Raw genomic sequence first — 140,051 nt, 5'->3', positions numbered from 1 at the left:
TCTTGTCAGAAATGGTGGACGCGTCTAGGGTGCTAGACGCGTAGGCGATTTTCAGTCGAAAACCGTTACAGCGCTCGTGGGCTCAAGATTAATCGTTCGATCAAGAGAGGCGGCACTCGGGAGTCCCCGGAAAGCGCTTCAGAATCTCTGAGAACGAGAAATCGTGGAGAATCTGCTTCAGGCCAAGGATGGCATCCAGAGAAGCAGAGAGAAGTCTCAAGTTCCTTGAGAATGAATGGGATGGCTTTCCCCTCAATGGGAGGGGGTATTTATAGGTGTTTGGGGGCCTTAGAAGGCTTCTTTTTCGTCCATGTGGGACTAGGAACGCATGTGGCATCAAGCGGAGGCGCACGGGGCGCGCGGCGCACAAAGAGCGGCGCACAACGCGCAGCGCGCGGTGCGCGGCGCAGGGGGCGCGGCGCGCGAGTCATTTGGCACGGCGCGCGGGTGCGCGGCGCATGGAGCGCGCGGCGCGGGCGCGTCTTGGCGCGGCGCGCGCCTGCCTGGCGCGGCGCGCGCCTGCCTGGCGCGGCGCGCTGTCTTGACGGCGCGGCGCGCTGCTTGCTGCGCGGCTGGCCGACGCAGCTTGCTGTGCGCGCAGCGAATGGTTCGTCTTGCCGGACTCTTGCGGGCCTTTAGGGGTCTTCGAATACCATTCTTTCCATGCAAAATATGAAGGTTTCTAGTCGACGAGAGTGGCTCGACTCGAGGAACAACTCAAGGCTCGACTCGAGGAACGACTCGAGGCTCGACTCGAGGAGAACGACTCGAGGCTCGACTCGAGGAACAACTCAAGGCTCGACTCGAGGAGCGACCCGAGGCTCGACTCGAGGAGCGACCCGAGGCTCGACTCGAGGAACGACTCGAGGCTCGACTCGAGGAGAACGACTCGAGGCTTGACTCGAGGAACGACTCAAGGCTCGACTCGAGGAACGACTCGAGGCTCGACTCGAGGAGAACGACTCGAGGCTCGACTCGAGGAACGTGAGGATTTGGCACGAGGACTTGTCCGTCGACTCGTGACAGAAGGCTTGCCGCTCTTCAGGACCTCAGGCCTGACCATCGGCCCTTTGAACGGCGTGTCTTCTTGGCGTCTCGGGTTTTCCGAAAACGACCGACAACATACACAATCCTTTCAATTATTATCGTGTAACATGTAAACTATGTTGTAGGTATACCATGCTCGCATGCCATTAGCTGTATTTGGCAAAGGCATGAAGATCCAATGAACTACGTCTCGCATTGGTACAAAAAGGAAACTTACCAGAACACGTACAAACACAAGATAAACCCAATTAATCCGACAGATCAGTGGCCGAAGACTGGATTTACACCTATGGAGATGCCACCAGATAGGGCAAAGCCTGGTAGGCCAAAAAAATTGAGGAGGCTTGAGCACGATGAGGTTATTCCTCGCCAAGGCACACGGATGACAAGGAGATATCTGACCACAACATGTTCCCGATGTGGTAAAGACGGTCATAACACTCGTACGTGTTTCAGACGCGAGCAACAAGAACAGGTAAACATGGTCAAAATTCTGATATACTATATGTAACAATACACATTGACTTATGGAATTATTAACAGCGACAAGCGGGGACTAACTCAACAAGTAATCAAGCACCTCCACCGTCACAACCAACCCAAGCTTCCACTGCAGCAGCACCATCACAACCAACCCGAGCTTCCACAGCAGCAACCCGAGCTTCCACAGCAGCAACTACTGGATTAAGGGTATGTATTTTTGGATTTAATTGTCCATGACCATATTACATTTGACAAACTATTGTTCTTACATTTTCAGAGAAGCCCTCGACTTAGGACTCGCCGCAACACCAACACAGTGCCAATGGAGCGTCGGAGACTTTTTCCATGATATTATAAAACTTTGATATTGTATAGGTTAACTCTATCATTTTGGAAAGCTGTGTAAGCAAACTATATTTTGAGCTTACTCGATAGCTTAAGTTGGAAAGCTGTGTAAGAAAACTATATTTTGAGCTTACTCGATAGCTTAAGTATACTATATTGTTTTGGAAAGCTATGTAAGCAAAAAATGTTTTGAATTATAAAAGTTATATTGTTTAAGTTTGTGATTGTGTTTAAATTCATTCTCAATTTCTTTCACTCAATAATCACTTGTTGTACTATAAGTAATGTCATCAAATACAAGAACACGCCATTTTCATTGTCACAAAATATCATTACAACTTCATTGTCAATTCCACTAGATTTTACTTGATCAAAATCATACATAAAAGAACGACAATCACACAAAGCAGTATCTTTATTTTCAAAGATTCACTAGCTATCAACATCATCATGTTATCGGTAATATCGGTGATCTTCACGTCATTTGCCAAACCTTGTACATGTACATCAATCCCGTCTTGAACTTGCGACGACTGTGACGTAGGGGGGTCCAACCATTCAAAGAAGCCGCAACCTTGGGAGTTTCTATTCTGTTGAATACAAGTAACAATCTCAAATATTGCTTTCGAAATACATTGTACAATCTCAAATATGTAATTTCTTTCGATTCTATGAATATTATAGACAGACGCAGGTACTAAGAAAAAAAATGCAGACATATTGAGAAATTGAATAAATTGCAAACATATTGATACCCGTAGACATTGAGAAATCGAATAAAATGCAGAGTAAATTCTAAGATCACAATCAAAACAGATTTATTGAGCATAAGACGAGAAACAAAATTTGGTTTTGATTTATTTATCGACAAGATAATACACCATGGTCTCAGCGCCAAATAAATGCCATGTTGCATTGTCTAATACATAGAGACGAGAAACTTACCTTGTACAGAGGACATCCGAGAAATCGCCTTGAAGGGTTATGCCCAGTCCGTGATAACCTCTCGACGGCACTCAAACCACACGGACAAGTTGGCCGCGACACCTCCACCTGGTCAGCAATCACGCGGCCTTTCTTGCGAGTTGACGCGCTGCTGTGACTACTCTCCATCGCGACCAGACCTTGGACTCGATTCGTCGCTCACGCCACGCCACAGAGACCTCCAGCTCGAGTCTGAAAATGAAGAATGAAACCCTAGCTGCTTCGATTTGGGGAAGAAGAAATTGATTTGGGGGAGATGGATTCAAGATGTTATAAGGACATTTTGGTAATATCCTGAACATGAGCCTAACACGTGCCACTTTAACTGACGTTTTGGGCTTCAATTAGACGGAAGGCCCACCTATGTTATATCACATAATATTGAGGCCAAAAGTGGTCGTTTTTATATATTAGGCGGTGGATTGTGAGGAACGCCTTACATCAGGGGGCAAAAGTGTCATTAATTCTATATATATATATAAACATAAGAGAAATTGCCCTATTTGTCACTCTTTTGATAACTTTTTCTCACATTCCCCTAAAACCTTAATTTGTCCCAAAATGCCACCATGACAAGAGTAAAAAGTCAAGTTTGCCCTTCACTATCTATTTTCTTTACAAATTGGCATCTATGTTTACTCAGCCTAAATGAAGACTCTGTCAAAACCCATTTCTCCCGTCCATCTCTTTTGTCTGTCGTCCAGATCTTCTCTCTCTCTCCCTCATCTCGTCCAAGCTCTCTCGTCCAGATCTTCTCTCTCTCTCCCTCACTCTCCCGCATCTCGTCCAAGCTGAGAAAACTCGTGAACACAGCTCAAAAAATTCGTCGGAGGAGCTCAATTATTGTCGGAGGAGCATTCCGACCAAAAAAAGAGAAGTTGCAATCCACGAAATAAAACCCTATGTTCGTTTTTTTTTTCATTTTTCGGGTATAAAAAAAGCTTTTCATCTTGAAATAATGAAGTTTTTGTTGTTTAAAAGCATGTGTTTGTTATGGGTATGTTATGTGATTTTTGAAAAGAGAAGTTGCAATCCACGAAATAAAACCCTAGGTTCATTTTTTTTTTCATTTTTCGGGTATAAAAAATTCTTTTCATCTTGAAATAATGAAGTTTTTGTTGTTTAAAAGCATGGGTTTGTTATGGGTATGTTATGTGATTTTTGAAGATGACGTTCATTATTTGTTGACATATATGTCAACAATGTTGACATAAATGCCATTAAGAAACCCTCATGAAATGAGAAAAAAAAATGAATTATTTTCGAGTAGGCAATGAAGAACCCGCTTGAACTGACATGTGATTGTTATGTTAATGCATTGTGATTAATACTTGAATCAGATTTTGTTCCTTTGCTTGCATTACATGATGGTGAGTTTTTGTTCTACATTGCATGTTTTTGTGACTGTGAATCAGAGTGTGGGGTTTTGCTTAATGTTGGTGTGAACTTGTGAGATGGAAAGCCTTTGGAAGTCTTGTTGACATTAGATGTCAATAATGGACGTCAACTGTTGACATCTGATGTCAACAACTAATGAACGTTGTTGACTCTAATATTGTAAAAAATATGCAGAAATGTCAGAAAAACACTCCATTGAATCTTCGGTGACAAGCTATGACGACTTCGAGCCCCGAAAGAGAAAATGTTCTAAAATTGAGGTACATTTTGATGCCAAGCAAAGCTGATTTTTGGTTATTATTTTTTATGATTGTAGACATTCATACATATAATTGTAGACAATTACTAGAATTGTAGTCAATTGATGTTAATAAGGCAAGCGGATCGGAACTCGGTGATGCACAACTCACGGAGTTTCAAATGAGCCAGGCTGAGTACATATGGTACTTGGATACTTTTTGTAGTGAAACTGAATCGGGTCCGATCATGTGTCTCGAAAGTGTTATGAAAGAAATCATCGGAGACAACTGGGAGACTCAGTTGAAGAAAAAAAAGGAGATTTTATGGAAGTCGTGTCCAAGGGGACACGACTGTTTATGCTAAAAACCCAGAGAGAGAAACTTCTCTATTATAGGAGGATGATGATCAACAAGAAATGACTCTGACGATGAATTCCCCACATCATTGGTCTAAACTTCGTAATATTTATATTTTTGTATGGGTTTTTATATGACTTGAATGCTTGAAACTGCTTAATATGTCTATTTACACTATGTTTTATATATGTGTAATGTTGTGAATTGCATGCCTAAGTGAAGAACTAAATTTAAATTCATCCACTAGATGTGAAGTGGTTTTTGCATGTTATCATGGTTTTTGCATGTTCCATCTCGCCGGTAATTTGAAGACTGCTTTTAAGGGGATTTCGAAGGATGTGAAGTGGAAATTTTACGGTGCCGCAAAGGCATACACGATGAGTGAATGGGAAATATAAATACCATAATCATTAAAGTACCATAATTTTTACAAAAAACTAAGATTAAGTTCAAGTTTTACATACCATAATCATTAAAGTACCATAATTTTAACAAAAACTTATATTAAATAAATAAGAGTTTATGAATCAATTTAGCTCATTAAAGCACGTGGTTGTCCGGAAACTTCAATAAATAGTGCATCTTCGAACTCCTCCTCGCCATCATACCTACCAACCCTCATTAGCAAGTGGTTGATAATCTTCGAAGAGCGGTTGATTTTTGGTAGTTGCAGAAACTGGCCAAAGCAGCAGTTGCTAAACAATGACTTCTCTTCTTCGTTCATATCTGCAGCTTCCTCGAATTTCTCGAGGGATCCAAATCTCGACCAACCCTGAAAATAAAGATTAACAGATAAGGAAATGATATGAGAATCAAGAAAAAACAATAAATTGTTGACATCTATGTCAACAATGTTGACATAAGATGTCAACATTGTAGACATATGTGTCTACAATGTAGACATCAGATGTCAACATTGTAGACATATGTGTCTACAATATTGACATCCGATGTCAACATTGTTGACATCTATGTCTACAATGTTGACATCAGACATAGATGTCAACATTGAAGACATATGTGTCTACAATGTTGACATTAGACATATATGTCAACATTGAAGACATCTGATGTCAACATTGTAGACATAGATGTCAACATTGTAGACATAGATGTCAACATTGAAGACATCTGATGTCAACATTGTAGACATCAGATGTCAACAATGTAGACATCAGATGTAAACATTGTAGACATCAGATGTCAACAATGTAGACATCAGATGTCAACAATGTTGACATAGATGTCAACATAGACATCATTGTCCACTGTTGATATAGATTTCAACATTGTTGACATATATGTCTACACTGTTGACATCGATGTCAACATTGTTGATATCTATTCAGAGACAAATACAACAACAATATTCAGAGACAAATACAACAACAATACAGACCGATTCCCATGTTCAGAGACAAATATTCCAACAAGTATTCAGAGACAAAATCACCAACAAATATTCAGAGATGAACTGATTCCCATGTTCAGAGACTAATATTCTGAAAAATCAAGAAAATTTCATCAACAACACTAACCTTTGAAGTTCCCATTCTTGTACGGGGTTTTTTGGGAACCAGTTCTTCCTCTTCCGTGTCGGACGAACTCGCCATGATGTTCTTCCTCTTTGGGGGCTTCGCCGCCGCGATTTTCGTCCGTGGTTTGGGTTTGGGCGAAGTTGTTGTTTTCCGTTTCCGAGTCGGCATTGGACTTGCCGGCTCCTCCGGGACTTTAGTTAAGATTCGAGGACTCCGACGCGGGGGTGTCGGACGCGGGGGTGATGGATTTGAGTCCGCCATTTTTCTTCTCGATGTTAGGGGTTCGGGTGAGAAGTGATGAGTTTGAGTGGGTTGAGAAAAGAGAGTTACTGTAGAGACGAAATGGGTGGGTTTGAGTCGACGGTTTCCCGGAGGTTACATGCAGTTACAGAGAGAGAGAGAGAGAGAGAGAGAGAGAGAAGTTCGACGGTTTTGACGTGAGAGAGAGGGAAAATGAGAAAAGTTTGAGTTTGATATGAGAAATAGGAGAACAATTCGGGGTAAATGAGTTTTGACTGAGTATTAATTGGTCTTCATTTCGGGAGAAAATGGCTGATTAAACATAGATGCCAATTTGTAAAGAAAATAGATAGTGAAGGGCAAACTTGACTTTTTACTCTTGTCATGGTGGCATTTTGGGACAAATTAAGGTTTTAGTGGAATGTGGGAAAAAGTTATCAAAAGAGTGGTAAATAGGGCAATTTTTCTAAACATAAAGCCCAGACTCGAACTTACATACAAAAAATTACAAGACACTTTGACACAAAATGGAACACCTTATTTTTCACTTCTTTATTGCTGACTACATGAACTCAATGCTTAATAAACTTCCATATAACAAGTTTCATTGAAGTTGTACGGACAAGGCACCAAAATAAATTATTGGGAAAATAACACATTTATACCCTGTGTTTTAGTGAAATGTCGAGTTTAACCCTCGGTTTTCAAAAATGTCGAGTTCATACCCTCTGTTTAACTAAAATGACAAAATTATACCCTCTGTTTAACTAAAATGACGAAATTATACCCTGAAATAGACAACAGTGTCACGAATATTATTTTTATTGACTTTTCATTGACGTTGACTATAATATTTATATATAAACACCAATTATCTGTATTCATTCGCGCCATATATGTAATTTATTTAAAAACTAAAAAATAAACAACAGTCTCTTAATCGCGAAAAACACAGAAAGAGGCAAATGGGTAAACATTGATAGTTGATAGTCATCAAAATCGCATATTCGTACAGAGAATCCAGGATTTAGAGTTACAATTCGAACACGGAATGAAGTCATTTCTTAGGAGGTATGAGTTTTATTATTTAATTTCAATTTAAGACTATTTTTATTTCAAAATTGAGAATTTGGAAGTTAGGGTACTGATTTAGATTTGATTCAGTTTTTCTTATATAAGAGTTAATATCAATGAAAGGGAGATTTGTGACGCTGTTATTCATTTCAGGGTATAATTTCGTCATTTTAGTTAAACAGAGGGTATGAACTCGACATTTTTGAAAACCGAGGGTTAAACTCGACATTTCACTAAAACACAGGGTATAAATGTGTTATTTTCCCTAAATTATTCAGTTCTAGATTCTACATCGCAACTGTAGTAATCACCAAATCACGTGTAGAAAATTTACTCGATCTTCGTAAAAAAAATATTTTTTGAAATCTTGAAATAAAAAAAGTATCGAACACACTACAATGAGAGAAAATGAAAGAAGAAGATATGCAAGCAAAGTCGTTCTCTTTTACTTGTTTCAATTCAGTAAATTTGGCAAAGAAGAAACATAACTTTAACATCTAATTAGCATACAATCCATGTCTCCATGCGTATTCATTTCACCAATTTTGTACAGATCTAAATTTTATCGCCACCGCTATTCTCTCACCACTCTCATGAGAATCCCATCGTTATCATCAGGGCCGGCATAAGAGAATCAGAAGCCTAAAGCAAAGATATAAAATAAGGCCTTTTTTAAGTACGCACAATAAATTTTTCATATATTAATCATAATTTACCTTCAAATAATATAAATCTTAAACAAAAATATGTGTTTCAACAAGTGCTTTTTTTAGATGAATCAAGCTTTATTCTTTCTTTTTTTCTTTTTAATTATATCATATCCCAGTTAATAACTTATCATCAACCCTAGAAACTCCTCTCATCAAAACCACTCATCTCCGCCACCACTATCTCCTCTGTCTCCGTCTCAATTTCCAACCAAAACTCAGCCGATTCCGGGTGAGGAGAGCGTGCACGAGGTCAGGGGAGCAAAGTGGATCCTCCTCATGCCAAGTCGCGATGGTGGAGACGAGTTCATCACCACCGAGTCTCGGACGGGGAAAGGTCAGGCGTTGGAGTCTTTGTTGGCGGCGTAGTGGGTTGTGAACAACAAAGGGGAACCTAACTTTTTGTTGGCTGCGTTTCATTCACAGAGTAAGAGTGGGGACTTTACTGGGAAGGAACCATAGTGAGAGAGAGAGAGAGAGAGAAAAAAAAAAGAGGGTAAAATTGTATTTGCATACTAAGTTCACTAATAGAATTAGCCAAATTAACATTTTGGTTGATCATAAGAAATGAGTTTTTAAATGTTAATAGATCCGTCTGTTTCTCCTAAGTTTTTACAAGGCCCATTGTAATTCCTAGTTCATTCTCATATTTAAAAAAAAAATTAAAAAGGCCGACTTTCACACGTATACTGTTGGAATTGATATCTAGGGTTAAGAAAAGATTTAACGCTTCGAGCAAGCGGCAGAATTTAAAAATTTTCTTTAAAACAAGTAAAACGTTTTTACTAACCTAGACAAAGATCAAGTACATATAAATTAAAACTATAAATGAGCATAATATGTTTACTAACCTTTGAGAATCTTGAACGTTGAGAAGCCTTCGGAAGGTTGAAATGTTCGTCTCCCCTCGCAGCACGTCTCTCTTCTTTCCTCGGGAACTCGAGCAACCACGAAAGTTTCTATCACATTAATCACTCGAGAAAGAAAGGAATTAGTGTCTGTGCACTTTTTAAACACGATGACTCAAGAACAAGTCTCAAAGTCGAAGAGCTACAACACTAGGTCAAATGTGGACCTAGGTGCCAAAACAAGAACGAAAGAAAACTAGAGAGAGAAAGAGAGAGGGGCGGCCACCACAATGTCTAGAGAGAGAAGCTCTCAATCTCTAACTTATGTGGGATGAATAAAATGAGAAGAATGAGGGCTCTATTTATAGGAGAGGTTTACCTTCAATAAGGTAGTTTCCTCTTCTATAGAATATCACATATTCATGAGCAAATATTTCCTCTTTCTCTTTCTCATTTGGGCGGTCAAGAGAGCTTCTAGAAGGCTTGGATTTGTTTCATCTTTTGCTTCCCTCTTGCTTGGCCGAATTTCCATTCTCCTCATAGAGGAAATTTTTTTCCTCTTTTTCTTTTGGCAAGTATCTTCATACATTAATGCACAAAATAATCTCTCTTTTTTCTTTGGGTTGAACGGCCAAGACATCTAGAATGGGCTTCTAGATGCTTATTCATTTGTTCATGAGAACATAAGAAAAGGCCCATTAAGAATTTTCAAGTAAAATTCTATGAAATGAAATTAATCCACAAGGCCCAATAAACTTGTTATAGCCGAGTGATAATATGTCATCATATGACAATGTCAAAAAATTTATTGACATTTATTTCATCCTATGTCCGGAAAAGACAAAAATACCATTTTGACAATTTTCGTAAAACTTGTCTCGTTCTTGTTTTGACTTAGCTTCTAGTTTAACTATTCCTACTCGATATGATTTGTGACAGTGACCTCATGGATCCAAATGAACAAAGCTTGAGCTAACATACTTGGACTCAAAAGTTCACAAACCTTATCCAAGCTTAGCTTAATGTCAACTGACTCCACTAAAGAGTTGACACTGAGAATCTCTCGGTTCAAATGAATTTATTTTCTACTCAATAATTTAACTTAATTGTGATGAGTGGATCCACTGCACTGAATATTATCTATGTTTACCCTTCATGAATATCATCAGATAGATGGGATTTACAAAATTACAATTTTATCCTTCTAGCTGTTATTTCCTCAACTCCTTTGTTGCTTGTGAATAAGTTAAAAATAATGTATTGACGAGGAGCTACCAAGTCACATTGATTCATCAAAAAGAGTCATTACTCAATTTGGACACTGGCCAGTTCATTTATTCACATTCCATGGAACAAAGCATGAGGTGATATACATTGCATTTCAGCAATCATGTACATGAATTCCATATCTATGATAACTTCACAAAGTTACTCATGACATCTTCATAACTTAGTACTTCACCAATAGGTCTTGTTAAGAACCACATAGTGAATCCGAACTCTGACTTTCTCAAATGAGAATACGTAAGCTATGAAATGGCATGTCTCATTTCAGGATTGAGGTAAGCATGATGCAATTCATACGTAGTGACCTCGAGACATTAGAGATTAAATAGTTTGTTCTTATCTTGTCTCTAGAAGTGCACTGGTCAATTCAGTACCTTCGGAAGATACCTAGAAGAACTATAGAGTCTCCAACTCTCAATGTCCCATAACCAGACATCATAGATTCTCCTAACAATCGTACTGAGATCAATAGTCCTTTGATCCATAGATTGCGAATATATTGTTTTAAGCAAACCATGAAGAGTTTGTTCATGCAAATCTACATTTGTCTCTTCATATGTTGTTAGGTTGTTTATGGACTAAAGACTAAGGTTTTATCATAAAGCTTCAGACAAGGAAGAATGAATGAACGTTTCAATTTTTATTAATAAATAAGCAATTACAAGCAAGAGTCTTCGTGAGACTTTATTACATCAAATGTACATAAGTAAAGACTACAACTTTTCTTGTGGGCACTATTGACAACATATACACATTACTTCACTATGTTTTTCACAACAAAAAAAAAAAAATATATCTTTCACAGCGACCATATTTTTTTTCTTCTGGAATCATGTTGCTGGAATTGCGATATTTAGGAATTGATTTTTTCGTTTTTATTAGACTGGATTTATATGTTTAATTCATATAAGAATTCTATGTTTAATTCATATAAGAATTCTATTTTCAGAATATTATCTCTAATTTATAATTTTGTTAATTAATTTTTATTTAATTATAGATTAATTTTGATTTAAAATTCTAATATATAAATTTGTAATTTTTTAATTAAAATAATAACATATTGGGTGCGACATGTCGCACCTAATATAATAGCGGGAAGCTTATTTGGTGCGACATGTCGCACCCAATATGAAATCACCTGCCAATTTCAAGAATTTTGGCACCAAAATAGGTGCAAACTTAGGTGTGACATGTCGCACCTAAAAGTGTCGCACCCAATATGGACACTTTTCGGTGCGACATGTTGCACCGAATACCTTCAGCGACGGACTTTTAGGTGTGACATTGTCGCACCTAATAAACTATTAGGTGCGACAATCGTTGCACCAGAGGGCTCTGTCTGTTCTAGTGGGCTACTATAGAAGATTCGTGGAAGGATTCTCTCCATTAGCTACTCTACTCACCGCCCTCACGAAGAAAGATAAGAAGTATGAGTGGACCGAGAACTATGAAGAGAGTTTTCGCGAGTTGAAGAGAAGACTCAACACCGCACCAATCCATATAGTCCCTGAAAGTGGAGAATTTTGTATATCTACTACGATGCATCAAAGACAGGTCTTGGTGCTGTGTTAATGCAAAACAGAAAAGTATTGGCTTATGTGTCACGACAACTAAAAAATCATGAGAGTAATTATCCTACTCATGATTTCGAGTTAGCCGCATTAGTTTTTGCCCTCAAGATTTGGAGACACTAGTTGTATGGTGTTCGGTTTGAGATATTTACCGATCGTAAGAGCTTAAGATATATTTTCACTCAAAAGGAGTTGAACATGAGGCAAAGAAGGTGGCTAGAGTTGGTTAAGGACTATGACTATGGTATCCATTACCACCCCGGGAAGGCAAACGTGGTAGCGAATGCATTAAGTAGGAAGGATGAGGCTAGGTTATCGATGATGCGAACATTATCTCCTCAACTCACTGATGAAATCAATAAGTTGGGAGTTGAAATCGTCACATGAAGATCAGCCAATATGACCACGCAGTCAGATCATCTTGAAAGAATCAAAGAAGCGCAAAAAAGTGATCCTGAGATGTCGAGGCTGAAAGATGATGCACTTGAAGGTCAGGAGTCAAAATTTTCCCTTTCGGAGAATGATATACTCTTTTTCGATGAAATGATTTGTGTGCCCGATGAAGATGAGTTATGAAGGCCGATTCTTACCGAAGCACATGAGACACCATATTAAGTCCACCCAGGTTCCACAAAGATGTATCACGGACTGCGAGAACACTTCTGGTGGAACGGAATGAAGGGCGACGTTGCAAAATTCATCAGTAAATGTCATACCTGGCAAAAAGTGAAATCCAAACATCAACGACCAGCTAGAGAATTACAGACAATCAAAGTTCCTGAATGGAAGTGGGAACAAATCACAATGGATTTTGTTGTTGGGTTACCTAAGACGGTTGAGGGTTATGATGCTATTTGGGTAGTGGTGGACCATTTGACCAAGTCTGCTAGGTTCATCCCGATGAAGGCCAGGCACTCTGTGGAGAAGTTGGCTAAGTTATACATGAATTACGTGATCAGACTGCATGGTGTTCCTTTGTCCATCATCTTAGATTGCGACGGTCGTTTCACTTCTAACTTCTGGAGGTGCGTGCAAAAGTCGATGAGATCGCAACTAAAGTTTAGCACCACTTTTTACCCCCAAATAGATGGTCAATCCGAAAGGACTATTCATACCTTAGAGGATATGCTAAGAGCATGTGTAATGGATTTTGGTAGGAGTTGGAGTAAGAGGCTGTCACTTATTGAATTCTCATATAACAACAGCTACCAAGCCTCAATCGGCGTGGCACTGTATGAAGCTCTCTATGGGAGAAAGTGTCGATCCCCTATTCTTTAGTTTGAAGCTGGAGAAAATAATATCAAGAAGGCAGATTTTATCCAAGACACTACAAAAACTATATAGAAAATTCGTGAGCAAATGAGAAATGCCCAAAGCCGACATAAAAGCTACGTCGTTAAGAGAAGACGGCCATTGGAATTTCAAGTCAGAAATTTGTGTTCTTGAAGGTAGCACCTCTCAAGGGTGTGATGAGATTCGGAAAGAAGGGAAAATTGAGCCCGAAGTACATTGTGTTGGAATAGATCTAGGATTAAGAAAAGTTTAACGCTTCTTCATGTGGCGGAATATAAAATTTTCTTTAAACAAGTAAAAGCAATTTTTACTATCCTAGACAAAGAGCAAGCACATGTTATTTTTAAATGAAAACTATCTAAGAGCAATTACTCGTTTATTAACCTTTACGTAGCTTGATCGTTGAGAAGCTTGTGGAGGTTGAATCGCTCGTCTCCCCACGCAACTCGCCTTTCTTCGTTCTTCGGGAATTTGAGTAACCACGAAAGTTGCTATCACATGAATCACTCGAGAGAATAAGGATTTAGTGTGTGGGCACTTTTACACACGATGACTCAAGAACAAGTCTTAGAGTCGAAGAGCTAAAACAAAACGCTAGGTCAAATGTGGACCTAGGTGCCAAAACAAAAGAACAAGAAGGGTTAGAGAGAGAGAGAGAGAGGCGGCCAAATTCTACAGAGCGAAGCTCTCAATCTCTAAAATTGTGTGTTGTGAATTGTGAATGAGGTGGGGTATTTATAGGAGGAGAATTACCTTCAAAAAGGTAGTTTCCTCTTTTCTATAGAATATCACATATTCATGAGCAAATCTTATTCCCTCTTTTCTACCCTCGTGGACGTCCAACCTTGTCTTCATGACACCTTGGATTTGTTTCCTCATTTGTTTTGCTTCCCTCTTGGCCGTGTCAAACATTTCCTTCTAGAGGAAATTTGTTTCCTCTTTTTCTTTTGGCAAGTATCTTCAAACATTAATGCACAAAATAAAGTCTATTTTCTCTCTTGTTATGGACGAAATAGGCTTCTAGAAGGAGCTTCTAGATGTTTCTTTATTTGTTCATGACAACATAAGAAAAACCCATTAAGAATTTTCAAGTAAAATTTCATGAAATGAAATTAATCATCAAGGCCCAATTACTCTAATATGGCTGTGTGGAATAATCTATTGTCATCATATGACAATGTCAAAAAAACTTATATATTGACATTCATTCCATCCTATGTCCAAAAAGACAAAAGAGTTGACACTGAGAATCTCTCGGTTCAAATGAATTTATTTTCTACTCAATAATTCAAATTAATTGTGATGAGTAGATCCACTGAATATTATCTATGTTTACCCTTCATGAATATCATCAGCTAGATGAGATTTACAAAATTACAATTTTACCCTTCTAGCTGTTATTTCCTCAACTCCTTTGTCGTTTGTGAATAAGTTAGAAACAATGTATTGACGAGGAGCTACCAAGTCACATTGATTCATCCAAAAGAGTCATCACTCAATTTGGACACTGGCCAGTTCATTTATTCACATTCCATGGAATAAAGCATGAGGTGATATACATTGCATTTCAGCAATCTTGTACATGAATTCCATATCTATGAGATCTTCACAAAGTTGTTCATGACATCTCCATAACTTAGTACTTCACCAATAGGTTTTGTCTATATCACATAGTGAATCTAGAATTCTAACTTTCTCAGATGAGAGTACGTAAGCTATGAAATGACATGTCTCATTTTAGGATTGAGGTAAGCATGATGTAATTCATACATAGTGACTCTGAGACAGAAGATGTTAAATGCTTTGTTCTTACATTGTCTCTAGAAGTGCACTTGTCAATTCAATATCTTCAGAAGGTACCTAGGAAGAACTACAGAGTCTCCAACTCTCTATGTCTCATAACCAGACATCGTAGGTTCTCCTAACAATCATACTAAGATCAATAGCCCTTTGATCCTTAGATTGTGAATATAATTTTAAGCAAACCATGAAGAGTCTGTTCATGCAAATCTGTATTTGACTCTTCATTTGTTGTTAGGTTAGTTTGAGGACTAAAGACTAAGTTTTATCGTAAAGCTTCAAGCAAACAAAGAAGAATGAATGAAAGTTTAACTCTTTATTAATTATTCAGCAGTTACAAGCAAGAGTCTTTGTGAGATTTTATTACATCAAATGCATATAAGCAACAACTACTACTCTTCTTATGGGTATCAATGCTAACTGTGTAATTGTTTGCGTACGTTTGGTATCTTTGAGAATATGGGGTGTCTTGTGTTTGAATATGGATACGAGTGGTTTATCTCGAGTTTTCTCGGATCCCATCGAGTAACCGAGTGATCGATGTTGTTATTGAACTCGAGTATGATTTTTGTATTTCGTGTTTGAAACTCCCAGTATGTATATAGACGAGCCGAGACATGGCGGATGAGTATCGACGTGCTCAAGCTCAAGGAAGCCGCTGATAGAAGAAAATGAAGAAATCGACGCTAAACCATCAGTTACATTCGCTCGTCAGCGTCTTGTCCTCTCGAGTTAGGTCATAGACGCAGAGGAGTTCGGATTTTGCAAGTTTAATTACGAATTTATTTTCACTTGGGAATTTAGTTTTAATATAAAGGTTATCTAAAAATCTTGAAGTGTAAGATTTCTAGATTTATTTGTTTAAGGCCTTATCAAAGTGAATGTTTAAAGTTTATGAATCGTTAAGCATCGATTTGAGTTTATTTTTTAGTGAAATGCAGATAATTTGAGTACCGTTTTGGTATGGGTAGAGGGCCTTAGATATCAACTGAATTTCCAAGGATCGAGAAACTAACGAGTTAGATTCTCGAATAAAATCTTAAACTCATTATCTCCGGCAGTGAGCTTAGTCTCTTCGAGTTCTTCTGAGTTGGTGATTAGCATGATTCCGATTAGGAGTCTTAATTCGCTCGTTGTTCTAGAAGATCTATCAAGAATCTTAGGAATCGCGCAAGGTCAAGCGTCGAGATCAGAAGGCTATAAGCGTGGTTTCCGGGTAAGTGCGGAGACCTAAGTCAACTACTTACCAAGGGAATAACCCTGTTTATGTGCATTTTACTTGTTAGTAAACAATAGTATGTGAAAGCCTTAAAATGAATACACTGATAAGATTAAGGCTTCGGCCACTTTTCTAGAAAACGTAGTACTGGTTTTCCCGATATGTTCAAACATAAATTTGTGAGAACCCAACCTTTGTTATGTGATATAGCTATTCCCTTAAGTTCTTTGTTTGACCTGTTAGAACGGGGGAGATAGAGAGCATAGATTGACTTTCGGATTCGAATCGAGGGTAGAAGTACCGAAAGTTATGTCCTGAGTCTTCAACTTAAAACACTAACGAGCATAAAAGGGAAACAATAAATTTTTGAAGGTTTATCCCGAGATGCTCTCCTGTAGTAGTATATGTATATAATTTGTTATAAGACTCTAAGCTTTTATTACAAGCAAAAAAATTTCCTCGGATTTTTGATAAACTACTTTTCTAAATAATCTTCCGCTAAACATTTAATAAACATTGGGTTAATGATTTGTATGATTTGAGTTAATCAGTCGCGGCTCGTGGCGAGCTGTCGCTCGCGGGTCGTGACAATTCCGCAGTGTTCTGGAAGACTTTCCCGAGAACCATGTCTCCAATATCAAATTACAAGGACATAAGCTCTTGTTGTAGTACCTAGCAATGTTTTGCCGGTACTGCGACATTATGATTAAAGCCTACTCTTTCCTTTCTTCGACTAATTTAAGGGAATCAAAGAGTGCTAGGTTGTTGGCATATTCATTTTCGTGGGCATACATAGTCCTGATAGTTTGGACTTCGTGTTCCACGGGTATTACCGATTCGACACCGTATACCAGTGAGAAGGGTGTATCCCCGGTATGACGCCTTGGACTAGAGCGATAGGCCCAGAGTGTTCCTGGGAGTTCGTCAGCCTATCTACCTTTCTTAGCATCGAGTCTCTTCTTCAAAGAGCTTACTATTCCCTTGTTGGCGGCTTCGGCGTGACCATTGTCTTGAAGATATTTTGGAGTTGACACTCTAAGTTCAATTCCTTGGTTGAAGCAGAATTGTCTAAACTTTTTGGATATAAATTGAGGGTTGTTGTTGGCGACAATCTCTTGTGGCGCTCCGTACCAAGATACGATATTTTACCAGACGAAAGCCTGGACATTGGTGTCCTTTATCAGGGGAAAAGCTTCAGCTTCTATCTATTTAGAAAAATAGTCAATCAGTACTAAAAGGAACTTTAGTCCTCCTGGGGCAGTAAGCATTGACCCTACTATGTCCATTGACCATTTCATGAATGGATATGGTGTCGAGATCAAAGATAGTTCTTTGACATGTTGTTTGATGTTAGGGGCGTATTTTTGGCGTCTGTCACAGCGTCGAGAGTGCTTTTCACAATCTTAAACCATTGTGGGCTTTAAATACCACTGTCTCTTAATTTTGATAGCTAAAGCCTTTCCTCCAGCATGGTTTCTGCATTCTCCTTCGTGAACTTTAGAGAGGATGCAGGTTGATTCGTTTTTTGAAACGCAAAGAAGGTAGGGCCGGTGAAACTTCTTTTAAAAAGAACGCCATCGAGTATGCAAAACGTGGCGCAAATTTGTTTTAGTTTGCGTCTATTTCACTGATCGTTAGGGGCGTCTCCGTTGGTGATGTATTTCAAAATCTCATCTCCCAAGTCCCCCACTTCTATTGTCATTATTGAATTAACGTTAATGGAGATAGAAAGTTGTTTAATTGCCTCGACTGGGTTGATCCTAATGAGTCCTAGATCTGACGTTGAAGCTAATGCTACCAGTGCGTAAGTGGATGTATTATCTCCTCTAGGGATCCTTGTGAGTTTGAAGATTTCAAAGTTCTTTTCCAGATCTTGTACTATTTTCACGTAGGCTTCCATGCGTTCATTTCGCGTTTCAAACACTCCGCTAAACTGATTGGCGACGAGCTGTGAGTCACAGTACGCATTTCACTTTCTTGGCTCTGCAGGCTTTAGCTAGTTGCATTCCTATGATAAGGGCTTCATACTCAGCTTCATTGTTTGAGGTAGTGAAGTCAATTCAAAATGATTGCTCGATTATCTCACCATGGGGTGATAACATGTGTATTCCTACTCTGGAACCTTGTTTCGAAGAGGCACCATCCACATTCAATGTCCAAACACCGTCGACGATTTTGGCCTTGGGTTCATCTCTTGGTAATTCTATAAGAAAGTCTGCCAAGACTTGTGACTTGGCACATGTTCTTGCCCAAAATTCAATGTCGTACTCCCTGAGTTCGACTACCCACTTAGTCAATCCTCCGGATTGGTTTAAGCTGTGAAGGAACGCCCTTAGTTGCTGAGTTGCCATTGTGATGATCGTATGTGACTGGAAATATGGTCTCAGTTTCCTAGCGGCACTGACTACGACTAGTGCCAATGTTCTCATGGTTGGGTATCTTGTTTCGGCGTCGACTAGGAATTTTCCGTTAGGAATATTGCCCACTTGAAGATAGTAAACATGAATGATTACTCAATTAGATAAGAATTTTATTTTATTAGCATCATAGGATTAGTGGGTTGAGTTATGAAAACAGAATCAATAACAACAATCTTTCATAGCCTCCGTATTAAACTGAATCACGTGATGGGCACCTGAGTTCGGGCAGTGAGCTAAAACATGATCGATGGCTGATACACGACTGGAAAGCTGTATCTAACGTCATATATGTGGAACATGAGTGAAGGATGATCACTTTGTGGGAGCATTCTGTACTTTTGGTAAGTGTACGATCCGGATAGACTTTGGTTGTAGATGTGACGTTTAAGTACCGTTACGACACACTAACCGGGGTCGCTTATCATGGTTACAGTGAGACTTGATCTAAATCCTGAAGTGGTCATGCACGTCTAGGTCATATCGCCGAGTTTTTTTGACTCATTTCGTTAAAGGCTACTGAGACGATGATTAAACTTATGTATTGGGAATTCGGAATATGATTTGAGAAGAAAGTGATTGATAGATACGGAATACAGCCTTCCTGAAAGAAGGTTAATGTTCGCTCACCAAAGGGTTGATTTCAGAACCGATAGATTGCTAGCACTTTCGAAGTAAGTAACGTTCGGAAGAATCCTTCGCTGAGGAGGCAACAGTGCTTAGGGTATATATGTATCAAGAAAGGGATAACAGAATAATTGAACTTTCTGGATACGGGTTGAACCTGGAGAATCTTGATCACGAACTGACTAGATCAGTGGACACTAATCACGATGAGTAAATAAAATTCTAGTATAAAGGAGAGTTCAGTCTTGGCTTTCATGGTGGAGTATTTGACCAAGATTAGACGAATCGATGAAAAAAGAGAAAATACTTTTTCATCTTTTTTTATCGAATTTGTTAAGCTTCTATTACTAGGTCCATAATCCCCGATTCGGCTTCGATAAAGACGTATAAGAACTATTTGGTAATAATGAACATCATTATTAAAATCTCACAGCTGTAAATTGTTCATCAGCATTCATTAAGAAATTTGTCTATTTTCCGAATTAAATATTTATTGTGGAATTAATTATTTATCGTTGGATCAAGTAAATAATTAATTAAATTTTAAGTTGGGCCTTACGGACACTGTAAAATTCGAAATTCCTAGGCCCAGTACCAGTCTATTATATGTACTAATTACCCAATATTCTCTCTATGCAAGTGCTAGATTTGTGGTAACTAATGAAATAAGATAGATAATAATAATGGTTGAGATATTATCTTTCAATTAAATAAGGAAATAAGATATTGTCATTTATTCTCTCTCATAATTAATTTCCTAATATCTAGGAGAATAATAATGGTAGAGATATTCTCTCCGTTAAATAAGAAAATAAGATATTGTTCTCATTATTCTCAAATATCTAAATTTCTTAAATATATGAGAAAAATAAGGAAATAAATATCATAGATTATGATCCGATGGATTTGGATTTGTAGTCGAGATCCAATGGCTCATGCTTAACTACAAAAAAAGAATAAAGGAGAATAAAATATATGTAGGAGATTCCTAGAATATCTCATTTTCTACCACTATAAATAAGGGTCTAAGAGAAAGCAAAAATAACTTAAGTTGGTAGCTAAAACTTTGACTAGCTCTCTCTATTGGCCGTGTGATTATCTCTCTTCCCCTCCCTTGGAATTACGTGATTCCATTCCCATAAACACGGTACGATCTGAAGTCATAAATCAGAATCGTAGTGAGATTCAGAGTATGGTCCAAAACTTATTCTTGTTCGTCCGGAGATTACGTTTCAGAAGATTAAGGTGTCATGAGGCATAAAGAAAGAAATCCTGAGAGTTTCTGAGACATCCCGAAGGATTGATCATAGAAGACGACGCTAGGAGGCTGAGACGAGATGAGAAGAAGACAAGGAGCTCGAGGAGATCCCGATGATAGAAAGCTTAAGGAGAAACTCGTAAGTTTTCTGTAACTTGTCTCTTTAAATTGGTTGCTTGACATATATGCTCTCATGGTTAAATTAATTAAATAAAACTAGATCTTGTTTTAATAACCATTAATTTGATTAGCTTATGGTAGCATAATTAATTATTTATTCCGCACAGTTATTAATTGTGGGTGCATAATCACCAACAAGTGGTATAAGAGCGATTGTTCGTGTCTAATACCTACCTGTTTTTCACCAACAAGTGGTATTAGAGATAGAAGTTTTGTTTAATTAATCGATTCGTTCTCGTAATTAAAATAAATATGGTTTGAATGCAATATATATGGATATGAGTTTCAGGCAATTCAATATATGATTATGTGAATTGTGATTCGTGGTTTGATCGTAGAATATTTGATTCTTGCTTTTCTAGATTTTATATTAAACCTGAAATTCCTAGGGTATAGGTTTTATGTAATTTATATTATTATTGTTGTAATCCGATGAGCACTACGTTCTTGATCACAACGATCGGCGAGAGACGGACACACAACGAAGGACAATGATGAACCGTAGAGAGCCTCCACGGCTGCACTAAAGAAGCGGTTATAAACGAGTGCATCCGTGGCGGCGGCGGTCCAGTGCTTGTTGTCAATAGTGCCCACAAGAAGAGTAGTAGTCATTACTTATATACATTTGATGTAATAAAGTCTCACAAAGACCCTTGCTTGTAACTGCTGAATAATTAATAAAGAGTTGAAACTTTCATTCATTCTTCCTTGTTTGTTTGTACCTTTATGATAAACCATAGTCTTTGGTCCTTAAACAAACCTAACAACAAATGAAGAGTCAAATACAGATTTGCATGAACAAACTCTTCATGGTTTGGTTAAAACAGCATATTCGCAATCTAAGGATCAAAGGGCTATTGATCTCATATGATTGTTAGGAGAATCTATATGATGTCTGGTTATGAGACATAGAGAGTTGGAGACTCTGTAGTTCTTCCTAGGTACCTTCTGAAGATACTGAATTGACCAGTGCACTTCTAGAGACAATGTAAGAACAAACCATTTAACATCTTCTGTCTCAGAGTCACTATGTATGAATTGCATCATGCGTACCTCAATCCTAAAATGAGGCATGTCATTCCATAGCTTACGTACTCTCATTTGAGAAAGTCAGAGTTCTAGATTCACTATTTGATATAGACAAGACTTATTGGTGAAGTACTAAGTTATGAAGATGTCATGAACAACTTTGTGAAGATCTCATAGATATGGAATTTATGTACAAGATTGTTGAAATGGAATGTATATCACCTCATGCTTTGTTCCTTGGAATGTGAATAAATGAACTGGCCAGTGTCCAAATTGAGTCATGACTCTTTTGGATGAATCAATGTGACTTGTTAGCTCCTCCTCAATACATTGTTTCTAACTTATTCACAAGCGACAAAGCAGTTGAGGAAATAACAACTAATAGGGTAAAATGGTAATTTTATAAATCCCATCTAGTTGATGATATTCATGAAGGGTAAACATGGATAATATTCAATGGATCCACTCATCACAATTAAGTAGAATTCATGAATAGAAAATATATTCATTTGAACTGAGAGATTTCAGTGTCAACTCTTTAGCGGAGTTAGTTGACATTAAGCTAGAACTTGGAAAAGGTTTGTGAACTTTTGAGTCCAAGTATGCTAGCTCAAGCTTTGTTCATTTGGATCCATGAAGTCATTAGAGTAGGATTAGTTAAACAAGAAAGCTAGGTCAAATCAAGTTCAAATGTTGAACTAGACAAGTTTTACGAAAATTGTCTAAAAGGTAATTTTGTCCATTAGGCATAAGATGGTATGAATGTCAATAAATAATTTTTTTTACATTGTCATATGATGACAATGAAATAGTCCACACGGCCACAATAAAGGTATTGGGCCTTGAGGATTGATTTTTCATTTTATGGAATTTTATTTGAAAATTCTACATGAGCTTTTCTTATATTGTCATGAACAAATAAAGAAACATCTAAAAGCATGTTCTAGAAGCCCATATTTCGTGCATACCATCAAGAGAAAGAGGGAATTATTTTGTGCATTGATGTATGAAGATACTTGCCAAAAGGAAAAAGAGGAAACAAATTTGCTTCATGAAGCAACATGTTGGACGGCCAAGCTATGAGGAAAAGAGGAAACTACTTCCAACCTTGGTATTTTGATAGGAATGAGAAATAAAGATTATGCTCATAAATATTTGATATTCAATAGAAAATAGGAAAGTATCTCTTCAAGGCAATCACTCCTGCTATAAATACCATAACTCATTCACAATGTTAAAGACACAAGTTTTTTAGATTGAGAGCTTCTCTCTCTAGACTTGGCCGCCCAACCATCTCTCTCTCTCTCTCTCTTCTTGCTCTTTTATTTTGGCACCTAGGTCCTCATTAGACCTAGTGTTTTGTTTTAGCTTTCTGGCTCCAAGACAAGTTCTTGAGTCATAGTGTTTAAAAAAGCCCACACACTAAATCCTAACCATAGTCGAAAGACTCTAGTGGTAGAAACGTTCGTGGTTACTCACAGGTTCAAGAAGACTCGTGGGAGACAAGCTGAGTGGGGAGACGAGCGATTCAACCTTCCTAAGGCTTCTCAACGCTCAAGCTTCATTCAAGGTTTGTACCGAGTGAAAACTCAAAGTAGTTTTAAAATTTTAAATTATACGCTCATGCACTTTGTCTAGGTAGTAAAAACGTTTTACGAGTTTTTTTTAAAAAAAATTTATTAACTGTCGCTTGCTAGAAGCGATAATCTTTTCTTAAACCCTAAATCTATTCCAACAGTGCTGCCACAAGAATTCCTTGCCATAGGGCAAGTGAAGAGGATTCTTCTGGGCTTTACCCCGGAAACCCTAGCGGGCCCACTTAATAAAAAATAAAATTTTACCAAAAAAAATTTAATTAAGTTTTAAATGTTTTATTTATCAATTGCATGTGTTGGGCCCTAATGATTTTTATTTAAAACATTAGAAAATAAATGATTATGACATCGATTTATTTTCCAATGGGACATATGAATGGGCCCTTACTTAATTAACATATTTTCGATAAAAAATAGAAAAATCAAATAATTTGATATTGATTTATTTTTCTAAGGGACACATGAATGGGCCCAATTGAATCCATTGGCCAATATGATTGGGCTCATCTTGTTTTATTTTATAGAGTCAAATAGGAAACGATCAAACCGAATCAAACCATACTTGCTTGCTCTTGCTTGTTTATTTAATTACTTAGCCATGTTTATTATGCTATAACTTAGAAAGTGTTTCGCGGGTTTAGCTTATCATAGGCTTTCATTCTTTAATGTAAAATTATCTAATTGGATTAGGATAGTTTTAAGTGAATGAGTTGAACGGATCGGAGAGCTTTGTCACCAAGCCGATAAGATGCTAAGCGGGGAGGTTATTAAAAGACTTTGTCTTCCCTCCCTACTGGAAGCTTTTCCATGAATGAATACTATTAGGATAATCAAAGACTAGAATGTCATGAAATTCCTAATAACTAAGCTATATCGAAACTAATGTTTTTAAGGGTAGCTTAGAAACACTCGAGTTTTTAATATGATTTAGTTAGCCCGAGTGCATCACCTAGATTAAAGTTAATGCTAGGAAAATTAAAATACTGAAAGTATATTGAGTCATAGACCTCAAACATTGAAACAACACCGTGAGGATGAAATATCCCATTGTGTTAGCAACTCTTCTTCGTGAATGATATGTCCTACGTTCCGAACGAAATGGCTTTTTTTATTCCAATACCAAGGTTGTGTCTCTGACGATAGGTGGAATGAGTTGATCTCTGCGTGGCCTAGCACTCCGCTAAGGCGTGGGGCTAAGCTTACTTTAACCGAAATGTTAGGTCGACACATGCATGAACCAACCGGTGGTTGCTCATGTGGCCAAAGATTCCTAAAAGCTGGTAGTTAGTGAGCAAAGTTATGAAAGCACATGAACCATGATTGCTCCCTAATCTGAGATGGTTCTCATTTTCACTAGGTGCACTCCGTTATGTCACCATAGTGAGATGGAATGTGGCTATTAGTCGAATTACCATGGAATATAAAAATTGGGTTCTTTTGCTTAGTATTTTATCTTGTGCTTGTTTGCATTATGGTTTTTATTTCCTAAATTATATTGGTAGTTGTTTCTTTTCATATTGCTAATAAATGTGCTATTATGTTTAGTAATCATGTCGAACCCTATTATGGCCTTGTTGTCGAAAGACGTTCTCACTGGTAACAACTTCCCTAACTGGAAGTCGAACCTGAACATTGTGTTGGTGAGTGAAAGCATTCGCTTTATCCTCACTGAAGAGAGACCTCCTTATCCTGGTCATGTTGCCTCCAAGAACTTGAGGGGGGATTATGACAAGTGGACCATGGCCAATAACAAAGCCATGGCCTACATGCTCGCAAGCATAGCTGATGCGTTGCGGACTAAGATGGAAGGAAAAGAGACCGTTGTGGAGATCCTTGACTCACTGCAAGAAATGTTTGGGATGCAGAGCGAGGAAGCCCGCATTGAACTTCTCCGTAAGTGCAATAGCATTAGGATGATTGCGGGAACCCGGCGGGGGGGGGGGGGGGGGGGGGGGGGGGGGAGATCATGTCATGAAGATGACTAACTACTTCGCCAAAGCTGAACTCCATGGAGCACAGATGGATGAGGTTACTCAGGTTGGAATCATCTTGAATTCCCTTTTGAGTGACTTCATACAGTTTACGTCCAACTATATCATGAATAAGTTAACGTATGGACTGTCTCAACTATTGAATGAGCTACAGACTTTCGACTCTATCACTAGATATGGGAAGAACAAAGAGTCGGCTCTCTATGCTAACAAGAGTTCTTTGCCAAACGCCAAGAAGGATTGGACTTCTGGTGCCGAGTCATCTAAGGCACGCCCGAGTACTTCAAAGGGGAAAGGTCCCACTACGAAAGAAAGGAGGAAATTCAAGAGATTTGGAAAAGAAAAATGAAAAGAAGCGCGAAAACGTTGATAAATGCTACCATTGTGACACTTATGGCCATTGGAAGAGGCATTGTCCTTTGTACCCGACTGAGCTTGAGAAAAACAAGAAAAATGCTGGTATGGTACCTTAAAATTCATGATTAAAGATATCCTAAAAATTTTTTTGAGGATAATTATTTATGAGCATACTTCTTTTCTTGTTGCAGAGCATATCTGATGGAGCACGCAAGTGTTGACGAGCTTGCTGAACAATATCGGATTCAAGCCCGAATTGTAGAGAAGCTCATGCTCCAGTTCTAATTTCACGCTAGTTTTATTACTTTCATTTGTTGGATTTATTTTTGAACGTGAGATGTGTCATTTATGATCCGAGGTTCTCTGGATTGTAGCCTTTCATGGCTATTTCAGATATGATGAATCTTTTCTTTCTTTATAGTTTATGAATGCATGGTTGTGTCATTAAATATTTCCCTCTTTATTGAATGCCTTTATTGCCTTTATGATATTTGATTATGTGAATGCTTAAGCCCTTGAGATAGAAGATATAGAATATGAAGGACACGTTTTTTCGTTCATATACTTAATAGATGCACAAGTATATATTTCTAAGTTATCTTCTCTGTTAGAATTTTAATTAGCTTTCATTGCTTTATTAAATTCTTATAATGAATATGTTTAAGAACTATTTAGAGCTATGATTGCATCTAAATAATTGTTACCTTATTTCGACAATGAATTGTGCGAATAAGAGGTGATAAGGAGACACAACGAAATAGTTAGTGTTGATGAATTGAATTAGTTGGAACCTAGCCACTAAAATTCACACTGATTGAGTTGGAGCATCTTTAATTGGAATCTAGCTACTCTAGTTCATTTATTGAGTGAGAGCATCCTTAAATGGAACGTAGCCACTAAATAATCAAAATTATTGAGTGGGAGCATCCTTAATTGGATTCTAATCCCTATTGTTCAATAATAAGTGGGAGCATCTTTTAATGGAATCTAACCACTTGTTGGTCAATAAATAGATTGAGTGAGAGCATCCTTAAATGGAATGTAGCCACTAAATAATCAAAATTATTGAGTGGGAGCATCCTTAATTGGATTCTAGTCACTATTGTTCAATAATCAAGTGGGAGGAGCATATTTTAATGGAATATAGCCAGTTGTTGTTCAATAAATAACATCATCCTTCATAGGATTGAATCCATCATTAATGATGCTATCCTTAAGTGGAACATGTTTGCTATTTTTTGAGTGGAAGGATAATTAATGATTACCTTGCCACATAAATCAATGATTTGAAAGAAAGGATAGTTAAGAACTACCTTGCCATTAAAATTGATAAGCAAGTGAGAGCATCTTTTCAAGGACCATTTTCACTATCATCAACTATATGTTTCGTTAAATGGAAAGACACGATCTTGAAGTATCGCTCAAGATCAAACTTGTTGATACGTTATTTATTGGCTTTATTTTTTAGTGCAAGATGTGTGGAAATATGTCGGTCGTTATGTTTCCTCTTTTGTTATGACATCTTTCCTCCTGTGTGCAGACTCTTTTTCAGGCAAGTTTCCGGTTTTGACAGATTGTCTCGCTGGTGAATTGATTAAGAAATATTGCCTTGCTGCTGTCATTACTTCGAGATATCTTCTCGCTTCTGCCTTCATTTCAAGATATCTCGCTGCTGATGTCTTCATTGCACAATATTCACCTCACTGAAGTCTTTACTTTGTGATATTCTTGAGGCCGGGTAAGGAAACCCGAGATACCTTCCAGGATTGTACAGCTGCTATAAAAGCCATACGCTTCCCCTTAGCAGCCTTGACGCTTTTGATCAAACACTCAGAGCTCTTAGACGTGCAAGACCGGCGGACTGGGAGGCTGTGTGTTTTGGTGATAAGCGGTGTTTTCTCTCAAACACTATTCCACAAAGATTGAGTGTCTGTGAGAGTTGGGTTTTGTGTTCTCGTGATTGAAGGTTCACGTACAGCTGAAGACTAAAGGTCATCCAAGCCAGGAGGTTGCTCGAAGGGTGGAATTGAGACGGAGCTCAAATTCAGGGGGAGTCCCTGACTAGGTGATCACTGGTGGTAATAGTCTCTAGGTTTTATTGATTTTTTTATTGTAATCAGATATAAACCTTGTGTGTACTATTGACTACAAGATAGTGAAAAACCTTTCCACTGGCAGCGTGTCCCCAGATGTAGGTGTGTTTCACCGAACTGGGTAACCATATCGTGTGTACTTTGTTTACTGCATTGTTTTGTTGTTTATCCATAATATGTGCTCAAGCAAGTTGTCGGACACATTGTCAACACATTGTGTGCGACATCTTGTCTGTGTGTCTAATCAGAATTTCAATTGGTATCAGAGCAGGCACCTTGATCTTTTTGGTGGTTTCCTGGATTTTTTTTCTGATTACCTATTATGGATAGTTCCCGAGAGGGAGGTTCTGTCAATCGCCCTCCAGTACTCGACGGAACCAACTATGGTTATTGGAAGGCACGCATGACCGCTTTCATGAAGTCCCTTGATAGCCGAACATGGAAAGCTGTGATACACGGGTGGGAAGCTCCTGTGACTACTGATGACAAAGGAGCCCGTACTGGCACAAAACCCGAAAAAGACTGGACCCCCACTGAAGATGAGGCGGCCCTTGGTAACTCTCGTGCTCTTAATGCTATATTTAACGGAGTCGATAAAGATGTTTTCAGGTTTATAAATACATGCACTAGTGCCAAAGAGGCCTGGGAAATCCTCGCTGTTGCCTATGAGGGAACTACAAAGGTCCATGAGCAGAAGCTTCAATATCTCACAACCAATTTTGAAGCCTTCACGATGCTCGAGGATGAATCAGTTGATGAGTTCAACGTTCGCATCCGTGATCTTGCCAATGAATCATATTCTCTCGGGAAACCAATGACAGATGAAGATCTTGTTCGAAAAACCCTGAGAGCCTTGAGCCCTAGGTTCAAAATGGAAATCACGGCCATTAAGGAAGTTCATGACCTAAAGACGTTAAACTTCGACGAGCTCATGGGATCCCTCATGACTTTTGAGCTCTCCCTTCCTAAGGTGCAAAAGAAACACAGAGGGATGGCCCTCAAAAGCTCTGTTCATGAACAAAAGGAACATGTATACTCAGACTCTGACAATGATATTGACGACACTATAGCTATGCTTGCAAAAAATTATAGCAGGGTCATGAAAAGACTCAACCAGATGAATGGGAAAAATGTCTCGCAAGATGTCAAGGACAATTTCCAACAACGATTCCAGAATAATGCTAATCCTCACAGGAATAGTAAAAGTGGTGAACGATATGGCAAAGGCAAAGGCATTCAGTGCCACGAATGTGAAGGTTTCGGACATATTCAAAAGGAGTGTCCCAACTTCCTCAAGAAACAGAAAAAGGGATACAACGCTACTCTCTCGGATGAAGAAGATGAAGATAGCGACTCGGATCAGATAAGTAACTTTGTAGCCTTTACTGCCTCTGTCCATACTCATGAGTCCACTAATGAATTGTTTGAATGCTCTCAGAAATATGTTCTAGATGAAGAACTATCTGACGATGCTATGAATGAAGCATACAATACCTTGCACACCAAATGGGTTGAGGAATCCCAGATTCTCGACAAACAGAGTGCTCTTATTCTTACTCTGACTGAAGATAAGGCAAGGCTCCTAGAGACGATTGTGGATCTGAAGAAGGAAGTCAGTCGGCTGAATGGGGAACTTGATCAAATGACTAAATCAGTCAGAATGCTGAACTCTGGGACTGACAACCTTGACAAAATCCTCACCATTGGCAAACCTGCGAAGAACATGAAGGGGCTTGGATATACCCATGGAGCTTCATCATCCCAGACTACGTTCGTTCCCCAAAAGCAGACTAGCCAGATGTCGCGAAACATGCCTCAACCATCTGGTAATGACAATTCTCATGGTCTTCCTCGGAATCATCTCTGTGGACCAACCAGGTCTCTAGTCAACAGACCTCGTTGGGTATGCCATTATTGTGGTAGAAAGGACCATATTCGACCTTTTTGCTATCGGTTATATGGGAGAAATATCTGTCAGCAAAAGTCCAGTTACAGGAATGTCCTACCTCGTCAACAACCTTCTACTCGGCTGGAATGGAGAGTGAAAAATACGTCCTATCATGCCAATATTGCTTACACATCTCTGAGTGCGTCCACCGAGAGTGACTGGTATTTCGAAAGTGGTTGCTCTCGTCACATGACAGGTGATCACACCTTCCTGACCAACGTGAAACCTTATTCTAACTGTCATGTTACCTTTGGAGATGGAGTAAAAGCCAAAATTGTTGGTAAAGGTCAGTTAAACTATCCTGGTATGTCTTGCTTGACTGAGGCGTTGTTGGTAGAAGGACTTACTGCTAATCTTATCAGTATTAGTCAGCTTTGTGATCTAAACTTACGTGTCAATTTTACTCGTGATAAGTGTGTGGTGATTAATGAGGAACAGGATGAACTTATGCGAGGAACCAGATCACGTGACAACTGCTACATGTGGTCACCCGTACCAAACAACAATTGCCTCTTGACCAAGGCTGACGAAACCAAGCTGTGGCACCAAAAACTTGGTCACCTTAATCTCAGAAGCATGCAAAAAATTGTTTCAGAGAAGGCCATCGTCGGTGTCCCAAATCTGAAGATCGTTGAAGGAAAAATCTGTGGTGAATGCCAGATTGGGAAACAGGTCAAGAAGTCTCACAAGATGGTGCAACATCTTACCACATCTCGTGTTCTGGAGCTTCTTCACATGGATTTGATGGGACCGATGCAGGTCGAAACTCTCGGAGGGAAGAGATACGTGTTTGTGTGTGTGGATGACTACTCCAGGTATACGTGGGTTGAATTTATTCGTGAGAAATCTGACACTTTTGCTATTTTTGAAGCTCTTTGTAAGAAGGTTCAGAGAGAAAAAGGAGAGATCATCGGCAAAGTGATCATAATTCAGAGTGATCATGGAGGGAATTTGAGAACATGAGCTTTGCTAAGTTTTGTACTGAAGAAGGGATAGCCCATGAATTTTCTGCTCCTATCATACCACAAAAAAATGGAATTGTTGAAAGAAAAAATCGAACCCTCCAAGAAATGGCTAGAGTAATGATGTTGGCTAAAGACATTCCACCACATTTATGGGCTGAAGCTCTTAATACTGCCTGCCATATTCACAATAGAGTTACTATTCGTCCAGGTACTTCCATCACTCATTATGAAATATGGAGGGGGAGAAAGCCTAATGTGAAGTACTTTCATGTCTTTGGTTCTGTTTGTTATATACTTGCTGGCAGAGATCCTCGACGTAAATTTGACCCTAAAAGTGATGAAGCTATATTCCTTGGATATTCTAGAAATAGTCGGGCCTATCGTGTTTTTAACAAACACACTAAGACTATGATGGAATCCATAAATGTGGTGGTAAACGATGATCATGATGTTACTAACAGTACTAATGATGAGGATGAAGTTTTTCCTAGTAACACGGATGTCAGGACAGATGCTGAAAACTCTTTGGACGACATCTCTTCTGGAAACCCAAATGACAGGACTGGTGCTGATGACAAAGTAAGCGACATTATTCCAGATGAAGGATCTCCTCCTGAGACTGAACAACGAATTCCTTCCAGAAGAATCCAGAAAAATCATCCTGCTCATGAGGTGATTGGCGAAATCAGTGAAGGAATAAAGACTCGTCCAAAACCTCCTGTTAACTATCGGGAGACGATTGGTAATCTCTACTTTGTTTCTAAGATTGAACCTAAGAATGTTATTGAGGCTATTGATGATGAATACTGGGTCAATGCTATGCAAGAGGAACTTGTTCAGTTTGAAAGAAATGAAGTCTGGGAGCTAGTTCCTAAACCTGACAATGTGAATGTCATTGGAACTAAGTGGATTTTTAAGAATAAATCTGATGAACATGGTAATATAACTCGGAACAAAGCTAGACTTGTGGCGCAGGGCTATACACAGGTGGAAGGCGTATACTTTGATGAAACCTTTGCCCCTGTTGCGAGACTTGAAGCCATCAGACTCCTGCTTGGGATCTCTTGTCACCTGCAATTCAAGCTCTACCAGATGGATGTTAAGAGTGCTTTTCTCAATGGGTACATGAATGAAGAAGTCTATGTAGCACAACCAAAAGGGTTCATAGATCCCAGATTTCCACAGCATGTCTACAAACTCAGAAAAGCTCTCTACGGCCTTAAGTAGGCTCCCCGAGCATGGTATGAGAGACTGACCCAGTTCCTTGTGCAGAATGGTTATACCCGAGGTAGAGTTGACAAGACATTGTTCGTGAAAAAAGAGAATGGCAATCTCATGATAGCCCAGATCTATGTTGACGATATCGTCTTTGGAGGAATGTCAAACAAGATGGTGGACCTTTTTGTTCGACGAATGCAGTCAGAATTTGAGATGAGTATGGTCGGTGAGCTAAACTACTTTCTGGGCTTTCAGATCAAACAAATGAATGATGGTATCTTTATCTCGCAAAGTAAGTATGCAAAAAACTTGGTGAAGAAGTTTGGCTTGGAAAAATCTTCTCACAAGCGGACCACTGCCGCTACTCACATCAAACTCACTAAGGATGAGCATGGAGATTCTGTTGATCAAAGCCTCTACAGGAGTATTATTGGTAGGGGTGAAACTGGATCGGTTCGGTTCGGTTTTAGACATTTTTAGTATCCGAATCTGAATTTTCGGTTTTTAAAAACTCGGTCTAGTATCCGGTCCAATTTAGTGTAAAACCGAAATTCGGTTATCCGAATATTCGGTTATCTGGTTTCTTAAATCCAGTATCCAGTCCAGTATCAAATTTTTAAAATTTGGTTATCCAATTTGTAAAATTTCAGATCCAGTTTAATATCCAGTTTTATAAAATGGATATCCAGTTTCCAAAATCCAAATCCGGTTTGTAAAAATTCAAAAAACGAGTACAAATTACTTATAAAGCTCCCAAATGACAATACATAATATAAAACTGAGTAAAAAAAGTAAAATTTCAAAAGGACACTCGTCTCCAACTACCTGCACATGTAAATATCATAATATAAAATTAAAATTACAAACCTAATTATCATAATAAACCATACAACAATTGAATTTGTACGTTACCTTTATAGATCACATAATCAAGTTGTAGCAGTAGGAGTTGATATATGAGAAGTTTGTTCTTCTATGACAACTTGACCATCATCTATTAATAATAATGACATAAATTTAAAATAACTTTGTTTTAATGAACAAACAACAAATGAATATGTCAAATAAAATATCAAAATATTAATTATCTTACCCGAAGCAACTTGCTTAGAATCATTTAGTGCTTCCATTTCGTCCATGTATTCTCAAAAATAAAAACGCTAGGTCCCTCTCAAAATTAGGTGAAGTCTTTTTTTTTTTAATATATATTTATTTTTAATTAAAAAAAATCGGTTAAATAACCGATATCTAGATTTTCTCAAAATCAAATCCGATATCCGGTCCAGTTTTGTAAACCGGATCGGTTATCCGAATCCGAATTTTGGTTAGCTGACGTGGCTCCAAATTTCGGTTTCGGTTCGGTTTGGATATCGGTTTTATCCGATTTTCGGTTCGGTTTTATACAGCCTTAATTATTGGCAGTCTTCTTTACCTCACTGCCAGCCGACCAGACATAGCCTACTCCGTAGGTGTGTGTGCGCGATATCAAGCCAATCCCAAAGCTAGTCATCTGGCTCAAGCCAAGCGAATCATAAGGTACATCTCAGGAACTGCCCATTTTGGCCTCTTATATACTTATGATATTTCCTCTACGCTTGTGGGATACTATGATTCTGACTGGGCAGGTAGCGTGGTCGATAGAAAAAGTACCACTGGTGGATGTTTCTACCTTGGAAACAATCTCATCTCGTGGTTCAGCAAGAAGCAGAACTGCATCTCCTTGTTCACTGCTGAGGCTGAATACATCGCTGCAGGGAGCAGTTGTACACAGCTCCTCTGGATGAAACAGATGCTCGCTGAATATGATGTTGGACAAGATGTCATGACATTATTCTGCGACAATATCAGCGCCATCAATATCTCAAAGAATCCAGTTCAACACAGTAAGACCAAGCACATTGAGATCAGACATCACTTCATTCGAGATCTTGTGGAAGATAAAAAGATCAAACTCGAATACATTCACACTGAAAAACAGCTTGCAGATATTTTCACCAAGGCTTTAGATGCTAACCGGTTTGAAAATCTAAGATCCTCCTTAGGATTATGTGTTATTGAACAATAGCAATTACTGTTTATTGGAGGGATTGTTGGTCTTATCATCTGTGCTGATTCCTCTCTAATTCTTGTTCACGTTCCCTTTGTGAAATCTTTGTCATGGCCCATTTATCTGGTTGGCCCATTCGACTATTTTGCCGGGCTAAAGTGCCAATGGTTGTTTCTCTGGGCCTAAGATCGATCAAGGCCCACTTTATGTCACAACGTCGTATCTCTCCGTGCCTTGCTCTCATTCATGCAGACGGTTCCATTCTCGAGAAAGAAAGGGAAGTTACCTTGTGTTCGAATTTTGAAATTTTCTGTTTTTCTTCGTTGTTCTTGAGCTTTGATTCCCTTATTTGCTCGCTTACCCTTTTCGACAGTTAACTGTGTGGCAGTTTTTTAAAAATTCTATTCAAAATGGTTGGCACCAGAAGCGGGATCAGCACAAGCATTCCCTCAGAAAAAGTGAAAGCCATAATGAAAAGGAAAAATGTCGCGACAAGGAAACCTGGCGCTGAAAGCAACATGCACGGTGTTAGGGTACGGGGACTGCGCCCCAGTGAACGCGCCGATGGTCAGGCCGGAGGCGCAATCGCTGGGTCATCAGTTCTCCCTGAGAATCCATCCCTCTCCGCCGTCAGAAGCGCCATGATCAAGAAAGCCGCTCTCTCGATCACCGACATTACAGGAGATGTAAGCTCCAACAGTTCGTCTGATGAAGGAAGAAAAGATGATGATGCTCCAGAAGGAGAAACCCTCACCGGTGGATCTCTCATCGAAAGCCCTCACCAGATTGTTCAAGGTAACCCTGTAGCCTCTGTCACCCCTATTGATATTCCTAGGGATAGGGATTCGCTACCCCATGCTCAAGAGCCTATTCCTGTGGATGCCGTTGGAGGCATGTTGGGTTTGAGTCAAGAGGTCGCGAAAGATGTGCCAACATCTTCTCTAGGGCAAGAAGGAACGACTAATCAAGTCCAGGATGTTGAAAAAGATATTCTTGCTTCTCTGAAAGAGAAGGTTCAGAAAGATGACGACGTGTGTCTAGCCACTCTTCTGTCGGAGAAGAGAAAGAAGAAAAGAAAGGTGGTGGAAGAAAGTGTTGTTGCCACTCACATCCTTGCTAAGAAGAAGATGAAGAAACCGGTGAAGATGGGTTTGAACAAGAAAAAGCTGAAGGGAAAATATGTTGAGGAGCCAATTCCAGATGTTCTAAAGGATATTGAGGAGGAAGAGGAAGATACCCGTCCTGAGTTCGTGTCCCACATCTCCAGGAAGTCTGTTGGAGGTCAAAAGCTTCCCAAGGATGTTCCCGCCGCCCCTCTGGACAATGTCTCCTTTCATGAGGAAGATCGCGTCAGAAAATGGAGGTATGTCTATCACAGATCTATTTTTCCGGAAAAGGAACTGTCTAAGGAAGCCCTGAAGATTGATGTGATCATGGAACTTTTGTACGATGCTCAACTCGGAAAAGCTGTCTCTGGGATCGGGCCTTATTATCCTAAACTGGTAAAAGAGTGCATAGTCAATTTATCCTCTCAAGTTGACCAGCCTCATCACCCTGAGTTCGGGAAAGTCTACGTCCGTGGCCAATGCTTTGATGTCTCCTCCACTGCAATCAACGAGTATCTGGGAAGAGAAAAAATTGTCACTGTCGATCGGCTTCCCTCCTTGGATGTGATTGCCAAAGAGCTCACTAACGATGAGAAGAAGACCTGGCCTTCTAAGGGTTCTCTGCCTTCCTCAGACCTCTCGGCGAAATACTCGGTTCTGTACAGAATTGGTATTACAAATTGTGCCCCTTCCTCTCATGGTTCAAGCATCAAGTCATACCTGGCATGCCTCATTTATCAGATTGGCACCCGGGCGTCTTTCGACTTTGGGGAGTTTGTGTTCAACCACCTGGCCAAGCATGCTAAGTCCTATGCCGTGAAGCTTCCTATTGGCTTCCCCTCTCTCTTGTCAGGTATGCTGGTGGCTCAGAAGAGAGATCTACTAAGGGCTGATGACATTGCAGGTAAACCTCCCAGTGAACTCTCCTTCAGTCCTAAGTTATTTGAAGGGAAACATGCCAGAGATCTTGTTATGCCTTCTGTCGCAACTTCTGTCTCTCTTGGTCGTACCATCAAAGTTGCTCCCCTGTCGAAAAATGCCAAGAGCGTTATTCTCAAAGGCCTGTTGGAAGAAGTTGTTGCTCTCAAGGAAATCATTGACATCTCTACTCGAAGGAAGACCGCTTGTGAGCGACTTATCTCTGTCATGACTCCCTCCTCTACCACTGATGGTGCAACTACCTCTCAGCCGAGTCCTTCTGTTTGTCCTGATGATGAAGATACAGAGGATGATGTCAGTAGCGACTCACAGGGTCCTGAAGGTCATACCAACGATGTTTCTAATCCCTCTAGTTGATGTTTATTTGTTCTGGTTTGTAACATCTAACTTCCTCTTAGACATCTTTCTGTTGGTTTTCTTCGCTACTGTTGCTTGTGTTTCAGACTGAGTGTTCTCTCTGGATGTTTTGTAAGACAAATTTCTCGTACTTTTGCTGGTTAATGATATGTTGTTGTTCTAGTTCTCATTCCTTTACAGGCTGTTGTTCCTCCCTCTGTGTTGGTCTATCCTTGCCTTTGGTATTATTTTGAGGCAATCAGGGGGAGAGGCGTCATAAGGTCATTTATTTTGACTCTCTTCTCTGGTCATGACGCTTGTATGAGAACTGGTCCGGGAAGTGCTTGCCTAAAAAATAGCCAAAGGGGGAGATTGTTGATACGTTATTTATTGGCTTTATTTTTTAGTGCAAGATGTGTGGAAAGATGTCGGTCGTTATGTTTCCTCTTTTGTTATGACATCTTTCCTCATGTGTGCAGACTCTTTTTCAGGCAAGTTTCCGGTTTTGACAGATTGCCTCGCTGGTGAATTGATTAAGAAATATTGTCTTGCTGCTGTCACTACTTCAAGATATCTTCTCGCTTCTGCCTTCATTTCAAGATATCTCGCTGCTACTGTCTTCATTGCACAATATTCGCCTCACTGGAGTCTTTACTTTGTGATATTCACTTGAGACCGGGTAAGGAAACCCGAGATACCTTCCAGGATTGTACAGCTGCTATAAAAGCCATACGCTTCCCCTTAGCAGCCTTGACGCTTTTGATCAAACACTCAGAGCTCTTAGACGTGCAAGATTGGCGGACTGGGAGGCTGTGTGTTTTGGTGATAAGCAGTGTTTTCTCTCAAACACTATTCCACAAAGATTGAGTGTCTGTGAGAGTTGGGTTTTGTGTTCTCGTGATTGAAGGTTCACGTACAGCGGAAGACTAAAGGTCATCCGAGCCAGGAGGTTGCTCGAAGGGTGGAATTGAGACGGAGCTCAAATTCAGGGGGAGTGCCTGACTAGGTGATCACTGGTGGTATTAGTCTCTAGGTTTTATTGATTTGTTGATTGTAATCAGATATAAACCTTGTGTGTACTATTGACTACAAGATAGTGAAAAACTTTCCACTGGCAGCGTGCCCCCAGATGTAGGTGTGTTTCACCGAACTGGGTAACCATATCGTGTGTACTTTGTTTACTGCACTGTTTTGTTGTTTATCCATAATCTGTGCTCAAGCAAGTTGTCGGACACATTGTCAACACATTGTGTACGACATCTTGTCTGTGTGTCTAATCAGAATTTCAAGACTAACTTACCTGAAGTCATAAACCCATGATTGGTAGATCTACATGTTAAACCATATCTTAAAGGAATAGAGAGATCTATAAATAGATTAATGAATGAGTTTGAGATTTATTGAGCTATTTGGTATCTAAGGGATTGAGCCCTAGAGAAGAGACATTGACAACAATGATGCATCTCTTTTTGATACCTCGAACCAATTCATTGGGATCTTCTTAATAGAAGATGAACTGTCATTTATGGATGAAGTTCTGAAAAACATATGACATGGATCATAGTAGCTGAACAATTAAAACCTTTTGAAATATGAAAGGATGATCCAAGTAATGAAACAAACAAACTATGATTATTCATGAATGTTTGTTACAGAATCGATAATATTTCCGAGAAAACCGACAAAGTGTTGAAAACACTAAATTTCTGGAAATAGTGAGACACTTAGTTATTTAAATATAGTAGATCCTCAAAGTCCTATGTATATTGAATATGAACACGACGGACAAGGAGAAACTATAAATAACCAAGTAATAAAAATAGGGCAATAGAGTTCTTATTGAAACACGTTCAATAAATCACACTATGGTTAGTGGTGATGAGATCAATACATGCAAAGGTGCAACTTCTTTTTGGCGCCGAAGGGTTGTACACCAAGAATAGGGAGACTTATCATCTTAAAGATATAAAGTCTGGTGTATAAACTAAAAGATGTGCGAAGTGTTAATATGCTCTAAAGTAAATTAATTTACTACGAACAATTTTACTTGCCCTTAAATGGTAAGTCAAAGATCACTTGCAAAGAAGCAATTACTGGAAGAATGTTAAATGAGAAATCCGTCGATCGACATAACTGATAGAGTATAGATAAAAGTGAGAATCCATATGATGGGAGTCTCAAATCCTGGGTCAAATGTATAATCCGTCTACTAAAGATGGCTAAGAATTAAATGCCTTAAGGAAACTTATCTTCTCTACTCAAAGTGGGAGATTGTTAGGAATATTGCCCACTTGAAGATAATAAACGTGAATGATTACTGAATTGGATAAGAAGTTTATTTTATTAGCATCATATGATTAATGGGTTGAGTTATGAAAACAGAATCAATAAAAACTATCTTTCATAGCTTCTGTGTTAAACTGAATCACGTGCTAGGCACCTGAGTTCGGACGGTGAGCTAAAACATGGTCGATGACTGATACACGACTGGAAAGCTGTATCTAAAGTCATATATGTGGAACACGAGTGAAGCTTGATCACTTTGTCAGAGCATGCTGCACTTTTGATAAGTGTACGACCAAGACATAGTTTGGCTGTAGATGTGTCGTTTAAGTACCGTTACGACACACTAGCTGGGGTCGCTTATGATGGTCACAGTGACTTGATCTAAATCCTGAAGTGATCATGGACTTTTGGGTCATATCGCCAGGGTTCTTTGACTCATTTCGTTAAAGGCTACTGAGATGCTGATTAAACTTATGTCTTAGGAATCCGAATATGATCTAAGCGGAAAATGATTCACAGATACGGAATCCAACCTTCCTGAAAGAAGCTTAATGTTCACTTACCAAAGGGTTGATTCCAGAATCGATAGATTGCTAGCACTTCCGAAGTAAGTAACGTTCGGAAGAATCTTTCGCTGGGGAAGCAACGGTGCTTAGGATATATATATATATATATATATATATATATATATATATATATATCAAGAAAGGTATAACAGAATAATTGACCTTTCTCGATATGGTTTGAACCTGGAAGATCTTGATCATGAACTGACTAGATCAGTGGACACTCGATGAATAAACATAATTCTAGTATAAAGGAGAGTTCAGTCTTGGGTTACATGGTGGAGTATTTGACCAAGATTAGACGAATCGATAGAAAAAAAGAAATGACTTTTTCGTCTTTTTTATCGGATTTGTTAAATTTCTATTACTAGGTCCATAGTCCCCGATTCGGCTTCAATAAAGACGAATAGAACTCTCTGATAATAATGAACATCATTATTAAAATGTCACAGTTGTAAATTGTTTAGCAGCAATCATTCGGAAATTTGCCTATTTACCGAATTAAATATTTATTGTGAAATTAATTATTTATTGTTGGATGAAGTAAATAATTAATTGAATTTTAAGTTGGGACTTATAGACACTATAAAATTCAAAATTCCTAGGCCTAATACCAGTCTAAGTGGGGGCCTACTATGGGTACTAATTACCCAATATTCTCTTTTTAATTAGTTGCTAGATTTGTGGTAACTAATTAAATAAGAGAGAGAATAATAATGATTGAGATATTCTCTCCATTAAATAAGGAAATAAGATATTGTCATTTATTCTCTCTCATAATTAATTTCCTAATATCTAGGAGAATAATAATGGTAGATATATTTTGTCCCTTCAATATGGAAATAAGATATTGTCCTCATTATTCTCAAATATCTAGATTCCTTATATATATGAGAAAAATAAAGAAATATAATATCCTAGATTATGATCAGATGGATGAAAGAAAAAGTAGAATTTATAGTCAAGATCCAACGGTTCATGCTTAACTACAAAATATGAAAGAATAAAGGAGAAGAAAATATATCTAGGAGATTCCTACAATATCACATTTCTACCACTATAAATAGAGGTCAAAGAGAAAGAAAAAATCACTCAAGATGATAGCTAAAAATTTCGACCAACTCCCCTGTGTTGGACGAAATTCTCTCTCTCTCTCTCTCTCTCTCTCTCTCTCTCTCTCTCTCTCTCTCTCTCTCTCTCTCTCTCTCTCTCTCTCCCTCGGAATTCCGTGACTCCATTCTCATAAACATGGTACGATCTGAAGTCATAAATAAGAGTCGTTGTGAGATTCAAAATGTGCCCATACTATTTTCTTATTCGTCTCGGAGATTACATTTCGAAAGACTACGGTGTCATCTTCTGAGTGCCATACGACGAGAGTACTAAAGCCATTCCCGAAGATTTGATCGTGGAAGATAAAGCTTGAAGAAGGAGTGGGAGGAACTCAGATCGAAAGCTTCAAGGATGTATTGAAGATTCTGTAGCTAAGGAGACCCGTAAGTTTTTCCTAATGACTCTTCTGTTTAATTCGGTTGCTTGATATTGCTCTCATGCTTATATTAATTAAAGTAAATCTAGATCTTGTTAAATATAATCAATATTAATTAGCTCTTGTTAGTGTAATTAATTTTTCGCATGGTTATATGGGTGCATAATCACCAACATTTTCATCCAACACAATGGGTCTATTTTTTAAGCTCTCCTCGCCACGAATCCTTAAGATTTGGAATCACTCAATATCGAGTTCATACGAGAAAGATATAGATTTTTGAAGTTTTGATGAAAAAAAAATTGTATGAGAGAGAGAGAAAGAGTGACGAACTGTGAAAAAAAATGATCTAAACGAATGACAAAATGGAAAATTCAAATGGTTTATTAAGGTGCGCCACCTCATTTGTTTGACTATTTTAATAAGTTTCCAAAATGTTGGATTCATCCAAAACGTGATGTTTGGAATGATCTATTAAGTTACAAATTTCTTATAAGAACATAAAATGAATGAAGAGATGTAAATATTTTAATATTGATTCATAGATTGGAATGGGGTATCCTTTCATCAAACTATAAATAACTTATGTGTACTTTTCAAGAAAAAAAAGTATTCATTATAAAAATTAATGAAGATCTATAAAAAAAAAAAAAAAAAAAAAAAAAAAAAAAAAAAAAAAGAATATAAAGGAGACCATATCTATTTTATCAGACTCCGTGAGTTGAATATATTATCTAAACATCAAATTAGTGTTATTTTATAGACCCAATTTAATTTATATATGTAAGGAACAAAAAGAGCGCTAATTTATATTCATAAAACCACACAGATTATATTTAGAATACAAAAAAAGAAGTATAATGTAAAAGCTAATTTAATAATAATAATGATAATAATAAATTGCAAAATGGGCTCACTTCATATTGAACCCATGAAGAGAATTTTTGACAATGCACCACTCGGCTACAGTGTTCATCCCTCTTATTTCAAATTTTATTATTGATACGACTACTTTTAATGTGTATAATTATATTTTAGGAGAATACGTTACAACTAGTCAATCTCTTAGTTTTTTTTTTAAGATTTTAGCCAAAATTTCATTTTATTAAGAAAATAGTTCACTAGGTCGAAGCAAATTAAATTAACTAAAACAACTAATTTAATTTACTTTGGTCCGATGAGCTATTTTTTTAATAAAATAAAATTTTTACTATTTTTAAAATGAGTGTAGGCTATTGAGTTACTGACCTAATTATCCCTATTAACTTAATCTAAATTTACTTACTAATTGTTTTCTTTAATTTATTGAGAGGGGCCCCGGGTCCCTCCTAACCCTGTCATGAATTCGTGCTGAGCACACATGCCCCTTTTTTTTTTTTTTTTTTAAGGCAGCTTCACTGCAGTGGGGATTGAACCCACGACCTCCACACAGGAGGTGGTGTGGAATTACCACTAGGTTATTCTAGGTACCACTCACATGCCCCTTCTTTTAGCTGTGGAATTTTAATTTGTATTCAATTTGTTCTCAATTAAAGCCCTATTGTTAATATTAAATTGTATGTAAATATGGGGACTTAATAACATAACATGGTGATGCTTATGTCATGAATTCGTGCTGAGCACACATGCCCCTTCTTTTTTTTTTTTTAAGGCAGTTTCGCTGCAGTGGGGATTGAACCCACGACCTCCACACAGGAGGTGGTGTTGAATTACCACTAGGCTATTCTAGGTACCACTCACATGCCCCTTCTTTTAGCTGTGGAATTTTAATTTGTATTTCAATTTGTTCTCAATTAAAGCCCTATTGTTAATATTAAATTGTATGTAAATATGGGGACTTAATAACATAACATGGTGATGCTTGTTGTCTCGCGCTCAAAATTTTCCTTACTAAAACTAGAGTGTAGTGATAATTAAGGAGTCACAAAGACCAAGATTAATTAAATGGCTAATTAATTTCAGGAAAAAAAATGAAAAAAAAAACAATAAGGGGTTGTAAGGGATCTAAAATTAACTAAGAATATCAAATGGTAAAAAAACACTGTTGACGGATCACTCGCACCATGTGATAATTATTTCATGTCTCGATTTCAACAATGTTTTTAAATCTAAATGTGCAATCAACATCCACAAAAAATTGACACGCGCGGTAAATAATATCCGGAATCCTATGGTAATAGCTAATCATGACATTGCGACGATAAAAAATTCTAATTGTTAAACAACTTAGTGATCACTCACCTTAGATTTAATTTGACAACAACAAAATGATTAGAAAGCGAGATGAACAGAATAATAAAGATTGAACACGCATGATCCTATCAATTCCGATTTCTATTTTTTACTAGAATTACCTAAACCCAATCAAGAATCGTAATCCTAGATGTGCTCAATTTACTAAAACTCGTAACAATTACAGATTAAGAATATTAATAAAGCGGTGAATATAAATATTTCTATCTAGATGATCAAGCCAAATAGAAGCATAAGTATTAATGAACGGTGCTCAAATAGAAGAATAAAAACAACCACAAACGATAGAGACTCAAACGAAGTATAAGCCAATTTCATTATTTCATGTCATGGGTTTGAAATCATCCTCAACTGTGTAAAATCTACCTAAACATAAATAAATTGGTGCAAGTGGCACATCAAACAGTATTTTCATCTCCAACGCACAACACTATATCCCACACCAAAAAAATTATTCTCTTTTTATACTTTTCAATATTACTTCATATCAATTTCGTATTAACCCATCTATTAATTTGTTATGTCAATAATAATCTTATTAAATATTATATTATTTTTCTATATCAACAATATCAAATTAATTTATAGTAATATGAAATATTATGTAAATACTACAAAATTAATATAAAAAAAAAAAAAAAAATTCACCCTAAAAAACAGACATATTTTGGGATAACATTTATAGAATAAAGATTACATAAACATTACATTTCATAGGTAAGTTTAATTTATAATTCATACTACTAAACAATAGTTTTTTCCAAGTAATTTGTATTCTTATTTATGCACGCACTTGTAATTTTTTTTCTATTATATCGTGAGTGGTAAGTTTAATTTTTATTTTAGATTGTATTTTTATTAGTATAATTGGTGTGTATTTTATCTGGTATGTATTGTGTTTAATTAATGCTATGTATTTTTATTAATGTTATTTTATTTACTCTTTTTTTTTAATTATTGATGAGTAATTCATTTTTATAAATTGTATAAATAAGGTCAAAATTATATAAAAAAAAAAATTGTTTGGAGATGAATTTGTAATTAAAAATTTTGTTGCAACTAAAATAGTGTGAGTGAACAGTGTAACACAAAATTTGGTGATACACTATTCACCACACCATTTTTTTACACTATTTTGGTGCAAAAAATAATGAGGGTTGAAGCAAAGCTCACACTGTAAACATCACTGCCCACATCAAAATGGTGTGAGATAGAGATGAACATAATTCACACCATCTCATGTGAGCTGTGATGTTGCTCTCGTTGCGATAATGACAATGGGCCAGAGGTGAACGTGGGCTTGTGATGCTTGTTTGTTGAATCATATTCTTTGAATTGTTCTTTTCTAATTTTCCGAAATCACTTGTAACTGCACAGAATAAGTAAAATATAAAATTATTACCACAAATACAATATGATTGATTAAATGATAGAAATGATAATAAAATAATAAGAAATAATGCACTTATCAAAGGGACATTGATATCGTTTCTAAAAAACGGGATTAATTTTTCTAAGCTTCAGAGAGCTTTTGTATCAAATAGAACAATTCCCATGACTTGCAAATCCCAATGCTGAAACTTTAAATGTTTATATTGGTTTCCATTCATAAAGACACGAGTGTTAAAAGGTACGTATATAGAAACTAGATCCAACAATTCTAGGCATATGTGATACCAAAGAAGTATACAAAATAGGCATATGTGATACAAAAGAAGTATACAATAAAAAACAAAGCTACTCAGACTAAGCCGTTAAAAACGTTAAAATCACAAAAGTAAGTCAATCTCCATTCTGACTTCTACATTGAAGACTCGAATTGGCTTTTCCTCATGGGGAAAGGTTTGCGGGCTGTTCCTCTCAAGCTTGCTCGTCAACCGCATAATCATATTTGGTGACCACCTTTGCAATCGTTCCGGACCTTGATTCTCGTATTAAGCACGTGGTTCCACAAGAGTGCGTCGTGAAGCTAGCTGGATTGACGTATTAATTAACTACAAAGAGTTGTTGACACTTGACGATAGTTGACAATAATATAAAAGCTAATTTAATAATAAAAATAATAAAGATTGCAAAATGGGCTCACTTCATATTGAACTGAGGCCCATGAAGAGAATTGTTGACAATCAACCACTCGGTTATAGGGTTCAATCCCTCTTATTTGCAAATTTTATTATTGATACACCTCGTTCATGAATATGATTATAATTTAACCTAAATTTACTTACTAATTTTTTTCTTCAATTTATTTAGAGGGGACACGGGCCCATCCTGACCCTGTTGTGGATTTGTGCATGGTTGTGAGCCTTACATGACTCGGATGGAAAGAGCCCTCAAACACGATAACAAATTAAATAGAGAAATGATAAATGCTATATATCAGTTACTGATAATAATAAATAATAGAGAAATGATAGATGGGAGCGGTATTTTCCTAATCAGCGCGCTCAGCGTCTTATATGTATAGGTGGTCATATGGGATCCCGCGGGACCCCGTTTCCTGTATTTTTGGTACTATGTGGGAAATGAGAAAAAACTATATTAGGAAATGTGGTACCGGGACTTTTTTTCCCAGAATCATCCGGGAAATGGGACGGAACTGGAATCCCCGTTTAGCAGCATTTAGTACCATATTTTTAAAATTGTATTTTTTTAATTGAAAATATATGAATTTTTATTTATTTTTAAATGTATTCATGATTAAAAAAAAATAATAAATATGGGAAATGTGGAAATCCCGGAACCGCGAAATATGGTACCGGGAATTCCCGGTACCGTGGAAAATGGTTCCGGGATTTCCCGGTACCATTTTTTTACGTTTCCGAAGTCCCATTTCCCGCAAAATAAGAGACGAGACCAGGGGATCCCATTTCCCGGGTTTCATATGGCCAGTTTTATATATGTGGAATAGCATGTAGGACCCACCACTAAGAGATTTAATAAATTAAATAATGTGACCCCTAGTATATAGAGAAATTGCCCCATTTGCCACCAATTTCATAACATTTTCTCACTTTCCACCAAAAGACTAATTTTTCCCAAAATGTCACCGAGATGTCAACATTGTTGACATCTCATAGTGAATGAAAAAAATAGATGTCAACATTGTTGACATAGATGGTGGCATTTTGTGAAAAATTAGTCTTTTGGTGGAAAGTGAGAAAATGTTATAAAATTGGTGGTCAATTGGGCAATTTCTCTAGTATATATACATCAACTTAAAAAAAAAAAAAAAAAAAAACACACCAGTATACGTAACTCTTTTTATTTTCAATACAAAAAAAAAAAATTTACATTAAGGCACTAATAAAGAGTAAAAAGTAAACTAAAACATAAACAAAATGTTTCTATAAGTGAAAAAGTTTTTGATGACAAAGATAATGCGTTTATCTCATGCATCTTCTTTCTCCATTTTAAACTATACAAAATAATAATATGTTTATTCATTAGCAAGTAGAGAATGAGAAGACTAGAATCAACAAAGTACCGTTAAGTTGGAAAAATGTTCTTTGTACTAGATAACATTTGACCAGAGCTGACTGGATGGGGGTGATCTAAACAGGGTCTGGGGCGTCTCGACTGACCTTTGGCTTGACTTTCTAAGCCGTCTCCGTTCGATGGAGAAGATGAAACAACATATACGGCGACATTCTTTTGCAAAATTCTGGGCCCACCTCTGTTTTCAGTGGTCCCGTTTTACGGCGAAGGGACTCTGGCAAAAGCTCTGATGTGGCCTTGTGCTTCATCGATGATGATCGACATTCTTTTGTGAGGAAAAAGCTATTTAGGTAGTCAAAATTATACAAGACTACATTCTCTTTAATTTAATTCATGTTTAATTTAACTTGTTATTTATGTTTGATTTAACTTCCTCTTTAATTTAAGCAGAGTGTTGGACTACACTGGACAAAATCTTGCAGTCCCTCGGAAACATCGAGGCGAGCTCGAGAGCCCCATCGGAGCCTCCGAGGGCGTTCGCCGGACTTGCAGCGACCTCAAGGGGTCGATTTCCCAGTTCAAAAGCCGAACTTGACCGCTACCAGGAGGTAGAGGGGAAACTGCGGAGAGTCAAATTGAAGTGAATTGTGTTTGAGGTTGGAAAATTTCTTTTTTATTACAATATTTTATTTAGTAGAACATGGCTATTATAGCAAAGCAATAGGCTCATAAGTTCAGTGTCTTATATAATGAATTTGAACTTGAAAAGCTTTTCTTTAACTTTTTTTTTTTTAAAGTGGGAAAATTCTACAAATATTATCATTAGCATATTGTATGCATTCTATATGTACGAGAGGGAAATAGAAAGATTTACCTACTGTTATTAAGTTGTTTATTTATTATTTATTTTATTTATTAAATCTCTTAGTAGTAGGTCCCACGTGCTATTCCACATAGTATGCTTATAGCGCTGATGGAAAAATACCGACGCTATATATCATTTCTAATAATTAAATATATATATATCTCTCTCTCTCTGATCTCAAATAAACTGTAATTAACATTTTATTTTCTCCTTCCAAATATTATATTACAGATTCTGTCTAAACTATCTGGCAGGATAACAAATAAAATACCCACCACCAACTTTCAAATAGCTTTTTTCCAGATCAGTTGATTCATAGAAATTTTTCAATCCCGCGCAAAATTATAAATTTGAAAAAATAAAATAAAATTGATGTCACGATCTCCTTGATTATGAAAATCAATAACTTTATCTCATTAGTAAATAAACATCATCACCGAAAAACGAGAAAATACCAAACTTTATACAACATTCTTGCTGCCAAACTTTATCTCATTAGTAATGTTTTCCATTTATTTATTTTATCTTTGTTAATTAATTTATATTTGGTAAATCTTCATTTTAATGAAGAGTATTTTGTATGATCAAGTTGGTTAATGTGGTTTATTGGCTATTTCGCAAAATAAATCAAACATTGTTATTTTGACAAATATATGTTTATAATTGGCTAGTATACTCAAGCTCCCTAACTTTAAAACAAGGAAACCCGTATCCCATTCAAAACTTTAAACTCTCTGTTGTTATGTTATCAGTTGACTTTATTTTTTAGAGCAAGTTGTAAGGAAAGATGTAGGTCATCATGTTTCAACTTATGTTAAGACATCCTTCGTCTTGTGCGCAGACTGTTATTCTGGCAAGTTTCCGGTTTTGCCAGATTGCCTCGCTGGTGACTTTATTGCGTGATATTCTTGCGAGTATGGGTAAGGAAACCTTAGTTTTACTTCCGGATTTGTATGATTGTTGTAAAAACCATGTGCTACCCCCTTAGCAGCCTTTGACGCTTTATCAAAATACACAGGGTTCCTAGACGTGCATGACTGGCGGACTGGGAGACTTTGTATATTGATAAGAGCGGTGTAATTCCTCAAACACTATTCCAGAAGACTGAGTGTTTGTGAGATTTGGGTTATGTGTTTACGTGATTGAAATTGCACGTGCGTTGAAGACTGAAGTCGACCGAGCATAGGCGATTGCTCGAAGAGTGGAATTGAGAGGGGTCTCAAATTCAGGGGGAGTCCCTGGTCTTAGTATTCACTAGTGGTAATAGTTTCTAGGGCTTTGATTTGTTGATTTAATCATATAAGACCTTGCTTGTACTATTGACTAATATATAATGAATTCATTTCCACTGGCAGAGTGCCCCCCAGACGTATGTGATGTTGCACCGAACTGGGTAACCATATTGTGTGTCTTTTTTTATAGCACTTTTTGTTGATTATCCATTATCTGTGTTCAAGCAAGTTGTCGGACACATTGTCAATACATTGTGTGCGACATCTTGTTTTCATGACTAATCAGAATTTCAATTGGTATCAGAGCGGGTACCTAGATCTTTGGGTGGTTTCCTGGGTATTTTATTCTGTTTACAGGAGATGGATAGTTCCAGAGAAGGAGGGTCCGTCAATCGTCCTCTAGTTCTTGATGGAACCAACTATGGTTATTGGAAAGCTCGAATGAGCGCCTTTATGAAATCCCTCCACAACAAGAATTGTAAGGCGGTGATCCATGGCTGGGAAGCTCCTGTTTCTGTTGATGATAAAGGGGCATACATATTTGGTGCAACGGCATCGCACCAAATAAGTTTAGGGTATTATAAATACCCGAGCCCTCTTCTTCCTCTCCCGATTTCTCTCTCTCTCTGTAAGTCCCTCTACGGCAACCTTGGCCCAGCCCCCTCGCCCAACCCCGTCGGCCCAGCCTTCTCGCCCAAGCCCCTTCGGCCCACCCCTCCCCTCGGCCCCCTAGATCTCTCCCCCCCGACGGACGTCCTCCTCCAGCGAGCCCTCCTTGGTCGATTCCAGTAAGCCCCTTTTCTTTCTCTATGTCTCACCCTCTCTCTCAATCTCACTCTATCTCTCCGACTAGCGCCGCCACCCAACCCTCCCATGGACACGCCGCTCGGCCTAGCCCTTCGGCCCAGCCCCCTTGGCCCGCCCATCCCCTCGGCCCGTCCAACCCTCCCCTCGGCCCGACTGACGTCCCAGCCCTCCTCGGCCCAACCCCACTCGCAGCCGCCCGAAGCAGCGAGTCCAGCCGTCCCTGACCTCGCGGCAGCCCATTGTAAGTCTCACTCTCTCTCACTTTTTTTCTCACTTCGACGACTTTGCAGATCCGTCCCCGAGCGAAGTGTGTGCAAAGGAGCAAGTGGAAGACTTATTCGCCGAGTTGGAAGAGGAATTCTACCCTGGATGCAAAGAGTTTTTGTCTTTGTCATTCCTGCTTTCGTTGATGCACATCAAAGTCATGAACCATTGGATGAACAAGTCGTTCACAGAATTGTTACAGCTCTTAAGGAAGTCTCATCCAATTGGTAACTGAATTCTGGAAAAACACTATGAGGCCAAGGCCAAACTAAAGCGTTTCGGCATGGGATACGAGATGATCGACGCGTGCATCAACGATTGTGTATTATTTCGAATAGATCTCGAGAAAGCTGTAGTGTGCCCAGTTTACAAAGAAAGTAGGTGGAACCCACCCGTGAAGAATATATTGTTGTCAATGATGCCCACAAGAAGAGTTGTAGTCTTTATTTATGTACATTTGATGTAATAAAGTCTCACGAAGACTGTTGCTTATAACTGCTGAATTATTAATAAAAGTTGAAACGTTCATTTATTCTTCCTTGTCTGATTGAAGCTTTATGATAAACTATAGTCTTTAGTCCTTAAACAAACCTACCATCAAATGAAGAGTCAAATATAGATTTTCATGAACAAACTCTTCATGGTTTGCTTAAAATAGTATATTCACAATCTAAGGATCAAATGACTATTGATCTCAGTATGATTGTTAGGAGAATCTACGATGTCTGGTTATGAGGCATTGAGAGTTGGAGACTCTATAGTTCTTCCTAGGTATCTTCTGAAGGCACTGAATTGACCAGTGCACTTCTAGAGACAGAATAAGAATAAATCATTTAACCTCTTATGTCTCGAAGTCACTAAGTATGAATTGCATCATGCGTACCTCAATCCTGAAATGAGACATGTCATTTCATAGCTTATGTATTCTCATTTGAGAAAGTCAGAGTTCTAGATTCATTATGTGCACTACTAAAAAAATGGCCATTGATGACTGTCCATAATAGTCGTAAAATACATAATACGACTGTTGCTTTGCAGTTTTAGAAGCCACAGTCATTAAAAGTTATTGACAGTCATAAAATCTATCACTCAATAGTCATATAATCTTATATTTGACAGTCATAAAATGTTTTTTTACGACTGTCGGATTTTTATGACTGTCCATAACAGTCATAAAATCTACTTTTTAACAGTCGTGAATGTTTTTTATGACTGTGAGCTATTATGACTCTTAAATTTAGTCGTAAAACCAAGTATTTGATAGTCATAAAAGAGCTTTTATGATTGATAGATTTTATGGTTGTTATTAATAGTCATCAAATAGTTTTTATGACTTTTTTCGACAGCCATTGTAAACCAAACAGTTTTATTTTAAATTTTAATTCAATTAAATTTTAGAAAATTAAAATAATATAAAAATATTTGGACACTAGTGATGAATGTAAAATTCCTTTTGACATACACGATCTCACATTATAGATGGAACAAATATATATTACTCAGAAAGTATTATGTTTTACAACATAACTTCTACATAATCAATATATCAAACCATTAGTCTGATTCATATACTAAAAAAACAATGATCGGCATATAAACCTTAAAAAAAAATTAAATGGTCATTCATAAACTCTAAGAATTCAAAGCTTCAAACCCTCTATTTCGCCCACTCTTCTCGTACTTCATTGATTTCAGGAAACGTATACACTTTTCTTCCATAAAACTGCAATATGTTCAACAATAAACATATTAATATTATATTACATCCCATATGCCTCGAACCGTAGAACAATAGATACTTACAACAGAATTGATGACATCTAAGTAGGATTGGGCTTCAACAATCTCTTTCATGAACATCAATACAAAATAGCCACATTCAAGGTCAAGTGGTTGGATAGGAGTCTGAAAAACCATATGCATTATCAAAATTATATAAATTTACATATGAAATTAAATTAAATATAACGCGTATTTATGACAACATACCTTACATAACTTCCAAGAATGAAATTGTGAATACGTCTTTATTCCTTTTGTTCCTTTTCTCAGCAATTCGACTTTAAAAGCCCTTTAAAAATAGATCATATCGTCAAATTAAAATATGAGTAACCATTTAAACATAGTGCATGATTTATATTAGTTACTTACTCATTCAAAACAGGTTTGACATCCTGCAGTAATTTGCTTTGAAGCGGATCCAAGTAGTAAGCTATTCTCGAATGAACATTGATGATAACTAGGACCCAATGATTTCTATATATTTTCAGCATATATCAGTATATGTCCTCAATCGAAATTAAAATGAAGTCAATGATGCTTACCCAACATTCCAAGGAGCAAGGAGTACTTGACTAACGTTGGCTTGCTTCATTCTTTTTGCTAGGTTAAAAACTCTATCAACTCAACACCGTGGAGCTTCTCGTGAATATTATGGTTAGGTCGGAGACGTGGTGAATATTATGAGAGTGCTCAGACGCGCCTGTGAATTGGAGGCGGAAGAGAAATAATAACTTTGACAAAAGTGATTGAATAGCCTTCTTTGGAAATCTGATTAGAAACCCGAAAATCCAATTTCTCATTTCCAAAATTATGACATAAGGACAGTAACCAGATTTGTAAGTTGTACAACCCAAAGCTCATTTTTCAATCATTCAAGAGTACGAATATTAGTTCCAATACCTCATGTAAGAGTGAATGGAATTAAAGACGAGAAAATACAAGTTGAATATAACATTATGTACGCTAATTTACCAGATCAGCAAGAATACACAACACAAGATTCTCTCTTTTTCCAAGAACAAGATTGACTCGATATAAAGCAGGGTCCTCAGAGAAATTAAATTTTTCCATAGGCTCTTTATTAATCTATCATAGCTGAACTAAAAATAGAACCCTTACCAGGTCAGCAATGTTCTTCTAGAAAAGGTGGTGTCTCAATTGCTTCCAAAGAAGACAACTATACATAAATTTTGAGGAAAGCTTCAGTTTCTTCCACATGGTCGGATCCAAGGATTGGACTACTAGTTGATAATATGACCTTAAAAAACAATTGATATAAATCAATGAAACAATGTGATCCGACAACCAGAACATTAGCTTTGAAAGAAAGAAAGAAAAAGAATTTTTTTTACCTTCTTTAGTGTGAATTCCTATGCAAGTCATGATACGAGGCTCTATTTTGATCTTAGAATATGTGTGTGAAAGCCTTCTCGCCAGTCTCCAATTTCTTCTCATCCACCTTTATACAATGATTTCGTGTACACAATAATATCTTGTCAGGAAAACTGCGGGGAAGTTTGAATCTCGACAGCGTTCTTCAACCAATTTCGTTCACAACCACTTTTGGCTCCAACTAAATGATGTTACTGATCATGACCAAAGATATATAAGAGTGTATGGAATTAAGGAGACAATAAAATGCAAGCTGAATATGAGATTATTTGTAAGCTAATCACTTATATCAGCGACAATATACAAACACTCAAAAGAGCAGCAGCTCATGCCAAAGAAAGTACTAAGAGCGATGTATAGCATCAACTCGAGTTAATTATTATAAGAAGAAAAAAAGTCCGTCCAAAAATCTATATGAAACGGAAAATAAATAACATATCATATCATATTTTATAAGAAAAAAAAATCATTTTACCTTTAAAGAAACCTGAAAAAAAAAAAACTCAACTTTGGGGGTGTGGTGTTGCGAAATTGAGTCAGCGACACTGTGGAGCTTCTCATGAATATTATGGTTAAGTCGGAGACGTGGTGAATATTATGAGAGTGCTCAAACATGCCTGTGAATTGGAGGCGGAAGAAAAACAATAACTTTGTCAAAACTTGAACAGTCTAAACAACTTTTTCAATCAATTTAAACTCATACTTTGTTTGGAAAATTAAATATGGCAATACGACAATAGTGTAAACTGATACAATGTCATGTAATATATAGACATCACTTGATTTCATTACATAATAGAGGTATAGTAGACCATAGTAAGAGAATGAGGGTTCTACAAGGTAGCCATGACAGTCCGAAATGGCAACAGCAAAAATCTATAACAAACACAGTAAAAGTGACTTCATTTGTTAATTCATGAATCAACAACATTTACGCAGACTCTTTGAACACCCAATTCCATAATTAAACTTTATTCAAGAAAAAAAAATCACCGTTAGGACTAAGTTGTATTCACTAAGTTGTTTTCACCATCAATGATAATGAAATAAAAAATAATGAACAAACATCACCGTAAAAAGGGGAATTATAGCCCCTAACAAAAATCAATTCCAAAACCTGGTAAATAAATATGAACAAACATCAAAATTAAAATCCTCATAACCCTGTTTTATCTTCTCAAACAAGGGAAAACCCAGAAACACAAATAAACCAAACACAAACCAACAATAAGAAACGAAACAACTGATAATCAAACGACAATTTGTGTTTCGTGTTGTCGAATTTCAGAAAAAGGGTAGCAAGTTCCAAAGGTTATACAATAAGGGAAGAATAAATATTACAGTATTCACAAAAGAGCGGCGGTGGATTTGAAGAGACGGCGGCGACGGCGGTGAATTCGAAGCGACGGCCGCGACGGCAGTGAATTCGAATAGACGGCCGCAACGGCAAGGTTAGGGCGTGGGCGGCAACAGAGTTTGGGCGCGAATTTATTTGGGGAGCGGCGCAGAAGATTTTCTGAGAATGAAATTCAATTGTTTATATATACAAATCGGTGGTAGTGGGACCATAATGAATATCACACGCTGAAAGGGTTTCATTTTTAAAATGAAAAATCATATTTTACACGAGGGAAGTTTACACTTCTTAACTTCTATATATGTATATATATATATATATATTAAATTTTCTACAACTGTTGTATTTGTGGACTCATGAATTGTCAGTTTTTAATGACTCTATTTGGGTTCATAGTCGTAAAAATATTTAGCATGACGTGTCTTATTTTTATTAGTTGAGAACTTTAACGACTGCTAAATTAATAATAGTCATTAAAACTTTAAGCGAGACATATTATGACTGTTATGTATTAACATTCATATAAAAACCACAACAGTCATTAAAAAAATTAACAGTCATGATAACTTTTTATGACTGTCAAATTCATACGTGTTATGAAGATGTCATGAGTAACTTTGTGAAGATCTCATAGATATGGAATTCATGTACAAGATTTTTGAAATGCAATGTATATCACCTCATGCTTTTTTCCTTGGAATATGAATAAACGAACTAGCCAGTGTACTAATTGAGTCATGACTCTTTTGGATGAATCAGTGTGACTTGTTAGCTCCTTGTCAATACATTGTTTCTAACTTATTCACAAGCGGCAAAGAAGTTGAGGAAATAACAACTAGAAGGGTAAAATGGTAATTTTGTAAATCCCATCTAGTTGATGATATTCATGAAGGGTAAACATAGATAATATTCAATAGATCCACTCATTACAATTACGTAGAATTCTTGAGTAGAAAACATATTCATTTGAACCTAGAGATTTCAGTGTCAACTCTATAGTGGAGTCAGTTGACATTAAGCTAGAACTTGGAAAAAGTTTATGAACTTTTGAGTCCAAATATGGTAGGTCAAGCTTTGTTCATTTGGATCCATAAGGTCACTACCACAAGTCATTCGAGTAGGATTAGTTAAACAAGAAAGCTAAGTCAAAACAAGTTCAAATGTTGAACTAGACAAGTTTTACGAAATTGTCTAAAGGGTAATTTTGTCCTGTTGGACATAGGATGATATGAATGTCAATTAATAAGTCTTTTTCAACATTGTCATATGATGACAATGAATTCTAGTCACACGGCCACATTAGTGTATTGGGCTTTGAGGATTGAATTTCATTTCATGGAATTTTATGTGAAAATTCTTAATGGGTTTTTCTTATATTGTCATGAACAAATAAAGAAATATCTTGAAGCATGTTCTAGAACCCTCATTTTCGTCCATACCATAGAGAGAAAGAGAGTTTATTTTGTGCATTAATGTATGAAGATACTTGGCAAAAGAAAAAGAGAAAACAAATTTGCTCCATGAGGAAGCAAAGTGGGTGGCAAGCATAGAGGCAAACAAATGAGGAAACAAATCAATGTGCATGAGCAAAAGTTGGACGTCCAAAGGGGAGAAAGAGGAAACAAGGGATTTGCTCATGAATATGTGATATTCAATAGAAAAGACGAAACTACCTCTTCAAGGCAATCCCTCCTCCTATAAATACTCACGTCATTCACAATATGAAACACACAAGTTTTAGAGATTGAGAGCCTTTCTCACTAGACTTGCCACCCCCCTCTCTCTCTCTCTCTCTCTCTCTCTCTCTCTCTCTCTCTCTCTCTCTCTCTCTTCTTGTTCTTTTGTTTTGGCACCTAGGTCTTCATTAGACCTAGTGTTTTGTTTTAGCTCTTTGTCTCAAAGACAAGTTCTTGAGTCATTGTGTTTAAAAGTGCCCACACACTATATCATAGCCATACTCGAAAGACTCTAGTGGTATAAACATTCGTGGTTACTCACAGGTTTGAAGACTCGTGGGAGACAAGCTAAGTGGAGAGACGAGCGATTCAACCTTCCTAAGGCTTCTCAACGCTCAAGCTCAATTCAAGGTTGGTACCGAGTGAAAACTTAAAGTAGTTTTAAAATTTTAAATTATACGCTCATGCAATTTGTCTAGGTAGTAAAAACGTTTTACGAGTTTTTAATGAAATTTTTATATTCCGCCGCTTGCTAGAAGCGATAATCTTTTCTTAATCCTAGATCTATTCCAAGAGCTCCCACTTAGGTATTGAACTAGAGTGTCTATGTTCTTATAAAGATCCTCCACTCAATCATTGTATCATCAACACTAACTTTAATGTTGTGTTATCTTATTATCTCTTAATCACACAAATTATTTGTCTAGGATAAAGCGAATTCTTTCACTCACTAGCACAGTATTCAAGTTAGACTTCCATTTCGGGAAGTTCTCACCAGCCAGGACGTCTTTCGACAACAGGGCAATAATAGGGTTCGACATGATTACTAAAATATAAAAGCACATATATATTAGCAATATGAAAAGAAACAAGCTATCAATAAGATTTAGGAAAATAAAAACATAATGTAACCAAGCACGGAATAAAATACTAACTACCAGTGAAAATCATGGTTATCCACCAATAGCCATAGTCCGTCCCACCTAGTGAAAATCAAGAACCATCTCAGATTAGTGAAAAATCGTGGTTCATGACACATCATAACTATGTTCACTAACTACCAATTAATTAGTAATCTTTCACCACATGAGCAACCACCGTTTGGATTCACGCATGAGTCAACCCAACATTTCAATAGAAAGAGTTTAGACCGAACGAACTGACTTAACCAATACACGCCAAATTCAACTTCCCCACCCATCGCTAGAGACACAACCTTGTTATTGGAATCAGAAAAGCCTGTCCTTAGGAGCAGATCACCATGTTTAAAAGACCACAAATCAAGCCAGGATCTTTCATCCTCACGGTGTTGTGGAAATGTTGGAGGTCTACGACTGAATATACTTACAGTATTATTATTTTTCTCCTAGCATTAACTTTAATCTAGGTGATCCACTCGAATTATCTAATCATATTAAAAACTCGGGTGTTTCTAAGCTACCCTTAAAAACAATTAAGTTTTGATATAGCTTAGTTATTAGGAATTCGTGACAACTATTCTTGATTATCCTAATAGTACTCTCCTTCACGGAAAAACTTCCATCGAGGAGGGAAGACATAGTCTTTAAATAACCCCCTAAGCTTAGCCTCTTATCGGCTTAGTGACAACACTATCCGATCCATTCAACTCATTTATTAAAACTATCCTAATCCAATTAGATAATTTAATATAATAAATGAAAACCCATGACAAGCATAAACCCACAAAACAATTTCTAAGTTATAGCTAACAAGCATGGTTCTAAGTAATTAAATAAACAAGCCTAGAGCAAGCAACTATGGTTTGATTCTGCTTGTTCGTTTCCTATTTGATTCTTATAAATCTAACTTGATGAACTCAATCATATTAGTTCATGGATTCATATGAGTACATTCAATGTCTCTTTGAAAAATAAATCAATTCAAGATTATTTATTTTTCTTAACTTTTTCAAAAATAAATTAATGAAATAAAGGCCCATTCAATGTCATTCAGAAAAATAAATCGATATCAAGATCACTTATTTTTCATTGTTTTAAATAAAAAATATTAGGGCTCGGCCCATATAATTATTTTAAATAAAACTTCAAAAATTAATTTTTTTAAAACATTTGGGCCATAGGCCCCCCGGGCTAACGGGCTATGACCCGGTCGAATCCTTGTACCCACATGCCAAGGTAGGGCTCAACAAGTCAACCCGGACGAAGAGCCGGGAGGGCTAATGGGCCAAGACCTATTTTCTAAGGGGTAGGCGATTTATTGACAAGGATGTCAATAAATCGGGTTTCTTCGTCAAAGCGCCATCATCCGACCTCCGTTGGGGCAGAAATTTTGGGTAGTCATCTCTTCATACCGTGAGTAGACTTCTCTCAGAATTTCACGACCATCGGATTAGAGCAAATACTTTAATAAGAATTACAAAAAACTTATACCCTTTGAATTTCGAGTTTAACAATAAATCTAACAAAGCGAGAATCAAATAATCTACGATCAACCCACGAATCACTATTCACATATCAATATACAGAATTGTTATAATTTCATATCAAAATATAAATTCATTCAAACCATATTATATTTAATCACAGGAACGAATCATATTAAAAATGTAAATCAACTAGCTCTGATACTACTTGTTGGTGATTCACTCAATTAAACAACACCAAAAAACAACCATGATGCAGCGAAAGCAATGAAATTAAGCTAACAAGAGCTAATTAAAATATGGTTATTTATACAAGATCTAGATCTACGTTATTTAATGAGATCAAGCAATATGTCAAGCAATCGATGAGAAAGACGAGTTTAAGAAAACTTACAGTTTTTGGCTCACGAACCGAGAGCTTTCACAGTCCATCTTTGTCTTGAACGTACAAGCCTCCACACGATCAGATCAAGTACTCTTCCTTCAAAGACTCGATGTGATGACACCAAAGTGTTCTGAAACGTAATCTCCGAGGAAGATAAGATAAATGAGTGGGCAACGTTGTACTCACTAGATCTGGAAGATCTGGAAACGGGGTATTTCCGATCTTTCTCTCTTAATTTTAAGAATGGAATTGAAGCAATTCCGAGGAGAGGGAGATGAAGAAAAATTCGGCACACCCTAGGCATAGGAGGCCACGAAATTTGTGGTCAGATTAGGTTAAATTTTGCTTCTCATTAGCCCTCTATTTATAGTAGTTCAAAAGGTATCTTATAGAATATTCCAGAATATTCTAGAAAATATTATTTCATTTTATTGTGTTCACACTAGTGGATTAAATCTTAGCCCTTGGATCTCAACAAGTGAATCCTATTTTTCCTCTCACCCGTCAGATCAATATCTAGGATTTTATTTTATACAACAGTATAAAATATTTGTTGTTGAGAAAATTTAGGAAAACATATTCTCCTAAATATTCTCCTTAATATTCTCCTAATATTTAGCCTAAATATTAGGAGAGAATATAGGACAATCATATTTCCTATATTTTCTCATTTAATTTAGGAACAGAAAAACAGAAAAAAAAAAAAAAATACTGGTTCTACAACGAGTACAAAAATCGCATAAACCAAGGCAGGGAGGCCCAAATTTTTGTTTTATCAAGACCCAACAGCTTTAAACCCATTTAACACATATTTACTTGTCCAACAATAAATATAAAGCTTATTTACTTGATCTAACAACGAATTAACAGCATTGCCATAAATATTTATTAAATTCCCAAAATACCTTTTTTGGAATTAATGTTGTCAATCACTATTTCAGCAAGTTAGATTATAATAATAAAACATATTATTATATTAACGTTCTTATCCGCCTTAATCGAACCCGAATCGGGGACGATGGACCTAGTAGTAGAAGCTTAACAATCTCGATAAAACACAAAATATTCCTTTCTCTTTCAAATCGAATTGTCTAGTCTCTTTCAATACTCCACCGTGTAATCCAAGACTGAACCCTTCTTTAATACTAAAATTATGTTACTCATCGTAACGAGTGTCCACTGATTTAGTCAATGCGTGATCATGACCCTCCAGGTTCTGCCCGTATCAAGATAGCTCAATTTGTTCCATTATACCTTTCTCGTTACATATAAGCCCTAAGCATCGTTGCTTCCCCAGCAAAAGATTCAACCGAATGTAAGCCAACTTCGGAAGTGTGCACAATCAATCGGTTCTGGACTCAACCCTTAGGTGAGAGAACATTTGCCTTTATTCGGGAAGGCTGAATTCCGTATCTGTAAAACTAGGACTGTGACCCAAAATCGACGAACCGAGTAAACCGGCCCTCCAACCCACTCCGTTGATCCGACGAAGTCAACCCATGAAGACCCGATCAGTTTCGGATTGCACCGAACCGAGCCGAAGGCGTTCGTCGAACGGATTCGGCTCTCGTCGTCGACATCGTGGTCACACCGACCCAACCCGAGGTAAGCCCTAATTCAGTACTTCTCTTCACTATATATTTGATCGATACCATATAAATTTTTTTGCCCGATTGTTTTTCCCTCTCGTATGACCTAGATTTTTTTCCCCAATATATTTCAATTCACAGTTCGCTACCTCCGTTTCCCAAATCAGATTTTCTCTTTTCGGTTGGACATCGTGAAATCAAATCAGGTTCAATAATATGATTCTTTGATTTTTATTGTTAGTTTGGAAGTTTGAAACTTTGAATATATCTCTCTCTCTCTCTGTAAGTAAAAAAAATTGACCTCTATGTGTTCGATGTATTGATCAGTATAAATCTTATGCATATTTTATTTTGTGATGATATTTTTTTTTTGCCGAACATGCATCTAGAAACGCTAAAGTTGGAATTGATTTGGTAGAAGGTGTTTGTAAGGATGTCTCCCCATTGAATATCTGGGACCTTCACGTTACCAAGTAAGACATAAATTATCTTTTGAGGGCTGTTTACATGTTCTTAGCTATAACACATGGCATAAAATTTGAGGTGATATTATTTCAATAAATTGTTTAGTTTAGTGAACTCAAATACCTTCTCACGGCAACTTATTTATCAGCTCTAGCCAAGGTCTAATTAATCACTTTGAATGGAACCCATGTTGCAGTTTCATACTCATCAGCCCTTGGTTTTTTGTGAAATTAAACCTATTTCAATAACATCAAACCGCCTAGAATAGCGTTCTTGCTGTTTAGACAAATTCTTGCCAATTGAAAGGTGAAGACTAAGCTAACTATAGAGGACTTCTTGGGATAATACCATTTTAGAATTGTTTTTTTGTGTTGTTGTGTCGACTAATTTTGGGGGACTTTTGCATTGCATGCTCTTTGCTCTGAAGTACGCCACCGATACTGCCTAGACAGTATTTCTATTATCTATTGGCTCAAAGAAACTAGAGTAAGCTAGTAATACTATACTGATAATATTATGAAAATAAAAGTCTTTGATGTTCTGTTCTCAGTTTATAATCTATTATTCATATTATAGAGGTCTTTGATGCTCTATTCTTCATATAATATGCTGTGTTTCGGTTCCTAAATGGTGCACAGAGACTAGATAATGAGATAGCCCTTTTTAGGGAGTTACTGTCTGAGATAGAGTGGTAACTATATGTGTGTTACCGCTCACTTTATAGATGACAACTGGAAGTTGCATAAGAGGATCATCAATATTATTGGAAGAGAGCTCGAGACATGTATCCGCGAATGGGGAATTACAAAAGTAGTTTCAGTCACAGTCGATAATGCTTCCTCAAATGATACGGCGTTGACTTACCTGCAAAGAAGACTATAAGACATCCCCGGTTGTGTTCTTCTGGATGGTAATTCTTTGCATATTCGTTGCTGCGCTCCTATAGTGAATTTGATTGTAACTGAATGTTTGAAGGAAATCGATGATTCTGTTGAGATGATCATAAATGCAGTGAAGTTTATTCGGTCTTCTATAACAAGAGCAAAGGAGTTTGATGAATGCGTCGTTGAAGAAAAAATCGACTCTAAGTCTGGTTTGTGCTTAGATGTTCCCACCCGATGGAACTCGACATATCTTATGCTAGAGACAGCAATAAAATACCGAAAAGAGGCATTTGATATGATGGTTGTTGATGGAAATTACGAGAACTATTTTAGAGAGAATGAAGATGAAAAACAACGGAAAAGGCCTCCAACTGATATTGATTGGGAGAAAGCAAAAGAGTACGTTACTTTCTTGAAGACATTCTACGAGGTAACATTGAAGTTCAGCGGGACACACACATACTACACGACGGCGAATTTGTTCTTCCGTGAAATCTATGAAGTTCGACAGTTGTTAACAACACTAAAGTCAGCACAAACAAGTATTTTAAGAAACATGGCTTTCAACATGAAGGCTAAGTTTGATAAGTATTCGGGTGATGCAGAAAAAATTAATGACATGGTGATTATTGCCGCTGTTCTTGACCCTCAATACAAGATGGGACTTGTGAAGGTTTGTATCGAAATGGCAAACGATGAAGCGATGGAGGCTGATATGGTGTGCTTTCGAATTAAAGAGAAGTTGCAAGACTTGATGAAGTTTTACAATGAGAACCATACATCTACCAAAGAAAAACAATAGTCTCAATCACAGCCAATTCCTCAAAACAAGAGTTGTACTTTGGCCATCTTGAGTAGACTTATGGAAACTTGTGATTACAGTCATGGTGCTAGGAACGAAGTTGATGTATAGTTGATGGAATTGCGCGAGCCGCTTGTTTTGTCTGCTAAGTTTGATATACTTTCATGGTGGAAGTTGAATAGCTCAAAGTATCCAACTTTATCATCCATTACTCGAGACATCTTAGCAGCTCAAGTTTCAACCGTTGCTTATGAATCAGCATTCTCTACAAGTGGTAGAGTTCTTGATAAATTCCGAAGTTCTTTGCACCCAAGAATGGTATAAGCTTTGATTTGTTTGAGGGATTGGTTGATTGGCGATGATGTGTCACTAATTGTGGAAGAAATGAAAGAAGAAGTAGAAAATCTACAATCTTCAGAATCGGTTGTGTAAACAGGTAATTTATAACCTCATTCCAATATTAGAAGCCCCAAAAAACTGTTAAAAAGATTATCAATAACATTTTATTCCAATATTCTTGTGTACTTTTGTAATTGCAGAGATATTAGCAGGATCTCTTAATTTCGAATCAGGAGGGTCGTGCTCTTTTCTGGCTCTGACTATGGGTCTTATATTTAAACAAAATATATTTTCATTTATCAAGGTAAAAATAAAACATATATAATATACGATTCATGATCTTACTATGAGAATTAGAATTAATTTATTATTAATTATGTGTTTTGTAGGTCTTTGTCTTCATGAACTTTAGCAAAGAGCAACAGACTTGAGTTCCTTTTTATTTTATTTTTTGCATAAGAGAGTTTTTCATGATTCAGAGAAAAAAAATTATTTATTTTAGATTATGGCGATTTTCTAGTTCTTATGTTTTTTTTCTTTTGGATTTTTTTATTTTATAGGTTTGCTTTAAATATTTCTATTCATTTTTGCTTAATGTTTTACACTTATTTACATTACTAAATTACGGTGAACCCGAACAAATCGACTCGAACCGCCCCAAACAAACCAATCCAAACCAACCCGATCTTTTTTGGTTCGGGTTTGTTTGGTTCACATACCATAAACGGTTTGATTTGGGTTTTCAAAATGACAAACCGAGTGGATTGGGTTGGGTCCGTCAAAAGCATAAAAAAAAACATAATTATATTCCTAATAATGTAACTTCTTATCTTATTTAGTAATCACCATCTTCTAGTGAGCAATATTCCTAACACGATTTTCGCAAATAAACGTGAGTTGGAAAGCTAAGAGAAATATCTATCGAATTCTGGAACTGGAATATCAAAATTCATCAAATTAAAATCTCATAATTCTTTAGAAGATCGCGTCGTGTTTCTTGTATCACTTTAACTTGACCTTAAAGCCATCAAATCATCCCAAAGTTGCTCCATTGCCCTCAAAACACTTTTCGATCATGAAAAACCTTTAATAACAAAGAAAAACACACAAAAATAAATATCAACAATACCTAAGGATTGGCTTCGATTCAAGTCCGGAAACGATCGATTTGTATGTATAAAACACAATTATCAAATATCTCCATGACACTCTCATAAATATTTACTATATTAAATATTCACTGAATTTGATCATATTTAATATATAAAACCACAACCTCGAGATTTCTCACTTACCCCTCTTATTTGCCACCTCTAGCAAATTAACCCCGAGCTCAAATTTTATTTCAAATAGGTAAAAAAAAAATCATTATAACTACATCATTTTCATATAATTATTTAATTAAATCCATAACCGAATGGATTATAATTATATGATTCAAACCTAGAATTTTCTCGTTCTTTCTCTTAATTCAAATATATTTAACGTTTCTCAGAATTAATTCTCGTTCTTGAGAATTTATTTCTTAAATTAATTTCTGGAATATTTCCTCAGAAATAATTTATTAAGCGAGATAAACTCGATAATTCCTTTATTTATTCCAAGATTTCTCATTAAGGTATTTTAAATTAATTCGATAAACCCATTGGACCATAATTCACTCGAGAATTTAGTTGTAAAAACGGAAGCTCGTTTATTATTTCCAAATCTCCAAATACGAGTGACGCAAAAGCTTGTCCTTACAATCCATACCCCCTTAATTTAGTTTTGTCCTCGAAACTTAAAACAGAGTAGGGTACTTCTTTTGACTTTCGCTCCCAGGTGGCTTCTTCTTCTTCAAGAAATAAAGACGATATATCTTCTTCTAAAAATATCAACGCTTGATAAGAAGCAGGTTGATTCTAGCCTTAGTATCCACAGACGTGTCATGTCTAAACTAGATTGGTGACTTGAAATAGTCACTTCCTAATGTTTGGATATAAACTAGCATGGAATCCATTTCATGACTATCAAGTGGAAGAACTTCATTAAGACGCAACAAACAAGTATGTATAGCTTCCACGTACATGAATGCGTAAACAAAAGAATGGAGGATAGAAATATAATCGGTTCTTCCAAATGATGGCTCTTTTACTTCATCTCCAAAGATGTTGAAGACGTGAGCTTTGTCCTTAGGTTGGTTCTTCAGATAGGTGATTTTATCCTCTAGAACGGGACAATCTCTTGCAAAATGACCTTCCAAGCCACACTGGTAGCAGCTTGAGGTTCCCATGCGGCACTCGCCTGGGTTCTTCCTACCGCACTTATTGCACGTAGGGAAATCATCAACCCCTGGCCTCTTATACTTGTTCTAGTTTTGATTTCCTCTGTAATTCTCTTCATTTCTCTGCGCCCTAGACCTAGAGTTTCTATCCCAACTCTTCTTCTTCTTGTCGGTAAAGTTCTTCTTCTCGACTCCCGCTGCAGACTCATGTGGAGTGGTCACCGACTCGTCAGCTGGATCAACTTGTGTTACACGCCAACCGTCAATCCTTAACGCCATTTGAACAGCATTCACAAAAGTTCGCGAACCAAAGTCACTACTATCAACCTAACGCACAATTTCCACATTGAGCCCATGCATGAACTTCATCTTGCACGATTGATCTGTCGATACCATAGAGGGTGAGAATTTTGCAAGTTCATAAAACTTAGCCACATACTCAGCTACAAAGAGCTTTCCTTACTTAAGATTCATAAACTCCCGTACCTTACCTGAGAGATTGGCTTCGCCAAGATACTTCTCATATAATAGGTTGATAAAACGGTTCCACGTGATATGATAAACATCTTCATAGAGTACGATTACCTCTCACCAGCTTTGAGCTTCAAGTTCTAGCTGGTTCACAACACAAGCAACTCTCTTCGCATCTGAAAGTTGCATGTACGTGAAGATCTGTTGGATCTTTTTAATCCAATTCTCCGCTAGGGAAGGATCAGCAATTCCATTGAAAGTCGGCGGCTTCTACTTACGAAAGCGTTCATATACAGGTTCTCCGACAATTGGTGCCATTATCGAAATCTGAAACAGTGGAACCTCATCTAGTGCCATAGCTGGAGCTTGTGGTGGTGCTTACACAATCTGACCACCTGGATTCATATTCATATTTGGCACATGCTCATCTTGTCCTCTGGGTTGTTCTGGTTGATGCACATGGGGAACAAGGTCTTCTTGACCCCGTGGAGGTTGCTGCTCGTTCATTCGCGCAATAAGTTATGTGATCATCCTGTTCTGCTCTTCTATTTGAGCATCCCTTCTACGGGAATCTTCTGCTTGACGCTCTAGAGCACTGCTAATCACAGTCATTTCTTGTGAAAGATCTGTCAGCGCTTGCTTCTTAGGTCCCATTCTTAGTCCCTACTTCACCTACAAGTGGGAATGGGTAAGCGTTCGGTTATCCTAATATAACCGCTATCTTTCACAAAGACTCAACAAGATATCATAGATAAGGCTATATTAGACATTAGCTGACTTATAAGTAAGTAAGTTAGTGTATGTACGACCACAAGTCTATAGAAACGACTCAACATGTGCTCTGATACCAAAAATTCTATCAGGACCCGTGAGCCTTAGCTCGCCCATGAGCCGCGGCAGAGATCTTTGTATCTTGTTTAACATAAAATAAAATTCATAAAAACTGTGGTGGAAGCGCTTACGAAAAAAAATTCTAGAAAAACTTTTAAAATATTTACATAAGCTTCTCAAAAATACGGGCGAATTTTTTTGTTTTTCTTACAACATACTATTTAAAAATTTTACAAACAAAAAGACTCGACTTTTAAAAACAAAACAGACCAATTCGCCCTTGACTTAGCCATAGGTCGGTAGCCGTACATACACATTCCTACTTACTTACCGGGTTCTGCTGATGCTCTGTTTAGTCCCCCTTAGCCTTTCCTTTATCTACAATATCAAGATAATAACTGTGAGTCGAAAAACTCAGTAAGTGAATATCTATGTAACTAATGCACCGTGCACATAACATATAAGGCAATACATAACATAGAGTTCATAGCTTATCATAACTTGTGGAAGTATTAGCTTAGGTCCCAATAAATCCACCTGTCTTAAGAATCAAACGGCTTAGGTCTCGATAGATTCATCTTTCTTAAGAATCAATCGGCTTTGGTCTCGATAGATTCATCTTACTTAAGAACTCACCAACTTAGGTCCCGGTGATTCACATCATAACATACTTACTTTTATCATAATCTATGGAATTACCAGCTTAGGTCCTGGTAACTCCTACTTACTTGAGAATATGCCAGCTTAGGTCCCGGTAATTAATTCTTATCATACAATACATGTCCTACTCGGGATCTCCCAATGATATATCCGCACGACACATGTCTTATTGGCGCCAGAGAGGAGGGTGCACAATCTCCTCCCTAATCCCTGCTAGCATTGGTGCCCACAAGAAGAGTAGTAGTCATTACTTACATACATTTGATGTAAAGTCTCAAGAAGACTCTTACTTTTAACTGCTGAATAATTAATAAAAGTTGAAACTTTCATTCATTCTTCCTTGTCTGTTTGAAGCTTTATAATAAACCATAGTCTTTAGTCCTTAAACAAACCTAACAACAAATGAATAGTCAAATATAGATTTGTATGAACAAACTCTTCATGGTTTGCTTAAAACAGCATATTCACAATCTAAGGATCAAAGGGCTATTGATCTGAGTATGATTGTCAGGAGAATCTATGATGTCTAGTTGTGAGACATAGAGAGTTGGAGACTCTATAGTTCTTCCTAGGTATCTTCTGAAGATACTGAATTGACCACTACACTTCTAGAGACACTGTAAGAACAAACCATTTAACATCTACTGTCTCAGAGTCACTATATATGAATTGCATTATGCTTACCTCAATCTTGAAATGAGACATGCCATTTCATAGCTTACGTATTCTCATTTGAGAAAGTCAGAGTTCTAGATTCACTATGTGATATAGACAAGACTTATTGGTGAAGTACTGAGTTATGAAGATGTCATGAACAACTTTGTGAAGATCTCATAGATATGGAATTCATGTACAAGATTGCTGAATTGCAATGTATATCACCTCATGCTTTGTTCCTTGGAATGTGAATAAATGAACTGGCCAGTGTCCAAATTGAGTCATGACTCTTTTGGATGAATCAATGTGACTTGTTAGCTCCTCGTCAATACATTGTTTCTAACTTATATACAAGCGACAAAGGAGTTGAGAAAATAACAACTAAAATGGTAAAATGATAATTTTGTAAATCTCATCTAGTTGATGATATTCATGAAGGGTAAACATAGATAATATTCAATGGATCCACTCATCACAATTAAGTAGAATTCTTGAGTAGAAAATATATTCATTTGAACCAAGAGATTTCAGTGTCAGCTCTTTAGTGGAGTCAGTTGACATTAAACTAGAACTTGAAAAAGGTTTGTGAACTTTTGAGTACAAGTATGCTAGCTCAAGCTTTGTTCATTTGGGTCCATGAGGTCACTTCCACAAGTCATTAGAGTAGGATTAGTTAAACTAGAAGCTAAGTTAAAACAAGTTCAAATGTTGAACTAGACAAGTTTTACGAAATTTGTCTAAAGGGTAATTTTGTCCATTAGGACATAAGATGGTATGAATGTCAATAAATAAGTTTTTTGACATTGTCGTATGAGGACAATGAATTTAGTCACACGGCCAACAATATTGGATTGGGCCTTGAGGATTGATTTTCATTTCATGGAAGTTTATGTGAAAATTCTACATGGGCTTTTCTTATATTGTCATGAACAAATAAAGAAACATCTAGAAGCATGTTCTAGAAGCTCAATTTCGTACATACCATAGAGAGAAAGAGGGAATGTATTTTGTGCATTGATGTATGAAGATATTTGCCAAAAGGAAAAAGAGGAAACAAATTTATGGCATATGCCATGTTGGTATGAGAAATGAGAAATAAAGATTGTGCTTATGAATACTTGATATTCAACAGAAAAGAGGAAACTACCTCTTTAAGGAAATCCCTCCTCATATAAATACTCCACCTCATTCACAATTCACAACACACAATTTTTTAGATTGAAAGCTTCTCTCTCTAATTGTTGGCCATCCCTCTCTCTCTCTCTCTAGAATCTTTTCTTGTTCTTTTGTTTTGGCACCTAGATCCTCATTAGACCTAGAATTTTTTTTTAGCTCTTTGGCTCAAAGACTTGTTCTTGAGTCATAGTGATTAAAAGTGCCTACATACTAAATCGTAACCATACTCGAAAGACTCTAGTGTAGAAACGTTCATGGTTACTCACGGGTTCAAGAACACTCGAGGGAGACAACACTAGTACAAAACAGACTTTTGGGTGCGACTTTTTTCGCACCCAAAAGTCAATTTTTGCACCCAAAGATATCTTTAGGTGCGACTTGTGGTGCGACATTACCGCACCCGAAAGTTCGCACCTAAAAGTCTTGGGTGCGAAAAGTCGCACCCAAAAGTCTTGACTTTCGGGTGCGACATTTCGGTGCGACTTTCCGCACCTAAAGTCGCACCTAAAATATCACCAAAATCCGTGGAAAAGGCGGGTAAAAGAGCATTGGGTGCGACTTTGTCGCACCCGATAGTCAAAAGTCGCACCCGATAGTCAGTTTTGGGGAAAAAAATAGTACTTTAGACGTCGCTCTATTATAAAGTGACTTTAAATCTTTGAAAAATGTAATTGTTAACTGTGATTTAGTTGTCATCTGATTTGAAAGTGACTTTGATTCTTAATTTATTTATAAAATAAAATGCAATTAAATGACATTACTTGATTTAATTTAATGAAACATGTTACAAGCAATTAAGCAATTAAAAATAAAAGGCTGAATGAAACTTGTTATATTGAATTGCTTAATTGAAAAATAAAAATTATACCTAAATGGTCCATAATACACATAATACACAGAATAAAAAAATTGTTATAGCAATTCATGTTTATGTCCCATAAACATCACAGCATGCAACAATATTCTTTTTGTGCGCACCCTCTTATCAAAGACATAATAAAAGGAGTGCCAATAAAAGAACCAGTCCACTAACCCAGCCAAAACAGATAAATAAATATATAAAGATCCAGCAGTAGCCTGAACAATATGCCTGAGATGAAGCACTTTTAAGAACAGAGAGAACATGAGAACGAATCATGCCCAAGCCTCGAGACTGATGTTAAAAAAAAAAATCAATTTCCATATGAATATAACTTAAAAAAGAACGACAAGCCTTGGATACTTCTCGTGTAACCGTAGACTATCGGCAGAATAGTGTTTCTACCTGCAGTTGTCGAAACTTGAGCAAGTAAACACCGGATTCTGCATACTGAGGGTTGTTCTCAACATACCTAATTCCAGCAGAAGAAGTATGAGGCCACAACGAAAAAAAAACTCTAAAAGTTGCGCGCGCACACACACACACATATATATATACATACATATTGAATATGAATGATATTTTGAATGAATGATGCCTACATGTGAATCTAAAAAATCAAAGAATTTATAATCAAGGAACTTATAAATTATTCACTTACGATATGCAGTCGTCAAGGCGCTTGAGAAGTGGCAAAAAGTTTTCATTAACAACGTTCATATTTGGAGCATAAAAGTTGGTTGAAATCTGCACAGCATTAACCACACATGAGTTCATATGGAAATAAAATAAAGAACCGGATTTGGTGGATCTATGGAGTGAATTATTAGGAGCAGTGCCACAACTATAAAAAGCTTGCAAATTATTCACAAACGGCTACCAAAAATCTCTTGAACAAAAATAAGATTCTGTATTCACAGTTCCCTCTTTGTTTAACGCTAAAAGTCCCATAGAAAATAATAAAATAAACCCATTTATTAAATCAAACAAAGATAAACCCATTGTTTACCATATTTATTTAAGAAAAAAATCAAACTCTGAACACTACGTAAGATAGGATTCGAACCTTACATTCTCCAATTCATCAAAATAGTTGAGTTTACTGCGAAGTGCATCTGCAAATTCAATTAGTCTTTGCTTCTCTACAACCTGCATACGAAAATATTGATTGGTATGTCTTATAACCAAAACCAGCAAAAGTAAAGCACAAGTAAGGTGAAACTCTTATAAAAACAAACAAGTAAGGTGAAACAATTTTTTTTTCAGCAAAATACAATTACAGGAAAATAAACTATGTGTCACAGGATATCAAACTTGTTCGACCTATTGAAATAGCTCAAGGAAGACAAGCAGCAATAAAACACCATTTTCCAAAAACAGAAACATATAATATATAAGTTTGGGCTAAAGAGATAGAACACGTATGTTCTTATTTGGATGAAACATATAATATATATCAGTAAGGCTCGGCGATTACCAAGACACTGAAATAAAAATTTATTATTATCATTATAGAGAATACTATTATTATAGGAAAATTTAGAGCTGCAAAACACAGTAATTACAATTTAATACTGAAATTTGTTGATACGCAAGGAAAATATTAAAAACAGAAATGGATGAGTGGTAACAAATGGACAAAACCTTACCAATCGGTCACATGCATCGTGAAGGGTCTTAGTCTTTGTTGCTACAGCGTGATGTTGCAGTTGGAGTTCATTAAATAGATCTAAGGTATCATCCATCTGTAGAGCAGAGAGTTCAACCATTTACTAACATCAAATAAATAGAATGGATCTTTGGGAACTTAAAAATAATCATGGATCTGTAAGGGTAACACAAAATAAACTGACGTAGTATGCCATCACAAGTCTGTATTTCCAAACAGAACTCAAAATTCGAATATAAGAACTTACACAATGAACCACACGGCCAAGTGACCAAAATCAACCAAATTCGTCCAAAAATTTAACCCAGCCAAGAAATCTGAAATCAAAGGACAAATTCAAGTCATAACCATCAAAATCGAGCTCAATGAACATCACAACCAAGCCAAAACCTCAGATTTCACTCCGAAATCAAAACCCCCAAATCAAACTCTCAACCCTAACTTTCGAAATTCTTGGCTGAGAATGAAATGTCCTTACCTTGCTCGCGAAATCAACTCCCGGACGTTACTTCTCTCGCTCTCCGGCGTCTCCTCGTGGGCGGCGCGCTCAGCGGCTCGCGGCGGCGCTCGCTTCTTCTCAGCCCGCGCGCGCGTCCAGTGGCCCGGTCTCGGTGGCTGTCGGCCTCGCTCTTCCTCCACGGGCTCACTCCCTCGCTCTCTTCCTCTCTCTCGGTCTCTCGGTCTCCATCGGCCAATACTCTTCTCTCGGCTCTCTCTCTCTCTCATTCTCTCGGTCTCTCACTTTCCCTTTCTCTCTTCTTTTCTTTTCTTCTTTCTTTTTTCCTTTCCCGATTCTTTGGTGAAAAAAAATAAGAGGGAATCCCTAAAAAAAAAACAAATAAGAGGGAACAAAATCCCGCTAAATTTATAGACCAAATGTTTTGGACTTTTGGGTGCGACAAAAGTCGCACCCAAAGTTATGTTTTGGACTTTTGGGTGCGACTTTGTCGCACCCAAAGGTATGATAAACTTTTGGGTGCGACTTTTCGCACCCAAATTTAAAAAAATCAGCGAAATTTTTTGTGCGACTTTAGTGACATTTGTGTGCGAAAAGTCGCACCCGAAAGTAATTTTGGTGCGACTTTTAGGTGCAAAAAGTCGCACCCAAAAGTCATCCGCACCGAAAAACTGTATTTGTAGTAGTGCAAGCTTAGTGGGGAGACGAGCGATTCAACCTTTCCAAAGGCTTCTCAATGCTCATGCTTCTAACGAGGTTGGTACCGAGTGAAAACTCATTGTACGTGTTTTACGTGTTTAGCTAGTAAAATCGTTTTACGTGTTTTTAAAGAAATTTTTATACTCCGCCGCTTGCTAGAAGCGATAATCTTTTCTTAATCCTAGATCTATTCCAACAATCCCCATGTGGTACCACCACGAAGGATAACAGGTACCTGCTAACATGGGGTATATGTCGGAGGCGGTACCATTCCATGTCTTCTCTTTAATTAGCTTAACATGAGAGGCTGCTTAGTTCGGGTTAAATCCCGATCTTAACCTATATTTTTTTTTCGTTTTATTAAATCGTGATTTATAGGATCTCAAGATATGACTCCCAGAGATCCTAACATAAATATTATCACTTTTGAATACGAGTCTTAACCACAGTCTCTCATAACTCAGTTCACTAGGATTTAAGTTGAGAGACATTTTGCTGAAAATAAGTTGAAACAAGTTTATGATTAGTCTTTTGGTTTAGGATTTAAGTTTGTTTATATTTTTAGGATGAACAAGACAGAAGAAATCCAAATGTGTTATGAACGAAATGATACTTTACTCCTTCGAGGGAAGGCTGAAAAGAGTCTCCTTTCATAAGTAAATGACTAATCATTAATGCATAGTCAAGATGTCAATACATCAATTTTGACTAGCCACCTTGTAAAAAGGTTTGATCACTCATATCCTTTCGCAAGGCCTCGAGGGAGGATTACTAAAGATTGAGTCTAAGTGTGTAACCAACCACTTAGTCCATGAGATATACTTTGAAAGAAAATCCACTGAGGGGAGTCCTTGTCTCATTGTTTCACTCTCGAACGTACCTCTTTTAGAAATGATCAGAGCAAAGCACCGTTGAGTACTCTCATTTAAGAGAGGGTCACGAGAGTGACTCTTAGTCTGGTCACAATTGAACTTTTCATTAGTGTTGGGGATCGTGGGTTGTAAACAACAAGTATAACCCTCCCACTTAGTTTTTAGAGTTGGCACATCGTCTCTTATATGTTACGAAACACGTTTCCTAGTGTATAGAGAGATAGAAAGGAATTCTAGAAAAATGAATCTTAGATCGACATGTTTCAAGGAGAGCAGTGTTAATGCACAAAGGCACAAGGTACATACTCAGACATTTCCTATTTTCTAGAAGGAAAAGTGTGTGAGAAAAGTTTTAACTTTTAACTCACTTGAAAACTTGAAGTTTGAGATTATACATCTTCTTGCATCTTCTTGCCAACTAGTCTTCGAGGAGACCTCCCACTTAAATTTTCAAGAGCAGTAAATTTTGAACATAAGTGATATAGGCATAGTTTTGAAAACATTTTGGAAAACATATTTGATTTGGATGACAAAACATTTTCAAGTTTGAAAGTGAAAACAACTTTTCAAAATTCAAACTAGTTTTATAAAATCTCAATTTCAAAATATTCAAAATATCAAAACTTTTCAATCTTAACATTATGTTTATTATACTTCAAAAAAAAACAATTTTGCTCAATGAAATTTTTCCATTTGAGTTCTAGAACTCTCGGAATGGGATCTGGGATCCGGAATACAAAATTTTCAGAAATCCTGGAATCCCAGACTGCAAGCACCTCAGAGTAAAAACACCGTATATGACGGCCCGATGTCCAATTGAGCTAATTCCAAATGATTTGGAAAGTAGACTCACATGCCTCTAATTTGGTTCAAGAACCATTCAAATCCGAGTTCCAAGCAAAGAGATGCGCTCGTTTTACCGAGAGGTATTCTTAAGCTCAATGAATTTTGGACAAAAATTCGGCCCAGGACAAAAATGCAAAAGAATTAGGTGTGACGAAATGTTTTATTGAGTTGTTAAGTCTTATTAAGGTGTTTTATTAACAAGGTAATAATATAGCACAAAAGAAAATAACAACAAACATAAAACACGCGAGTAAATAAATAAATCAAGCAAGACAATATTACTACTTCATGAAATTACCCGAAATTCTCAAACTTCTCAAAACACGATTTTGATTATGCAAAAATTAAAAACTTTTAGAACTGATTCTAATGTGTTTTAATATTATCCCAATAGTGTAGAAAATCAACGTGCATTTTTATTTAAAGGCCCGATCAATAAATTTAAATATATCTAAAAAACAATTCTAGCAAATTCATTTCCCGGGTAAAATTAAGAAAACAATTTTCATACTCATAGTTTAAATTACATGCACATGCTTAAACTTTAACTATAGCTCTAATACCATTTGTTGGAATAGATCTAGGATTGAAAATAATTTATCGCTTCTATTAAGCGGCGGAATATAAAAAATTCTTTAAAACATGTAAAACGATTTTACTACCTAGACAAAGTGCATGAACATGTAATCTAAAATAAAACTATAATGAGTTTTCACTCGGTACCAACCTTGCTTGAAGCTTGAGTGTTGAGAAGCTTTTGGATTGGTTGAATCGCTCGTCTCCCGACTTAGCTTGTCTTCTTCGTGTCTTCTTGAATCCGAGTAACCACAATAGTTTCTACCACTAGAGTCTTCGAGTTTGGAAAAGATTTAGTGTGTGGGCACTATTAAACACAATAACTCAAGAACTAGTCTTAGAGCCAAAGAGCTAATACAAAAAGCTAGGTCTAATGAGGACCTAGGTGCCAAAACAAAAGAGCAAGAAAAAGAGAGGAAAAGAGAGGGGGACGGCCAACTTAGAGAGAGAAGGTCTCATAAAAAACTTGTTTCAACATTGTGAATGTGGTGTGATATTTATAGGGGAAGTGATTGCCTTGAAGAGGCAATTTCCTCTTTTCTATTATGGTTGAATATCACATATTCATGAGTACAATATTTGATTCTCATTCCTATCATAAAAATACCAAGGCTGGAAATTTATTTCCCTTTTTTCTCTCTTTGGCCGTCCAACATCATATAGCTCATACTATAAATTTGTTTCCTCTTTTCCTTTTTGGAAAGTATCTTCATACATCAATGCACAAAATAAATTCCCTCTTTCTTTTGATGGAGGCACGAAAATAGTCATCTAGAACATGCTTCTAGATGTTTCTTTATTTATTCATGACAATAAAAGATAAGTCCATGTAGAATTTTCACATAAAATTCCATAAAATGAAATTCAATCTTCAAGGCCCAAATCCAATCTAATTGGCCGTGTGGATTAATTCACATTGTCATCATATGACAATGTCCAAAATCTTATTTTGAAATTTATATCATCTTATGTCTTTATGGACAAAATTACCCTTTAGACAATTTTCGTAAAATTCGTCTATTTCAACACTTGAACTTGTTTTGACTTAGCTACTAGTTTAACTAATCCTACTCTAATGACTTGTGGTAGTGACCTCATGAATCCAAAGGAACAACGCTTGAGCTAGCATGCTGGGACACAAAAGTTCACAAAACATTTCCAAGTTCTAGCTTAATGTCAACTGACTTCACTAAAGAGTTGACACACTGAAAATCTCTCGGTTCAAATGAATATATTTTTTACTCAAAATTATACTTAATTGTGATGAGTTGATCCATTGAATATAATCTATGTTTACCCTTCATGAATATCATCAACTAGATGAGATTTATAAAAGTACCATTTTATCCTTCTAGTTGCTATTTCCTCAACTCCTTTGTCACTTGTGAATAAGTTAGAAACAATGTATTGACGAGGAGCTAACAAGTCACATCAATTCATCCAAAAGATTCATGACTCACTTTGGACACTGGTCAGTTCATTTATTCACATTCCAAGGAACAAAGCATGAGGTGATATACATTGCATTTCAGCAATCTTGTACATGAATTCCATATCTATGACATCTTCACAAAGTTGTTCATGACATATTCATAACTTAGTACTTCATCAATAGGTCTTGTCTATATCACATAGTGAATCTAGAACTCTGACTTTCTCAAATGAGAGTACGTAAGCTATGAAATGACATGTCTCGTTTCATGATTGAGGTAAGCATGATGCAATTCATACATAGTGACTTTGAGACAGAAGAGGTTAAATGGTTTGTTCTTAAAATGTCTCTAGAAGTGCACTGGTCAATTCAGTATCTTCAGAAGGCACCTAGGAATAACTATAGAGTCTCCAACTCTCTATGTCTTATAACCAGACATCGTAGGTTTTCCTAACAATCATATTGAGATCAATAGCCCTTTGATCCTTAGATCTTGAATATGTTGTTTTAAGCAAACCATGAAGAGTTTGTTCACGCAAATCTATATTTGACTCTTCATTTGTTGTTAGGCTTGTTTAAGGACTAAAGACTGAGGTTTATCATAAAGCTTCAAACAAACAAGGAAGAATGAATGAAAGTTTCAACTCTTTATTAATTATTCATCAGTTACAGACAAGAGTCTTCGTAAGACTTTATTACATCAAATGTATATAAGTTATGACTCTTATTCTTCTTGTTGGCACCAATGCCAACAAACTCCCACTTGACTCAAAGAAGATGTGAGTAGTCCTTCATGCCTAATCCCTCCCGATGCTGGTCGAAAATCTTGTTTGCTAAAGCCTTGGTGAATGGATCTGCCTGGTTGTCCACCGTCGAGATCTTTTTCACCTCCACGTCTCTGCGCTGCACGATCTCTCGAATCAAATGGTATCTCCTCTCAATATTCTTAGAGCGCTTATGGCTTCGAGGTTCCTTTGAGTTAGCAACAACCCAAAGTGTTATCACAATAAAGTGTCATTGGCTCGTCGACTTTTGGAACGACTTCCAAATACTAAGTAATTTTCTAACCCATATAGCTTCTTTGGATGCTTCACAAGAAGCCACATATTCTGCTTCCATTGTGGAGTCTGCAATGCAAGATTGCCTGATACTCCTCCAAACAACAGATCCACCATTTAGGATGAACACAGAAGATCCTGAAGTGGATTTCCTGGAATCCTTATCCGCTTGAAAATCGGAGTCGGTATATCTCGTCATAGTCAGGTCAGTACCTGAATATGTAAGCATCAAGTTCCTAGTTCTCCGAAGATACTTAAGAACATGCTTAACAGCAATCTAGTGCTCGGGTCCAGGGTTGGACTGAAAACGGCTTACTACGCCAACTTCAAAGCAAATATCCGGCCTAGTACAAAGCATAGCATACATGAGACTTCCCACGGCTGAGGTGTAAGGAATTTTTCTCATGTCCTCAATCTCTTGTGCAATCTTGGGAGACTGGTCATTAGAGAGTGAGACTCCATGCCTAAATAGTGTTTGGCCCTTCTTGGAGTCTTGCATCGAGAAACGATCCATCACCTTAACAATATAAGATGCTTGAGAGAGCAATAGAGTCCGGTTCTTCCGATCTCAAAAGATTTGAATCCCCATAATGTACGCGGCTTCTCTAAGATCCTTCATGTCGAATTGCTTTGCTAGCCAGATTTTAACCTCAGATAACTTAGCCACATCATTGCCTATGAGTAATATATCATCGACATACAATAACCTTAGATAACCTCAGATAACTTAACCACGTCATTGCCTATGAGTAAGCAAACCATGAAGAGTTTGTCCATGCAAATCCATATTTGACTCTTCATCTGTTGTTATGTTTGTTTAAGGACTAAATACTAAGGTTTATCATAAAGCTTCAAACAAACAAGGAAGAATGAATGAAAGTTTCAACTCTCTATTAATTATTCAGCAGTTACAGGCAAGAGTCTTCATAAGACTTTATTACATCAAATGTATATAAGTTATGACTACTAGTCTTCTTGTGGGCACCAATGACAACAAATAGGGGTCTAAGAGAAAGCAAAAATGACACAATTGCTTAAGCAAGAATTTCGACCAACCCACCTAGGTGTTGGACGAAAATTCTCTCTCTCCCTCACCCTTGAAATTCCGTGATTCCATTCCCATAAACACGGTACGATCTGATGTCATAAATCAGAGTCGTAGTGAGATTTAGAGTGTGCCCACCCTTTCTTCTTATTTGTCTCAAAGTTTACGTTTCGGAAGACTACGGTGTCATCTTCTGAGTGCCAGACGATGAGAGTACTAAAACCATTCCCAGAGATTTGATCATGGAAGATAAAGCTTGAAGAAGGAGTTGGAGGAACTCAGAACAAAAGCTTGAAGAACGCATTGAAGATTCTGTAGCTAAGGCGAAACCCGTATTTTTTTCCTAATGACAATTCTGTTTAAATCGGTTGCTTGATATTGCTCTCATGCTTATATTAATTAAAGTAAATCTAGATCTTGTTATGTATAATCAATATTAATTAGCTCCTGTTAATGTAATTAATTTTTCGCATGGTTATATGGGTGCATAATCACCAACACGCACACGATCACGTAGACACTACACCACACACTCACCGGAGAGTTTGAAGATTTAGAGGGAGAGATGGAGAGTTCGGAGGGCTTTTTGAGAGGCTGGGCAAATTTCACCCCAACAGAGACGAGTCAGAGAGAGAGAAGAGTCAGAAAAAGAGAAAGATAGAGATATCAGAGAAAGATTCAGTGAACTTATTGGGAGCTCTCGTGCGGCGTTCACTAGAGTCAGGCACTCGTGCGCAAGGTGGTCGGAGCGCAAGGTGGCCTGAGCGGCAACGGTGGTCGGAGTTCTTTGATTTGGAGTGGTCACATTTCTAGGATTTTCCGAAATTTGTGGCTTTTCATGGTCGTGGTGTGTTTGGCAGTGGTCAAACTAATTTGGTGGTTGTCGAATTTCTAGGGTTTCCGCAATGGTGGTGGTTAGGTGATTTGAGTTTATCGGTGGTAGTGGTGGTCGTGGTCGTGGTCGTAGTGGTGGTGCTTAATTGGCGGAGTGGTGATGGTGGTGGCTTAGTTGGCGGAGTGGTGGTGGTCTGATGATTTAAGAGAGAGAGAGAGAGAGAGAGAGAGAGTCGAGGGATAAAGTCATAAAGAAATGAGGTGAGAAAGAAAGAATTTTATACGAGACTTAACCTATACTTAGCCGCGACTAGTCACGGCTATTCTCGCGGCTATAGGCTGCTATACAGTAATTAGCCGCGACCTATTTCAAAATCTCCAAATACTAACTGCGAAAATAAGTTTGCCAAGATGAAAACATGAAATAAGAAACGGTCGCGATTAGTCGCGACTGTAGCATCATACGTCGCGGTTATTCACTGATATAAAAGTTGTGGCTGTTTTCGGTATTTGTCATAGTGAGAGTTAATTATGAGTAACCAGTTACTGATAATAATAAATAGGGTTATTAAGTTATATAGTCACACGAATATAGTGGATTGAGATATAGCCCACCTTTGGTTAATTTCTTGTAAATAGCCAAGTTTACTTATATAACACAGTCAAACATATATTTTAGGTAGTTAATAGGCTGCCACATATGCAAGTTGGCTATTTACAAAGTATTTACCAAAGGTTGGCTAATTTACAATTCTTATAGTTTAAGTGGCTTACGTAGCCAATTTTTTGTAATAAATAATAAGTTACTGGTGTTTATGAGTACTTATTTTACGAAAAAAAAAAAAAAAAGTATGGAAGTATGTTGATAAAGGATATCTCGTAATTGATTTACAATGTACACATAATAGGTAGTGGCCAATAGAATCGACCAAAATAATTCCCGTCTTTTAAAAAAAAATAATAATAATAATAATTCCCGTCTATTCAGTTTCCCATAATTCTCAGCAAAATAAATAAATAAATCCTTCACTTCTGCAAGACTTTAAACATTTCGTCTCTCGGTGCCGAAAAGCTAACTTAGTCATTTTTGTTCATTCGTTATAAAACTTTGCCAGTTACCATAAGATACGCTTTTCAAAAGGTACGGTAGAAAGAACTACCGTAAGGATTTGCCAATTTCATGCATACGTGATACAATACTATACAAGCAATTATGATTTACGAAGGATATAAAAAACTCTCTCTCTCTCTCTCTCTCTCTCTCTCTCTCTCTCTCTCTCTCTCTCCTCCATTTACTTGCTTCCTTATTTGATACAAGAGAATCTGAGAATATCAATATACGAATTGTATTGTGCAGTAATTCCACTACTTTTTGGAAACTGTGAATATTTTTATGCTTTATGGTGAAAAAGAAAGAAAATATGTTTATGCTTTATGGTGAAAAAGAAAGAACTCTTGTCTTCGTTACTAAGTTTCCTATTCTTCGTCTCTTTATATGCTTTCCCTCTTTGCTAAACAATCAATAGTTTACAAAGATTTATTTTTTTCTCATATTTTCCTTCTCCTAGTGATCATCAACATGGGGACGAGGCCACAGAGAAGCTTAGCCGACTTTGTCTTATCTTGGTCTATGTATGACGTTCTCAACAACAATCTCTACAAAGGCCAGGTAAAAAAAATACAAAATATAGTTTTTCTAACCTAGTATTGAAATATTAGTATGAAAAATTATTGTTGGTTTGCAAACAGGTAAAGAAAATTCCAAACACATTCACGTCGTCACAAGAATACTTGGACTCATTCATCGATCCACTCATCGAAGAAACCCGTGTCGCATTGTCTTCGAGCTTATCAACGCTCTCCGAGTCTTTTTGGTGTGAGATAAAGTATATCCATAAATCCAAGGGCTTTGATCTTGATAAAGGCCGGTTGTTTTACACGGTTAAACTGGAAGAGTACATGAGAAAGAAGACGAGAGACAAGGACTACGACAGCGATGACGACGAAGACGAGCTCGCAATGGGAGACCTCATAGCCATAACACACGTGAAGCCGAGATGGTACGGCGATTTAGATCGCCCGGGATGGCCTTTTCTCGTTTCTCTCATCACAAGAGTGAAGGACTGTGGTTCCATACTCTCGATACAGTCTTCGAGGCTAATACTTACCGAAAATCACAATGAATATGGTGGTAGAGGAAGACAGAAAGAGAGAGACACCCTTTATGCTGTGAAGCTCATGAACTTGACCACACACACTCGCATTTGGTCCGCTCTAAACTCCAACCCTGAAATCGGAAATTTCAGAATCATCAAGAACTTGCTTGGAACGCCCTTTGTGGTACGTACTTAACATAGTTTATATTTTTCCCTTGAAAATATATTGATTAATTAGTTCTCTTTAAAAAGGACACTGAAGATTGCAGTCTGTGCCAATGCGAAGAGTCATCTAAACCGATCGTCTCTTCGGAATTGAACGACTCCCAAAAGTCCGCGGTTTCGAAGTGTTTGGGCACCAAAGAGTGCCATCATGAGAACAGCGTGAGGTTGATTTGGGGACCACCCGGGACGGGGAAGACCAAGACCGTCGGGCTTCTTCTCCGTTCTCTGCTCGAGGCCAAGTGTCGAACGCTGACTTGCGCTCCCACTAACATTGCCACATTGGAAGTCACAAAGCGCGTTGTCGAAGGATTTTCGGGATATGGACTCGGTGACATCGTCTTGGTCGGAAACAAGAAGAGGATGAAGATCAAGAGACGCCCAGAGCTCCACAACGTGTTTCTTGACTACCGTGTGAAAATACTCCATGAGTGTTTCAGCCCTGTTTCTGGGTGGAGTGTCAATCTGGCTTCTATGATTTCTCTTCTCAAGGATCCGGAGAAGCCGTATCAACTGTACTTGAGAGACGTGGCTGTGAAGACAACAGAGGATGGTCAAAACAAAGATGACGAAGAGAAGATAGATAATTTGAGGGATAGTGAGAGAGATAGCTATGATTTGTTGAAAGACAAGATTAGTCGAAAGAAAGAGTGGAAGCAAGTTGTTACTAAGAGCTTAAAAGGCAATCCGAAAGAGGACGAGAAAATCGATGCTCCTATGAGTTCCGAGGAAGATAGTGAACACGAAGAAGAGAAGATAAAGAATTTGAGGGAAAGTAAAAGAGAGAGCGACAAGTTTAGTCGAAAGAAAGAGTGGAAGCGAATTGTTACCAAGAGTTTAGAAGGAAACAAGAAAGAAGATGAGAGAATCAATCCTCCCCCTATGAGTTTCGAGGATTTTGTGAGGACCGAGTTCAAAACTGTTGCGCATCGGCTATATTTCTGTATCGATAATCTATACATACACCTGCCTCCCTCTCGTATTTCGATCGAGGTAGTGAAGCAGATGTTCGCGGCTTCTGCTTTTCTGAAGCAACTCGAAAACTTGCTTCATTGTGTTTCGGACGAAGATATAAAGAAAGCCTTCAGAGAAGCTTCTTCAACGACTAGAGGTAATGGCTTTGAGGATTTCAGATTTGCGAGGAAAAAGAGCCTCGCGGTCCTAAACTCGCTGCCTCGAAATTTCCTGAGACGAAATTTCAACAAAAAGTTCATGGAAGACGAAATGTCGGACATCAGAGGGTTCTGCTTGAGGAACGCGTACCTGATCTTCTGTACCGTGTCTGGTTCTGCGAAATTGAATGAGACCGGAATAGAACACCCTTTTGAAATGCTTGTTATTGACGAAGCAGCTCAGCTCAAAGAGTGCGAATCGGCAATCCCTCTACAACTCCCTGAAATTCGTCACGCCGTACTCATAGGAGATGAGAAACAACTACCTGCAATGGTCCAAAGCAAGGTCATTCACATCCATGTTATATTTTTATTTATTTTTTAATCATTATATATTAAATGTTTTTTTTATGTGTCACAGATATCTGAAAAAGCTGATTTTGGAAGAAGTTTGTTCGAGAGATTGGCGTTGCTTGGGCACAAGAAACTCCTGCTTAACGTGCAGCACAGGATGAACCCGTCCATAAGCGAATTTCCCAATCGTGAATTTTACAACAATATGATTTTAGACGGTCCCAACGTTAAGCTCCAAAGTTACCACAGAAGTTTCCTTCAAGGAGAGATGTTTGGCTCTTACTCCTTCATAAACGTACCGCATGGAAAAGAAGAGTTCGATAAGAAGCACAGCAGAAAGAACATGGTCGAGGTCGCTGTGGTGGCTGATATAGTTTCTAGCCTCTACAAAGGTAAACTAAGAGAATTTTTATATGCTACATATCTTGTAGTTATGGCTGAAAATAATAATTTGTCTCTTTGGCTTTGAAGAATATCTGCGCACGAAGAAGAAAATCAGATTGGGAGTGATCTCACCTTACAAGGCACAAGTTCATGCGATGACTGAGAAATTTGGGAAACTATACAGCTCGGACAATGAAAATGAGTTCTCTCTGAGTATTCGCTCAGTTGATGGGTTTCAAGGCGGCGAAGAGGATGTCATAATCATTTCTACTGTTAGATGCAATGTGGGTGGATCGGTTGGTTTTCTATCGAATCTTCGAAGAACGAACGTGGCTTTAACTCGTGCGAGGTAAATCTTCAGATACTTGTGTAGTACTTGATTGAAAAAGGATTTTTCATTTTACATTTCTCCTTTTTTTTTTTTTTTGTCTATTGGCATATGTTTTTGATGAATCTTCAAGACATACCCTCTTGGACATACTCTCAAGTACATGTATCCAGATGAGTAGCATCGTTGTGTACTCGATTAAAAACACATTTTTACAGGCGTCAATTTTGTCTATGTGAGATGTGGTTTCGAGTAACTTAACAGTGGATCTATACTGACAAGTAATCATCGATGTATGGTCTAGAAAAATGACACATTTCTTGTCTCGATTCAATCTTTCGTGTCATATTCTAGAGCAAATTTTTATGAAACTATTTAGATAAGTAACAGTATCTTTTCAAGCTAGTTTTCGACGAATTTAAGCTCCGTGTAGTCGAGAATTTAGCCTCTTGTGACATGCAGCATGCTATTGAGAAATTTTGCGGTGACGTACGGAGATAATATGTCTATTTATAGAATACAATCTCGAGTAAACATTGGGGGAATTTACGCAGATACTGCCTTTGGATGGTGGGGAGTGGAACGACTTTGGGTAACAGCGATTCAGTTTGGAAGAAAGTAGTGACCGATGCCAAGGAGCGCAAATGTTTCCACAGCGCTGAAGAGGACCAAAGCTTGGCACAAGCCATAGTATTTTCTTTGCTGGATTTCAACCGAATTGATGCCCTAGTCTCACCCGGCTCGCTTCTCTTCCAAAGCGCCAAATGGAAGGTACATTTCAATTCATGTTTTTTTGTCAATTAAAGACTTACCCAGATTGTGAAATAAAGGTGAGCTTCACGGAGGGGTTCTGGAGATCAATGAAAAGATATAGAGATGACTTGCTGCGCAAGAAAGTGTTCTCTGTTTTGGAAAAGCTTTCAAACGGATGGCGTTTAGAGGCAGACGACAAGCGGAGGAAAGGGTTGGTCCACGTCGGAAGCTCGTCGAAATTTGTCGAATATTATAAGGTCGCCAAACATAAGTTCCTCGTCTGGGCCGTGGACGTGGATATTGACCGAGGCTCTGATAACTACACTCAGTTCTTGAAAGTTTGGGACTTTTTGGGAGCCGAAGATGCGCCGAAGCTAGCAGATCAGCTTGATATTCTCTACGGAGGCTACACTTTGGACCAAATGCACCGTTGCACTCACAAGCTCGCCGAAGGGTATGCATATATATATTTTTTTAATTTATATTCAAATAAAAGTAATGAACAAGTGCTGGAAATGTTGATATAGGGAATTGGTTGTTCCGATGAGATGGCCGGTCAAATCGGCTGTAGAGTCACTGTCGAAGCCGCTAGCTTTGCTGAGCCTAATAGATAAACCCGAAACATCTTCGATGAATACCAGGTCGGCGCTAAATTTGACCTTCACACAATGTTTGACAGGAAAAAAGATAACATTAAAACCATCCACATTAGGGATCACTATGAAACTACCAAACAAATAGTGAATAAGTGATCTATAGTTTCCAAGTAATTCGAATTGAGTTTGTACATCATAAGTTTTATTTTTTTGATTCTGTTGTATTGATGTGGGAGTCAGGAATCAAAGGAAAGATCAAAAGAGCAGGTCCACTGGTACAGAACAAATTTGGCGAGTCAAGTTAGATCGAACTTGAATGTCCAAAAACTTGATTATTCAACACAATCTGGTTTCTGATAATGTATCTATCTTCGTCTAACTCGTAAACATTAATCTAAACTAGTGTTGTATTTTATTTACCTCTACAATATAAATTATCCAATTTCTGCAAGGCTTTTTCCCATGGCTTTTGTTATGGTTTCTAGTAAAAGCCTACTACTATACAACCATCCATCAAAATTCATTCAAGAAATTTGAATATATGGATGGTATTTAAGTACCGAAATTCACACGTGAATGCTCTGCATAAAACACATAATATATTGGGGTTAATAATATTAAATGTGAATTTTTATTTCAAAAAATTAGCTACGTAAGCCACCTAAACTGTAGGAATTGTAAATTAGCCATTTTTTTGTAAATTTTTTGTAAATACCCAAGTTGCATACGTGGCATCCTATTAACTGCTTATTTTTTACATGTTTGCCATTTATTAATTTGGGTCAAGTGTTTCAAATTAGGCAGTTATTTTTTAAAAATTTGAATCAAATATTGAAACCGATTAGGAAGTTTCAAACGTGAGAATTTGAAATTTTCCAACAGAATTTGAATTTTTCCAGCTGCTTGTTTCAATTTGATTTGGCTTCTGATTTCGGAAATTAGCAATAAATAACAATCCCGAATTTTTTTCCCATTTATTAGCAATCTGTTATTTATTTTCGGAATATTTCTTGATACTGTTTTTTGCCGCCATTTTGACATTCAAATTGAATTTCTTTTCAGCGTCCTTGCTAAAATTCCAGAATTTTACAACTTATTTACTATAACGTATCCTGGATAAGGGAGTATATGTTGAGCATTCTTGTTAATTGTTATAATTTCCTGATTTACATCTGTCCACGCATAATGATTGCAAGTTGTTATGTTCTGTAAATAATAGATTTATTGAGCATAATGTCATATTTCAACCAACAAAAATTACACCATTCCTACATACAGGTTAACCTATGCATCCAAAAAAACTTCCTACACGCTCGTTTCGGCCGATCTTTGACGGGGTGTGGAATCGACACCTTCTTTGTTATCTTTTTTGGCAGAGTATGATCAACTTCGGGCTTGTCGAGGGCCTGTCCATTCACAATTTATTAACAGTTAATAACTGGAAAAAAAATTTCAAGACCAACAAATTTCCAGAATGACAAACCCATACCGAAACATTGCAAACCCATTTCAATATTTTACTAGAAACCCATTTTCACACCTTTAAACGACAGCCATTTCCATTTTCTATTTCGTCCCCAAATAATCGAAACCCAAAACTGTAATGCACGTCCCGAAATAATGCAGATTTGTTTTCCGATGAAAAAAAAATTGAGAATCAACAAAGAGGTCTCCGTGCTCAGATTGGAGGCAAAAGTGTGGGCGATGATGCCACTCAAAGGTCGTCCAATTCGTCTTCTCCGCGTATTCACAAGCTCGGCGTTATTGTGTCTTTTCCCTAGGCATTCTCTTCAACCTCACTGCCATCATTTTATTCGCATACCTTCTTCGATCTCAACGCTATTGTATCTTTTTACTTCAGCATTCTCTTCAACCTCCACGCCATCATGTTATTCGCGTGTATTCTTCAACCTTGGCACCACACCACTCATTGGATTGGAGTCATTTGCTCAGAAATAGGTTCGCCATGATTTTTGGAGGATTATTTGTTAAAGATTTAGGACTACAGGGTAGGGATGGCAATTAGATTTGGACACGAAATGGTTACGACAAGATTTAAAGCAGATTTGAATCTCAATAAATGGGTCGATTCCTAATTGAGTCGAACACGCTAACACGATTAAATAATGGGTCAAAACAATACGATTACGGTAACAAGATTAAAATTCAATTAACAGGGTTATTAAATAGTCGACACGAAACACGATTATGACCCGCACGAATACGACTCATCTAAAACAATTACGAATAATAGCACGATTAGGAATTATAAGTACAAAAACAAGACATGACATTGTTATTAATAAGCAAGATATAACATTGTTACTATAAATAAAATAAAATAAATCATTATTATAGTTGAGAGTTATGTTCTATTTAATAGTTTCAATTTTTTTATGGATGAGATAAAAATAAAAAATAAATAAGCTACAAACAAATCAATATCAGTTCACTTAGAGTAACGTATATTTGATACCAATTGATTTCACAAGGAAGAACTTTTGAATTCACGTATAATTAACAATCTATCGAATTAGTTTTCAATCATTATTATATCAATAATTGTGTCATTAGATTATAATGAATAATCACGATGCACAACTAATAACGTTTGAATCCTGTAGTTATTTTATCAAGCCTAAATTAATTTTGACACTGTTGGAATTTCACCGCCGAAACCCTTCTTACAATCAGAAAACGAAATAAGCAAATGTAGAGAATAAGACACAAAAATTTATATTGGTTCAATCTCAATGTGAGATCTACGCTCACTTTACCACTGCAATTCACTATAAATCTTAATGGGAAAGGTGTTTACAATCGTTATCTCTCTGTATCGACTTTTCTCTTTTGTTTTTCCACACATACAAAAGTGACAGCTATAATATATTTATAGAGAAACAACTAAATTCTTGACCAAAACGACATACACAATGTCTGGTCTCCAGCTCGATGTAGTCTGCTCGGCGATAAAACCCAGCTTGATGATCGACCTCGGTCTTCAGCTTTTAAACTTGTTAGCTCGGCGTCGGTCTTCAGCTCATCAGCTCGGCGACCAATTAGGCTCCACACTTTCGGCAACAGACACTAGCTATATACAAAGACTGTAATTTAGTTTTGTCATTAATATGTTTGTATCTATTATTAAAACTCAATTACTATTGGAAATGTAAAGTTTATATAGTTTTAGTATCATATGTGTGTAATACCTAACTATGAAATTTTATATTGAACAAATTTAACTAACTTTAAAGAGTAATAGTCAATTTTATTAAATTTTATAGAGTCGAATTCACTTCTAATTCATTTTAACAGTTCATAAACAATTTTATTTGAATAAAAACATATCATATTCAACTTTATTTAATTTTCATTGTAATAAAATAACTTATTCCCTCCCCTTTTTCAAATTCATTTTCTAATTTTGGTTGAGTTTTTTTTTTTAATACACCAAATTAATTAGTGTTTTCAATTCCCACCCAAATTTTCACTTCCCTCATTTATTTTCTCTCTCTCTCTCTCATTAGTGTTTTTATTTTAATCGTAGTAAAATAACTTATTTCCTTTCCTTTTTCATATTTAATCACTAGTTTTTGTTCAATTTTTTTTTTTTAAAGATACACCAAATTAGGATTTTCTTCCACACACACACACACACACACATAATTTCATTCCCTCAAATATCTTATTCCCTGATTTAATTTATAAAAAAATAAATAAAAAACTCCCTCCTTACTTTTTCACGTGCCCCCAAAATCTAAATCAATACCCTTCCCGCCTTTATAATCGTCAGTCAGTTCGCCGATAAGAATTCTATCCCAACTAAGCTATTCCCGAACCCTAGTTTCCAGAACAACCACTTAGCGGAGAATGCCGAAAGAACGACCTTCAGTACCTATCGGTTGTCGCAGATTCTTTAAGTGCGTAAGAATGCCGAGCTCCGGTCTCGTCCGCACTTTCGACCGCCGCTGTTTTAGTTGTTGCTTTAGGCTCGCCGATGCCTTGGCTAGCCGTTCTCGTTGAAGCTGCCATCACTTTCTGCTCTCCATTGCTTCTGCCGTGGTTTGTAAATGTTTTAACTCCCATTTGCTTTATGTGAATAGTCTTGTTCTGATGTGATTATTTAAAGCTTTTATGCAATGTATTGATTCCATAGAGAAGGTGGTCTTGCAAGGAAGGTGTGTATTTGGTCAATGACCAAGAGGAGTTTTGTTTGTTTGCAGAATCAATAATATGTGTTTTTTTTTATGCGGTCAATTTCATATTGATTGAGGCGTACAATGGTTATCTAACCATATGAAATGTTAAAATTTTGAAATAGTCAAAGTTTCGTTAATTTTTTGTAAATAATCACATAAATCTATTTACGTTATAAAAATAACAAAAAATGCAGAGTAAATTTCTAGTAAATATGGTTATTTACGAAATATTTCCAACAGTTTTTGGCTATTTACAAAAAATTTACAAAACGTAGACTAAAACGCAAACACTTATGTTTATGTGGTTTATATCGCTAAATTTTTGTTTTTTTTTTAATATTGTTTGACGATTATTTTAAATTTCTGTAATACTTATAGAAGACATTGAATGTACTGTTTTGAAATGCTTTGTGTTGAACAAATTGTATATAAATTGCTTTAATGCATTCTGCTCAAGTATATAATATGATTCTCTTTAATTTCTTTGTAGCTTCTGCTCAAGTATTCATTGCAATATAATATGACAGATTTCAAATGGAATTTCATTCCAAATAAGTGGAACAAAGTGTCGATGTATCTATCGATGATGACGAAGCTATGACTATTATGTTTGTGATGTTTTTATCTTTCTAAGAGTACTATTTTTTTTCCTATAACCATATAATCACAATTAATTAAGTTTGAATGTCTAAAAACGATTAAACATGATTAAATAAACTATTTAACACGATTATCAAATGATTTAATTTAAGGGAACGGATATGGATATGTAAAAAAAAAAAAAAAAAGTAGTCGTATTTGAATCTAGATTTCAAACACGATTAATAAATGATCGAATTTGATTATAATGATTATTTTTGCAAACATGGTTAACACAACACGATTACGACACGAACACGAAATTGTTATCCCTACTAAAGGGTTCTCCTTTGTGAGGTATTTGAAATCTAAATTTTCTTATTTCTGTTTTTTTTTTTTCAATTCGCAGTTATATATACTTTTGTAAATTAATTGATAAAAGTGCGTGAATTGGCGTCGGTTACATATTTTATTTCTCCATGTAAGATTCAAGTCCATAGTGTAGTCCATAATTTTGGAAAGAAAAAAAAAACTAGGATCCAACCTTCACATAGAGCCATGAGCATTCATCTGATAAAAATACATTTTTAGTAAATATAACATTTAAAAAAAAATATACAATTCATATCACAATCTTGTTAGTGTTCCATAGTTTAGTATTCTTTTATCTTCCTAGTAGTTAAATAACCCTATATATATATATATATATATATATATATATATATATTATAATATTGAAAGTGGAATCTAAGAGTCAAAATTAAAGTACGAGACTTAATTTCTAGATAAACATAGTAGAGCAGTTTACATGGACTCGAGCTTGCCTTTAATTTCTTGCGTACCGGTCTACGAGTGCCTTGGCTTTCTCCGGTGCAAAGAACCGTGCCTGCATATAATCGCCCCAATCTTTTAATGTCAATTAACTCGAAAGAAAACTGCTGTTTATTGTACTGTAGGTTAGACAGCATCATTAACATTGGTGAAATAATAAACAACATTGTAACTCACTTGAATAAACATTCTCTCTGAAGCTCCAACGTTGCCATTTTCTTTTAAAATAATTCCCTGCACAACATAAAGAAAATAACTTATATACTTCTAAAAGCAGCTTAGGACAAAAGTTTGGGTTTTTTTTTTTTTTTTTTTTATTTAGTAAAAGCAGTTTAGTGATAAGTACATGGACAAATCGTTAAGGTTTCCGAACCAGTTCATTTTTTATAAATCAATTTTCCAACTTCGCGTTAGAAATAGAGGCGACTGCATAAATACCTAATATTTGAAACATACACTTGAAAACCTTTTTTTTCGCGACAAAAATATCTAATGTTGAGTTTCTGTTACACCGTTAAATAAAGTTAATTAGATTTGACGGAAATACACGTTATAGTCTCAGATTAATCACCATTTAATATTTTTTTTATTAAAAGTAATTAAACATTAACAATATCATTTTAATTATAAACGACTTCTATAATATAACTAGGCATTAATATATTATTTAAACAATTAAATATTTATTTATTTAAGTTAACCAAGAATTTATATTATCATTTTTGCTTTTAGTATTATAAAAATGAACGACTTAATAATATTTTTAATATTAAAAACGATTTAATATTTTTATAATATCATTTTTAGAATAATGCTAAATTAATTTTTTATTATAAAAATGATTTGATATTTTCTTAAAATTAATCAAGCATTACTTATATTATTTTCAGATAAATGCTTAAGTAATTTTTTATTATTAAAAACGTATTTAATAATATTATTATTGCTTAATTATAATATTAAAGTTATTTTAATTATTTTTTTGCTATAAGAATGATATTATTAATGCTTAATTATTTTTAACGAAAAAAATACAAAATTGTGTTTAATTAGATGCTGAGTATCTCCATCAAATTTAACTGATTTTGTTTAACGGTGCAACTAAAACCTAACGTTAGGTACTTTTGCCGCGAAACAAAAAATAGTATCTATTAAAATATTAGGTATTTATGCCCGCCATTTCATCTTAGAAATAATTAGAAAACTACTTTTTTTTTCTCACATCCGTACGTATCATCCACGATGGAACAAACAAAGAAGTGCTTAAAATCTAAATTGGGTATGTAAAATAAGAATTCTATAGTTGACCATACATATTATAAATAAGAGCCATAAGGTACCAACATGTCCCAAATCTAAAAGGAAAATAGAAAGACAGATTAATGAATAAAATTACACCGACCTTTGCCAAGTAGCCTCGGAAGTCGTTCGGGTGACTAGAGATGAGTTGTTCATATACGGCCACGGCGTCGCTAACATGTCCCCAATCTGAATAGGCTTTTCCCAGAAGTAAATCAACCTGGATTTAACACAATCATGGAAATCGGAAGATTTTTTTGTTAATTAAAACCACCAAAATTTTCAATTAAAATCAACCTGAATTTTTACCATACACAATATTGGTATCTTTTCGGCATATCAACTTTCTATATGTAATAAATTAATTTAACACTGTTCGAATAGCAGACTGTATTTAGTTACAAGACTTAATATCAACAAGTAACGCTATGGTTGGTAAAAAATAAAATAATTAAACTTAGCTAAGGGGACTAGTTGTGCGTTAGACTGTAAGAACCAGCTTAAAAAAACTCAAGGCTTCGGAAAAGAAAACAAAAGAAGCATATCTGACTTGAATAGGGTCCACTTTCCGCGCATCTGTTTCCGCAGTACTACTTTCACTTCTTGCCTCTGAAGATTCCTTATTTAATTGTTCTCGTGACGCAAGCAGGAACTTGACGGCCTACGAAATCAGATAAACTTTTTTAATAACTTCAAATTAGAGTCGCAAGAACTCATATGAAACTGGAATCACTTGATCATCTTGTGTAACCCAATATAGACTCCAATGTTATTCAAGCCTATTTTTCGACGCAAGAAAATATATCGAATTACAAAACTTCTCGAGGTTGTGAATGAATTACGCATTAATAGAACCATTGAATAATACTTCTATAGTTTTAATGCGATCGTCTAACAAACCTCATCTGGTTTCTTGGCTGCAAGTAATGCATTTGTACGGCCGCGTAGAATATCAAAGTCGATGTTTTTGGACACCTGCCATGCAATAATAAAAAAGAGGTTAACTGAATAGTTTCACTGGAATCAAGTTGGTCATGATCGTGTGGTTATCATTGTTCAAACCGAGGATCCAATTTATTTTTATTTTTTTTTTCAAATTAAGCAAAATCATTATTCAACATTACATTCTGTGATTTATTTTGAGAACATGCGACGACTAGAAATATAACTCAAGAACTACATTGAATCCAAATCAAATTCTCAAGCCAGATATTGAGCGTCGAATTGGTCTGGCTTCCCTTTTTTTTTTTTTTTTGAAAATTGAAACTAGTACTGAACTGCATCGAAACCTATCAGATTTTCCACCAAAATTGATCTATAGCATTATCGAAAAGCATCAAAATTTATTGTGATATGAACGAATTTCATGTGCTAAAAAATCTCGATAAATATTCTGATTTTTTTTTTCACAGAAAAAGAACATAGCGCCTCTAAAAAAAAAAAACTTAACCTAGGGTTTCCAGAGGATTTTACTGTGCTTTTTGTTCTTCTTTTTGTTGGAAGCATGCACAAAACGAGCGATCACATGTACTCAATGTTAGATTCTCTTGGATCTAGGTTTGTGGTGTGCCTTGTACTAAGATGTTATTCTCTTGTATCTACAGGTGTTCTACCCTCTATTCCTAATGGAAGCTCCGTGCAATTTTAAAAAAAAAATTGTTTTTTTTCTTTAAGACTACCAAAACTGGAATCGAATTGCATCAAAAGCTATCAGAAATGCCACAAAACTAGACGTACTCATCATAGAAATGTAGTTATTAACTATATTTTGCACTGGCGCTCGTTGATCAATGCTCAAAACCTACCGTTGCAGATGTCTTGTATGCATTAGCACTTCCCTCGTAGTCTTTTAATTGAAATTTAACTTCTCCGAGCAAACGGTAGACATCGGGATCACTGGGCTTCTCCTGTAGACCCACAAAAACACTTTAGGCTATCGAAATCGTAGCTTGAAAGTTCACCAAACTTTATTTTTTATGCTTATGCTACAATTCGTCTTCACTAGAAACCAGACCTTTGTCAAGTCCTCAAGCAGAGACACGGATCGAGTATATTCTCCCAACTCTGCCAAGGTTACAGCAGCTCCCTGATGAACACCGAAAACCAAAATGAACGCGGAAAATCAGAAAATAACTAAATTTCTTGAGGAGTTTCTGCTACTAACTTCAATTATTCTCCTACCTTCATTTCATTAGCTTAATAATACAGGTGTGAAATCAGAACGATTCTTATTCTGGTTGACGGACCAAACCATCACATATGTCATATTTCTTTTCTTTTTTTATTTTTCTAATTCGAACAGAAAAGTTGTACATAATGTAATGACAAGCTTCACGGGCTAAAAAACAAAAAATCAAAACATACAAAAACACAAACAAAAAAAGCAAAATATACTACAATTTCGACAGAAATGCCTTTATAATTTCACTAGCAGCATAATCAAGAAGCAACAAAACAATATATTGCATAGCAACTTCAGACTCACCTCAAGAGCAGTGGGGTCCCTAGGAGAATTACTGAGGGTTTCCTCGTACTCTTTTAGCTGAGCCTGTAATCCATTTCAGTCAAGCAGTTAGTCTGCCTACAAAGAAGAAGAAAAAATATCCCTGCTTTTCGTCCATGTTCCGGAGGCTCACACGCACAACATAGCAGATAGCTCATCATTAAATAAATTTTATAAAAAGCTTTAAAAAAACAAATCATGAACGGGTGGCCATAAATTATTTATGCCTATCATCCGAGAGGATATTTATGCATGTAGGCTAATCGATGATGGAGTTGTAACCAGACAGCAAAGGTGTGACTATATAGCAGTACTGCCATATGAGCAAAAAAAAAAAATATAGCAGTATTGCCTTGTAAGTTAAGCAGGCATGATGTTTAGGTTTTGTGTACCATAAAAATAAATGGATATCCACACAAAGCCTACTTCTATATTTTCTCCTAGACATTGAACTGTTAGACAATACAGAGGATTCGGCATCCATGTCGAAAATCTACAATATATCCTATAAGAACTTGTCTTTGTAGAAAAAGTATATGTGATGATGGTCAATTTTACCTGAAGAGTGGCTTTCTCTTTTTCTGACAGTTGATTATCAACTGCTGCTGTGTCCTCAGACGGACCCACACTGAAAACTTGATAAAAATGTCAAATGAAATCATTTTCAATGGAACTGCTCAAACAATCAGTTTGCACGATAGTAAAAGCATTAAGAAGAAAAAAAAGGTGACAAGAATGATATACAAGGGACAGAGCTAGAGGAAGTAACTAGTTTGAAAAAGAAAAATAAACGATATTTGTTTCAACTCTCTTCATCGAAAATATAAAATCAAAATAATAATAGAACATAAATAAGAGAAGATTTTCATGACTCATGATAACTGTACGTATGAATTTATAAAATCAGTGCATAAAATGTTTGATACGAGTTCATAATGGATCCTAGTATCTACCACAAAATAAACATCTAAAATAGTGTGAATTTGACTAGTAAAAGTGGTACCATGTTCACATCAGACTTACTATACATTACATTTCAGAATTTGAACTAGCCGTAAGGATTCATTGCTGCAAATTTGCAATATAGTATTTCTTGCACAAAAAATAGGACATTTTACGAGGGCAACCGAACCTGGTAATGAGTAAACAAAAACGGATATTATATTTGAGAAGTGTGGTGTGTACTGTTGGCCTATAAGGAAATTACTCTTACTCTAGGCCTTCAAACTAAAGTTAACAATGTGAAGAGTTTACACCGTTTGCATCATATATTTTACCAACTCGAAGGTACAGATCAATCAGACATGTAATGCAGACTGTCGTGACTCTGAAGGAATCTACATTGTACACAGGGTTGAAAAAACAGCCTAGACCAAGTAAAATAAAAAAGTTCGATGACTACTTTCCACACAAGAATTTTTTTCTTTCAGATCTTTCTAATAAAGGACGCCCTTCATCTTGACATATGGAACCCAACTATAGACTATCAAGACAAATTAACAGTACTCGAATATAATTTTGAGAATACCTTCCCGAGGGGATAAAGTCTCCGAGAGCAAACACCAATCCGAAGACCGCAACAGCTACGCCTACTCCGATCTGTTCAATACTAACTTTTTATTAGCGATATCCCTAGGAGTGGAAGCTATTTGTAGACCTTTCACTATGCAGATTCACAGCATAAACTGGACATGCAGTTAATCAAGTATTACCTTAGTACCAAGCCCGATTGTTTTCTTATCCGAATCGAAAGGTTCATCATAGTCAATCGCCCCGAATTCTTTTTTCACTTCTGTCTTTTTCTGCTCAAGTGCTGCCCTGGGAAGGAAATATAATGAAAAAATAAATAAGTTGAAATGAAAAAAAAAAAAAAAAAAAAAAAAGGTGTATCAGATCATAGAACGCTTGAAACAAAGCAACGAGCTTTTTCTCAAAGTTAGCAATATCTATTCCAATAGAAAGGCCATACAGAATTTGTAGCCAGTAAATATGCTAAAAGTAAAAATAATCTAACAATAGTACATTACCGCTTGACTGTTTTCAGTCTCTCCTCGAAATCGGATTCGGCAGACGCGGCACTAGATATCGATACCCTGCTGAATTGATTACCTAAACCGGGTGCCTCTGCAAAGAAAATCTACACTAGTTTTTGACAAACAAAAAACCAAGTACCGGACAAGACTACAAGATTATACCATACATAATAGGAAACAATGTAAATCATACTTCAAGGCTTTTTTTTATGCCTATAACTAGGTTTTGAGGTTCTTTATAAACCTACTCTATACTTGTGTAGTAGGAAGAAGAAAACAAAAAATTGTAGGTTCATACACCATACATGAAAAAAAAAAAAAAAAAAAAAAAAACATATTTAGGGTACTAGCCCGATCCCTCAACAAATCAGTAAACGGTTCAAACTATACTACCAGGATTTTGGAGACAACAAGGATTATTCAACCCACGGATAATTAATTTAAGAAAGTAAATGGAACAACTTACGAGCGAGATCGGTGCCGGCTCTTGATGTTGTGGATTTCCTATTACATAAGAAATGGCTCACAAAATTACTTCAGTTACATAAAATGGCATAACCTATGGTTCATAGCTAAGCTAAGTAGGATATTCGGTTAATAGCAAGTTAGTTTCCTATGTTCACCAATTAACCATTGATCACAGGCTACGAAAATTTTAATCTAGCCATTCAAATGTGAAGAAAAGTATCACTTTTGCATACCTTTGCTCCAAAGCCAAACCTTTTTTTTCCGTTGAGCTCTTTGCTTTTTTTCCCTGTGTGTTGGCAAAAAAATAAAAATAAAACAAATCAGATAGGAAAAGCAAAGGACTGGTTTTGGGGATTTTCTTATTACTTTGCTGGTTTTTTGTACGGCGTCGTTGGTGTTAGTTCCGAAGCCACGTTTGGGATTAGAATCACAGCATCGCACGAGAACAAAGACTGAACGAAACGACGACGCTGCGAACGACATAATCGTTTAGAAGTAAAAATGGTGGATACAGCTTCACAACCTCAATCTCTCTCTCTCTTGAATGTTTTAGTTAGAGAACAAGCGTTGAGCCTGTGGGTCCCCCAATATCCAGAAGTTTAGTTGCTTTCCTTCCAATGCCAATGGAAAGGAAATAGTAAAATCCAAGAAAGTAGTGTCGCATAATTGTTTAAAGAAAGTAGTGACTAATCAACTCAACCATCCAAATGAAGTTTTTTTACCCAAATTTAATATATCTAGTTAAAATTAGGAGCAATATTACGAGCAATATTTCTTACCCCCTCAAACAATATGTCTCCTCGTTTAGTTTTAGTTTCGATAAGAGACTAAGCTTAGTTGCGGGGGCTAATTTGAAAAAATAAATCAAGGAAAAATAAATAAAAGTTTTGTATGCAAATTATAAAAGCAATAGTTATAGTGATACTTAGCATAAGCTAGTTCATGATGTTTTCCATCACCAAGAAGATCTGAGAGCTTGTGGCCATCACCTCTCGGATCTATTTTTGGAATTGATCTAGAGTTTAAGAAAAAGTTTAACGATTTGGCAAGCGGCGGAATTTTAAAAAATTTATTTTGACAAGTAAAACGATTTTACTAACCTAGACAAAGAGCAAGTACACGTAAATAAAAAGTATTATGAGCATTAAAGATTACTAACCTTTTTAGAAGCTTGAACGTTGAGAAGCTTTTGGAAAGTTGCAACGTTCGTCTCCCTCGCAGCACGTCTCTCTTCTTTCCTCGGCAACATGAGCAACCACGATGGTTTCTATCACAAGAATCACTCGAGAGAAAAGGAATTAGTGAGTGGGCACTTTTAAACACGATAACTCAAGAACAAGTCTTAGAGTTGAAGAGCTAAAACACTAGGTCAAATGAGGACCTAGGTGCCAAAACAAAAAACGAAATTGACTAGAGAGAGAGAGAGGAGTCGGCCAAGCTAGAGAGAGAAGCTCTCAAATCTCTAAAACTTGGGATGAATCAAATGTGAAGAATGAGGGCTCTATTTATAGGAGATGTCTCACATTCAATAAGGTAGTTTCCTCTTCTATAGAATATCATATATTCATGAGCAAATATTGCCCATTACCCTCTTAAGTCACACGGCCAACAAGGCTTCTAGAAGCCCTTGGATTTGTTTTCTATTTTGTTCCTCTCTTAGCCTTGGCCGAAATTCTCATTGCCATGCATAGGAAATTTGTTTCCTCTTTTTCTTTTGGCAAGTATCTAAATACATTCATGCACAAAATAATCTCCCTTTCTCTTTTGGGTAGTGGGCGCCCAACACCTTCTAGAAAGGCCTTCTAGAAGCTTTTCCATTTGTTCATGACAACATGAAAAATGACCATTAAGAATTTTCAATAAAATTCTTATGAAATAAAATTAATCCACAAGCCCAATTAAACTAACTTGGCCGAGTGGGTTTAAGTCATCAAATGACCTTGTCAAAAAATGTATTGACATTCATTTCATCCTATGTCCAAAAAGACATAAATACCATTTTGACAATTTTCACAAAACTTGTCTCGTTATTGTTTTGACTTAGCTTCTAGTTTAACTATTCCTACTCGATGTGATTTGTGACAGTGACCTCATGGATCCAAATGAACAAAGCTTGAGCTAAAACTTGGACTCAAAAGTTCACAAACCTTTTCCAAGTTTAGCTTAATGTCAAATGACTCCACTAAAGAGTTGACACTGAAAATCTCTCGGTTCAAATGAATTTATTTTCTACTCAAGAATTCAACCAAATTATGATGAGCGGATCCACTAAATATTATCTATGTTTACCCTTCATGAATATCATCAGCTAGTCGGGATTTACGAAATTACTATTTTACCCTTCTAGCTGTTATTTCATCAACTCCTTTGTCGCTTGTGAATAAGTTAGAAACAATGTATTGACGATGAGCTAACAAGTCACATTGTTTCATCCAAAAGAGTCAGGACTCAATTTGGACACGGGTCAGTTCATTTATTCACATTCCAAGGAACAAAGCATGAGATGATATACATTGCATTTCAGCAATCTTGTACATGAATTCTGAAATTCTGATTAGTTGCAATGGCAAGATGTCGCACACAATGTGTTGACAATGTGTCCGACAACTTGCTTGAACACAGATATGGATAAACAACAAAAAGTGCAGTAAACAAAGTACACATGATATGGTTACCCAGTTCGGTGAATCACACCTACATCTGGGGGCACGCTGCCAGTGGAAAGGATTTTCACTATCTTGTAGTCAATAGTACACACAAGGTTATATCTGATTACAATCAACAAATCAATAAAACCTAGAGACTATTACTACCAGTGATCACCTAGACAGGGACTCCCCCTGAATTTGAGCTCCGTCTCAATTCCACTCTTCGAGCAACCTCCTGGCTCGGATGACCTTCAGTCTTCAGTTGTACGTGAACCTTCAATCACGAAAAGCATAAGAACCCAACTCTCACATACACTCAATCTATGGAATAGTGTTTGAGAGAATACACCACTTAAAACCAAAACACACAGCCTCCCAGTCCGCCGGTCTTGCACGTCTAAGAGCTCTGAGTGTTTGATCAAAAGTGTCGAGGCTGCTAAGGGAGAGCGCATGGCTTTTATAGCAGCTGGACAATCCTGGAAGATATCTCGGGTTTCCTTACCCGGCCTCAAGCGAATATCACAAAGTAAAGACTCCATCAAAGTGAATATTCGAGTAATGAAGATAGCAGCGGAGGAAATCTTGCAATGAAGGCTCCAGGGAGGCAGATATCTTGTAATGAAGACAGCAGCGAGGCAATAACTCAGCAATAAGTCACCAGCGAAGCAATCTGTCGAAACTGGAAACTTGCCTGAAATACTGTCTGCACACACGAGGAAAGATGTCAATCCAGAAGTGGAGACATAACTCTCGACATCTTTCCATACCACTTGCACTAAAAAATAAAGCCAATAAAACAACGTAACAACAATCTCCCCCTTTGGCTATTTTTTAGGCAAGCACATCCAGGACCAGTTCTCATACAAGTGTCATAACCAGAAAGAGAGTCAAAATAAATGACCTCATGACGCCTCTCCCCCTGATTGCCTCAAAAAGATACCAAAGGCAAGGATCGGCCAACACAGAGGGAGGAACAACAACCTGAAAAGGGAATGAGAACTTGGGAAAACAGCATATCATTCAACAGACAAACGTACGATAAAGCTGACTTACAAATCATCCAAAATGAAACACATCAGTCTGAGGCACAAAGGAAAGTAGCAAACGATGTCTAGAAAATAGAGTATTACAGACCAGAAACGAATCAACCAACAGTATCCTGATCATTCTCAGAGACATACACATCATCTTCAGAATCTTCAGTGGCTTCAGAGACATGAGATCCGGCGGCTGGACTTGGCTGAGAAGAGGTGGCAGCGCTCGGGGTAGTAAGGTCTTTGAGAAGAGCTTCACACTTGACTTTCCTGGAAGAGAGAGTCTCGATGGTCTTTTTCAGAATCTCAACCTCTTAAAGGAGTTCCTTCACCACGTTTCTCTGAACATCTTCAGACATGGAACTCAAGTGAAGTTTGTTCACAGGTGCGTCAGATGTCTCGCCAGAAGGTCTGACAAGATCCTGAACATGTTTCCCTTCAAATAATTTGGGACTGAAGGAAAGGGCACCAGGACGCTTACCCACCACATCAGAACTCCTCAAGATGTTCTTGTTTTGATCAAGCAGAATCCCAGTGATAAGGGAGGGAAAGCCGATGGGAAGCTTTACTGCAAAAGACTTGGCATGTTTTGCCAAGTGATCAAAAACAAAATCACCAAAGTCGAAAGAGGAGCGAGTACCTATCTGAAATATGAGCCGAGCGAGATCTGCGGTGATGCTGGACCCATGAGAGGAGGGAGCCCAGTTGGCGATGCCGATGCGATATAGGACAGAGTACTTGACAGTGAGCTCGGCAGAGGGCAAAGTTCCCTTTGAGGGCCAGACCTTGGTCTCATTACCAGTAATTTCTTGCACGATGACGTCTAGAGAAGGAACTCGATCAGCGGTGATGATCTTCCCACGACCCAAAAAATTGTTGATCACATCAGGAGAGATCTCAAAACAGTGACCTCTGACAAAAACCTTCCTGAACTCTGGGTCTTCTGGAGAATCAAAGGAAGAGGAGAGATTAACAATGAACTCTTTAACCAGCGCCGGATAGAACACTCCAATGCCAGTGACAGTCCTTAGCATCTCGGCGTCGTGAAGAAGCTCCATAATGGCATCAATTTTCAGCGCCTCAGAGGACAATTCCTTTTCAGGAAAAATGGCGCGATGATAGACATATCTCCACTTGAGAACACCGTCTTCTTTGTGGAAGGAGACATTATCCATGGGAGCGGCAGAGATATTCTTTGGCAGCTTTTGCCCTCCTACAGACCTCTTGTTTCCCAAACCAAGAGGGATTACAGAGTCTTCTTCTTCAACGACTTGGTCCTCCACACCTGGAGACAAGGGAGTCTGGGCCGACTTCTTCACTCGTTTCTTGATCATGCCCATTTTTTTCTTTTTCTTTTTCTGAGCCGGGATGGGGACAGCCGAAGAGCTTTCTTCTGGAGAATTTTTCTTCTTCCTCTTCTCAGACAGAAGAGTGGCTAAGCACACATCCTCATCTCTCTGAGTCTTCTTCTTCAGAGAAGCGAGAATGTCCTCTGCAGCCTCCTGAACCTGGTCTCCCTTCCTCTTTAGCCCCAGGGAAGATGTGGGCACATCTTTCGTGACATCTTTATTCAGGCCTATCATCCCTCCAATGACATCCTCAGGTGTAGGCTCATGAACATCAGGACGCGAATTCTTATTCCTAGAACTATCATCAGGGATATTAGGAGCTTTAGGGTTACCTCGAACAATCTTATGGGGGCTCTCGATAGGGGACTCTCCAGACCTTACTTTTTCTTTGCGATCAGCTTCGTTTTGTCCCTTTTCAGAGGAGGAACTGCTGGAGCTTGCTTCTCCTGTGATATCGGCGATGGAAAGGGCAGCTTTCTTCAGAATAGCGCTTCTGGCGGCAGAGAGAGATGGGTTCTTAGGAGGAACCGATGACCCAGCGTTCGCACCTCCGGCCTGACCATCGGCGCGTATGCTGGGTTTCAGACCTCGAACCCGGACACCATGCATGTTACTCTCAGCCCCAGGTTTCTTTGTGGCGACATGTTTCTTCTTCATCGTGGCTTTCTCTGACGGAGTGGTAGTACTGATCCCACTTCTTGTCCCAACCATTTTGTATAAGATTTTAGGGAAACTGCCACAAAGATAACTGTCAAAATGGGTAAGAAAGCAGATTTGGGAAATAAATCATAAGAACGCCGAAGAAGTATAAGAAATTTCGAAATTCAAACAGGAAATAACTTCCCTTCCTTTCTTGGGAGAGTAACCGTCTGCATGAGCGAGATCATGGCAAGGAAAAAAATGACGTCGCGACTTCAAGTGGGCCTTCATCGTTCTTAGGCCCAGATAGACAACAATTGGCATTTTAGCCCGGCAAACCAGTCGAATGGGCCAACCAGATACATGGGCCCATGAGAGAAAGAACACAACAGTGACACGAACAAGAGTCAGCGAAGGATTAGCGCAAAAGTTAAGACCAAAAAATCCTTCGATAAACAATAATTGCTATTGATCAATAACACATAACCCAAGAGAAGATCTGAGATTTTCAAATCGGTTAGCATCCAAAGCCTTGGTGAAAATGTCTGCAAGCTGTTTCTCGGTGTGAATGTATTCGAGTTTGATCTTCTTTTCTTCCACAAGATCTCGAATAAAATGATGTATGATCTCAATATGTTTGGTCTTACTGTGTTGAACAGGATTCTTTGAGATGTTGATGGCGCTAATGTTGTCGCAGAATAATGTCATGACATCTTGTCCAACATCATACTCAGCTAGCATCTGCTTCATCCAGAGGAGCTGAGTGCAACTACTCCCAGCAGCGATGTATTCAGCCTCAGCTGTGGACAAGGAAACACAGTTTTGCTTCTTGCTGAACCAGGAGATGAGATTGTTTCCAAGATAGAAACATCCACCAGAAGTAATCTTTCTATCAACCGTGCTACCTGCCCAGTCAGCATCACAGTATCGCACAAGCGTAGAAGAAGTATCATAGGTATACAGTAAACCAAAATCAGCAGTTCCTGAGATGTACCTTATGATTCGCTTAGCTTGAGCCAGATGGCTAGCTTTGGGATTGGCTTGATAGCGCGCACATACACCTACTGAGTAGGCTATGTCTGGTCGGCTGGCAGTGAGATAAAGAAGACTGCCAATAATACTCATGTAGAGGCTTTGATCAACAGATTCTCCATGCTCATCCTTAGTGAGTTTGATGTGAGTAGCGGCAGGGGTCCGCTTGTGAGAGGATTTCTCCAGGCCAAACTTCTTCACCAAGTTTTTGGCATACTTACTTTGGGAAATGAAGATACCATCACTCATTTGTTTGATCTGAAAGCCCAGAAAATAGTTTAACTCGCCGACCATACTCATCTCAAACTCTGATTGCATTTGTCGAACAAAAAGATCCACCATCTTGTTTGACATTCCTCCGAAGACGATGTCGTCAACATAAATCTGAGCTATCATGAGATTGCCATTCTCCTTTTTCACGAACAAGGTCTTGTCAACGCCACCTCGGGTATACCCATTCTGCACAAGAAATTGGGTCAGTCTTTCATACCACGCACGAGGAGCCTGCTTAAGGCCATAGAGAGCTTTTCTGAGTTTGTAGACATGTTGTGGAGAGCTGGGGTCTGTAAACCCTTTTGGTTGAGCTACATAAACTTCCTCATTCAGGTACCCATTGAGGAAAGCACTCTTAACATCCATCTGATAGAGCTTGAATTGCAGGTGACATGAAATGCCAAGCAAAAGTCTGATAGCTTCAAGTCTTGCAACAGGGGCAAAGGTTTCATCAAAATCTACGCCTTCCACCTGTGAATAGCCCTGCGCCACAAGTCTAGCTTTGTTCCGAGTTATATTACCATGTTCATCAGATTTATTCTTAAAAATCCACTTAGTCCCAATGACATTTACATTGTCAGGCTTAGGGACCAGCTCCCAGACTTCGTTTCTTTCAAACTGAACCAGTTCTTCTTGCATAGCATTAACCCAGTATTCATCATCAATAGCCTCATTAACATTTTTTGGTTCAATCTTAGAGACAAAGCAGAGATTACCAATCATTTCCCGGTAGTTAACAGGAGGTTTTGGACGAGTCTTTATTCCTTCACTGATTTCGCCAATTACCTCATGAGCAGGATGATTTTTCTGAATTCTTCGAGAAGGGATTCTCTGTTCAGTCTCAGGAGGGGATCCTTCATCTGGAACAATGTCGCTAACTTTGTCATCAGCATCAGTCCTGACATTTGGATTTCCAGTGGAGATGTCGTCCAAGGGGTTATCAGCATCTGTCCTGACATCTGGGTTACTAGGAAAAACTTCATCCTCATCATTAGGACTGTTAGTAACATCATGATCATCATCATTTATCACCACATTTATCGATTCCATTATAGTCTTAGTGCGTTTGTTAAAAACACGGTATGCACGACTATTTCTAGAGTATCCAAGAAACATACCTTCATCACTTTTCGGGTCAAATTTACGCCGTGGATCCCTGTCAGCAAGAATATAACACACCGAACCAAAGACATGGAAGTATTTCACATTTGGCTTTCTCCCCCTCCATATTTCATAATGAGTGCTGGAAGTACCTGGACGAATAGTAACTCTATTGTGAATATGGCAGGCAGTATTGAGAGCTTCAGCCCAGAAATGTGGTGGAATATTCTTGGCCAACATCATTACTCTAGCCATCTCCTGAAGGGTTCGATTTTTCCTTTCAACAATTCCATTTTGTTGAGGTGTGATAGGAGCAGAGAACTCATGTGCTATCCCTTCTTCAGTACAAAACTTAGCAAAGCTTATGTTCTCAAATTCTCTCCCATGATCACTCCGGATTCTGATCACTTTGCCTATGCTCTCTCCTTTTTCTCTCTGAACCTTCTTACATAGAGCTTCAAAAACAGCAAAAGTGTCAGATTTCTCACGAATAAAATCAACCCAAGTGTACCTGGAGAAGTCATCCACACAGACGAACACATATCTCTTCCCTCCAAGGCTCTCGACCTGCATCGGTCCCATCAGATCCATGTGGAGAAGTTCCAGAACTCGAGATGTGGTAAGATGTTGCACCATCTTGTGGGACTTCTTGACCTGTTTCCCAATCTGGCACTCACCACAAATTTTTCCTTCGACAATCTTCAGGTTTGGGACACCGATGATAGCATTCTCAGAGACAATTTTCTGCATACTTCTGAGATTTAGATGACCAAGCTTTTGATGCCACAGCTTGGTTTCGTCAACTTTGGTACGGGGGACCACATATAGCAGTTGTCACGAGATCTGTTTCCTCGCATAAGTTCATCCTGATCTTCATTAATCACCACACACTTATCACGAGTAAAGTTGACATGCAAATTCAGATCACAAAGTTGACTAATACTAATAAGATTAGCAGTAAGTCCTTCTACCAACAAAGCCTCAGTCAAACAAGACATACTAGGATAGTTTAATTGACCTTTACCCACAATTTTGGCTTTGACTCCATCTCCAAAGGTAACATGGCAGTTGGAGTAAGGTTTTACGTTGGTCAGGAAGGTGTGATCCCCAGTCATGTGGCGAGAGCAGCCACTGTCGAAGTACCAGTCATTCCCGGTGGAAGCACTCAGAGAGGTGTAGGCAATATTGGCATGATAAGAGGCATTTTTCACTCTCCATTCCAACCGAGTAGCAGGTTGTTGATGAGAAGAGACATTTCTGTGGATGGACCTGTGCTGACGGACATTCCTCCCATACAAACAATAGCAGAAAGGACGGATATGTCCCTTTCTTCCACAATAATGGCATACCCAACGAGGTTTGTTGACAGAAGACCTGTTTGGTCCAAATTGATGATATCGAGAAATGTCATGAGATTTGTTGTTACCAGATGGTTGAGGCAAGTTTCGCGACATCTGGCTAGTCTGCTTTTGAGGAACGAACGTAGTCTGGGATGATGAAGCTCCATGGGTATATCCAAGTCCCTTCATGTTCTTCGCGGGTTTGCCGATGGTGAGGATTTTGTCAAGACTGTCAGTCCCAGAATTCAGCATTCTAACAGTTTTAGTCATGTGCTCGAGTTTGCCATTCAGACGACTGACTTCCTTCTTCAGATCCACAATAGTCTCCAGAAGCCTTGCCTTATCTTCAGTCAGGGTAAGGATGAGAGCACTCTGTTTGTCTAGAATCTGGGATTCCTCAACCCATTTGGTATGAAGGGTATTGTAGGCTTCATTCATAGCATCGTCAGATAGTTCATCATCAAGAACATATTTCTGAGAGCATTCACCAAATTCATTAGTAGACTCATGAGTATGGACAGAAGCAGTAAAGGCTACAAAATTACTTATCTGATCTGAGTCGCTCTCTTCATCTTCTTCATCCGAAAGAGTAGCGTTGTATCCCTTTTTCTGTTTCTTGAGGAAGTTGGGACACTCCTTCTGAATATGTCCAAAACCTTCACACTTGTGGAACTGAATGCCTTTGTCTTTCCCAGATCGTTCACCACTTTTACTATTCCTGTGAGGATAAGTATTTTTCTGGAAACGTTGTTGGAAATTGTCCTTGACATCTTGTGAGACATTTTTCCCATTCATCTGGTTGAGTCTTTTCATGACCCTGCCATAGTTTTTTGCAAGCATAGCAATAGTATCATCAATGTCATTGTCATAGTCTGAATATACCTGATCCCTTGGTTCATGAACAGAACTTTTGAGGGCCATCCCTCTTTGTTTCTTTTCCACCTTAGGAAGAGAGAGCTCAAATGTCATGAGAGATCCCATTAGCTCGTCGAATTTCAACGTCTTTAGGTCATGAACTTCCTCAATGGCCGTGATCTTCATCTTGAACCTAGAGCTCAAAGCTCTCAGGGTTTTTCGAACAAGATCTTCATCTGTCATAGGTTTTCCAAGAGAATATGATTCATTGGCGAGATCACGAATGCGAACGTTGAACTCAGCGACAGTTTCGTCCTCGAGCATCGTGAGGGCTTCAAAATTGGTTGTGAGGTACTGAAGTTTTTGTTCCCGGACCTTTGTAGTTCCCTCATAGGCAACAGCAAGGATTTCCCAGGCCTCTTTGGCAGTAGTGCAAGTATTTATCAACCTGAAAACATCTTTATCAACACCATTAAAAATAGCATTGAGAGTACGGGAGTTACCAAGGGCCGCCTCATCCTCAGTGGGGGTCCAGTCTTTTTCCGGCTTTGTTCCAGTACGGGCTCCTTTGTCATCAGTAGTCACAGGAGCTTCCCACCCATGTATCACAGCTTTCCATGTTCGACTATCCAGGGACTTCAAGAAGGCGGTCATGCGTGCCTTCCAATATCCATAGTTGGTTCCGTCGAGTACTGGAGGACGATTGACAGAACCTCCTTCTCGGGAACTATCCATAATAGGCAATCAGAAAGAAAATACAGGAAACCACCTAAGAGATCAAGGTGCCTGCTCTGATACCAATTGAAATTCTGATTAGTTGCAATGGCAAGATGTCGCACACAATGTGTTGACAATGTGTCCGACAACTTGCTTGAACACAGATATGGATAAACAACAAAAAGTGCAGTAAACAAAGTACACATGATATGGTTACCCAGTTCGGTGAATCACACCTACATCTGGGGGCACGCTGCCAGTGGAAAGGATTTTCACTATCTTGTAGTCAATAGTACACGCAAGGTTATATCTGATTACAATCAACAAATCAATAAAACCTAGAGACTATTACTACCAGTGATCACCTAGACAGGGACTCCCCCTGAATTTGAGCTCCGTCTCAATTCCACTCTTCGAGCAACCTCCTGGCTCGGATGACCTTCAGTCTTCAGTTGTACGTGAACCTTCAATCACGAAAAGCACAAGAACCCAACTCTCACATACACTCAATCTGTGGAATAGTGTTTGAGAGAATACACCACTTAAAACCAAAACACACAGCCTCCCAGTCCGCCGGTCTTGCACGTCTAAGAGCTCTGAGTGTTTGATCAAAAGTGTCGAGGCTGCTAAGGGAGAGCGCATGGCTTTTATAGCAGCTGGACAATCCTGGAAGATATATCGGGTTTCCTTACCCGGCCTCAAGCGAATATCACAAAGTAAAGACTCCATCAAAGTGAATATTCGAGTAATGAAGATAGCAGCGGAGGAAATCTTGCAATGAAGGCTCCAGCGAGGCAGATATCTTGTAATGAAGACAGCAGCGAGGCAATAACTCAGCAATAAGTCACCAGCGAAGCAATCTGTCGAAACTGGAAACTTGCCTGAAATACTGTCTGCACACACGAGGAAAGATGTCAATCCAGAAGTGGAGACATAACTCTCGACATTTTTCCATACCACTTGCACTAAAAAATAAAGCCAATAAAACAACGTAACAACAAATTCCATATCTATGAGAACTTCACAAAGTTACTCATGACATTCTCACAACTTAGTACTTCACCAATTGGCCATATTAAGAATACATAGTGAGTCCGAACTCTGACTTTCTCAAATGAGAATACGTAAGCTGTGAAATGGCATGTCTTATTTCAGGATTAAGGTAAGCACGATACAATTCATACGTAGTGACTTCGAGACATAAGAGGTTAAATTATTTGTTCTTATTTTGTCTCTAGAAGTGCACTGGTCAATTCAGTACCTTCGGAAGATACCTAGAAGAACTATAGAGTCTCCAACTCTCCATGCCCCATAACCAGACATCATAGATTCTCCTAACAATCGTACAGAGATCAATAGTCCTTTGACCCTTAGATTACGAATATATCGTTTTAAGCAAACTACGAAGAGTTTGTTGATGCAAATCTATATTTTGTCTCTTCGTAAGTTGTTAAGTTTGTTTATGGACTAAAGACTAAATTTTTATCATAAAGCTTCAAACAGACAAGGAAGAATGAATGAACGTTTCAACTTTTTATTAATGAATAAGCAATTACAAGCAAGAGTCTTCGTGAGACTTTATTACATCAAATGTACAAAATAAAGACTACAACTCTTCTTGTGGGCACCATTGACAACATCTATTGCGACGAAGCCCTCAGAGCCTCTCCAAAAAGTTATATGCCGCCGAATTCATCCGTACTCGTGACTCTCAGGTAACGAAACCGCCAGATTTTTTAGATGATTTCTCTCAATTTCCATTCGACAACATCAAAATCTATAGCATTTTTCTAGGTTTTGGAAGGTCGTGATGACGTTCTTGATGTCAGAGGTGTGTACGATCCAATTCATAGAGGAGAATCATAGGATTTTCGTTCTAGCTCCGGCGCTGACAAAGTGAAACCGACGACGATTTTCAGAGGGATTTGAAGATTCAGAAGAGTCAGATCATGGAGAGGACTTGAGATCGGAAAGATTCGCACGGCCACGCTTGACGAAGAAGACCGCGATGATGAAGAAGAAGATGAAGATGAGGATGATGATGGCAATGATGAAGAAGAAGATGAAGATAAGGATTATGATGGCGATGATGATGAACTTATGACTGTGTATGGGTAATTTAAGCTTACTTCTGAAGGATTGTTTCATTTCATCTAGGATGACTTTTTGACGATACTGCTTATGGCCGCCGGAGCGACGGCGATGGTTACGAGTCATTTCCGTTCAAAGACTTTTTCTCTAGACTTCTTCTTATCTCCGAAGGTCGATTCCTCTCTCTCCGGCGATGGTGAGTTTGTTAATTTCTTCTCCTTTTTTTAGTTAAAACTAAATGTACTACATGAGCATGAGCCTTTTTTATTTTGTTTTGTGTTAAAAGCATGGATTTAAATTCCGGGGAACCAGTCCGGTTCCCGTTTTTTTAAGATTCCGGCACCGGAATGACTAAAACCAGAAGTTTCCGGTGATTCCGAGGAATCCGGACCGGGAACCAGTCCGGAACCCGATTCATACTTTTCGGTCCGGTTTAGTATAATTTTTTTTAAAACCCAGACTATAAAAGCCGGAAACCAGCAAAGTTTTGGGAAAAAAAGTCAGGAAGAGCCCTAAGTTGTTCCGCTGCGACCGAGTGCAAATCTGCCACATTCTGAACTTCCCGTCAGCTTCCCGATGCTCCGAAGGTAAAACTTCACCAGATCCCGCCGGAAGGCACTGGTATTGATGAGCTTCCCGACGTGTTTTTGTATTTTGATGATTTTGAGTTTTTTTTTTTTTTTTTTTAAATTTCTTGATAATTCTTGAAGATTAATTATAAATTGGTAGTTGTGAACATGAATTTGGTGTTGATTTTGAGTTTGTGTTCATGTTTTCTAATTTTTTTTTAATCCAAATTCTTTTGTAATTTTTTTACTAGTTAGTGATGATTATGGTTATGTTGAACTTGTTTATTGATTTATTATGAAATTCTTATGATTTGTTTTCAATTTTATTTTATATCCGGGAATATGTTAGACTTTGTGTTCATGTTGTCTAATTTATTTTTATTTATCCGAACTAATCTTTGAATTTATTGTTAGTTTTTTATGATTATAGTTTAAATCATATATTTAAAACCATTATTGTTTCATTCCGAATTTGTTATGAATTATTTTCAATTTTCATTTAGATCCAGTAATATGTTAGTTTAGATCCGGGAATATGTTAGAGTTTGCGAATATGTTAGAGTATGTGCATATGTTAGAGTTTGTATATGTGATTCATGACCGTTAGTCTAATTTAATTTAGTAAAGGTGATTATGTTGATGATTGTTAGTTTCAGCACTTAATTTGTAGGTTACAAGAATGTCTGCCCCCGACCCGGTTAGGAAGTATTGTACGCCTGCGGCCGGGAAAAATAATGCGCACCAGTGTATATTTTGAAAACATTATGGGAGGCGGCGGCATCACCAGAGCGAAAAACTACCTAGCCAATATAGACGCAACCAAGAGTGCAAGATTCTGTGATAAAGTCTCTCCTGAAGTACAGGAAGAGATGCGAGGTTTACTTGTTGGCAATGTCGAAAAAAAGAAGAAGAAAAAGTCGTTGGCTTCTACGATTCGCTGGACATTGAATACAAATCTTGGCATTGACGAATCAGACGAAGAAGAAAACTACGGCCCAATTATGAGCAGTGATGAAGATGTAACGACAAGAGGCGGCTCAGACAGAATGCGAGGCTCAGACGATGTCGGGGCCCGGTAGTGGTTCTGCGACAAAATCTCCACCGGCTGCTCCATCGTTATATAAGTCTGCGAGTGCTAAGCAAAAAAATATTTAGGAGATGGTGGAGCCGAAGAAGAAAACGTGACTCGGAAGATCTATATCTAAATTCTTTGTTCATCAACATGTGCCGATGAGTAAGGCGGACTCGCATGAGTTCAAAAACATGATCGCGACCGCTCGAGATCTAGGTAATCCTCAATTCATCACCACTAAATATATTTCCATATTGTCGCATCGAATGTGTTCTTGAAACGTTAATGTGATGCTCATCTATAATCTGTATTGCAGGTCCTAATGTTCTTATACCATCACCGTATGAAATTCATAACAAGTACCTTCATATGGAGGTTGCAGACACGGATAACTACATCGAAGAACAAAAGAAGCGGTGGGAAAAGTATGGATGCACATGTTGGCATTCGTGCCTACAAGAAGAGTAGTAGTCATAGCTTATATACATTTGATGTAATAAAGTCTTACAAGATTCTTTCTTGTAACTGCTGAATAATTAATAAAGAGTTGAAACTTTCATTCATTCTTCCTTGTTTGTTTGAAGATTTATGATAAACCTTAGTCTGTATTCCTTAAACAAACCTAACAACAAATGAAGAGTCAAATATAGATTTGCATGGACAAAATCTTCATGGTTTGCGTAAAACAACATATTCACAATCTAATGATCAAAGGGCTATTGATCTCAGTATGATTGTTAGGAGAATCTATGATGTCTAGTTATGAGACATAGAGAGTTGGAGACTCTATAGCTCTTCCTAGGTATCTTCTGAAGATACGGAATTGACCAATGCACTTCTAGAGACATTGTAAGAACAAACCATTTAACCACTTCTGTCTCGAAGCCACTATGTATGAATTGCATCATGCTTATCGCAATCCTGAAATGAGACATGTCATTTTATAGCTTAATACTCTCATTTGAGAAAGTCAGAGTTCTAGATTCACTATGTGATATAGACAAGACCTATTGGTAAAGTAATAAGTTATGAAGATGACATGAACAACTTTGTGAAGATCTCATAGATATGGAATTCATCTACAAGATTGCTAAAATGCAATGTATATCACCTCATATTTTGTTCTTTCGAATGTGAATAAATGAATTGGCCAGTGTCCAAATTGAGTCATGTCTTTTTTGGATGAATCAATGTGACTTGTTAGCTCCTCCTCAATACATTGTTTCTAACTTATTCACAAGCGACAAATGAGTTGAGGAAATAACAACTAGAAGGGTAAAATGGTAATTTTATAAATCTCATCTAGTTGATGATATTCATGAAGGGTAAACATCGATAATATTCAATGGATCCACTCATCACAATTAAGTAGAATTTTGAGTAGAAAACATATTCATTTGAACCGAGAGATCTTCAGTGTCAACTCTTTAGCGAAGTCAGTTGATATTAAGATAGAACTTGGAAAAGGTTTGTGAACTTTTGCGTCCAAGCATGCTAGCTCAATCTTTGTTCATTTGGATCTATGAGCTCACTACCACAAGTTATTAGAGCAAGATTTATTAAACTAGTAGCTAAGTCAAAACAAGTTCAAGTGTTGAACTAAACGAATTTTACAAAAAATGTCTAAAGGGTAATTTTGTCCATAAGGACAATAAGATGGTATAAAGGTCAAAATAAGATTTTGGAAATTGTCATATGATGAAAACGTAGATTATCCACACGGCCAACATGGACATTTGGGCTTTGATGATTGAATCTCATTTTATGGAATTTTATGTGAAAATTCTACATGAGATTTTCTTATGTTGTCATGAACAAATAAAGAAACATCTAGAAGCTTGTTCTACACACTAAATTTCGTGGCCCTCCATCAAGAGAAAGGGAATTTATTTTGTACATTGATGTATGAAGATACTTGCCAAAAAGGAAAAGATGAAACAAATTATAGCACGTGTGCTACATGGTTTGGGCGGCCAACACAAGGAAAAAAGGACACTAATTTCCAACCTTGGTATTTTGATAGAAATGGGAAATAAAGATTATGCTCATGAATATGTGATATTCAATAGAAAATAGGAAACTACCTCTTCAAGGCAATCCATCTTCGTATAAATACCACACCTCATTCAAAATGTTGAATACACAAGTTTTTTAGATTGAGAGCTTCTCTCTCTAGAACTTGGCCGCCCACCATCTCCCTCTCTCTCTCTCTTCTTGCTCTTTTGTTTTGGCACCTAGGTCCTCATTGGACCTAGCTTTTGTATTAGCTCTTTGGCTCTAAGACTAGTTCTTGAGTCATTGTTTTTAATAGTGCCCACACACTAAATCCTTTCTAAACTCGAAGATTCTAGTGGTAGAAACTATCGTGGTTACTCGGATTCAAGAAGACGCTACGAGACAAGCTAAGTGGGGAGACGATCGATTCAAACTTTCCAAAGACTTCTCAACGCTCAAGATTCAAATGAGGTTGGTACCGAGTTAAAACTCTTTATAGTTTTTAAATTTTAAATTATATGTTCATGCACTTTGTCTAGGTGGTAAAATCGTTTTACATGTTTTAAAAAAAATTATATTCCGCCGCTTGCTAGAAGCGATAAATTATTCTTAATCCTAGATCTTTTCCAACAAATGGTATCAGAGCTATGGTCAAAGTTTAAGCATATGCATGTAATTTAAACTATGATTTTGGAAATTTTTTTCTTATTTTTACTTGGGTAATGAATTTGCTAGAATTGTTTTTTAGATTTTTTTTAATTTATTGCTCGTGCCTTTAAATTAAAAAGCATGTTGATTTTCTACACCTTTGGGATGATACTAAAATACATTAGAATCAGTTCTAATTTTTTTTTTAATTTTTTCATAATCAAAATCACGTTTTGTTAAGTTTGAGAAATTTCGGGTAATTTCATGAACAAGTAATATTGTCTTGCTTGCTTTGTTTATTTACTTGCTTGTTTTATTTTTGTTGTTATTTTCTCTTGTGCTATACTATTACCTTGTTAATAAGACACATCTAAAAGAATTAACATCTCAATAAAATGTTTCGTTACACTTAAATCTTTTGCACTTAAGTCCCGACCGAATTTCTGTCCAGATTTCCTTGAGCTTAAGAATACCTACAGTAAAATGGACGTATCTCTCTGCTCGGAACTTGGATTTGAATGGTTCTTGTACCGAATTAAAGGCATGTGAGTCTACTTTACAACACAGTTGAAATTAGCTCAATTGGACATTGGAGTCGCCGTGTACGTTATTTTTACTCCGAAGTGATCGCTGCCCGGGATTCCAGGATTTCTAAAACTTTTTGAATTTCGAATCCCGGATCCCACTCCAAGAGTTCTAGAACTCAAATGGAAAAATTTCCTTGAGCAAAAATGTTTTTCTAAGTATTATAAACATAATGTGTAAGATTGAAAGTTTTGATTTTTTGAATATTTACTTGAAATTGAGGTTTTACAAAAATTAGTTTGAATTTTGAAAAATTGTTTTCATTATCAAACTTGAAAATGTTTTGTCATCCAAATCAAATATGTTTTCAAAATGTTTTTAAAACTATATCTATATTACTTATGTTCAAAATCTATTTGCTATTGAAAATTTAACTGGGAGGTCTCCTCATAGACTAGTCGACAAAAGGATGCAAGAAGATGTGTAATCTCAAACTTCAAGTGTTCAAGTGAGTTAGAAATTCACACTTCCCTCATACATTTTTCCTAGTAGAAAATAGGAAAATGTCTGAGTATGTACATTGTGCATTTATGCACTAACACTGCTATCCACGCACTAACAACCTTGTGCCTTCCACTCTATCTCGCTATATACAAGGAAATGTGTTTCCAAACATATATGAGACGATGTGCCAACTCAAAAAACTAAGTGGGAGGGTTATACTTGTTGTTTACAACCCACGATCCCCAACACTAATGAAAAGTGCAACTGTCACAAGATTTAGAGTCACCTTCGTGGCCCTCTCTTAAATGAAAGTACTCAACGGCGCTTCACTTGTTGGCATTGGTGCCCACAAGAAGAGTAGTAGTCATAGCTTATATACATTTGATGTAATAAAGTCTTAAGAAGACTCTTGCTTGTAACTGCTGAATAATTAATAAAAGTTGAAACTTTCATTCATTCTTCCTTGTTTGTTTGAAGCTTTATGATAAACCTTAGTCTTTAGTCCTTAAACAAACCTAACAACAAATGAAGAGTCAAATATAGATTTGCATGAACAAACTCTTCATGGTTTGCTTAAAACAGTATATTCACAATCTAAGGATCAAATGGCTATTGATCTCAGTATGATTGTTAAGGGAATCTATGATGTCTGGCTATGAGACATAGATAGTTGGAGACTCTATAGTTCTTCCTAGGTATCTTCTGAAGATACTGAATTGACCAGTGCATTAATAAAAGACATTGTAAGAACAAACCATTTAACATCTTCTGTATCAGAGTCACTATGTATGAACTGCATCATGCTTACCTCAATCCTGAAATGAGACATGTCATTTCATAGCCTACGTACCCTCATTTGAGAAAGTATGAGTTCTAGATTCACTATGTGATATAGACAAGACTTATTGGTGAAGTACTAAGTTATGAAGATGCCATGAACAACTTTGTGAAGATCTCATAGATATGGAATCCATGTACAAGATTGCTGAAATGCAATGTATATCACCTCGTGTTTTGTTCCTTGGAATGTGAATAAATGAACTGGCTAGTGTCCAAATTGAGTCATGACTCTTTTGGATGAATCAATGTGACTTGTTAGCTCCTCGTCAATACATTGTTTCTAACTTATTCACAAGCGACAAAGGAGTTGAGGAAATAACAACTAGAAGGGTAAAATCGTAATTTTGTAAATCCCATCTAGTTGATGATATTCATGAAGGGTAAACATAGATAATATTCAATGGATCAAATCATCACAATTAAGTAGAATTCTTGATTAGAAAATATATTCATTTGAACTGAGAGATTTTCAGTGTTAGCTTTTTAGTAGAGTCCGTTGACATTAAACTAGAACTTGGAAAAGGTTTATGAACTTTTGAGTCCAAGTATGCTAGCTCAAGTTTTGTTCATATGGATCCATGAGGTCACTACCACAAGTCATTAGAGTAAGATTAGTTAAACTAGAAGTTAAGTCAAACAAGTTCAACGACGCCGAGTTTGAAGAAGACACATGGAAGCGACATTTGAGCGCTTTCATTAACCAAACTTTCGTCTCCGTCTGTCACCTTGGTCTCGCTTTGACTTCCGACCACCGAGGGCTCAACATCTTCTTGCTTGTCTCTTCAATATTTTTTAGAGAAACAATACAACTATCAATTATTCAGAGATGCCATTGTAAGCATAATTTAAACGATCCTAATAGCCAAGACATTAGAACTACATGATTTTCACAGAACATTAGGGATTGAGAAAAACCTACCTCGATCCATGACGAGAATGACGGTGACGGCAGCGGATAATCACCGGAATTGGTTTCTCTCTCTTGACCTCTTTAGATTTCAGAGTTTTCTTTGATGGCAGAGAAAAACTACGTAAAAGGTTGGGAGATGCCTTCTATTAATTAACCAATAAGAATTATCTCATTATTATTATTAAACCAATAAGTAAATACACGTTTGCCACAATTCTTTCCTACTTACAAACCCCACGTAATGGGCTTTGAGAAATAATAGGTCCAACATTCTCCCACTTGGCCCATGTGTCATTGCATACCATGTAGCTTAATAATAAAACATAAGTGCACATAGTATAAGATAAATCAATCATAATATCGGTTACATCATAAAGTCATTATCAAGCGTGAGAACTAAAAAAGATCATAACGGTTGTACGTCAATTTATCGACATAGTCCCTTCTATGTATCACAATACTAGATTCACACTTAATAAGACACATAATAAGGTATTCATTAACGGTCCGACAATAATGTCCTTTTTAGAGACAAAACGAATCTTGATCACATAATGCATTCATGTATATACTAATCATAAAATAAAACAAGATTCATTACTTCATATCGGAAACAAAATAAACGAGCTCAAAAGTGTCAATCACATAAAACATAGAAATAACATCAACGATGACATCAAAGGATCCTCATTCTTTCGACATGTTCAATAAATGCCTTTGGGGCCAATCCTTTCGTTAATGGATCTGCAACCATAAGTTTTGTGCTAATGTGATTGATTGACACATTTTTGTCTCTGAATTTCTTCTTTAACGACATAGTATCTTAATTCCATATGGTTAGCACATTTCTAATACTTGTCATTAATGAAAAAGAAGATTGTTGCGGAATTAACATTAAATTTTCAGCGGCTTGGCGATAGTGTCGACAATTCCAAGTCCTAAAATAAAGTTCCACATTCATAAGCCATGAACTGTAGCCTCAAAGCATGCTACGAATTCAACTTTCATAGGGCGTGCAATCATTATGCATTGCACTATTTTTCATTAAATTGCTCATTCGGTTGAAAGGAACAAATAGCCGAACGTGGTGTTTCTATAATCCATGTATTCGGCAAAATCTGAATCTGAATTTCCAATCACCTTGAGGTTATTAGATTTTTATAAGTGAGCATACGATCCGTCAATCCTTGCAGATACCTCAGTACTTTTCTTTGCAGCCTTCCAATGATCACAAATAATTCTTCCATTTGTCCATCTTGAATCTCTCTAGAACTATATCAATATATGCTTTCTGATACAATCCCAACCATCCTTGTGATCCATCACGAGATATTTCTATCCCGATCACATAGGATGCCTCACCCATATCTTCATTTCAAAATTCTTAGAGAGAAAATCTTTGGTTTGACGTAATAAACCAAGATCGTTAGTAGCAAGCAAAATGTCGTCAACATACAAAATCATAATTATAAACTTACTCCCACTGATCTTCATATATATACATCGATCAACGATGTTTTCCTTAAATCCAAAAGATGTGATGGTATCGTTGAACTTGAGGTACCATTGTCGGGAAGCTTGTTTAAGTCTGTATATTGACTTCTTCAGTTTACACACCATATGTTCCTTTCTGTCAACCACAAAACCTTTAGGCTGATCCATGAACACTTCTTCATCTAAATTCTCATTCAGAAAGTCAGTTTTTGTTGGGGAATCAAGTGGGTATCAGACATGAACAATCGCTCTGATACCACTTGTCGGGGAATCGAGCTCGCATCGGACACGAACGATCGCTCCGATGCGACTCGTTTGAGATGATTCCACCATATAACCATATTAATGCGGAAAAAATAATTAATTACGCTGATCATAAGCTAATTAAATTATGGTTATAATTAACAAGATCTAGTTATGTTTAATTAATTTAATTCACGAGAGCATATTTATCAAGCAACCGATTAGAGCGAAAAACGAATACTTACAGTTTTTGGCTCACGAATTGAAAGCTTTCACAATCCGTCTTCGTCTTGAGTCGTCTTAATGAAGGACTCGAGGATGACACCCTTAGTCTTCCGAAACGTAATCTCCGAGACGAATAAGAAAGATGAGTGGGCACAGTCTTTATCTCACTAGATCACGAAACTAGGTGTTTCGAGATCTCGCTCTTATTTTACTAAGAATGGAAACGAATTTCCGAGGGGAAGAGAGAGAGAATTTCGCACGGCCAAGGAGGCTAGAATGCACGAAATTATTAGGTCAAAATCCTTTTTTTTGCCTTCTCATGAACCCCTATTTATAGTAGTAAAAAGGAGATATTCATGGAATCTTCCAGAATATTTTATTTCCTTTTATTGTGTTCACACTAGTGGATTAAATCTAGGCCATTGGATCTCAACAAGTGAATCCTACTTTTTCTCTCATCCATCAGATCAATATCTATGGAATATTATTCTTTTATTTAAATAGAGAATAATTTATTTAGTGAGATAATAAAGGAGAATATATTATTCTCCTAAATATTCTCCTAAATACTTTCCTTTAAATAAGGAGAAAATATAGGACAATATCTTATATTTTTCTCTCTCCTTTATTTAAACAACTAAAGAGAAAATATTGGTAAATACCAATATTATGAAATTCGAATTTTAGGCACACGGCCAAGTGGATTTGCGCAAACCCTAGTGCCAAAATTCCCAAATTCGATTTTCATATTTTGTGCAAGGCTCAATTGCTTAAAACCCAATTAATTATTTATTTACTTGGTCCAACAATAAACAAATAATTAATAATTGTTTATTTACTTGATCAAACAATAAATAAACAATTCTACCATAAATATTTATTTAATTCTGCGAATACCCGTTTTCCAGAATTAATGCTGTCAATCACGATTACAGCATGTGAGATTAATAATGATAAACATTATTATAACAAAGTTCTTATCCGCCTTTATCAGAGCCGAATCGGGGACTATGGACCTAGTAATAAAAGCTTAACAAATCCGATGAAAAAGACGAAATAGTCCTTTCTCTTTTTCCATAGATTCGTCTAATCTTGGTCAAGTACTCCACCTTGTAAGCCAAGACTGAACTCTCCTTTATACTAGAATTATATTTACTCATCGTGACGAGTGTCCACTGATATAGTCAGTTCGTGATCAAGATCCTCCAGGTTCAACCCGTGTCAAGAGAAGTCAATTTTTCCGTTATACTTCTTTTGATACATATCAGCCCTAAGCATTGTTGCTTCCCCAGCGAAAGATTCTTTCGAACGTTACTTCGAAAGTGCTAGCAATCTATCGGTTCTGGAATCAACCCTTAGGTGAGTGAACATTAACCTTCTTTCAGGAAGGCTGGATTCAGTATCTGTAAATCATTTCCCACTCTAATCATGCTCTGAGAAAACTCCCAAGACATAAGCTGTGATTAGCATGAATAGCCTTTTAGCGAATGAGTCAAAGAGCTCAGTAACATAACCTAGTGTCCATGATCACTTCAGGATTTAGATCAAGTCTCACTGTGACCATAATAGTGACCTCGGTTAGTGTGTCATAACGGTCCTTAAACGACACATCTACACCAAGACCTGTCCAGGTCGTACACTTACCACAAGTGTAGAATGCTCCCACATAGTGATCAGCCTTCACTATGTGTTCCACATATATGACTTTAGATATAGCTTTCCAGGCGTATATCAGTCATCGACCTCGCCCGAACTCAGGTGCCCAGCATGTGACTCAGTTAGATACGGAGGCTATGGAAGATAGTTGTTACTGATTCTAATTGTTTAGAACTCAATCCACTAATCATATAATGCTAATAAAGTAATCTTATTATCGAATTTAGTAATCATTATCTTCAAGTGGGCAATATTCCCAACAGTTTTCACATCCATTTGATGGAGCTCTAAATCATAATGAGCTACCATAGCCATAACAATCCTCAGAGAGTCCTTTTTAGAGACAGGAGTAAAAGTCTCTTTGTAATCAACCTTATCTTTTTTTAGTAAAACCTTTGGCAACGAGTCGAGCCTTATGTCTTTCGATATTGCCATTTGAGTCGACTTTGGTCTTGAAGACCCACTTGCACCCAACTCTTTTACAACAAGGTCTCAAACTTCGTTGTGATCCATTGATTTTAGCTCTTCTTTCATAGCGTCTAGCCACTTAATAGAATTCTCACTTTCTATGGCTTGTGAAAACGAAACTGGATCATTATCAATTCCTAAGTCGTATTCCGACTCTTATAGATAAACCACATAATCATCATAAATAACGGATATTCGTTCTCTTTCATATCTTCTTAATGCGACTTCTTGTGGTTCATCTATGATAGGTTCATTTGGTGCGACATCATTCAGTGGTGCTTGATCGTTAATTTGTTGTTCTAGTAGATCATTATCATGGTCAACATGAACATGAACAACAACTTGAGAAGAATGTAGAGGCAAAGGTACTTGCACTCTAACTTCTTGGATTTCCACATTATGTGGTTCCAAACTCCCACTGACTTCACCATTTTCGATGAACCTAGCATTACCAGTTTCAACAATTCTCGCACTATGGTTAAGACAATAGAATCGATACCCTTTAGATTTTTCTGGATAACCAATGAAGAAACCACTGATTGTTCTTGAGTCCAGTTTCCTTTCATGTGGATTATAAATTCTTACTTTCGCTGGGCAACCAAAAACATGCAGGTGCCTTAAACTAGGTTTTCTTCCTGTTCACAATTCACAACATGTCTTAGGAACTGCCTTACTGGGAACCCTGTTCAATAAATATACAGTGGTCTTTAAAGCATGCATCCACAAAGATTTGGGTAAAGAAGAATTGCTTAACATACTCCTAACCATATCCATTAAAGTACGATTACGCCTTTCTGCTACACTATTTTGTTGTGGTGTTCCTGGCATAGTGTATTGAGCACAGATGCCACGGCTTTCTAGGAACTTAGCAAATGGACCAGAGCACTGTCCACTTTCATCATATCTTCCATAGTATTCACCACCTCTGTCAGACCTGACAATTTTTACCTTTCTATCTAATTGTCTTTCAACTTCATTGACAAACACCTCTAGGATATCTACCGATTGAGATTTTTCATGCAACAAATAGACATATCCATAGCGTGAAAAGTCGTCGATAAAAGTGATGAAATACATTTCTCCACCAAGTGATGGAATGTCAAATGGCCCACAAATATCGGTATGTATAATTTCAAGGAGCTGTGAGCTTCTTGTGGCTGCTTTCGTAAGTGTGTGTTTTGTGTGCTTTCCCTTAATACACTCAACACAAATTCCAAGATCGGTAAAATCCAAATCAGGTAGGATATCATTCTTCACCAATCTTTCGATTATTTCTTTGGATATATGACCCAAACATTTATGCCACAAGTAAGCAGATGATTCATTAGATAAACCACTTTTAGTACCAACATTATGATGCACGGTTAAAAGAGTTTCAGCAAAAAATGTATCAAGCTTTAATTTGTACAAACCGTCACAAAGAATACCAAAACCCAAGAAAGGATTTTGTTTGAATAAACTGAAACATCCATTCCCAAAATTAAAAGAATACCCAGCTTTATCGAGTTTGGATATGGAAACCAAATTGCGAGAGACAGAAGAAACATAAAAAGTTTGAAAAATGTCTAAATGATGCCCAGTGTCTAGGACTAAACGATAGGTTCCAATGGCTTCAACTTGAACTTTGGCTCTGTTTCCCATGAGGATGAATTTTTCATTTTTTGCTTATGGTTTGGGTCATAAGAAATCCCTACATCGTATTTGAAACATGAGTGGTACAACCAGAATCAAGTCACCAAGTATTATAAGGAACTTCGGCGAAATTTGATTCGAAACATATAAAAGCACTAGGCTTACCCTTTCTTTCGAATCATGCCTTACGTTTTAGGCAATCTTTCTGTCAGTGTCCAGTCTTTTTACAGAACCGACACACATCATTGCTTTGTTCCTTCTTGTGGATTTGGGCAGATGACTCATTAGGCTTTGATAGTCCTTGCTTGCCCTTTCCGGTCTTCCATGATTTCTTTCTTTGATAGTTCTTGCTTGCCCTTTCCGATCTTCCATGATTTCTTTCTAGCTCCTTTATCACCAACGAGATTGGCATTATGATTTCCCGGTTTCTTAAGCCTCGCTTCCTCTTGAATTAGCATACATTATAATTCATGCAAATTTAATTTATCCTTCAGAGTGTTGTAATGCACATGAAATGTGCCATACTCAGGAGGTAAGAAATTGAGGATGAACGTTACTAGGAAATTTTCATTCACTTCAATTCACATGGTCTTCAGTATTGCTGCAATGTTCTTCATTTCGACAACATGCTCATGCATGGTACGAGAACCATCAAACTTCATGGTGATTAACTTACCCATTAGTGCCCTAGCCCGTGACTTATCAGTCGAGTCAGACTGAGAGCTTTCTTCCACAAACTTCATAAATTCCTTAGTTTTTTTTTTTTTTTTTTAGTTTTCTTAAATGTGGACTTGATGTTGTCTTCTACAGTCATTCGCATAAACATTAGGCTAAGTCTGTTAGATCTTTGCCAAGCTTTATAGAAAGATCTTTGGTCAGCACTGCTAGCATCAGTAAGAGCAGCGGGTTCCTCACTTAAGAGGGCCGAATCAAGATCCAGAACACCGAGGTGAAACTGAACTTGTTCAGGCCATTCAGAGAAATTAAGACCATTGAACTTAATAACAGACGTAGCTTGCGAGTGATGAGAAATATGAATATAGGCAACAAATTACATAAAATATGCTCACACATTATTGCTTTGAGTAATAAACCTAATCTATAATACACATTCAGAACACATGAAATAAACATAAGATATATATTGAAGCTACCTTTGGGCGAAACAACAATACATACAATAAGATAACATAACTGATGCTCAAATTAAATATTTTTAACATAATAGGTAATTGATATACTTCAATTAGATATATTTGCAATATTTGGATATACTAAACATACCTAACCAAGCATATCAATTTACCACCATAATGTTCATGAATTATAAAACGAATAATCAACCTTTGGGCGATCCGAAAAGTTTTATGACTATGAACTTCAATGTACTCATGATAAACTTTAAAAATATCATAATGTCATTAAATTTAAAAGCATTACATAAACATGAGTAATTGAATTTATTTAATTTGGTACCCAAATAAAACTTTATAATTTGGCCACTTTGGTGACTAGCAAATTAATCATAATATGGATATCAAAATAAATAAATAAAACTTTATTCTATAATTAATATCATCATTGGCAACATAAAACTTTATAAAACCAAATCACTTTGGTGATCAGATTTAAGCTGATACAATTTCTAACTTGCCAAATAAATTGTAAGCTTTATTCACATACTCAATAATGAGGATCAGATTTGAGTATAAACAAATATTGTCAACGATCTTATGAATCAAAACATTATGACTATAGCATTAAGAGGATCATGATATTAATTAGCTTAAAGGTACAAAATTTGTGCATTTGACATTATAAGCAAGCATGCAAAATATATCATTCCATTCACACCAAAGCATACAAAAAAATATATATTTGACTCATAAACTGTGTATTTTATCTGACTAATGCACATCGTCACAAATAATGATACCATAGCAATTTCACACTTCAATTTCAAATCTGATACAATAAAACCTTAATGCTATAAACGTCATGCACATGATAATCGGCATACATAAACCTTACCAATTCTTACAGAGATACATGATGAATACAGAACAAAAATTGATGCACATAACTCAATTAAGGGCATCAAAAGTAGTAGTTGCTCATTCATAATACAATAATATTTAAAGCACTATCTCTGACGAACATAATATCAATTTGATCTAATAATCCATTATCAAAACATACATAACGAAAAGGCAAAAAGGATTCATCAAATATCACTCCACGTGACAAAAGTCAATATGAATTTCTTAAAGCATGTGCGATTATAGATTTCATAATAAAGCAATTTAAGTGGCCATGGATTTGGCCCAATGATATTAATCGGCGAAGGCTTGATCGGCAAACAAAGACAGCAGTAGATTCATAACGATTAAATAAATTAAGAAGGATTCATACTGCATCGTTGAACGGCGAATAAAACAAATAAAAAAAAAATTCATATCGGTAAGGGCGATGTTATCACTCGATCAATTTCATGAATCCGAAAAACATTAGTGCGAAGCATAATATTATCAGACAAATTGAACATCGCAGATTAATAAAACAATGAACGGAAAATCAATAACTCACAATCAAGGCTCTGATATCACATGTAAGCATAATTTAAACGATCCTAATAGCCAAGATATTAGAACTACATGATTTTCACAGAACATTAGGGATTGAGAAAAACCTACCTCGATCCATGACAAGAATGAAGGTGACGACAGCGCATAATCACCAGAATTGGTTTCTCTCTCTTGACCTCTTTAGACTTTAGAGTTTTTTTTTATGGCAGAGAAAAACTACGTAATAGGTTGAGAGATGACCAATCCATAAGGTTTCTCTTTATATAGACTCACCATCAGGGTACAATAGGAATTTACCTTCTATTAATTAACCTATAAGAATTATCTCAGGGCCACAATTCTTTCCCACTTACAAACCCCACGTAATGGGCTTTGAGAAATAATAGGTCCAACAGCCATCACCCTCATACCTTATGATGTTGACTTGTCGGATTCATTCATGCATGGCATTTGATTTTTATCTTAAAATAGATTGATCCAATAAAGCAAATACAAAAGACTAGAACATCCATGCTAGCACATAAATATTTATACTAACGAATTATATAGATTTTAAGTGATTAGCTTTATATACTGGGAAACTAACAATATTCTAACAGATTAATCATGAATTACACCTATCTTACATGGTTAGACTAGATATTACGTGTTTTATCCCCAGTTCAGGTGTGAATTTGGAATCAAATGTCAAGCCATCCACAAATTCAAATCTCTTTCACTGAATTTTGATGGATGATTACTTAGTAGTAGGATTTGAATAGCAACCATAAAAACGCCATGGAAAAAAGCTTTACAGAAATTGGGAGGGGCATATTCATGTTTACTAGTTAGAAGACGATAGATACATTATCAGAAACCAGATTGTGTCGAATGATCAGGTTAAGGACATTCACATTCAATCTAACCTGACTCGCCAAACTTGTTCTGTACCAGTGGACCTGCTCTTTTGATACATCCTCTGATTTCTGACTCCCACATCAATACAACAGAATTAGATAAATAAAACCAAAAATTCACAAATCCAATTCGTATGGCATGGGGGTCACTTTTTCACGTATTAATTTTGATCCTAATGTGGTTGATTTTACTTTTTTTTTTCTTCCTTCAAACATTGTGTGAAAGTATAATTTAGTGCCCACCTGGTATTCATCGAAGATGTTTCGGGTTTATCTCTAAGGCTGAGCGAAGCTAGCGGCTTTGACAGTGACTCTGCTGCCGAGTTGACCGGCCATCTCATTGGAACAACCAAATCCCTATATCAACATTTCGAACACGCTTGTTCGTCAAAAAATAAAATAATTAACAGAAATAAGAAATGCATACCCTTTAGTGAGCTTGTGCGTGCAACGGCTCATCTTGTCGATAGTGTAACCTCCGTAGAAGATGTTGAGTTGATCTGCTAGCTTTGGCGCATCTTTGGCTTCCAAAATGTCCCAAACTTTTAGGACCTGAGTATAGTGATTGGAGGAATAGTCTATGTCCACGTCCACGGCCCAGACGAGGAATGTCTTTTTGGAGACCTCGTAATTCTCGATGAATAACGTTGAGCTACCGACGTGGACCAACCCTTTCCTCCGCTTGTCGTCTGCCTCTAAACGCCATCCGTTTGAAAGCTTTTCCAATATAGAGAACACTTTCTTGTGCAGCAAGTCATCTCTATATCTTCTCAGTGATCTCCAAAACCCCTCCGTGAAGCTCACCTTTATTTCACAATTTGCGTAAGTATTTTATTTTTTAAAAAATGCATTAAAATGTACCTTCCATTTGGCAGTTTGAAAGAGTAGCAAGCCAAATGCAATTAGGGAATCAATTCGGTTGATGTCCAACAAATGAGCTATAATGGCTTGTGCCAAGCTTTGGTTCTCTTCGGCATTGTGGAAACATTTACGCTCCTTGGCATCGGTCACTACTTTACTCCAAACCGAATTGCTGTTTCCCAGAGTTGTTCCACTTCCCACGATCCAAAGGCAATATCTGCGCAAGTTGCTTAAAAATTAACTCGAGAAAACTTTCTAGGACTACACACATTAATTCCTTATCTTCGTTTTTATTGGAAACGCACTCGATAACATGTCACGAAGAGACTAAATTCTGGACTACACACAGCATTAATTCATTAAAAACGTGCTCAAAGACATCTCGCGAGATACTTGCCCGAAAGCACGAAATATGTCCCTTTTCTTTCCAGACTACATATTTCATCAGAAACTTGCTCGAGAATATGCTTACACACCGATGATACTCATTTGAATAAATTAACGGAAACTTACTTGAGAGCATGTTACAAGAGGGTAAATCTACATAGAAAAGGCTTTTCTAGACTACAAGTGATCAAATCAACACGATACCTGTTTCTAGACTACAAATCGATATCATATCACGAGACTGAAATAAAAGTCTTCGTTCAATCAGACATATGTGAAGATTTTACCTTGCACGTGTTAGAGCCACATTTGTTCTTTGAAGATTCGAAAGAAAACCCACTGATCCACCCACATTGCATCTAACAGTAGAAATGATTATGATATCCTCTTCGCCGCCTTGAAACCCATCAACCGAGCGAATACTCAGAGAGAATTCGCTTTCATTGTCTGAGCTGTATCGTTTCCCAAATTTCTCGGTCATGGCACGAACTTGTGCCTTGTAAGGTGAAATCACTCCCAATCTGATTTTCTTCTTCGTGCGCAGATATTCTTCAAAACATTAATTAACAAAGCATTATTCTCAACCATAATTACAAGGCCAAGCTATATAGAAATCTTGCTAATGTACCTTTGTAGAGGCTCGAAATTATGTCTGCAACCACGGCGACCTCGACCATGTTTTGCGTGCTGTGCTTCTTATCGAACTGCTCTTTTCCGTGTGGTACGTTTATGAATGAGTAAGAGCCAAACATATCTCCTTGAAGGAAACTTTTTCGGTAACTTTTGAGCTTAACGTTGGGACCGTCTAAAATCATATTGTTGTAAAATTCGCGGTTGGGAAATTTGCTTATGGACGGGTTCATCCTATGTTGCACGTTAAGGAGAAGTTTCTTGTGCCCAAGCAAAGCCAATCTCTCAAATAAACTTCTTCCAAAATCAGCTTTTTCTGATATCTGTGACACATAAAAAAAAAACATTTAATATATAATGACTTAAAAAGTGTAAGATGTAAAATGGATGAGAATGACCTTGCTTTGGACCATTGCAGGAAGTTGTTTCTCGTCTCCTATGAGTATGGCGTGCCGAATTTCAGGAAGTTGCAGAGGAATTGCCGATTCGCACTCTTTGAGCTGAGCTGCTTCATCGATAACAAGAATTTCGAAAGGATTTTTTAGTCCCGCCCCGTACAGTTTTGAAGAACCCGACACAGTGCAGAATATCAGGTATGCGCTTCTCAAACAAAACGCTTTAATGTTCATATTTCTGTCTTCCATGAAGCTCTCGGTGAAATCTAGTCCGATGAAATTCATAGGCAGCGACTTTAGGACTGCGAGGCTCTTTTCCCTCGCAAAGCTGAAATCCTGAAAGACATTTTCTATTGTCACTGGAGAAGCTTCTCCGAAGGCTTTTTTTAGATCTTTGTCCGAAACAAAACAAAGCAAGTTTTCGAGTTGCTTCAGGAAAGCGGAAGCTGCAAACATCTGCTTCATTACCTCGAGCGAAATACAAGAAGTAGGCAAGTGTATGTACAGATTATCTATACAGAAATAAAGTCGCTGTGCAACTGTTTTGAATTTCGTCCTCACAAACTCCTCGTAACTCATAGGAGGAGGATTGATTTTCTCGTCTTCCTTCTCGTTTCCTTTTAAATTGTTGGTAATAACTTGCTTCCACTCTTTCTTGTGACTAAACTTGTCTCTTTGTCTTTTACTATTCCCCAAATTCTTGGTAGTTGCTTCTTCATTTTTTCTATCCTCCTCGAAACTCCAAGGCGCATTCATTGTCTCAACCTTCAGGTTCCCTTTTAAGCTCTTAGTAACAACTTGCTTCCACTCTTTCTTTCCACTAATCTTGTCTTTCAACAAATCATAGCTATCTCTCTCACTATCCCTCAAATTATCTATCTTCTCTTCTTCATCTTTGTTTTGACCATCCTCTATTGTCTTCACAGCCATGTCTCTCAAGTACAGTTGATACGGCTTCTCCGGATCCTTGAGAAGAGAAATCATAGAAGCCTGATTGACACTCCACCCAGAAACAGGGCGGAAACACTTCTGGAGTATTTTCACACGGTAGTCAAGAAACACGTTGTGGAGCTCTGGGCGTCTCTTGATCTTCATCCTCTTCTTGTTTCCGACCAAGATGACATCCCCAAGTCCATATCCCGAAAATCCTTCGACGACGCGCTTTGTGACTTCCAATGTGGCAATGTTAGTGGGAGCGCAAGTCAGCGTTCGACACTTGGCTTCAAGCAGAGTGTTGAGAAGACACCCGACCGTCTTAGTCTTCCCCGTCCCGGGCGGTCCCCAAATCAGTCTCACGCTGTTTTCATGACGACACTCTTTCGTGTCGATACAGCTCAAAATTGCGGCCTTCTGAGATTCGTTTAAGTCCGAAGAGACGAGTGATTGATGTTTTTCTGACGAAGACTCTTTGCATTGGCAGAGACTACAATCTTCGGTGTCCTTTTAAAGAGAACGAATTAATTAATCAATAAATGTTGCCATCATTAATAAATAAAAATTAAGTACTATGTTACATGCCTACCACGAAGGGTGTGCGAAGCAAGTTGTCGATGATTCTGAAATTCCCGGTTACAGGATTGGAGTTTAGAGCAGACCAAATGCGAGTGTTGGTGGTCAAGTTCACGAGCTTCACGGCATAAAGGGAGTCTTTCTCTTTCTTTCTTCTTCTGCGGTCATGCTCATTGTGATCTTCGGTAAGTATTAGCCTCGAAGACTGGATCGAGACTATGAAATCATCATCCTTCACTCCCGTGACGAGAGCGACGAGGTAAGGCCAACCAGGGCGATCCAAATCGCCGTAGCATCTCGGCTTCACGTTTGCTAAGGCAACGAGGTCTCCAATTGCGTGCTCGTCTTCGTCTTCATCGCTGTCGTAGTCCTCTCTCGTCTTCTTTCTCATGTACTCTTTCAGTCTAACCGTGTACAGCAATCGGCTTTTATGAGGGTCAAAGTCCTTGGATTCATGGATGGACTTGATCTCGCAGCAAAAGGAATCGGAGAGAGTCGAGAAGCTCGAAGCCAATGCAACGCGAGTTTCTTCGATGAGTGGAGGGATGAATGAGTCCAAGTATTCTTGCGATGACGAGAATGTACTTGGAATTTGCTTCACCTGTTGCTTCCAAACCAACAGCTAATCATTTCTCGTGATATATTTACACAATATTTATGCTTGCTTGATTTTTTTTTATTCTTATATTTATAGTTATTTACCTGGCCTTTATAGAGCTTGTTGTTGAGAACGTCATTCATGGACCAGGATAAGACAACATCGGTTAAGCTTCTTCTTCCTGCAGGCGTTGCTCCATTATCTTTGAGAATAGTTGCCTCCATGGTGGTGATGATGATGATGATGATCACTTGGATTGGAGAAGATAGATTAAACAAGTGTACTATTGATTGTTCAGCAAAATGGGAAAGCATGGAGTGAATGCCCTTTTGCAGTCCATTACAAATTCGTTGGGAATAGGAAAATGAGTTTTTTCTTATTAAGGACATAATTTTACTTTATAAAAAGGTGATGGAATGGCTAAAGCCGCTAAACAATATAATTCGCATCTCATTCATATATTGTTCTAGGATTCTTCTTCTGTGTCAGATTAATGAAAAATCTATATTTAATAGGATTTGTAAATAGTCACGTTAACATTTTGATATTGCTAAGTTTCATAAATCTTAGATAAATAATCATTATATTTTCATATATTTACACACATAAATTTTAAATAAATAACTGTTTTCATTCACGTCATTTTTATGATTATTTAGTTAAAATTATAATTATAGCAATTTCAAACATTTTAATTAATTATTTATCTAATTTTTTGTATTTAACAAGATGCGCAGCAAGTAAATGCATAAAACAGAGAGGGAGAAAAAACGAATACCAAGTCACTATTCAACAGTAGTAATTATCATCCAATCGGACTGTCTTGAGGTGATCTCGGCTATTCGGAAACACGGAGCGACGGCTACGGAACTAGGTATGGTCTTAAATGATATTTTTATGCTCTTACCTAGATTTGAGGATGTATCCTTTATGTTTCACCCGCGTGGTTGTAATAAGGTTGCCCATGTTCTTGCTAGCTATGCTTGTAATTTTGTTTCGGGCGCCCGTTGGTTGGATTCGGCTCCTCCGTGTGTGTTACACGAAGCCGAGAACGACCTTCGTGGTATTAGTCATTGATGTAACCACGGTTTTCCTCCGCCACTTATGTGAGTGTTTTAATATAATTTTCTGGTGGTGCTGCCCACGTTTCAAAAAAAAAAATAATAATAGTTTCATTCGTAACTACTTGGTTGTAACTTGTATTATGTATATACGTTGTATATGATTATATGTATACATGCACGAAGATGACCCAACAGTAGTTTAGTTCTACTTTTACGTAACTTTTGAAAAGCGAATATTGAGAGAGAGAGAGAGAGAGAGAGAGAGAGAGAGAGAGAGCAAAGTTGTATTTCAACTTAATGAACAAAAATGACAGCGATATTTAAGTTTCAAACACCGAGATTTGAAACGTTTGATGTTTTGCAGATTTCAATGATGGGAAACTGAATAGACGCGACTTTTCTATTGGGTGGCTACTGGCTTTTTTTTTTTTTTTTTGAAAAATTATACGTATTAAGTTTCATATTACGTCACTTATATTAGGTCACTTATATTAGGTCACTTGTAACGGCTAAATTTCAAAATAATCAATATTTCAAAAAAAAAAATAATAACTAATTTTAATATATGATAATTTTTACATTACATGATTTGTCTCTGCTAATAACATGTATATTTTAAGGAAAAAAAAAAGTAATATAGTTGATAATTTTTAACACTCCCTCCCAAGTTTCAAAGAAACGTGATTAAAAACAATTAACAAACAATTTAGAAAAGAAACAATTTTTGGGCAATAAAATTATCAATTTAGGGTTTTCTTAATTGATGTTTTTTAGATTCCGAAAAACATGAAATATAATTGGATTTAAGATTATAGGTTTTCATATTTGTATATTGATTTGATGACACTATTGAATTTCTGGAAATTGGTCTTTGAATATGTGTTTTTGAAATTAGAATTCGAATTGAAGATGTTGAGATTTGTTTTTTGTTTTTCAAAACTTGTCATTTGATTATTTTGGTTAATTTGACACATAATTTTATTGAATCTGAGATCTCATTTTTACGCAACTTATCACTTGTTTATTTTGGTTAATTTGACACATAATATTTGTTATTTATAGAAATTAACCATTGTTTATTGAAATTTACAAACATTAACAGTGCTACCAGATTTCTTGCAGCTTCGACTTCAACAACTGTTACAATTTATTTTTCCAAACTAAAATCTATGCCACAAACGATCCAACACGCCATAACAAGCTCCAAGTTTGGTTCCCGATCGTTGTTGCAAATAAATCACACACCCAAGCGTACATATCGCTCAAGTAATATGGTACGAAGTATGAGTATCGATCCCATGAGGGCTAGTTATTTTAGCGACTTCCTTAGCTTGACGCGAATTAATTTCAATGTGAATGATATATGGATTTAAACTACTAATGAAAAACGAGCTTTTCGGATAAAAGAAAGTAGGGGTCACGATTTCAGCGGAACTAACTAGGTCGGGGGTATCAGGTTCGAACAACAAAATTTACTCTTATGGATGCTAATCTCACTCTATCAAAATTATTCACTAGCCTCTCTCGAGTGTTCTAGCAAATCTATGTAGTTGACGGATTGTTATTCTCTTGGCCTCAAATCCTATTAAAACAACTACACGCAATACGACAACAGTTCAAGAGATTATATAAATTACCTGGATTTTCTACCAATCTAGGATAAACTATGAAGACATGAACAAAAGCACGATAATTTACTCTCTCTCGTGTAGCTAAACAATCCTAGATAACCACTCTAATGGTGATCAAGCACTAGAAATAATTAAGAACAATTCATATCAAGCAATCCATAATAATGAAGCAAACAATAATTATCTAACCCTAACAAACCCCCCGTCCATTATCAATCCCGGTTACATTGCAACCTCATAAGAAATTTAGCCTCTAATGGTGTTCATAATCAACGCTAAACATAACAGAATAAGTAAAAGCAAAAAAATAAATATTGAAAGCAAAAGAAAATTCATATTAAAAAAATTGATGTTCAATAATAATTTAGAGCAGTAAAATAAATCAAAGAAGAGAAGAAAGAAGAACGAATGAATTCGGAGAAGTAGAATTCGTCGGGTTGTCAATTCCGTCGAAAAACGTTTTTTTTCTCTTCCAAAAGCTCTAAAACAACCAAACAATAAAAGAGAAACTTAAACAAAAAGAAATATGTGTTTTTGAGAGCGCAAAATCAAATATATATAAGTCAATGGGTGATTTTCGGAGCATATTGGGCATTTGGAAGGGTTCAAATGGCCCAAAAAAAAATGGAAAGAAAATCTGTCAAAACCCGAAAGAAACGTGCGGGAGCGTGTCAAGGGTTTGCGGCGCGCACTGGTGGTATGGAGATCCGCGCGACGTGCACATTGCTTCCGGACGGGCGCATTGTTTTTGTATCGGCCGTATCTTCTTGCTCCAATGTCCGATATTCGCAAAAAAAAATATGCGTTGGAAAGCTAAGATAGAGCTTTATCCAATGGTTGAAAGAATTTATCCAGAATCGTCACTTTAGAATCTCAAATCATGCAGAAGAAGACGCCATATTTCTTGATTAGCTCTAATTCGTCTGAAAAATCTTCAATCATCCCAAAATCGCTCCATTGATGTAAAATACTTATAAATATAATGATAAATATCTAATAACAAAGAAAAACACAAAAATATATCAAAAACACTTAAGGATTCGATTTTTTTCAAGCTCGAAAATGAGCGATTTGTACGTATAAAATGCACTCCATCAATCGTCTACTCTAATCTCACCAAAACGTGAGTTCCCAAAACTAATTCCTAGAGGTTTATGACCCTTTCCTGATTCTCAATAGCTCTCTTCTTAGTCATCTCTCAATGTTTTTCTCAGTGTTTAGAATCATGAAGGATTACCAATCAGTTGACCCAAAATAAATTTATATAGTTTGTCATGTGTCTGTTTATCTAACCTACATTTGCTGGCACGGATTAAAGGTCACTCCAACAACGATGTATAATACTATATACAACGAACAAAATTCTCCAACCCCGCGCTATCTCACACGAAAAATATGTAATGCGATAAAGTGTCACACTATATTTACCATGATACTGTATCAAACGACAGCTCTTTAAAAAAAATATGTTATTAACACATCAAACACCAATTATATATATATATATATATATATATATATATACATATATATATAATATATATATATATACATATATATATATATATATATATATATATATATATATATAACCCTACAAATATTTATAAAACACCAAAACTCATAAATTGACTACAAAAATACATTAAAACAAAATTCAATTAAAACATAAAAATTGCAGTCGTCAAATGTATTTTTTTTATGTTGAATTCAAATGTAATATGTTTTCTTTTTTTAGTAATGTAATTTTTATTTCTATTTTTTTTATTTATTTTAGTTTTTGTTAAATATTGATAAGTAATAAATAATTTTAATCACTTAATTGAAAAGTATAAATATTATAATTATTTATTGAAATATTTATTAATAAAGAGATTGTATATTTTTAATAATATAATAATGGTGAATAGTATTTTAGATATGAAATTTGATGTTGTGGTTTGAGTTGGAACAAAAATTTAGTGTTAAATCAATACAAAAATTGTGTGATTTCAACAATATAGTGCATGGGTTGGAGTTGCTCTAGGGCCACTCCAACCACGCTGTATAACGTTATATATAGTGTACAAAATTCTTTAACCCCACGCTATCTCACACGGTAAATATGTAGTGTGATACAGTATCACATTATATTTGTCGTGACATTGTATCACACGCATCGCTTTTTTATTTTTTATATTTTTTATAAAAAAACCTTTTATGAAGACATAAAACATCAACTTTATATATATATATATATATATATATTATATATATATATATTATATATATATATATATATATATATATATATATATATATATATAACCCTACAAAAATTTATAAAACACAAAAATTCATAAATTGACTACAAAAATACATTAAAACATAATTCAATTAAAACATAAAAATTGCAACCATCAAATGTATTTATTTTTATATTGAATTATTTAAATGTAATATGTTTTCTTTTTGGATCCATCAGGTATATAGCCAACGCGTTTACTTTTGTGAAATAGTCAACGTTTCGTAAATCTTAGGTAAATAGTCACTGCATTTTTATTTACGCTTATTTACAATCGTATATTTACAAAAATATCCTTAAATACCCAAAAAAAAATTGAACTTATTTATGGGTGTTTTTGTAAAAAAAAAATACAATTGTAAATAAAATGCAATGACTATTTACTTAGGATTTACGAAACGTTGACTCTTTTCTGAACCAAAACGTTTAAATTGGTCATTTTGCTAATTTTTGTTTCTTTTTTTAGTAATATAATTTTTATTTCTATTTTTTTTTAGTTTTTGTTAGATATTGGTAAGTAATAAATAATTTTAATCACTTAATTAAAAAATACAAAAAATTAAAATTATTTATTGAAATATTATTAATAAAGAGATTGTATATTTTTAATAATATAATAATGGTAAATAGTATTTTTAAGTATATAATTTGGTATTGTAGTTGGAATTGTAAAAAAATTTGGTGATTTTAACATCAAATATAGTGCATGATTTGGAGTAATACATAGATTGAGTAATACATATATATTAAATACATACAAAAATAAGACGCTAAAAAGTTTTTCAACGCTCGAGCTTAGAGTAATACATAGATATTAAATACATACAAAATACTAGACATTAAGAACTACAACGAACGTGACTCCAAAATAAAGATGACACGTGTTAAGTTTTTCTGCAGGATATATATATTACGACTGTTTAGTACTATTGTGTCTCTTGATTCCGTACAGCACAAGGAAGTCCGTGGAAAACAAAATCCCGCCACTCTGCCAAAACACAAGAAGAACAACGCAATCAGGCCTCTTATGATTCATTGAGAAGTCTATAGCGAAAAAAAAGACAAAACTGAATGCCTCTAAATTATTTCTCAGTATCTTACTAGTCAATGTCGTGTCTTCTTGTCCGGAACTTTGAGAAGCCTCTCTCTGAAAATTCAGCAAATTATAAGCATAAGATGAGAAACGCAAAGAAAGAAAAATTGCAACCAGAGTTGTATTTGCCTTGACTATGGTTTGCTTGCCTGAACGAGGTTGAAGAACGTGGTGTTTCTGCTTCAGACCTTTAGATGAAGCAAAGCCATTGAATCTGACAGTAAATTAACGGCTTCTGTTTTATCAGAATCAGACTCCACAGCCCATCTCATCGGAACCACCAAGTCTCTGTAGACAAAAATCCATGATTGATTGGAGCCATTTCATTCAACGCATAACCAACGGAAAAAATAGTGAATCTGGGAAAGAACATACCCTTCTCTATGCTTGTACTTGCAGCGATTTATCTTATCCGACGTGTAGCTTTTGTACACGGCTTCGAGCTGTTTTGATATCCTCGGACAATCATGTTGTTCCACAATATTCCATACCTTGATAACTTGAGTGTGATGTGAAACTTCCCTGAGTGTATTTACAGCCCAAAGAAGGTACATTTGTTTGACCTTGTAACACTCTAGGAATTTAGAACATATTTTTTTGTTCTCGCTTTGCGCTCGACGCCAGCCACAGGATAGCTTATCGAGCAGAGAGAGGACTTCGTTGCAAAGGTTGTAGTCTTTGGTTCTTGCTATCGATGCCCAGAAAGCATCATCAAATTGTACCTATACAGAGACAACAAAGCAAGGAATTAGTGGAATATTAAAAATAAATATTTTTGAGACAGAGGTCATATCCATATACCTTCCATTTCGCTTCTTTAAACAGATGCATGAGCAGATTCGGAGAAGCTTTGACTTGATTAGTCTCGACGAGAGAAGAAATAATTGCCTGAGCCAAGTTCTTGTCCTCCTCAGCGTTGTGGAAGCACCGGCGCTGTTTGGCGTCATTGACGAGATTCTTCCAAACGGAGCGCTTTTTGCCTAATGTATCTCCGTTGCCCACGATCCAAAGGCAATGCCTTGACCATTAAAATAGCGTAATAAGCGACGAACATGGTGGAAGAAAAATAGTCCCACTTGTATTAACGTTAGATAAAGGTGTTTATCGGAGTGTTACCGTGCTCGAGTAAGGCCAACATTCGCTCTTTGAAGATTGGAGAGAAAGCCTAGAGAGCCATTCTTGTTGCTACGGACAGTGGAGAAGATTATCACATCCTCTTCGCCTCCTTGGAATCCATCGACCGAGCGAACACTTACAGAGAATTCGCTTTGAGGATCTGAGCTATATTGCTTTCCAAGCCTTTCGCTGACTGTGTGAACTTGTGCCTTGTATGGTGATATCACTCCTACTCTCACCTTCTTCTTTTTGGACTTGACTTCTGCACAACACAACCAGAATTAGTAGCAAAAAAAAAAAAAAAAAAAAGAATAAGGATCTTTTTATTATATATCATATAGAATTACCTTTGTAGAGGCTTGCGATTATCTCCGAAATCACAGAAGCCTCAACCATGTTTTTTGTACTAAAATTGTTCCCAGCCAGTTCGTTCCCGTGAGCGACGTTTATAAACGAATAGGTCCCAAACATTTTTCCTGGAAGAAAAATCTTGTTGTAGCTTTTCACCTTAACATTTGGACCGTCTAAGATCTTGTTTGCATAGAACTCTCGGTTCGGAAATGAGCTGATAGATGGGTTCATTCTATGCTGAACATTTAGAAGGTGTTTCTTGTGACCCAAGGAAGCTAATCTCTCAAACAAACTTCTTCCAAAACCAGCTTGTTCTGCAATCTATCATTGTAAACTAGATTATAACAAAGCTTCTTCAGAAAAGGAAGAAAAAAAAATTATGAATACAAAATACTTGCGCAAATACCTTGCTTTTGACCATAGCGGGTAGTTGTCGCTCGTCGCCGATGAACACAGCGTGACAAACGCCAGGAAGTTGTAATGGAATCGCTGATTCGCATTCCTTGAGCTGAGCAGCCTCGTCGATCACCAGGTATTCCAAAGGAACCATTCCTTTCGTGTGTAATTTGGAGGAGCTTGAGACAGTGCAGAAAATCAGGCATGCGTTTGCGAGCAAAAAATCGCTCATCTCTTTTCTGTCCGTGAAGCTGTCCGCTGAGTGAGGAACCGGAAAACTCGTCGGAAGCTGTTTCAGGAAAAAGAGACTCTTCGTTCGCGCGACTCTACAGTCCCTACACTGGCTTTTGTTGCCCAACACGTTATCTCCAAAGACTTTCTCGAACTCTTTGTCCAAAACGCTCCCCAGTGACTTTTGAAAGCATTTGAGAGATTCGACGGCTGCGAACATCGTTTTCGCCTTTTCGGGTGAAAGGAGGGATGTCGGCAAGTGCGTACACAAAGCGACAGTACAAGTGTAAAATCGTTCCGCAATGAGAGAGATTCTCCTCTTAAGAAACTCCGTGAAACCCAAATCGGGGTCTTTCTTTTCTTTTTTAGCATTTTTTTCCTTTGCCTCCTCTTTTGGGGTTCCAGGGTTCTTTTTCTCTTTCAAGGATTTGAGAATAGCCAGCTTCATTGCCTTCTTTCTCTCCTTATCTTCGGATACTTTCTCATCATCACCTTCATCGGAATCATTGCAAACCCATTTGTTTGCTTCTTTGTCTTGCAAGTACAAACGGTGCTGTTTCCGAGGGTCCTCGAGCAGAGAAATAATGGAGAGCAAGCTCTTCGTCCACCCGATTTCCGAGCCAAAACAGTGATCAAGTACATCGATGCGATGGTCAAGAAACACGTCGCAGAGCTCCTCGCGGTCTTCGATCTTCATGCGCTCCTCGTTTCCAAACAAAACTATGTCTCCGAGGCCATAAGTCCCATATTGACTCGACTCAATCGCCTTCTTGACGAGCCTCTCGGTGACCTCCAAAATCGCGATGTTGGTCGGGGCGCAAGTGAGAGTTCTGCGTTTCATCCCAAGCAGCGAGTGCAACAGAAAGCCGACCGTCTTTGTCTTCCCCGTCCCCGGCGGGCCCCATATCAGCTTCACACTACTTCGGTGACCACACTCTCCTGACCCAACGCAGCTCAGAACGGCGTTTCGTTGGGACTCATTGAGTTCCGATGACTCGACCATGATCTTCACCTCAGAACAAGAATCCCTCTCACTTTGTTCATGATGGCAAACGGGGCACTTTCTTTCTCCCTGATGCATAATTGTTTAGACAGGTATAAATTCATCATCATTCCGAACGAAAATAT

At 37.0% G+C, this 140,051-nt stretch overlaps 4 protein-coding genes and 3 long non-coding RNA genes across 8 annotated transcripts in view; 1 reads left to right on the top strand and 6 right to left on the bottom strand.

Moving 5' to 3' along the window:
• Positions 1–51,272: 51,272 nt before the first annotated feature.
• LOC149402335 (uncharacterized) lies at positions 51,273–51,777 on the bottom strand. Its single transcript, XR_016296052.1, has 3 exons — positions 51,729–51,777; positions 51,543–51,644; positions 51,273–51,462 (listed from the first exon to the last, which is right to left on the bottom strand). It is a non-coding gene; the product is annotated as an uncharacterized LOC149402335 (long non-coding RNA).
• Positions 51,778–51,889: 112 nt separating this feature from the next.
• Positions 51,890–53,482, bottom strand: LOC149402334 (uncharacterized). The gene is made up of 5 exons (XR_016295976.1): positions 53,422–53,482; positions 52,874–53,107; positions 52,641–52,779; positions 52,064–52,289; positions 51,890–51,995 (listed from the first exon to the last, which is right to left on the bottom strand). It is a non-coding gene; the product is annotated as an uncharacterized LOC149402334 (long non-coding RNA).
• Positions 53,483–70,452: 16,970 nt separating this feature from the next.
• On the bottom strand, positions 70,453–71,446 carry LOC149402333 (uncharacterized). The gene is made up of 3 exons (XR_016296228.1): positions 71,381–71,446; positions 70,798–70,880; positions 70,453–70,478 (listed from the first exon to the last, which is right to left on the bottom strand). It is a non-coding gene; the product is annotated as an uncharacterized LOC149402333 (long non-coding RNA).
• Positions 71,447–80,792: 9,346 nt separating this feature from the next.
• On the top strand, positions 80,793–85,680 carry LOC149402332 (uncharacterized). The gene is made up of 9 exons (XM_089610075.1): positions 80,793–80,888; positions 80,969–81,559; positions 81,628–83,055; positions 83,131–83,455; positions 83,535–83,796; positions 84,330–84,546; positions 84,606–84,982; positions 85,056–85,169; positions 85,365–85,680. The coding sequence occupies exons 1-9, from the start codon at positions 80,799–80,801 to the stop codon at positions 85,438–85,440; spliced, it is 3,480 nt and encodes a 1,159-aa protein (XP_089466201.1). The 5' UTR covers positions 80,793–80,798; the 3' UTR covers positions 85,441–85,680.
• Positions 85,681–90,251: 4,571 nt separating this feature from the next.
• On the bottom strand, positions 90,252–97,628 carry LOC149402331 (Tetratricopeptide repeat (TPR)-like superfamily protein). The gene is made up of 17 exons (XM_089609712.1): positions 97,403–97,628; positions 97,270–97,322; positions 97,035–97,072; positions 96,563–96,659; positions 96,248–96,353; positions 96,064–96,134; positions 95,094–95,163; positions 94,518–94,580; positions 94,047–94,118; positions 93,838–93,939; positions 92,933–93,007; positions 92,583–92,693; positions 92,136–92,252; positions 90,911–90,967; positions 90,727–90,788; positions 90,445–90,472; positions 90,252–90,411 (listed from the first exon to the last, which is right to left on the bottom strand). The coding sequence occupies exons 1-15, from the start codon at positions 97,517–97,519 to the stop codon at positions 90,729–90,731; spliced, it is 1,209 nt and encodes a 402-aa protein (XP_089465838.1). The 5' UTR covers positions 97,520–97,628; the 3' UTR covers positions 90,252–90,411; positions 90,445–90,472; positions 90,727–90,728.
• A 19,272-nt stretch (positions 97,629–116,900) lies between these two features.
• LOC149402330 (uncharacterized) lies at positions 116,901–131,103 on the bottom strand. Its single transcript, XM_089608323.1, has 11 exons — positions 130,862–131,103; positions 130,173–130,760; positions 128,654–130,090; positions 128,254–128,578; positions 127,913–128,174; positions 127,239–127,455; positions 126,805–127,181; positions 126,621–126,734; positions 126,387–126,446; positions 117,188–117,295; positions 116,901–117,048 (listed from the first exon to the last, which is right to left on the bottom strand). The coding sequence occupies exons 1-11, from the start codon at positions 131,069–131,071 to the stop codon at positions 116,901–116,903; spliced, it is 3,846 nt and encodes a 1,281-aa protein (XP_089464449.1). The 5' UTR covers positions 131,072–131,103.
• A 5,384-nt stretch (positions 131,104–136,487) lies between these two features.
• The window catches only part of LOC149402329 (uncharacterized), a 4,789-nt gene continuing 1,225 nt past the window's right edge, over positions 136,488–140,051 (bottom strand). The window contains exons 3-10 of one of the 2 annotated variants that reach the window (XM_089609473.1): positions 138,703–139,995; positions 138,293–138,617; positions 137,946–138,207; positions 137,631–137,847; positions 137,205–137,551; positions 136,959–137,117; positions 136,838–136,883; positions 136,488–136,724 (exon numbers count right to left, since the gene is read on the bottom strand). In XM_089609473.1, the coding sequence (XP_089465599.1) occupies positions 137,012–137,117; positions 137,205–137,551; positions 137,631–137,847; positions 137,946–138,207; positions 138,293–138,617; positions 138,703–139,995 (2,550 nt within the window). In that variant the 3' untranslated portion in view covers positions 136,488–136,724; positions 136,838–136,883; positions 136,959–137,011. The remainder of the gene's footprint in view (positions 136,725–136,837; positions 136,884–136,958; positions 137,118–137,204; positions 137,552–137,630; positions 137,848–137,945; positions 138,208–138,292; positions 138,618–138,702; positions 139,996–140,051) is intronic. The other variant, XM_089609472.1, reaches the window with a different exon arrangement.

The sequence above is a fragment of the Urtica dioica genome, chromosome 3 (genome assembly GCF_054948205.1).
Source record: "Urtica dioica subsp. dioica isolate 48M chromosome 3, U.dioica_male_clone48M_v1_H2, whole genome shotgun sequence".
NCBI lineage: Eukaryota > Viridiplantae > Streptophyta > Magnoliopsida > Rosales > Urticaceae > Urtica > Urtica dioica.
The sequence above is the reverse complement of the archived record's forward strand: the minus strand, read 5'-3'. Positions and strand labels throughout refer to the sequence as shown.

What these genes read in the sequence shown, in the direction of transcription:
- LOC149402332 (XM_089610075.1), top strand. Translation starts at nt 80,799, where the DNA reads ATGGGGACGAGGCCACAGAGAAGCTTAGCCGACTTTGTCTTATCTTGG. An exon ending in TGCTTGGAACGCCCTTTGTG is followed by an intron (nt 81,560 to 81,627) that starts GTACGTACTTAA and finishes CTCTTTAAAAAG; the next exon opens with GACACTGAAGATTGCAGTCT. An exon ending in CTGCAATGGTCCAAAGCAAG is followed by an intron (nt 83,056 to 83,130) that starts GTCATTCACATC and finishes TATGTGTCACAG; the next exon opens with ATATCTGAAAAAGCTGATTT.
- LOC149402331 (XM_089609712.1), bottom strand. Translation starts at nt 97,519, where the DNA reads ATGTCGTTCGCAGCGTCGTCGTTTCGTTCAGTCTTTGTTCTCGTGCGA. An exon ending in CCGTACAAAAAACCAGCAAA is followed by an intron (nt 97,323 to 97,402) that starts GTAATAAGAAAA and finishes GCCAACACACAG; the next exon opens with GGAAAAAAAGCAAAGAGCTC. An exon ending in AAGAGAAAGCCACTCTTCAG is followed by an intron (nt 94,581 to 95,093) that starts GTAAAATTGACC and finishes AATGGATTACAG; the next exon opens with GCTCAGCTAAAAGAGTACGA.
- LOC149402330 (XM_089608323.1), bottom strand. Translation starts at nt 131,071, where the DNA reads ATGCTTTCCCATTTTGCTGAACAATCAATAGTACACTTGTTTAATCTA. An exon ending in TGCTTCGCACACCCTTCGTG is followed by an intron (nt 130,091 to 130,172) that starts GTAGGCATGTAA and finishes TCTCTTTAAAAG; the next exon opens with GACACCGAAGATTGTAGTCT. An exon ending in ACATCTTCGATGAATACCAG is followed by an intron (nt 126,447 to 126,620) that starts GTGGGCACTAAA and finishes TGTGGGAGTCAG; the next exon opens with AAATCAGAGGATGTATCAAA.